At 35.0% G+C, this 120182-nt stretch overlaps 7 protein-coding genes across 10 annotated transcripts; all 7 read left to right on the top strand.

The window, feature by feature from the left end:
• The first annotated feature begins 11726 nt into the window (after positions 1-11726).
• Positions 11727-27667, top strand: LOC145328170 (uncharacterized). The gene is made up of 17 exons (XM_080171760.1): positions 11727-11837; positions 12198-12263; positions 13473-13616; positions 14242-14312; positions 14782-14855; positions 15282-15336; positions 16244-16394; positions 17167-17216; positions 19796-19908; positions 20468-20591; positions 21564-21679; positions 22244-22286; positions 23102-23189; positions 24113-24185; positions 24456-24500; positions 25524-25585; positions 26882-27667. Exons 2-17 carry the CDS (start codon positions 12226-12228, stop codon positions 26991-26993), a joined length of 1359 nt encoding a protein of 452 aa, XP_080027886.1. The 5' UTR covers positions 11727-11837; positions 12198-12225; the 3' UTR covers positions 26994-27667.
• Positions 27668-29722: 2055 nt separating this feature from the next.
• NO66 (Bifunctional lysine-specific demethylase and histidyl-hydroxylase NO66) lies at positions 29723-39326 on the top strand. Its single transcript, XM_080171763.1, has 15 exons — positions 29723-30030; positions 30936-30995; positions 31463-31557; positions 31806-31893; positions 32031-32126; positions 32567-32679; positions 33007-33112; positions 33709-33863; positions 34858-34995; positions 35348-35431; positions 36055-36159; positions 36525-36598; positions 37350-37434; positions 38329-38451; positions 39007-39326. Exons 1-15 carry the CDS (start codon positions 29916-29918, stop codon positions 39121-39123), a joined length of 1554 nt encoding a protein of 517 aa, XP_080027889.1. The 5' UTR covers positions 29723-29915; the 3' UTR covers positions 39124-39326.
• On the top strand, positions 39321-41935 carry RpL31 (ribosomal protein L31). Its single transcript, XM_080171767.1, has 3 exons — positions 39321-39479; positions 40426-40616; positions 41590-41935. The coding sequence occupies exons 1-3, from the start codon at positions 39438-39440 to the stop codon at positions 41726-41728; spliced, it is 372 nt and encodes a 123-aa protein (XP_080027893.1). The 5' UTR covers positions 39321-39437; the 3' UTR covers positions 41729-41935.
• LOC145328172 (WD repeat-containing protein 36) lies at positions 41929-73985 on the top strand. The gene is made up of 27 exons (XM_080171762.1): positions 41929-42036; positions 43425-43536; positions 44649-44724; positions 47155-47258; positions 48311-48412; positions 49293-49368; positions 49676-49773; positions 53350-53416; positions 53760-53882; positions 54293-54409; positions 55210-55294; positions 56409-56472; positions 57336-57435; positions 57987-58071; positions 63138-63242; positions 63906-64008; positions 64788-64859; positions 65559-65773; positions 65960-66071; positions 66835-66902; positions 67304-67388; positions 67841-67920; positions 68489-68605; positions 72064-72151; positions 72636-72723; positions 72942-73060; positions 73641-73985. Exons 1-27 carry the CDS (start codon positions 41957-41959, stop codon positions 73788-73790), a joined length of 2691 nt encoding a protein of 896 aa, XP_080027888.1. The 5' UTR covers positions 41929-41956; the 3' UTR covers positions 73791-73985.
• Positions 73965-83339, top strand: Syx18 (syntaxin 18). 4 transcript variants are annotated; one of them, XR_013882383.1, is made up of 12 exons: positions 73965-74123; positions 74993-75048; positions 75316-75414; positions 78387-78463; positions 79111-79153; positions 79347-79447; positions 79759-79907; positions 80257-80316; positions 80748-80829; positions 81040-81162; positions 82409-82656; positions 83253-83339. XR_013882383.1 is itself a non-coding variant. In XM_080171764.1 (11 exons), the coding sequence occupies exons 1-11, from the start codon at positions 74020-74022 to the stop codon at positions 82526-82528; spliced, it is 1014 nt and encodes a 337-aa protein (XP_080027890.1). In that variant the 5' UTR covers positions 73965-74019; the 3' UTR covers positions 82529-83339. The 4 variants fall into 4 exon arrangements, 1 of the variants encoding a protein (XP_080027890.1); XR_013882382.1 differs by having other exon boundaries at positions 83152-83339; XR_013882381.1 differs by having other exon boundaries at positions 83068-83339.
• A 1254-nt stretch (positions 83340-84593) lies between these two features.
• Positions 84594-95923, top strand: LOC145328177 (uncharacterized). Its single transcript, XM_080171766.1, has 11 exons — positions 84594-84769; positions 87251-87388; positions 88092-88235; positions 88792-88887; positions 89769-89860; positions 90646-90717; positions 91439-91498; positions 92259-92345; positions 94091-94147; positions 94818-94883; positions 95789-95923. The coding sequence occupies exons 1-7, from the start codon at positions 84740-84742 to the stop codon at positions 91482-91484; spliced, it is 618 nt and encodes a 205-aa protein (XP_080027892.1). The 5' UTR covers positions 84594-84739; the 3' UTR covers positions 91485-91498; positions 92259-92345; positions 94091-94147; positions 94818-94883; positions 95789-95923.
• A 1119-nt stretch (positions 95924-97042) lies between these two features.
• On the top strand, positions 97043-108372 carry LOC145328176 (uncharacterized). The gene is made up of 11 exons (XM_080171765.1): positions 97043-97218; positions 99700-99837; positions 100541-100684; positions 101241-101336; positions 102218-102309; positions 103095-103166; positions 103888-103947; positions 104708-104794; positions 106540-106596; positions 107267-107332; positions 108238-108372. Exons 1-7 carry the CDS (start codon positions 97189-97191, stop codon positions 103931-103933), a joined length of 618 nt encoding a protein of 205 aa, XP_080027891.1. The 5' UTR covers positions 97043-97188; the 3' UTR covers positions 103934-103947; positions 104708-104794; positions 106540-106596; positions 107267-107332; positions 108238-108372.
• Positions 108373-120182: the final 11810 nt, after the last annotated feature.

Below are 120182 nucleotides of genomic sequence, written 5' to 3'. Positions count from 1 at the left end.
ACTACAAAATTATAGGAAATATTTATAACAAAAAATATAATATAAATATATTATATAATATTTTTTTTTATTTACAATTGGCTGCGCCATTAACCTATAGATCCACCTTTTTTGCAACAAAACAGATAAAAATTCTTCCATTCTGTAGATTAAATTTCTGTTATAGCTTCGCTACTCTTTAATTCACTTTGCCTGTCCGTCCGCCAGTCAGAAAGTAAGCCAGTCCGTAACGCTATGGGGGAAACGTGATTCAAAATAGATAGCAAGGGGTGGAGGGAGATTGTTATTTAAACCCGCTCCAAGTTTCAATTTATCAGAGTACATGCTAATCTGGTGTAATATCCAAGTAATAATAAATCCATTAACCCAGCCCAAAATCTTAAACACAGATGCATTTTTTGTTTTAAAAGTTTAGTTTAAAATTGGGCCCAATAATTTGTATAAAACTTTTCAAATTATGCAATTTGAAATGTCCCCATAAAACAGAAGTTATAAATGTTTTTAAAATAGCAAAAATGTCTTTAGAATAAGATGTTGTAGACAATTTTTTTTTAAATTTTAAAAATAGCCTGTTAGGAATAGGCTTCTAATGCCAATAAGTGGAATAACGAGTGTCTTTAGAATAATCATCATTAGTTCCTTTCCATTATAGCTTCGGGACCGATTATTATTCGGTGGATTAGAACCGGTTCTCATACTAAAAAATTATATATAGCATCGAATTACAGACGATTAAAATAACACCAGTTTTTAACGGTCTTCAGCCCCTCGGGGCAAAAAACTGGTTTTAATCTTCTAATTTTTTATTCTAATATCCGCGGAAAGCTGTCTATAATACGATGCGATAAATAAACTTTAATAGTTATTTCTCGTATCGTATTATAACCGGCTTTCCGCGGATATAGAATGTACAATTATAAGATTAAAACTAGTTTTTTTAGCCCCGTGGTGCCGAAGGCACCGGCTAAAAAAACTAGTTTTAATCTTATGATTGTACATTTCTATATTCGTAGAAAACTGGATATAATACGATGCTAGACATAGTTTTTTCGTATTCATGAGAACCGGTTCCTATCCACCGGATTCAAATGAATACGAGAAAATATTTTATCTCACTACTCAATGCATAAAAATTTGTCACAATTAACGAAGACCTTAATTTTGATTGAGGTTCTAATTTGGGAAGAGAAATAAAGGGGAGAGGCGAAAAATGCAGTTATTTTTGGAAACCAAGGAAAAAAAGACCAAGGAAGGCCAGAGAGGTAAGGAACAATGGGCTGCTTATTACACTAGTCCCCAAAGTTTTATGATAACTTTTTCTTATTCGTTGTCTTCACAATTTTGGGTCTTTTGTTGAATTTGATTGGTTGTTTTATTAAAGTTAGTGTCCAATCGATTTAATCATTAATTGAATCTAACAAAGTGGTAATTTTGTGTATCATTGTTGGGGATTTACATCAATTTATCCGCCATTGTCTTATCCCTTCATATCCTAGGAATACCAGGGTTATTTATTAAATTGTAAACATTGCAGGGATTCAAGTATAGGCAAATTTAGGATAAGATAACGGCCAAGTTTAAAAATTGTCCACTATTAAAGAAAATAGTTATTTATTGCATCGTATTATAAACTGCTAATAAATTATACTAAAATGAGAAATGACAAAAGGTTTAAATGACTAAAATAAGGCTAAAATTGTTATTAATCGCATCGTATTATAGATAGATTTCCCCGATAATTCAAATAAAAAATAATAAGATTAATAACCAGTTTTCCCAGAGTAACAGAAGGCACGAGCCTAAAAATGATATTAATTTTATGATATTTTTTTCAATATTTGTGGAAAATTGTCTTAATACGAGGCTGTACATGATTTTCAAGTATGGCTGATCGAGCGGATATTAATCGGTTTCGAACCCATACTGGAAAGTATATTAATCATTGTAAAAATAATTATTCTTTCATATATGTACATACACTTGATTATAAACTTTTTTCAAGGTTTCAAAGATTTTAAGATTTTTAAAAGTTTGAACTAATTCAGTTGATTATGATTTAACAAGGATGACACCATCCATAAAAGCGAAGTTCTGAAATGAAAGGACAAGCGAACATTAACACTTGTAGAGTGTCAAAACTGAATAGGCATAAGTTCAGGGACATCCATTGGGAGGGGGTAATGAGGTGATTAGTATTACCCCCGCCAAATGAATTGGGGGTTGTCCTATCGATTTCAAACTCTGCATGCCGATTTTTTAGTTTTTGAAAACAACTTTTGTAACCTATTCATCTAATTTTTGAAACATTGCTTCCTAGGACAACAAGGTACACTATTTATGCAACGGATCTTTATAAATAAGTCCTATAAGTGTAAGTATGTCCTGAAACTAATTTACGTAAAATTGCACTAAGTTTATACACAATACTGTGTATACCTTAATTATCTGCTTATTAAGTTTTGACACTCTATAAGTGTTCATATTTGTTTGTTTTATAGTTTGATTTCAGAGCTTTGCTTTTATGGATGCTGTCATTCTTGTTTAATTGTTTTTCTTCAAATCACGTTCGGCAGAATTTAATTTTATCAATGTATTTCTTTCTAACACAAGATTTTTGTGCGATTCTTATAACTGATGTTTATTACAAAAATTAATTAAGGATAACGTCATAATCTTTTAACATAGAACTTTTTAGTAGCGAAGCTACCCTATAAATCACTTTTTTGGTCCGTCTGTCAGTCCGCAACAGTAAATGTGAATTTCTCGGGTGCTTTTCAAGACAGACGTCTGTCGATCATTTATGCTTCAAAATACATAAAGCTTATTTTTTGAAGGATTCTTGATTTTTCTTTGAGTTTTTGCATATTCTCTCTCTTTGTTATAAAAACATCTTCTCTATGACTCAATTAGTCCTTTCCATGATTTTGTTGTGTTTCGCTATTTATGGATGTTGTCATCATTGTTTAATTATCACTAGCGACTGCGCCCCTGGCATTTAGGCGCTCTGTATTCAAAGGGTTAGTGAAGAGTAGAAAAATAGCCTAAAACCATACCAAGATTTATTTTAAAAATATAAGCGCCTGAAACCATCTCCTGACCTATGAGAAGCTTTACTGTAAATGAACCATATAGGTTGAGTGGTTAGCGAGACCATTCGCTATAGACAAAGAAAGCTTACTAATTTATATTATAACTAGCGGTTTCGCACCTACTTAGCCCCAAGAGGTTTAATCAAGAGGTGTTATTTAGATTTTTTTATTTTATTTAAGGGGGTATTTTTCATTTTTTTGGGGGGTTTGGGGTGTCCCAACCCCCAAGAAAAAAGCTTAAAACCATCCCATGACCAGTAGGTATATTCTCTGAAGAAATGAGCCCAATCGGTGCAGTGGTTACTGAGATCTGAAGCTTCAGACAGACAGCGTACTACTTTGTGTTATAGACTAGCGGCTGCTCCCCTATCAAATAGGGGCTCTATATTCGAAAGGATATGGAAGGACATAAGTATAGTCTAAAACAATACCCAGACTTTTTATAAAAATAAAATAGCCTAAAACCATCTCAGGGCCTATACAAAGCTTCCCTCTAAAAGAGAACCATATCGGTTGAGTGGTAAGCGAGATCCTTCGCTACAGACAAAAAAGCTTAGTACTTTATGCAATAGGATTAATCAGAAACTAATTAAATAAACAAGGATGACAACATCCATAAAAGCGAAGCACTAAACAGTAGGACAAACGGACACTAACACTTGTATAGTGTCAGAACTGAATAATCAGAATATAAATGAATAATGTCGAAGCAAAATTGTTGAAAAACTGCTTGATACAGAATAATGTTTATGGACATACTTACATTTTAGGACCTGATTATTGAGTTGCTTCGCTTATAATATTGTACTTTGTTGTCCCAGGAATCAGCATATCAAAAATCAGATCAATCGGATTATTAGATCACATAAAAATTAGTTGTTAAAAAAGTAAAATGGACGTACGGACATTCTGGTAATGATTATAGAGTTGCTACGCTTTATAAATCGTACCTAACTACTACAGGAAATCAATAGGACAATTCTAACATGCCTTAATTAGCAAAAAAAAGCTATCCGTACGGACGGACGGACCGACCCTAATTATAGAAAAGCTTCGCTTTTAAAAATTCACATTCAAAACTATGGTGGTTTTATATGAAGGCCAAACAATTAAATACAGCTATTTGAATCATGTCATGTTTTTTTTTTAACTTTCCTGGACCTAAAGGAAAATTTGGATCTAATGTATTACGGTAAAATGTTCCTAGTGACGATTATCTCCAACAGTCTATGAACTTTAAAGGCTGCCAGCTGCCAAACGGCTGAACGTACATGTCATTCCCGCACACCGTGTTAAGCGGCATAATGAGGCCTATAAATAATTTGGAAGAGCCAAGATCCATTGGTGCACATGGAAAGCACTAGATCTGAAACTTCAATATAAAGGAGAATCATATCGGTCAATCTACAGACATACACAATACACAGATAGACAGAGTTCTTGTTACTTGTATAATAGGCATAATGACGAAGAAATGATATTTAACCCAAGAAAAATATAACTTCGGTTGTGAATATATGATTCTCATGATATTCATTTATTTTATATATCTTCTAGGGACCTTGAGAAAGGGGGAAGGGGAGGATTTGCAAATTGCCCCTCCACTTTCAATCTTAGTTTTTTAAATAAAAATAGTGGGTTTCATCGTAGCTTTTGATAGGTTATTTTAGGTTAGGTAAATGTTAATGTTGGAAATTGGCCCCCGCAGGGGCTAGAAATAGTGAAAAGGCTACTGTGAAAATACGACGAAACCCACTAATTCGTTTTCTTTCCATCATCCCAAAAATTATTGCGGTGAGAGGGGCATTTTTCCATAGACTATTTATCTAAGGATGGTGCCACACACATACACACACACACACAAATACAAAACACACACACACGCGCACACACAAACACACACACACACACACACACACACACACACACAAATACAAAACACACACACACGCGCACACACAAACACACACACACACATACACACAGATACACACACACACATACACACAGATACACACAAACACACATACATACACGCACAAACACACACACAGATTTCCTTTATTCTTACGCATGTAGATTTGAAAATTTTTAACGTAAAATTTCTAAATGTGCATTTTTGCGAACATTATATTCCCATACATGCATGATAAGCAATTGTTAAATATATTTATATGCATGCTCTGAAATTTATCAAATTTGGAATTAGACAAAGTGTCTTGAAAACAATACCGAAATGGATGCATTTTATATTTATCCTAATGTAACCAGAAAGTAACAGGTTGACTGTTTGTCTACCTGTCTATTTGTTTGTTTGTACCAAAGGATCTCAGTAACCGCTGAACCAATATGGTTCTTCTTTACAGGGTAGCTTCTTATAGGTCCTAAGAAGATTTATAACTATTTTAGGGGAGGGTATAACCTTCCCCCAGTTTTTAAAAAACTAATATTAAAGTGGGGAGGAGGGGTTGTCAACCTTTTCCTTTTTAAATCTGATAAAAATTGGGTTATCGAATTCAACTCTTACCTTTTTGAGTTCCCCTAGAGGCCTTTGTTTTTATCTATTTGTTAAATCATAGATCTATCTTATATTGTCCTCATTATTAAGTTATCTTCTATTGTCCTCATTATTAAGTTATCTTCTATTGTCCTCATTATTAAGTTATCTTCTATTGTCCTCATTATTAAGTTATCTTCTATTGTCCTCATTATTAAGTTATCTTCTATTGTCCTTATTATTAAGTTATCTTCTATTGTCCTCATTATTAAGTTATCTTCTATTGTCCTCATTATTAAGTTATCTTCTATTGTCCTCATTATTAAGTTATCTTCTATTGTCCTCATTATTAAGGTATCTTCTATTGTCCTCATTATTAAGTTATCTTCTATTGTCCTTATTATTAAGTTATCTTCTATTGTCCTCATTATTAAGTTATCTTCTATTGTCCTCATTATTAAGTTATCTTCTATTGTCCTCATTATTAAGTTATCCTTTAAAGAAGAGTGAGATTTTTCTAGAAGGTTTCAAGTTTTTTTTCTCACTTTTTTTGTGAAAAATAATTGAGGCAAGGAGTTAAAAGGGAGACTCTGATTTGTCTGGATTTCTTCTTGTTTCCAAAACTAGAAATGTAGTCTGTAGCTGACACTGTTATAGTTCGTACAAGAAAAAAGTTAAGCATATCTGTGTGAGCTTTATAAGATTAACTCAAAATAGCACAAAACCTACCCAGGTTGAATACTAAACATGCCCAAAACCTGTGAAGAGCCATTTGCGGTATCTTAGCAGACATACACAGACAAATATACAACTTACTAATCCTTGTATAAAAGTGAAAGATCTTGGTAACCACTAAACTGACATGATTTAATCTTCTTATAGTTGTACCTATCAAGTGTTTCTAGAGGCCTCAAGACTCCTCATGTTAATACCCCCTCTTCCCAGTTTTTTTAAAGTACTTAAGACCTGATTTAGTGGTAAACCGACAAACCTCCTAATTCGACAAATGTCCTAATACGACAAACCTCCTAAACGACAAACCTCCTAAACGACAAACCTTCTAAACGACATACGTCCTAAAGGACAAACATCCTAAACGACAAACGTCCTAAAAAAATTGTGTATGGTTATGAGTTGCGCTTATTTGGGACATTAACCCTACTCATACTAATTGTGTCACTCAACTGACATATCAGCAACCATTTTTAAAGTCTTTAGTTATGACGCATCGTTAGGCCGTGCTTACAACATATCACTTTCCCGACAACTAGCGGATGCGCTACGTGTTATGCTACAGTCCCGGGTCAATATACATTATGCTTAAAAATTGACCATTTTTATTAGTTGAAAAGTATTAATTAGTTTGTCGGTGTACCGATTTAGTTAGGTGTACAATTTTTCCTGCCTTAGATGTTGGAATAGTTCCTGAAGCTGATGAAATATATTGAGGTTTTATGGTGTGATTTCAGGGGCGTCCAAGCTTTTTTTTTTGGGGGGGGTAAAAAATTTTAGGGGGGGGGGTAATTCGTGTTTGGGGGGGGTAAAATGGCGCGCGAAGGGGGTAATTTAATTATGTAAAAAAAGCACCTACCTAATCTATTAAGTTAATAAGTACTATCCTATAACATAAAGTACTAAGTAAGGTTTATTTGACTATAGCTTCAGATTTCATTACTTTTAATACTGAGTTCTCCTTTTTAGGAAAGCTTCGATAGATCCCATGATGGTTCCACACTATTATAGGTCAATCCTTTGAGTGGTTTTAGGCTATTTTTCTCCTCCCTTTTTACCCTTTAGAAAACGCGAGTTCTTAGATGCTAAGGGCGCCACTACTATCTATAATACAAAGTAGCTTGATGTCTGTCCGTCTGTCTGTCCCTTAAGATCTCGGTAACCGCTGAACCGATTGGATTCTACTCTTCAGGGTATATACCTATTGGTCCTGTGGTGGTTTTAAGCTATTTTCTTGGGGGGTGGGACACCCCTAACCCCCCCGAAAACAAAAAAAATCCCCCCCATTTTTTTTTTTTTTTTTTTTTTTTTTTTTTGTAGAAGAATTCTTTTGTAGAAATATTCTTTTGTAGAAGAATTCTTTTGTAGAAAATTTCTTTTGTAGAAGATTTCTTTAGTTCTTCTTATTTTTTTTTTTGAATTTTTTTTGTTGTCATCTCTTGGGGCAAAGCCCCTAGAGGCTAGGGGCGAAGCAGCTAGTTCAAATATATAGTAATATCTCATTCTTTAGAACATAAAAATACAATAATTAACTCTCTTACCAATGAACCAATATGATTATACTTTAAAGTGAAGCGTCTTATAGGTCCTGGTAAGTTTTATAACTAGTTTTGAGACACCCTGACTTTCTCCCAAAAAAAATCGCCTATAGAAATTCTTTTTCATTATTTAATGAAATATTTAATTTAGTTAGGTATCTATTTTATCTTCAGTGCTTTACAATTACATCATAGATCCCCGGGATGGTTTTAGACCTTATAAAGGCCCAAGCAAATAAAACATGATCAAACTATTAAATTTTTTGTTATCATGGTGTTCAAGATCTGATTTAATTGAAACATTAGGATATACTTTTCATTAACTATTAGGAGACCAAACAAGGAACATAAAATATATTACACCTCAAGGCTCGAGTCACACTATGACTTTTTTTAGGGGGGGGGGGCGGGGATTACTCCCTCCCCCCCCCAAAAAAAAATTTTCAGTAAAATTTTTTTTTCAAGAACATTTAATTTGGGGGGGGGTAAATACCCCCCCCAAAAAAAATTTTTTAAAGAACATTTATTTTGGGGGGGGTAATTACCCCCCCCCCAAAATGGTTCAGGGGGGGTAAATACCCCCCCAAAAATCGTTGGGGGTGCCTACGGCACCCCCAAGGTAGGGGTAATTTTTTTTTGGGGGGGGTATTGTTCAAAAAATTTTGGGGGTGCCAAATGGCCCATTACCCCCCCCCCTTGGACGCCTATGTGTGATTTATATTACAAGATTATTGGACCCGGCCAGCTGCTAGCAAGAATATGACTGCCCCTTTTTATTCTGTTTATTTCCCTTGTCTCTTGCCCCCACCTCTCTTCTCCCCGTCTGCTACATTCCAAACTAACACAACGAGTAGTTATTTCCCTTGCCCCCACTTCCCTTATCCCTTCTTCCCGTCTGCAATATTCAAAACATACATAACGAGTAGTGGCATTTCATGCGCAAGTACCCAAACTCAGTCAGAAACTGCTAAATTCTTGCACATTCCCTTTAAGCCAGTACCCAAAGTCTGAGACTCCTAAAAATTGAATATTCGATCCATTGTCCCCTCCCTTACTCCCTGTTATTCTTCTCTATTCCTCAATGGTAATGTTGCCCTTCATATTAGATTAATTCTTTGTTAATAACTAGCGGCTTCGCCACTAGGCTCTAGGGGCTTTGGTTTTAAAAATAATTTTTTCGGGGGGGGGGGGGAGCGTGGGGCAAGAATATAGCTTAGAATCATCACAGGACCAGTAGGTACATACCCTGGAGAGTAGAGACGAATCGGTTCAGTTGTTTCTGAGATCTTAAGCTTTAAACATACATCGTTCTAGTACTTTGTATTATAGATAATTGTGGAGATTTCGGAGACAACAAGGTACAACGTAAATACAAGTCTACATTTGCATCAAATATCATCATTTTAATAATTATTTTCTATATTTTTAGGGGTTTTTTTTACATAAAAATAATAAAAATTTTACTTCGTATTTGCTTTTCACCACTTTTATGTACAAAATTAAAAATGAAAAAGTTGACCAACCTAAAATGGATGGTAAGGCAATGATTGCACGCGTAGGCTGTGTCCGGTTATTAACCTTGCCATGATTTATTTACCATCCATTCCCCTTCCCTATCCCAGGTTTTTATTTGCCCCTCGCCTCTTCAAACTATTTTTTTAATCGTAGGGTGCAAGATTTTTACTGATTTTCTATTAATAATTGCGACATTGACTCCATCTAAGGTTGATTCTTTTTTAAAAATTGTCTCGCTGCATCGCTGGTGAGGCAAAAATCCTCCAAAATCCTCACATAAAAAATATAAAAAAAATTTTAAATTTTAAAAGGGTTATTAACATAATATTTTATTCAAATTTTGTAGATTTTTTATATGATTTTGGAGGATTTTTCACAAAAACAATATTTACTCAACAGCACACTAATTATCTCAGCTCCTTATGATATAGAAGGCCTTGATAAAATTTTTTAGCGGTGGCAGCTGTAGTTAGCAGCTGCCAACCACCGCAGTCGGCGGGAAAGCGACAGTAAATTTTCATGAATATGTCATGTAGACAAGAGAGAAAAGTTTAAGTTTAACATTAACTTTTTGGTACTTTTTACAGAACTCGAGACTGTGCCCCTAGCAATTAGGGTTTCTAAATTAAATGGGGTAACAGGGGGTTACAAAAATAGTCTAAAACCATTTAAGGCTTATATATGGAAATAAAATAGCCTAAAACTTCCCTAAAATGGAGAACTCAATAATTTCAGCAGTTATTGAAATCCTAAGCTTCAGGCAATCCTTATAATAAAGTAACAGGATGTATGTTTGTCTCTCTGTCTGTTTGTCTGTTTGTGTGTACCAAAGGATCTTGCTAACCGCTGAACCGATTGGGCTCTCCTTAACAGGGTAGCTTCTCATAGATCACGGGAAGGAGCGTAGCCGCTAGTTTCATAAAAAATGATTATTTTTTTTCATTGACACACCATTCAAGATTTAGACTGTGTGTCCTAAATAATCATTTGGATGAATTTGTAATGTTTTGTAGCACCCTATATTTAGATGGTAAGGCAATGCTTGCACCGCGCGTTGATAAACTAGCCAACCTTGCACGCATTTTATTACCATGGTACCGTATATACATACATACATAGAAAACTGTATATTATGTCTAAAAATAAATTGTACAGTAGAATAGTAGAGAGAGAGCCATTGTTAAAGCATTATATTATGAATCTTGTCTCTACATAACAGAAATAATCTTTTCATAAATATTATTTCTACATTTTTCATCAGGCTTGATAATCCTTATAATAAAGTAATAGAATGTTTGTTTGTCTGTCTGTTTGTCTGTTTGTTTGTAACGTAGGATCTCGCTAACCGCTGAACCGCCGATCGGGTTCTCCTTAACAGGGTAGCTTCTCATAGGTCCCAGGAAGGTTTATAAGTATTTTCTTGGGGGGTGGGACACCCACAACCCCCCAAAAAAATGAAAAATCCCCCCCTCCAAAAAAAAATTTCTCTTTTTAAAACTAAAATTAAAATAGTAGACGTCGACTGACCCCACCTCAAAAAAAATTCCCCCTCAAAAAAAATTTTTTTTAACTTCTTTAAAAACTAAAATACAAAAAGTTAGCTTAATTAAACCTCTTGGGGCAAAGCGGATGCGCTACGCGTTAAGCCACGGTCGCAGGTTTATACAAGGCTGTATTAAAGTTATAAAATTCTTCAAAACATCATTACAATCAAACTTTTATTTTAGATTAAAATTTTTAGGATGTTACAGTATAAATAGGAGGTACGATTAATATAAGAATTAATTATATTTAAAGGATTCAAAAAAATATTAAAACAGAGAAGTTAGTAGAAATTAATCTAACAGAGATAATTATTTCTTTTTTTCTTTTTCCAAAAGTATCATATTATTTATGATTCAGGTTAGGTTAGGTTGTATTAGGTACAGGGTAACCCACCCCCCTCCCCCCAAGGGTTAGGCAGAAAGAAGAATAATCTGTAACATATGCCATAAAAATTATCCTTATAGTATCTCTCTCTTGTTTTGTTCTCTAAAGCAAGACGCAAAAATGTGTACAATGCAAAAAATAACTTTCTAAAATTAAAACCAGGCACATTTAGCCAATTTAAGCTAAACACACACACGCGCGCGCGCACATACAGTAACTTGCATACAGCCTGCAAGTCACTCCAATACACGCACAAAGTTTTTTTGCGAGCCCTAGTTTGTTAAGTGAAACCACATTGTTCAGTGTTTATATGCTAAAATATTTTTCTTTTTATACTATTTATGAAAGACCTACGGATTAGGTAATAATGTTAACAGGATGTGCATTATTATGGAGTATTTTCGCCCATAAAAATCAATCTTCTTTCTTGATAACTTTAGTTGATTTAGGAAATGTTGAATTGTCCTTTCAATTTTAGATTTGAAACATGGTATGATGATTCTTGTTACAGTACGACACAGTTCATAGCCTCAAGAGGTAATTAAAAAAAATAAAAATAAAATTTTTTGTGAAGTAGTTTCCCCAGAAATTTTTTTTTTTTTTGGGGGGGGGGAGTTTTCATTTTTTTTATGGGTTGGGGGTGTCCCACCCCCCCAAGAAAAAAGCTTAAAACCACCACAGGACCAATAGGTATATACCCTGAAGAGCAGAATTTTGGTGGATACCGAGATCTTAAGGGACGGACAGACAGAGGGACAGACATCAAGCTACTTTGTATTATAGATTTTATATAGTTATCCTATTTTAACTTTTTAAAAATGGATTCCAAGGTTTATGAATGTTTTCATCCTTGTGATTATAAAAACTTTAATTTTACGCTATATTTATATATTTCAGATGACTAAACACAGAATATAGAAATAAAATGACTGATTTAAGAAATATTTCCACAACAAACTTTAGGCAAAATAAACAATCAAATTTTCGATTATTATTTTCTACGAATATAGAAATGTACAACATAAGATTAAAACCAGTTTTTTAGCCGATGCCTCCGGCACCTCGGGGCTAAAAAAACTAGTTTTAATCTTATAATTGTAAATTCTATATCCGCGGAAAGCCGTTTATAATACGATACGAGAAATAACCATTCTCGTATTCATTCGAAACCTGTGGATTAGAACTGGTTCTCATCCATACGAAAAAACTATATCTAGCATCGTATTATATCCAGTTTTCTACGAATATAGAAATGAACAATCATAACATTAAAACCAGTTTTTTCAGTCTGTGCCTTCGGCATCTCGGGCTAAAAAACTGGTTTTAATCTTATAATTGTACATTCTATATCCGCGTAAAGCCGTTTATTACACGATGTGAGAAATAATTATTAATTCACTTTGTCCGTCCGTCAGTCAATGTCACTATGGGGGAATTGTGATTTTCTCGTCTGCTATTCAAGATAAATGGCTGATTCTCTAAACTAATTCTATCGCATTAGCTGTTATCAAGTATGAAATGCCTAAATTTTGTGTTGGGATTCGTATTGATATTGAACTGAACACAAATTCTATAAAATTCAAATATTCAACTGTCTGTTGTCACCCTTGTTTGTATTATAAACAAGGATGACAACATCCATAAAAGCCAAGCTCTGAAGCTGTAAGACAAACGGACATTAACACTTGTATAGTGTCTTACCTGAATAATCAAAATATATATGATTAAGAGTCAATTCAAAATTGTGAGTACAATTGTTGAAAATCTTCTTGATACAGGATAATGTTTATGGACATTTTTGGGACTTGAATATAGAGTTGCTTTGCTTATAAAATTGTACTTTGTTGTCCCAGGAATCATATACCGAAAATCAAAACAATCGGATAATTAGTTCACATAAAAATTTGTTGTTAATAAAGTAAAAAATCCACATGATTAAAATGGACGTACGGACATACTGGTAATGATTACAGAGTTGCTACGCTTTTTAAATCGTACCTAAATACTACAGGAATCACCATACAGAGTTTGAAATCGATAGGACAATTCTAACATGCCTTAATTAAAAAAAAAGCTATCCCTCTCGGACGGACGGACGGACGGACGGACGAACGGACCGACCCTAATTATAGAAAATCTTCGCTTTAAAAAATGATTGTTTATGATTGATAGGACTTTTCTTGTAATTATAACTGTGTTACTACCTCTAGTGGGGAGTATCCTAGGTCAACAACAAGAGGAAGGATTTTGTAAAGTAAATTATAATACAACACAACAGTGTCAATTATTACAACATATAGAAGGCACACATTTAAGGTAAATTTTTTAACAAAACAAAAAAAATTTCTGTCTGTCTGTCTGTCTGCTCTTCTGTAATTTTAGTAGTTTGCCTATTTTCATTTTTAGAAGTGAAATCCCTTTTTAATTCATATCGGTCAAAAGTCCTTTCTATTACCCATCCCTTTTCGTTTTTCTTTTAGCCTTTTCTTCCATACAGGGCAAGGACCCTGTCCCGATTTTCCATTGGGCCTTTGAAATTGAACTGATCGCATGTAAAATAAAATTTCAAGTGGAGTTATAGCAATCACAGGTCCATACAAGAGAACAACAGGAAAAATATGAAGTAAAATGTTTTGATAAATATTTACTTATTGGTACATCTTAAACCCTATAGGACAAAAAAACTAACTAAAGCAATGCAAATTACTCTCAAAAGCTTGTAACAGCTTAGTTTAAGTTTAATGGCATTTTTTTTGTCTGCTGGTAAAGGGTCCTTGCCATTAAGGAGATAATATACAATTACTTCTATAATTATAAATTTATCAAATGAACATTTTTATCACCTAAAAGGAAAAAATTGAAACACTCTAATGCGCATAAGTCATGCAGTTAAAACTTTCATTTTTAGCCCCCAAGAGGCCTTTAAATGATATTTTTTCAGGGATTATTTCACTGAATGGAAAGAAAATATGAAGGAAAAAGATTTATCACAATATAAAATTCCACATATAGGTATTTGGTGAATGTTATCTTTAAATAAAAGTAACAGGATGTCTATGAGTCTGCCTGTATGTCTATTTGTACCGAAGAATTTATCTAACTGCTGAACCTTTACAGAAGAGAAATTTACGTCAAGAGAACTTTGAAATCGATAGGACACTTCTTACATGATTATTTAACCGTTACTTAAGGACCTACCGCAATTATGAAAAGCTTCGCTTTAAGAAATTTATTAATCATTATCAACTTAGTAAATTTTTTTTCTACCGCCTTTTTTATTTTACAAGCTCAACTACAGACTGCTTATTTTCTTCTGAAAATATATTACCTGGTACGTAAGTCTGTCAGTCCTGCTACAAAAATTTAAATATCAAAACTTATACATACAACTGAACACTGAACATTTGCTTTTTAAATCACTTTGATAGTCCATCCATGATTTTTTGTTCTTCTAAACTTTAAATGTTGTCATTTCTTTTAGGTGGTAGAAAACTTAATTCAAGCGCTTGCTTGATAAATAAATGTCTTTCATCTGACAAATTCTACTCTGAAGAGGTGATTATTTTATATACTTTTCTGTGAAGCAGCCACTCTATCACTAGGGTCAGTAAGTGCGTACTCTGTTCAATTTTAGACATTATAAATATAACGTCTCTAGTATGACGCAGCGTTGTACGCTTCTGCTGTGGGTTTGTTATGTAATGGAAATAATTTACGTGAATATTATTACAAGGGAAATTTTGTCGTCAATTTAATTTCCTACTTTCGTCCTCCCTTATTGGTCAGTTCTTTCCTCTAGTAGGATGGGAAGGGATGGGGTAAATGTGTGGATAGAGGGGGTGGGGGGTTTATTACATTAGCCAACTGGAAGGACCATTTTATTAGAGTATTCAAAAATATTTATAATATAAAAAAGAAAACATTTAGTTCAATTGTTATTGTGATCTTAAGCTTCAGACAAAATACTACTTTTTATAATAGGAAAGCGGGAGTGATGATAAATCAAGAACTATTTACAAGTTTTACCCGGGAAATAGTAAGTTTTAATATTTAATCTATAATACAAAGTAGCTTGATGTCTGTCCGTCCGGCAGTCCGCCTGTCCGTCCGTCCCTTAAGATCTCGGTAACCACTAAACCGATCGGGTTCTACGCTTCAGGGAATAAAAGAATAAAAAAATCCCCTCACCAATTTTTTTAAAAAGAATTTTTACGAATTTCGTGAATTTGCGATTAATTCTCATTTTTGTTCGCTCGGTAGGTAATAGAAGATATTATTATAAAGACAGCTTTCCGCGGGTAGTAAAATAAAAAAACTAATGATTAATACCAGTTTTGTTGGTCCTGAGGGGCCGTAGGCACGGGCTAACAAAACTAATATTGATTTTGTGATTCCCGCAATTTAAAATTTCTCAGATATATGACATTAATCTCAACGACAAAATGAGAGCCATCGTTTCAAAAACATTTACTTAATCAGCGCTTTCACACAAAGAGGCCGTGGGGCATTGATATTCCCACCTTTATTTTCGAATTCAATTGTAATCAAGAAGGGGGAAGTTTTTCATAGTGCTTATAACAAATGACGCCATACAGGCCTACCATTGTTCAATTAAAATGTATACTGCCCTGTTATTGATAATTTAGTATGTGTATTGGCCTATCATTGGTCATTTGTATAGTATGACGTCATTTATTTTATAGGCACTATAAGGAACTTCAAGATGGGGAAGTTTTTTCCTATGTATAACCCCTGCAGAGTGCCCGTGCCTACAGGGCTACCCAGTACCCAATATAACCTAACCTGACCTAAAGTAATGAACAAACCGACGAAAAACTATCACCCTCCATATTTTATCCCCAAATAGGAGGGGCGGGGGGGGGGTGGTTCAATGCTCAACAAGGTACTTTGTGTGGATGATATAAAATATAATTATATTTCAGTTTGTTATGAGAAATATGAAATGTTGTCAATGTCAGTGAGAAGTTATACCAATGCTACCAGCGGAATTGTTGATTTTCTGTCAAAAGATAATATTTTGACTTCTGCTCCCCTTGTGGATGGATGCTTCAATGGATTATCCAAATCTTTATGGTAAGCTTATTAGGAAAATAATTTCCAGTATGGCTTTCAAACCGTTTAACATCCGCTGGATTGATAACCGGCCATACTGAAAAATCATGTATGGTTGCGTATTATAGAAATAATAGAAAGAATCATCATATTAATACCAGTTTGTTTGCCCTAGCCTTGGCCCCTCGAGGCTATCAACACTGGAAATTAAACTTATAATCTAACTTATTATCCACGGAAAGCTGTCTGTACGACGTGATAAATAAATGTTCTACGCAAGTAATCAACATAATTACAAGAATTTTCGGATCTATTGCAGTTGACGGTAAAAAAATGCTGGTAACGAATATTGCCAAAAATCTATGAATTCTAAAGGCTGCTAGCTGCCAAACGGCTGAACGTACAGAACGCACACTGTTGTAAGCAGCATAAGAAGGCCTACAAATAATCTGGAATAGTAATAAATCAATAATGAATAATTATCTCGCAGTGCAGAGAAATGCGCGATAAAGGCCTATTTTACGCGTTTTTTCTTCAGTGAAGCTTTCCCTGTGCATCATTGTGTGCATCATTGGATCTTGGCTATTCCAGATTATTTGTGGGCCTTCTTATACCGCTTAAAATGGTGTGCGGGTATGATCTGTACGTTCAGCCGTTTGGCAGCTAGCAGCATTTAAAATTAATAGATTATTGGCAATATTCGTTACCAGCAATATTTTACCCTGAACTGCAGTAGATCCGAATTTTCAAATCAAAATATTTAGCGCAGCTACCCCTATAACTGACTGTGTAGGTGTTACGAGGGGCAATGCGGAGGTAATCAAGAGGAGAAGTCAGAGCCAGGTACAATACAGATTTACAGGGATATTACCTTGGTAAAACAAGGATGACAACATCCATAAGTAGCGAAGCTCAAAAATTATGGATAGATATTCGGAAAAAATGAACTATAGAGCAGTTTCATAAAAAAATAAACTAAAAAAATCACGAAACCTTGTAAGATTTATCACGTGAAAATCTAGAAATCAATCTAGAACCTCAACCAATAAGCAAATCTTTATGAGACTTTTTGGGATATGTAAATTGTCAACTTATTTAATCCCTATCTCGAATAGGAGTAAAGAAAATCATGAAAACTTAAAAATCTAGGAATCGAACTAGCACCCCAACCAATAAGTAAATCTCAATAAAATTTGATAAAATTATGCAGAATATTAAAGTATTTAATCCCTAAAAACTTCAGCCGTCTATCTTGAATAGGAGTAGAGAAAATTATGAAAACTTAAAAATGTAGGAATCGATCAAGCACCCCAGTTAATTGACGAATCTTAATGAAACTTGGTAAAAATATGAAGAATGATAACACATTTAATCCCTGAAAATTTGAGCCTTCTATCTTTTATATGAGCCGAGAATATCACTTTTCCCCCTTTCTGTTTCAGACGGACGGACGGAAAGACGGACATTTCGATTTATAGAGTAGCTTCGCTACTAAAAAGCAAAGCTTATAAAAAGGCTAGTTTTACCATGATCAAAACAAAACAGAATTTTACCAAAAAAGAAAAGACATAAAGGAACTTATTAAAAAAGAAAAAAAAACTTTTAACTCTACCAAAAAAATTATGTAGGCTATTATTCTTATTTGAATTCTACAGTATGATTCTACAGGTGTCTGAGTATATTTTTTATATACCTTTAAAAATGCTTCAAATACAGTTTATCCTAAAACTAACTTTCATAAAGGCAATTGCCAAAAATAGTTAATTAGAACTTAATTAGCACACGGAAAATATCGAACTGATTTAAGTTTATACCCAATCGTCATATCAATCAACATCCAATAATTTTAAAAAAAAATTTATGCAAAAAGATTTAAATGTCTTGTTTAAATCTCTCAAAAGATATCACACATATAAGAATAGTTATTTCTCGCATCGTATTATAAACGCCGCGGATATAGAACCTCAGGGCTAAAAAAACTAGTTTTAATCTTATAATTGTACATTTTTATGTTCGTAAAAAGCTGGATATAATTCGATGCTAGACATAGTTATTTCGTATGGATGAGAACCGGTTCCTATCCACCGGATTCGAATGAATACGAGAAAAAAAGTTTACGCCTTTTTATAATTTATATTAGCGTCTAGAAGCTATGCATGGAAGGGGTGGGAAAAGCAAAAAAATAGCCTATAACCACATTCCAAGATCTAAAAAAAAAGATTAGCCCAAAACCATCCCGGGGCCTGGGTGAAGATTCCATAAAATAGACATTTCAAGCGGTTCAGTAGTTATTGAAATATAAAACACTAGCGGCTACGCCTCTAGAGGCCTCTAGGGGCACTGGAGGTGGGGGGAGTTGAATCCCAAAACATATTTTATTTTTATTTCTGATTTTTTAAAAAAATTTTTGGGGGGGAGAAATTTTTTCTAGGGGTGATTTCTCTTGGGAGGGTGGTAGTACCCTCCCCAAAAATAGTTATAAACCTTTTATGAGAAGCTACCCTGTAATGGAGAACCTGATCGACTCAGCGGTTAGCGAGATCCTTCGGTACAAACACACAGACAAACAAACAAACAAACATCCTGTTACTTTAGTATAAGGACTATTCAAAGGGGATAAGACAAAAAATAGCCTAAACCCTTTGCCAGTACAAAATCCAAACATGAAAATAGCCTAAAACCATCCCGGGAACTATGTGAAGCTTCTCTAAAAAAAAAGAGCACTCAATCAGTTCAGAAGTTATTGAAATCTTAAGCTTATACAAAAAAAAACCTTACTACTTTATATAAATGGATATGAAAATACAAATGAATAGATTGTCTTTTCGCTTTAGCAGCCATAGTCCTGAAATAATTCTAGTTTGAAACTCAAGCAGAAGAGAAAGTGGCCTAGAAAGTGGCATACAAAAAAATTGCTAAATAACAAAATCTTAAACGCACACGTAATCCTGTCAGGTTTTTCGTTATTATGTTGACATAAGTATGTATTTATAATGCCCTATTAAACTATCATTATATGTCATCCTTGACCTTAAGCACTTTATAATAAAGACATATAATCGACACAAATCCTAGAATTTCATATCGACAGAATTTCAAAAGTTTTGACAGGGAATTTTGATGTTTTGTTAGTCATCATGCATACTATCTTTGTAAACTTTAATTTCTCATAAATGTACACGATGACGGGTAAGAAAATGCTGTTTCTCAAAGTCGTGCTCGGTCATGCGTAATATTTGAAATGTGACGCAAATTTCATACAAAAATTGTTGCGGTAAAATATTATTTAATTTACTTTTTTTTCTATAAGATAAAAGCGATGCATAATTTTTTTAAAATTCACTAGGATATAAAGATGGATTTTTCTCTATCTTTAATTTGTAAGTTGCTGCGCTACAAATGAACATAATTTTTTTTGTTAGATTTCTTGGACTCTCTTGTGGTGTATACCGAAGAAAAAATCCACGAGGATGTGTATGTTTGGTCCTTTTCTCCACTTGGGGCCCTTTATTGCACTCTAAATATTGTTGGTAGGGTAAGTTCTTTTTATTTCGACTAGCTGCTGCTATTCTAGCATCTAGCGCTCTGTATTCAATTGAGTAGGGAAAGTAGGAATAGCCTAAAACCAAACTTTAGATATGAAAATTGAATAGCCTAAAACCATCCAGGGATGTGGAGGTTTTGGGTTCTAGTCTGCCATGTGTCATACTAGAGAAGTTAAAAATTATACCCACTGCAGCTATGTTAGGCGGGTACAGAAGATTTTGCCATGGGGGTTCACGAAGCGCATGCGAAAATTTTGACAACTCCCTCCCCCTGATCCAAAATCGAGGGGGGTTTGGGGGGATGTGTTTTTGTGTGGTTGTATTACAAACAACAAGAGGTTTTTAACACCCTCCTAACAGACAGACTGACGCGACGAATCAAGATTTTTTTTAGAGCAAATGTGTATAGGTCAGTAAATAAACTTAGAAGTAGTCGCACATAGTATTTTAGTATTAAAGATGCATGCAGTCAGTTAATATAGTTGAACTGTAACTGTTCATAACTGTCCTAGTTAAATATTTTGTTGGTAATTCTCTTGCTTGTTACAGGCCGAGGGAGAGGATTGTGTGCATCTGTACTCTGACATCAAATCTGGAATAGTTGGAACTTGGAGGGATGGTCTCATGGTCCATGGAAAACCTGCCATTCTCAAAAACTTTACAATTAACTCAGGTTAGAGAAGTTTTATGCACTTACGTACTTTAATTGTCAAAGGTTAGGGAGGGAGGGGACATTGGCAATTTTTACACTAGTCCTAAAAGTTTTATTATAAGGTTAATTTGTTAAACAACTTTGGAGACTTTTATTGAATTTTGATTGGTTGGCTCATTAAGTTGAGTGTCCAAACGTTTCAACCACTAATTTTAATCTACAGAGAGGTAATTTTGTGTATAATTATTGAGGATGTAATTGTACATCAATTTATCGGCTATTGTCTTATCCTTTTGGATACTTGGTCAAAGAAGTACTTAATTTAAATTTTATTGATAAATTATAGCTGATCAAGTTTAATAGAAGACAATGATAAAAATAATTTTTGGTCATTTCTCTGGAGGATTGATTATGTGAGTGACACCATTATGACACCAAGATATTGAAATCTGAGATAGCAAAGAATGAATAACTATTTATAAAAGTTCTTTTTGATGCATATTCCCTTTAACTTAGATTATTAACCAATACAACTAGAGTTAGATATATTACTAGAAGGGAGAGAAAAATACAGAGGACAATGGGCTGTTTATTAAACTGGTCCCGTAAGTTTTAAAATAAGTTTCTTATTCGTAAACTTAACAACTTTGGAGACTTTAATTTTATTAGGAGTATGAGCTACTAAACCAGTGATCCAAATATTAGAGGGGAGAAGAAATTTTTTAAAATAAGTTTCTTATTCGTAAACTTAACAACTTTGGAGACTTTAATTTTATTAGGAGTATGAGCTACTAAACCAGTGATCCAAATATTAGAGGGGAGAAGAAATTTTTTTTTCTTGATTTTTTTGGTGCATATTCCCTTTAACCAATGATTTCCTTCATACCCATTCCTTTAAATATTGAAAAACTAGATTGAATAGATTGAATGACTTTTTATGAAGGTAATTTTTGCTGCATAATCCCTTTAACCAATGATATATTTCTATTTTAGATTATGGACTATTGCAACCAGAAATGGAAATATTAGATGGGAGAGAAAAGTATACTTTCTATGAATCTACTAATAACACAATAACTCCTGATAAGATGTTATCAGATATTTATGAGGTAATTTCTTCAATTAAAACATTATTGAATAATGTTTTGTTTAGCTTTAAATTGTTGAGAATTTGATGAAATATCCAAAGACCAATCTAAAAGTAAAATAAATGGTTTTCATGTGTTTATTGCATTTTACATTGGGTACAGGGGAGCCCTGCAGGGTTAGGGCACCACAGGTATAGGCCCAGCAGGGCAAGAATAATGATAAAAGAAAAAAATCCCTCACAATTGTTAAAATTTATTACAAAATTAATGTAGGGGGTTGTGATATTTGTGATCTATAGGCACTTTAAGGGAAGGATCAAAAATGGATGATCCAATGCCAAATTAATTATATAACCTCTGGACAAAATGTAAATAAATATGCTTAATTTGTTTTTTAAATATTGAGAAAAATATACTTTAAATAGAGAATTAATTGGTCCAAATATTCCTAATATTCAGAAACTTGATATATTTTTTATTGAGATTAGTGGAGTGTCTTTCTCCCACCCCATCTGTACTTGGGAAGAACACATATGTATATGTGCAAGCAAGGTATCTCTACAATATATATTATTTTGTTTTCAGGAAATGAATTTGTTTGTTGCACCCTCACCAATGAAAGATGCAGGTAAAGATAAATAGAGGTGTTTTCTCTTAAAGTGCTGTGTTGAGCTCAAATAAGACCCCCTTCTTATTTTCAAATATCTCAAAAAATAAAGTATGGAGGGAGAGAGTTCAGTGTTTGACAGGTTCTTTGTGGAAAAGTACCAAAATGATATTGGGATAGAACAATGTTAGTCCATAAGTGTTGTTGAAATAAAAAATCCAATATCATGGATAGATAAAAGGACAAAATGAGTTTAGAGCATTTATTAAAAAAAATTGCCCCACTAATCGCTTAGTAGGGCAAAATTGTTTTCGTGAAAAATCCTCCAAAATCACATAAAAAATCTAAAAAAATTAATAACCCTTCTATGATTTTGTTCAATTTTGGTAGATTTTTAATGTGATTTTGGTGGATTTTTCACGAAAACTATTTTGCCCCACTAAGCGATTAGTGGGGCAAATTTTTTTTAAAGAATCCACCTCAGATGTTTAGTAGTCACAATAAAGAAAGAAGAAAAAATGAGAGTCAGGATGTTGTTTATTTTAGAAAATCAAATTACTTTTGGGATGGGGCATTTAACTTTAAACCGTTATGGTACCCAAAGTTTTAAACATACTTCTCTCATTCTTTTGCTATAAACTTTGAGGATTTGTATCAAATATTAATTGGTTGGTATAAACGAGCATCGTCATAACTTTACTTCCATATAATAATTTTCATTTACAGAACGAAAATATTTTAATAATCATGTTAGAGATATAAATGAATTTATTGGCAGTTGTCATATCTCTTATGCATTTGATTCAAATTAAAATTATAAATATATATATTATCAGGAGAAGGTTTATTTACTAAAACCCAGCTGAAGAAGGGAGATCTGGTAGCTGCTTACAATGGAGTCAAAATTACATTTGAAGAGGCCAGGTATGACCATTTAGATTTTTCAAAAGATATGTATATATCTACGTAACGGTAGTTTACATTAAAATTCTTATCGAACACAGAATCCCCCCCCCCCTCCTTATTCAGAACTCGCGGCTACGCCCCTAGAGGCCTACAGGGTCACGTAGATTGTTTCTTTTCAATCTATTTTAAAATCAGCTATTGACCAAAAATATTTTTCTCGCCGCTAGATGGTGTTAGTTATGTTTTAGCTAATTTTAAAAATGTTCACAGGGCGGCGTTTTTTATATTTTTTATTTTTATCGATTTCTCCGAGTAGGGTTGCGGTACTATAGTTATAAACCTTCCCGGGACCTAGGAGAAGCTACTCTGTTAAGGAGAATTTCAGAAAAAAAGGAGGGGAAGCTTCAGTGCTCTATAGGCATTTTCAGGGAAAGAACCGTTATTCCCAAAACTAAGAGAGTTATATAAGAAGGAATATTTAATGACTGCTCAAAATATGAGTACTTTTTATGGATACTAGCGGCTACGCCCCTAGATGCCCCTAGTGGCACTTTGAATATTTTTTTTATATCTAAAATATGTCTGTGTTGCGTTGACGTTTATGTTGAATTCTACTCCCTTGTATAATCGAGGGTAGTACCCTCCCCCAAAATAGATCCTTCAGTACAGACAAACACACATCCTGATACTTTATTATAAGGATTAGCAGTACAGTGGCGTGCACAGGGTTTCCTAGTTGGTGCAAACCTTAAGGGGGCAAAAAGCGAGTAATGCAAGCCTCCTAATTTTTATTTTGAGGGGAATGTTGACACCTTCATCCCCACGTCCATGGGAATAAGGCAAGCATGGAGTATGATGAGTAAAATTTTTGGGACAATCATTGTTTTAATTGATAAATTATTCCTCAATGATTATTCAATTATATTTGTTTTTTTATTTAGCCAAAGTAAAGAGCTGAGGACTTCAAGATACATAGTTGGGTCTTGGGACTCTCATCTAATAGATGTACCTAAGGTAAAGATACATAGTTGGTTCTTGGGACTCTTATCTAATAGATTGAATATTAAGAGTCATTTTTTTTCCAGGTTTGAGAGAAGGAGTAATTCCTTCTTTAATAATTTTTGGGGAGTTATCAAAGAGGGGGGAGAGGAAAAAAATATATTTACATATTATACATATTTTTAAAAGTTTTTAGGTTCTAGTAGTTCATCTATCCCCTTCCCCTTTACGTCCTTGAATAGAAGATTAGATTATTATAAAATAGATAAAAATATTTTATTTCAGGTATACAGAAGTACAGCAAATTATGTAGCTTCATTGGGTCATAAGGTGAAATTTACATTTTTTTCCAGCCTTCATTTGAGGATACAAAATTATCTTCTTTAGCACAGCATATGAACAAACATGCAAGGATGATGGCATATATAAGTACTAGCGGCTTCGCCCCTAGCCTCTAGGGGCTTTGCCCCAAGAGATGATAAAAAAAAGTTAAGGTGAAATTCGTAAAAAAAATAAAAATAAAAAGGACCAAGGAAATCTTCTACAAAAAAATGGGTGGGGATTTGTTTGTTTTTTGAGGGGGTTGGGGGTGTCCGACCCCCCAAGAAACCACCAGAGGACCAGTAGGTATATTCCCTGAAGAGTAGAATCCGATCGGTTCAGTGGTTACCGAGATCTTAAGCTTCAGACGGACGGACGGACAGATAGACATCAAGCTACTTTGTATTATAGATTACAAAACAAATTATGGACAGTAGAACGGACAAAGTGATTTATAAAGCAGATGTTCAGTTAGAAAGAGAAATAATATGTAACTATAATAGTTATTTCTCGCATCGTATTATAAACAGCTTTCCGCGGATATAGAATGTACAATAATAAGATAAAACCAATTTTTTAGCCCCGAGGTGCCGAAGACACGGGCAAAAAAAACATTCGTAGAAAGCTGGATATAATACGATGCTAGACATAGTTTTTTCGTATGGATGAGAACCGGTTTCTATCCACCGGATTCGAATGAATACGAAAAAATAGTTTAAAAACACGAAACGTTTTGGAAAAAAATGAATTTGTCTTTTTTAGCATGACTGACAGACTGACGGATCAAATAAATTGTTTACTGGATGCTCTTTCTTGGGTAAAGGGTATCTTCACCAAAACAATCTGCAGTCTATCTCAAATACCACCCGCGAAAATTACATTTCCCCTATAAGATTGACCTACCATATTGGTCAATTAAAATGTATACTGGCCTGTCATTTGTAATTTAGTCTGTGAACTGGCCTATCAACGATCATTTGTATTGTATGACGTCATTTTGTTTTAGGCTCTAAAAAAAGCTTCCTATTTCAGGCCAACAGTGCAAATATTGGAGAGCCTCATAATGCAGTGTATGGTGACTGTGATCATCCAAGGTATGCCTTGCCAGTTGCATGCGTCTTTAGTTTATAGGGGTCATTTAAAATAATGAGAATAGCGTTTTCGCCTCTAGGGGCACTTGATGGAGTTTTAAAAAGATAATTTGTCGTGAGTTTTTATGTGGCGTTTTCTTTTGGGAGGGTGAGAATACCCTTCTTAAAATAGTTCAAATAAACTTTTCCTGGACCTTTAAGAAGCTTCACTGTAAAAATAATTATATCGGTCTAGCGGTTAGCGAGATATTAAGTTATAGACAGACAGACAGACAGACAGAAAGACATACTGCTCCTTTTATGTAAAGTTACTATTGAACAAAAATATCAATCACATTTAACTTGTACATTGGGTATATTGATAAAAGAGGGCAACTTAATTTATTGGCAAAATGAGTTTTGCATGTTTATGGGTCAAGATATTACATTTATTTCATCACAACTGAAGCTATGGGACAATTTAATAGTGTAGCTACTCTGTACGTTCATGTTGCATCCTTGTTTACTGGAGGACTGTAACAATTTGACGACATAAATTACGTAAAATTGTATAAGCCATCTAAAGAATGTGTTACATTAAATAATCAATTAAGAATACTTGTAACAAGGATGAAAACATCCATAAAAGCAAAGCTCTAAAATCATAAGAAAGGAAAAACGAACAATAACTTTAGTAGAGTGTCAGATCTTGTTAAGCAGAATATTTATTGATTTGTAATTCTAACCAAAATTGTACATAAATTTGTTGCAAAATTGCATAATTACAGGATGCAGTAAAAGGACATCCTTTCATTTTTATGATTTGATTATAAAGTTGCCTTGCTTATAATACTCAGGGAAAAGGGAATGTGATTCTGACAAACAATTCTAAAGGAAAATTTCCCCACAACCCCCTTCCCCTTCTCCTTCCCTTCTTACCCACCCTTCTTCAGTTACATGGAAAAAAACAAGATTTACCCCCACCATACTTCTAAAAGTTTCGTGATTTTTTGTAGAATTGATTGTTAGAATAGCTAGGCCTGATAATACTGAGCCTTATTGTTGAAGGAATCAAAGTTTCAAAATTCAGATAAATAGGATTTTTAAAATTTTGTTGTCAACAGTTAAAAATCATATTTTTTAAAATGGTTGAACGGACATCTGATAATCATTGAATGATGCTACGCTTCATAAAACGTACCTAACTGTTAAAGGAATTATCATGCAAAGTTTGAAATCGATGGGACAATTCTAACCTGTTTAAATTAACGAAAAGAGCTAACTGTTTCGCTTTTAAAAATAACTTTATTTATGATTTAGGTTTGGAGAAATAACTTGTGTGATGGCCACAAGGGATATTCAACCCTATGAAGAAGTTTTAGCTTTCTATGGAGAAACATATTGGTCACAACCTCAAGAATGCAATCTGTGATAATAGTTACTTCTAGCATCGTATTTTAGACATCTTTCCTCGGAAAAATTTAGGTTTGTATCCCCAAGGGGCCAAAGGCCCAGGCCAACTCTAAACTGTTAGAACTTTTTATGATTTATTTTATTATTCGTGGGAAATCATTTATCATACGATGCTATACATGATTTTTGCCGTTTGGCTGAGAACCGGTTCTAATCCAGCGGATTTTAATCGCTTTCGAAGCCATATGGAAAATAATATATTTGTCGGAATTTGACACCTGTAGAAACAACTATTTTACCTCCACCTATACTTAACTAAAAATAATTATTTGTAAATTTTTTTCACAAAGAAATCAATAGAATGCAAATAACAAAAGCTTTTTATAGTGCCTATAAAAAATGACGTCACACTGTCCTATTATTGGTCAATAAAAATATATACTGGCCTGCCATTTTAATTTAGTCCGTGTATTGGCCTATCATTAGTCATTTGTATTGTATGACGTCATTTTTTATAGGCTGTATAAAGAGCTTCAAAATAACATTTTGTTTTAGTGATGATTATTTTACGCTCGCTAAAAAGTTTGATGTAAAGTAGTTTTTCTTTTTGTTGACATGTCTAATGAAAGTATTGTATAATTATTGAAAAATTTAGATTATATATTATTTAATATATTTATTTATGAATCAATATTTTTTTTTTTTTTTTTAGCTACTTTATTTTACTAAATCTGAATATATTTTTTTTTTTTGGAATGGGGGGGGGGGTGGGTGGGAATGGGGCCAGGGGTAATTTTAGGTATAGTCCCTTTCGGGGCAACGCACCAGAAGCGATTCTTAGTATTTTTAACAGTAGTTTTTCTCCTATTTCTAGCCCCTGTGTCTAATTCTGCGGGGACAATTGCCTAACCATGTGGGGCAATCACCTAACCCAATATAACCTAACCTAACCTAATATAACCTATAAAAAGCCATTTTAAAATATGACGAATCGCCCCTTAAGGGGCGTTGCCACGAAAAGGACTATTCCCGTATTTTTTTTCTAGGGTCATATCACCAAGGGGATTGTAGTACCCCAGCCCGGCCCCTCTGTTTCAAATAGCCTGAAACCTTCCAGGACAAATATTAAACTTGACGAAGACCAATCTGTACCACTTTTCTCCTGTGACGTAATAAAAATGAGAGATTCTCCATAATTTTTTTAGTGTTTTTTTCCCACTTGTCCTCTCATCTCCCTCATTTATATGACGTCACAGGAACAAAAGTGGTGCAAAACTTGTACAGATTGGGCTTCGTCTTAAACTTCCCAAAACCTGTGACAGACATCACGCAAATTCGCAAATTAGTATGGAAATTCTGATTACCATACATTACATCTTTAAGTCATATTTAATTTTATTCAAAATAAATTAATACGCATTCCCAATCATAAAAAACAAAATTACCCCTTGATTATTTTTTGTAGATTAAAATTATTGACAGAAAAGGTTTGTCATTGAAAAATTGTAAGCATCTATTGTTTTTAGGGCAACAAATGTGGCATCGTGTTCAGTGGCGTGCGAAGCACTTTGTCTAGGGGGGGGGGGGGGGCATTTTGAAGATTTTGTAAAATTTTGCCCCCCCCTAAAGCAAAGTGCCCCTATCTCTTCTCCCCCATCCCTTCTCCCCACCCTGCAATGACCGAAGGGAAGGGAGCTAGAAAGCATCTTGGAAAAAAAAGTACAGAAAATGATTTAACCTTCAACCCCCCCCCCCCCCCCACCACAAAACATTTTTTATTGGTGGAAGGGGATGTTATAAAATCTCAACAGGAAGGATGAATAACCCCATTAAAAAATTTTTTTGGGGGGAGATAAAAACACTCATTTTGGAAATAATTTACTTAAAATTTACCTATTATGTAAAACTGATTTTAAACAAGGATGACAACATCTATAAGTAGCAAAGCACAAAAAATCATTAATAAGAATACAGACAAGTAGATTTAAAGAGCATCTGTTGAAATAAATATATATTTTAGATAGAAAAAGTCACAAATCCTTTTTTTCTGTATGTTGTGTGATGACAGTCAAAGTAAATTACATACTGGATGCTCGAAACAGCAAGAATTTTTTTTTTTTAATCTTATAATCCATAAAAAAATTATTGTTCCATAAAAACCAATGATATAAAGAAAATTACTTGTCCTTTCATCTATAGATATAAAAATCTCTTAGAAATATGGAAAACTTTGGGGTATAATTTCTTTTGTGGCAACGCCTCTTAAAAGGCATTTCGTCGTATTTTCATAGTAGCTTTTAATAGGTTATTCTAGGTTAAGTTGGGTCAGATGATTTCCCCGCAGGGTTAGGCAATTGGCCCCGCAGGAGCTATAAATAGGTCGCTAGGGGGGGGGGGGCGATTGCCCCAAATGCCCCCTTCGGTTCGCACACCACTGATCGTGTTAATAAAACCAATGAAATGGCTTATCCCTTCCTGGTAAAATCCGTATGAAACTATTAATTATAAAAATATGAAGTATAAAAGTAAATTTCAATTTTGTATTTTAACAATTTATGCACATAAATAACAGAATTATTTGATTTAAAAAAAATAAAGACACAGAATATTCTTTTTATTCGTAAAAAAAAGAATATCTACGAATAATTTATATTTTAATCATAACTTTTTATCCGCCCAACTTTCCTCATTCTAAAAGTCGTCTTTGTTGATAAATATGCGCAATGCCGGTATCAATTATTTACTTCAGTCCCACATGGCACAGACAACAACATGTAGCGCCTCACATGGAAATTTTCTTGATTTTTATATTTACAGTGATTAAGTTAAAATATTCTAAGTAATAGTGTTTATTATCATATATTTTTTTGTTTTGTAATGATTATGTGATTTTATACGTATTGTTGGTATATTTGTTCGTAATTATCGTAGATCTTCCAAAATGAAACCGGAAAAGAGCAAAAGAAAGAGTGGAAAGAAAAGGCCTATAACTGACGGCGTGATTATGAAAAGTAATGGCGATGCTTCGGCGGGAACTAGTGGATCTGGTATGAACGGTAATATTTTTAACAAGTTGCTTGATGTATAAATTTTATTTTAAGTTATTTAAATTTTTTATATGTAAGTTTGTTGTGTCTTTTCTATCTCTCATTTGGATCTTCCTCCTCTAAAAGATAAATTTGAACCAGCACTAAAATTATAACACTTTTGTAAATGTTCATTTGACTTGCCAGTACTCTGGAATATAATAACAACTTTACTTTACTTATTTTTGAGTTACCTTCATAGAATAAGGGGAGGTATCTTAAATCCCGTCTAAAAATAAATCTTGTGTAACTAATGATTCTATCCCCTTTAGTTAAGAACTTATTTTAAATCTAAAATTACTGACTTATTGCTCTGTGTGATATAGCCCAATGGCTATAGTCTACCCCACTAGCTTAATAGCGCTTTATATTATGTAGGTAGAATCTTATCAGTTGACTTAAACTAGCGTTGCAGAGCCGTTTGATTTTGGTGCGGCTCCGGATTTGGCTCCGTCTCCGACCTTAAATAAAGAATAAATCATATTTTTATGCCAATTAAGTTTATTTTTAACTTTTGAAGGTCTTAAAAGTTAAATTTTTGATAAAAATTAACTCTAAAAACTTGTAAGGGGCATTTGCACACGACACGACAGAGTTGCCAAACTAAAATTAACAAAATTTCGTAGTTTAGCTAACCCGGAGCCGTTTTTTAACGAAAATAACTACTTCAGCTCCGGCTCCAGCAAAACATGGCGGCTCCGGCTCCAAAACGCTGACAAAAACTATTGATAAATCCCTCTTTTGTATATATAGAAATATTTCCCTGTAGTCAAATCCAAACTTCCCCGTTAAATATGGAATAATCTGTGTACATGTTAACGAGATCTTTTTAAGGAGCTTTAATAGTTTATAAATATTAATAAGTTTTTTTTAAGGTTCAGCTAAAAAGAAAAGGCGCGAGAAGAGAGGCAGTGAAGAAATACCGGTTTTAGAAGGTATGCTAAAACTTAATATCCATACTTTCAGTCGCTTGTTTTTCTTCAGAATAAATATTTATCTTCAGTTGCCTATAACTGAAAAGTCTGTTGAGGTTTTAATGACATGTTGAAATGCTTTTTTTGTAGTTTTATTTGTGTTTATTCATCATTTTTATCTAAATTATGAATGGAATTATTTTAAGTTCAACACCTTTTTGTTTACACTTTTGCATCCAGCTTAGGCCCTAAATGTCAGGGCTCTCTATTAATGAGTTTATACCATTCTGTCTTGTTGCGTTCTGCGACAGGATAGGAAGGTCCCCTGACTGGTCATAGAGCTGGTATAGTAAGAACCAGTGCATAGTACTCGACTAGCTGTTTCGGAACTCGTCGGGCCTCCATATCTGGGACACTTTTTGCTTTTTTTATTTTGAATATTTATTAGTTTGTTATTGTCGCACTAAGACGAGGTTTCTAAAATCTAGATTGTGATGATTTGGACTCCGATGGGGTGGAGCCTGGAAGCATAGAGATGGCAGACAACGCTATGGAGTGGATGATTAACCCTACCCCTCTTCAGGCAAGGCAAGTTTGTAATATCTGTTTTTGTTCAGATTTTTCATGATTATTTATGATGTTTGTTCCTTAGGTACTATTATAAATTTAAAAAATATAGCATAGAATCTCTTTAACTTGAATATACCCGTATATCATATTCTTGTCTTATTATATACTTGTCTAAAATATCTATTTGCTGTATATTTCATAAATCGGTCAATATTTAGTTTTATTAAGCTGTTTCTTAATGTTAAATTTAAATATATTTAGGAGTTCTATTCAACCTACTTTGAGAAGAAGCCTTTACACATCAAACGATCACAGGCCACTTACTACAAAGACGTGTTTTCTACCAAAGGTTTGGTTTCTTTTGTTTGATTGTAATACACAAGTTTTAATTGGAATTATTAAATACATGCTTTACTTTTCTGAAGGACTAAAACAATATATTTTTATTCAATAGCAATCTAAAATAATTTCAATATTTCTGTTCAGCTTTGGAGAAGGCCGTACGCGAACAGCGAGTTTTGTATGGGAAACACATGGATATAACTTCATATGATGGAAAGAGAGAAACCCACAATCCGGAAGGTAACTTACATCTGTTGATAACTATTGTAGATCTTTAAACCATAACTTTTGTTAGATTTTTGTATATTTATCGACAATTCGCAATTAAATAAGTTTAATTTTTATAGCCTCGTAAGAGGTGTAAATTCTTAATGGGATCCCCTGCTAGGGGGGGGGGGGGATTGAAAAAATTAAGTCCTGAAAACCTTTTTTTTCAGTTATCCCTCTCCTTTGGGGGATAAAACAAGAAAAATATGTAGGTGGTTGATAAAATTAGTAATGGAAACCTTGTTCTATATTTTTCCCCTCCTGGGCGAGGGGGGGGGGGGGAGTGGAATGAAATATTTTGTAACTGGAGGAAAAAAACTTTAGCAGAGTATACATCCATGGCTTACGTATAACGGCCTAAGTTTCTCGACAAACTGATCTTGTTTATTAAATAAAATGCATTAATATTGCAGGTCGAGTTTATCCTCCAGTAATGTGGGATTATTACAACAATGGTTCCAGCATTAGAATGATAAATCCTCAGTATTTTAACCAAACTGTTTGGAAGCTATGTTCGACATTACAGGTAAGTTTATTTTTCAAAAAAAACTTTTCTAATTTGACAAAATGTTTACAGTAATGTAATTGGGATATATTGACGTGAGGGAACATTTGTCAATTTAGCTTAAGAATATGTATCTCATTTATTCGTCAGTTCGTTCATCCAGTAGGAGGGGATGGGACAAAGGTGGTGGATGTTGGGCATCGATATTTTAGCCAGCTGCAAGCATCACTTTATTGAGAGTACATGAAAATCTGGTCTAATATCAAAGTAATACTACATTTAGTATTTTTTCTGTGGTTAATCTAAATGTAAGAAAATAAAATTCTGTCTAAATTAGTTTTAATTTAGGATCATTTCCAATGCATGGTTGGAGCCAACGTGTATCTGACACCTCCCGGGACACAGGGCTTTGCGCCACACTGGGATGACGTCGAGGTCTTTATGTTGCAACTTGGTAAGTGTCTTGTCTTTCTGCAGCGCAGCTACTTTTTATATAGGGTTTATTATAGTTCACTTGTTTTAAGACGTTTTCACGTTGTAATAATGATTCTCTTAATTACTCTTGAAAAGATAAATATTTGTCTGTAATATGCTACAATTGAATTATGCCAGGAGTTTCGTGTTATTACAGGGGTGTATATTCTGCAAATTTGACCCGGCTGAGTGGGGGGGGGGGGGGCGGGGTAATAAATATGTGGTTAGAGGGGAAAAATTTAAAAATTATGAGTACTGAAAGCATTTTTTTCTATTATGATGAAAAAAAATTAAAAAATATGTTGTGAAGGGGGCATAATATGAATAGAATAAAGAGTTCGAGAATAATTTTCCATTTTATCCCCTTCCTTGCTGGAAAAAACTAGGAGGGAAAAAAATTTTAAAAATTGTAGCAGGGGAAAAAATTGAATCTTGTGCAGAATATACACTCCTGTGTTAGTACTTAACTTAATTAGTCTTGCATATTTATTTTATTATACGGTAAGCTTATAGCTACAATGGCTATGGATACTGATGATACTGTTTTTCTTTAGCTTAAAATAAGTTGTTTTTTAGAGGGTAAAAAGCACTGGCGTTTATACGAGCCTGCGGATAAACTTCCCAGATTTTCTAGTCACAACATGAGCCAGGAAGATTTGGGTACACCTATTCTGGAAACCGATCTAGAGCCTGGGGACCTACTTTACCTTCCTCGTGGTACCATCCATCAGGTAAAAGGATTTTTTTGTGTGGTGGCAGAAATCACTAGGTATAAGGCAATGGATGAAAAAGTTATTTATATCCCCAATGATAACAATATTGCCCTTATCAGTAGGTTAACATTATTGATGGAGAAGATTAGTCTCTTTTAGTTTTGTTACAGCTAATTAAAATCTTAAGAGTTATAAAGGCTAACGCACAAGTTAAAGTGGTTGATACTTTGGATAACAGTTTAACTTAAATTTAATATTTTTCCACGTTAAGAGTTATTTTAAATTTGAAAGCTTTTCGAGAATTGGCCTAAAATAAAATATAGGTATTTAAAGTGAACAAAAATAAACTTTTTTTACTGTATATTTTATTAATCTTAGGTGAATTATTAAAAAAAATTTGCCCCACTAAAATCCAGGGTTTCGGATCCGGATCCGGATCCGCAAGGGTCCGCATATTTTGAGTCCAAGGATCCGGATCCGGATCCGCAAAAAAAATGCGGATCCGGATCCGGATCCTTAGACTCCAAAAAATGCGGAAAAAATGGAAAAATCTACCTAAATTTATAAAAAATCTCAGACATTCTCTTGATGAGAGCCAATCTTTAAGGTTTAGGTTCAGACTTGAAAATTAAAAGTATTTTTGACTTCGAATTAAAGAATAAAATTTTTTTGAAAAATTTGGTGATTTTATTTTTATTGTCAAAGATCCGGATCCGCACTGACCAAATTTTGAGGATCCGGATCCGCATAAAATCAATGCGGATCCGAAACCCTGCTAAAATCAGTTTGCCCCACTTAAATCAGTTTGCCCCACTAAAATCAGTGAGGCTCACTAAAAATTTGGGGATAATTTTGCCTCACTCAAATTTTTTATTTTAGTCAGGCAAACTGATTTTAGTAAGGCAATAGTTTTTTTAAAGAATTCACCTCTTGTTTCATGTTATTGTTGAGAACAACATCCCCATTTTAGTGTTGACCTTAATAACCTTGTTTTATGCAATCTCCATTTAAGGGAAATTGTTTGGAAAGTGACCATTCTCTGCACATTACAATCTCTGCCTACCAACTAAATTCGTGGACAGATCTGCTGGAGAAATTGTTGCCAGCCGCCCTGGCCGTTGCTTCTTCGACGGACAAAGAGTTTAGAGAGGTAAGTTTCTAGGCGCTTTCCCTTGACACGACTTCTCTAGATACACTCTGAGAGGAAAATACCAGTCTCCTTTTTTTTGAGCGAAGCTTCTTGTTGAAAAGTTTGTGCTGCCGCAAATCTTTAAGATCCGACTTTTTAAATAAGGTGTAGGTTATTTGAGAAGCTTAAGGAATTAACTTCCACGTCTAATTGAACACAATGGAAGTAAAAGAAGAATAAAAGTATAATCTTATATTAATTTAAAATGGCGATGATTCTAGAAAAAATATAGATAAGTCTCTTAAGAAGTAAAATCAACCTTGTGCAATGTGCATGGAATACTGAAAAAATATGTAATTCAATTTTTGATTAGGGCCTACCAAGAGATTACCTACAACACCTAGGAGCTGTAAACAGTGAAAACCAATCCGAAGAACGAACATCGTTTTTAAAGAAGGTGAGATGATTTATTTATTCGTTTTTGTGATATTTTGATTTCTACAAAACCTGTTTAAACATTGATTTAAGCTATTAAAAAAATGTTTGTTCGGGTTTTCAGAGATGGGACAATGTACTGTTCAGTACACAGTCCCCAAATGTTATAATAACGTTTTCTTATTCTTTGGCTCAACAACTTCGGGGACAAGTGAAATTTGATTGGTTGATTCATTTAGTTAGGAGTTCAAACGTTTCAACCACAGAAGGGGTAACTTTGTGTATTATCATTGGGGATGTAAATCAATTTATCGGCCATTGTCTTATCCCTTTAGATCCCTGGATTTTTACATTCTTTGCTTGCTCATAGATAAGTTATTTCTAGCATCGTATTATGAACAGCTTTCCGCGGATATAGAATGTACAATTATAAGATTGAAACCAGTTTAAGCCCCGAGATGCCGAAGGCACGGGCTAAAAAACTGGCTTCAATCTTATGATTGTACATTTTTATATTCGTAGTAAGCTGGATATAATACGATGCTAGACATAGTTTTATCGTATAGACGAGAACCGGTTCCTATCCACCGGATTCGAATGAAATCGAGAAATACTTTCATATATCTAATCTTGGTAACTCCTTAGGTTGAGAAGTTGATGGGAAAGTTATTCAAACATGCTCCTGTGGATGGGTGTGTTGATCAGATGGGGAAGAAACTTATGTATGATGCCCTACCTCCCTGTCTAGAGGTAATTAAACTTCTAAAAATATAGTGAAGATTCTTGATAATTAGCAACTTGCAGTAAGTCCAGTCCAGCCGTAATCGACTGATTTAAATTTTTTTTTATCAAATGCATAAGTTTTAAACACGTGCTGCTAAAATGTGTTTCTATCACTGGATCATAGTTGATTGGTCTCGAATAGACTTCCAAAATCTTTATCATATAGTGCCAGACAGGGGCGTCCAAGCTTTTTATTTTGGGGGGGGTAAAATTTTTTTAGGGGGGGGGGTAATCGCCCCATTACCCCCACCCCCCTTGGACGCCTATGGTGCCAGAAAAAAAGTCAAAATGCATAAATAAAAGTAAAATATTAAGATCAATCTATTGTTCAGTTGCATGAGAAAGCTAGAACAGTGCATGGGGACGGAGAAAAGTGGAATTCCAAGAACAAATGTGTTGTAAACCGGTAAAACTATTATGTGTATGAAAGTATCAGAACGTCTCTCTGTCGGCGTTAAGCCTTGGATCTTGCTAACAGCTAGACTGATTTTGGACTTGTGCATTGAAGCCTTCCTTTATACAATAGAAAGGGTTTTAACAGATAAAGGAGAGGTTAGCCTTTCCCTCATAAATCTATCTTAAAAGGGGGGAGGCGGATGTGCCACTTTTTGAAACCAAAACTAAAAGTCAAAGGAACTCAACTAAAAAAAGAGTTACAGGTCTGAGATTTTGCATGGCAGTTGCTTTATAGGGTTACAATATGGAACAGTGAAGAAACGGCGGTGCAACCGCCGAAAACCGCCGAGAAATTGCAAAAAATAATTCGGCGGAAAACGGCGGTTTTCGGCGGTTGCGCCGCCGTTTCTTCACAGTTCCATATTGTACCCCTATAAAGCAACTGCCATGCAAAATCTCAGACCTGTAACTCTTTTTTTTTTTTTTTTTTTTAGTAGAGTTCCTTTGTTGTCTTTTAGTTTTGGTTTCAAAAAGTGGCACATCCGCCTCCCCCCTTTACAAGCAAGTGTTTTCCTTTACTTAGATTGTTATTTGAGGTTTAAGTAATCCTTAAGGGTAAAGTAACATGTTAAGACAAAGTACCTTTAAACTGCTTTTAAGCATCTTGAGTCCTTTATATTTGTGATTTTTCGATACAAAACTACTATAGTGTCCTAGTCGGAAAACCTAATTCTATTCCTTTATGCCAATGTTTAATTTAGGGTTGAATTTGATCCAGATACGCGAGTGCGTTTAATTCGCAGTACAGCCTTGAGGCTTGTTCAAGAAGATGAAGAAGTTATTAAGGTGAATTTTTTGTGTTTATTTTATGTACACTGTACAGAGATGATGTTTGTTAAAGATTTTTTTTTGTTAATTGTTGCGAAAACAGAAACAAACTTATGTTAATATTAGGCATGGCAATCCGTCCAAAAAAATGGATTCCGGATTTTATTTTTTTAACGGAATCTGGATTCTTATTTTTTGACTGATTCCGGATTCTTATTTTTTGACTGATTCCGGATTCTAGTAATATTAAAAAATAAATTTTACCGTTTAGTGGGAAGAATCTAAAGCTGCGTTTTTCACATTTTCGGATATCTCTACTTAGTGGTGTATGTTGGGAGAGATGGGAGGTTGGCGATCTTTGTTTTCAAAGAGGGGGGGGGGGGGAATTGAAAGAATCCAAATCTGCTATAAAAAACTGATTCTGGATTCCAAAATTTGGGCGGATTGGATTGCTAACTCGAGTTAATATAATATACTTTCTCGTATTCATTCGAACCCGGTGGATAGGAACCGGTTCTCGTCCACACGAAAAAACTATGTCTAGCATCGTATTATATCCAGCATTCTACGAATATAGAAATGTACAATCCTAAGATTAAAACCAGTTTTTTAGCCGGTGCCTTTGGCACCTCGGGGCTAAAAAAACTAGTTTTAATCTCATAATTGTACTTTCTATATCCGCGGAAAGCCGTTTATAATACGATGCGAGAAATAACTATTATTATGTTTTGTGATCGTCTCTTGTTGCTATAAAACTTTGGTACTGGGTTGTATATTCTGCTTAAGATATAATTTTTATTCCCTGTTTAGCAGGGGATCCCATGGAGAATATATTACACACCCTTGCTTTACTTTAAGATTCCTGGTGTTTTTGACATTTTTGCAAAAATATTTCATTCACTAACATTTTAGGTTTACTTCAGTACTGAAAATACACGAGAATATCACGAGGTTGAAGAGCAATGGCTAGAGGTTGATGCCGATATTGCACCTGGTATAGACTTTCTTATCAACTCTTATCCAGAATATATCAAGGTACATTTATTTCAATTTAATAATATATCCAAAATCCTTATTCGAAAATAACATGTCTGTCTGTTAGGGGATTTTTTACCCCGACTTTTTTTGAAATTCAAGTAGTGCAGTTGTAATTATTATGCCTTTTGGTAAAAAAAACACTTAAATTTTAACCATATTGGACAAGTATTATGCCCAGTAATTTCACTTCGAAATATTTAGGCCCCCCTCATACGGGTAAAAAATTCATTGCATCTGAACTATAGATTTATGGTGCTACCTGAATAGGCTTTTTAAGGAGTAAAAGCGGGAAATTTTGACATTTACAAAATATCTCGTTCCTAACCAAAGAAAATCTCATAGTCTAAATAAACGCCATTTTAGGAAGTTTTCAAAATTGGCCATTTTTTAGAGTTTATTTGAGATTTTCTCATGCTTGGAACGAGATAGTTTGAAACGGTCAAAAATTCCTACTTCCGATTACTTTGTCACTCCATAAGTAGGTTAAGCTCAGTCTTTAGAAAACGCATGCTTTTTTTTTTAAAGTGCAATTTTAAATTATTTCATGTTCAGGTTGAAGAATTACCCATCGAAGACCTGGAGGCAAGGATGAGAGTTGTATCTGATCTTTGGGAGAAAGGAATATTAATGACGGAAGAACCGCTAGAGTCTCATTATGATGATCCTTAGTGGGACCCGTGAAGTGCATTATTTATTTCATCCACATTAAATTCTTTTTATTTATTAAATGAAAAATGGGGTAGAGTTGGTTTTTTTTTTACGTATTTGGTAATCTAGAAATGAATCCTAATCCAATAAGATATTTGTATTAAAGCAATATATAAGGTATTTCTATAATCTCCTATTATCCTTTTTTTTTTTAAATATTCAAAGAAATTTAATGAAGCAATTGTAAGTGGATGAAATCTTAATGTGTGATGTTATTTTTTTGTTATATAAATTATTTATGTATATTATGAATTTCAGAGAAGTAAAACCTAAAAATGGCTCCCAGGAAGGACAACAAGACCTCCGCCATCAATGAGGTGAGAAATAAAGCTTAAAGCATAGATGATATATATCTATAATACAAAGTAGCTCGATGTCTGTCCGTCTGGCCGTCTGAAGCTTAAGATCTCGGTAACCACTGAACAGATTGGATTCTACTCTTCAGGGTATATACCTATCGGTCCTGTGGTGGTTTTAAGCTATTTTCTTGGGGGGTGGGACACCCCCAACCTCCCCAAAAATGAAAATTTACCCCCCCCCCCAAAAAAAAAATACTCCTGGTGCTGCTGGTGCAGAAAATTATTTTTTTTCTTGGGGCAAAGCCCCTAGAGGCTAGGGGCGAAGCCGCTAGTATATATATATATATATATATATAGGGTCAGTCTGTACGTAATTCATGAGATGACAGGGGTGTATATTCTACATGGGATCCCTGGCTCAGGGGGGGGGGGGGACAAAGAATTAGTGGTTGGAGGGGAAAAAAATGTAAAAATTAAGAAAACTGAAAAAAAAATTCCATTTCCACCCCCCCCTCCTTGGTAAAAAAAAACTAAAAGAATGTGTGGTAGGGGGGATAAAATAAATTAAATATAGAGTTCTTTAAATATTTTTCCATTTTCCCCCCTACTTTGTGAGAAAAAACTAGAGGGGGGAAAAAATAAAGAAATTTGTAGCCGGGAAAAAAAAAAAATCTTGTGCAGAATATACACCCCTGTGAGATGACAAATTTTCTCCATTGCAATTTTGACATTGTATATTTAAACGATGAATTAATTTAACATTGCCAGTTTGTCTTTTTTGTGCGGCGTTTTCTCTAAAAGAGCCTTGACAAGCTTAAAATATCAGATAACTTTGTCCCTCCTTACAGTCATTTTGACATGAGAAATCCACCTTGTCCTATTTAGGTTAATATTGCTTTACCCCTGGCTCCTTCCTACAGTTCTAATTTTTTATTGTAAGCCCCTATTATAAAATCTTATCTAGGTCGTTACCCGCGAGTACACCGTGCATCTGCACAAGCGTCTGCATGGCGTTGGCCGCAAGTACCGCGCTCCCCGCGCCATCAAGGAGATCCGCAAGTTTGCCGAGAAGGCCATGGGCACCAAGGACGTGAGGATCGACACCAGACTGAACAAGGCTATCTGGTGCCAGGGTATCAAACACGTTCCCAACAGGTATGTTTTAGTGCTTCTATTCATGTATTGGGGGGGGGGGGGGGGTGGAATGAAGGTTTTTTTTGCCTTATGTCCAAACCATGTATACGGGGGGGAAGGGGGGCTTTATCTTCTGACTGAGAGGATACATTATTAGGGATAAAATCATTCTTAAATGATAAATTTTCCCAAGTATTAAGATTTTTTGGATAGGCCTTCAGGTTCAGGAGCTGCAGGCCTGCAAGTGGTCTCTGGACAGATAAAACTAAAAAAAAAGTTGATTCAGAGGCAGGGTTTCGGATCCGCATTGATTGTATGCGGATCTGGATCCTCAAAATTTGGTCAGTGCGGATCCGGATCCTTGACAATAAAAATAAAATCACCAAATTTTTCAAAAAAAAATTTATTCTTTAATTCGAAGTCAAAAATACTTTTAATTTTCAAGTCTGAACCTAAACCTTAAAGATTGGCTCTCATCAAGAGAATGTCTGAGATTTTATATAAATTTAGGTAGATTTTTCCATTTTTTCCGCATTTTTTTGAGTCCAAGGATCTGGATCCGCATTTTTTTTGCGGATCCGGATCCTTGGACTCAAAAATATGCGGATCCGGATCCGAAACCCTGTTCAGAGGTCAAGTTATTAAACAAAATATGAATCTTTTTGTATGTTATTTACATATTTGAAGAAAAAGAAGCATATTTTGTTTTGAAAGTTGACCTCTAACTCTTTAAAAAATTGAATTTTCGTTTTTACCTTTAAAGAAAACACCTGGAGGCCTGCAGCTCCTGATCGAAGATAATTTCATTGTTAAAAAACATGCATAAATCATTTTAAGTAGGTACAGTTGTAAGGGTATGGAACAAAGATTGTTTTTTTTGTATTACTTAAGTCTTTATACTGCGTCTGGTAGAAAGAAAAATTATGTCATTTTATATTCAAAGAATCTACGTCATTAAAGACAAAATCTGAGAATGATATACTCCTTTTTTCAGGATGCGTATCCGTCTTGCCCGCATGCGTAACGAGGATGAGGACTCCGCCAACAAGCTGTACACCCTCGTCACCCATGTCAACATCCAAAAGGGAGGATTCAAGGGTCTCCAGACTGAGAACGTTGAAACCACCGAATAAATGTTTCGCCATATAGAACAATATCAACGGAAACATTAAAAATTATGTCCTACTGAAATTGATTATAATGATATAAATGTTTTGTATTGTTATAAAAGTCAAACCATTTTTTGTCTCTACTACTGTGAACAAAGGTTTTGTTAAGAAATAAAAAAATAAAAACCGGATTAATAACCATGTTTTATTTCTTTGCATTATTTCAGATAATTTTCCAATAATGTGTTAGAAATGTCTGGAGAGGGTAGCGCTGTATTTGCTGCGTACAGGCCTCTGGGCTATGTCAGCAATCATATTCCTTGTGTCGTGAGGTTGTTCATATTTCATTTAATGCAGGGGTGTATATTGTGCAAGGGACAACTGGCTAAAGGGGTGGAATGAAAAAGTATATTTAGTATTTAAAACATTTGCGGATTTTATCACGAGAAATACCGGTAGGTAGATTAAAAATGCATAACATCTAGTTACTTATCTTCCCATCTAAAGGCAAAAAGATCCTTAGAATGATAACATTGTGGTGTAGAATATGCACCCCTGTTTTAGCAGTGCACAAATGGATTATCGTATTATTTCTCTAGATCCTGACTTGGAGTACTAGCGAACAAAACAGTCTTTCCATCACTAGATTGTTAAAAGGACTGTCCGCAACCAAAATTAATTTAAATTTTTAAAATCTAACCTTAAACTATTGGTTTATGTTAAATTTTATGCATATCTTTTATTTAGAGTATCTCTATCGAAGAATTTGGAAAATTTTGATCCCTAGTAACTGGTTTCTTCCGCTCCTATATTTGTGCTCCTCTATAAAATTAAATGCCTGTGTAGTTTTTTCTTCTATTTATGTCGCTCTCTCCCGCTATACGCTGTCAAATATTGCGTAACAAAGCATGCTCCTCTCCCCCATGTTCAGAACGTGCATGGAGGCGGCGGGAAGTTTTGTGAGCGGCGTACAGCAGATAGAGCGGCAAAAAGCGCTTAATTTGAGTGGCGGCGAGCACCGAAGTCCGCTGTTTCTGGTTGGCTGGCCTAAGTATTGAATCATTAATGGGACGCGGCGAGAGCTAATTTTTTGAAAGTATGTTGAGTTAAAGCGGGAGTGCAAATAGGACAAAAATTTTCAAACAGCTTCGGTCGCGAAGCTACAAATATAAAATAGACCTAAAATTGAACAGAGAACAATACTTTCAGGTTATATTTTGAAAAATCAAAAGGGGTAGTTGCACGAAATGTATTTAAATATGAATTTATTTAACTGCGTATTTTTTCCTGTTAATGGTTTAAACTACATTTATAGGGCATATATTTGAAAGAATTTCAATTTTTTATCATGTAGTTTTAAAAATATCAAGACTTGAAAAATTATTTTTTTTTGTGATGGATGCAAGAAGATAGCTGGCTTATTTTCACAAAAAAAACGTGACGACTAATCTAGAGAAGTCTAATTGTTAGTTATTTTTTGTAAAATAAAATAATAAATGTTTGATGGTATACTTGTAACTTTGTAAGTTATGCTTGAAATCATTTTTCTTAAATGCACTTCATGCAACTACTGTTTTTGTTGGGACATATTAAAGCGATATTTATGTATGTTATATAAGCGTCTGTCCGTACGTTAGGTATAATTCTTATCGTTAATTTAAGCATATTAAAATTACTCATTCGATTCCATGCTTTGCACGACATAAATTTTTTTTTGTAGGTATGTTAAGGCAAGAAAAGAGCATTTGATTAGCACAGTAACTGGTCGAGCATTTCAAGTGTTTAAAAGCGGTAAACTTGGCATAGTTAGAGTCAGCAAACAACACCCTGAGGTAAGAGGACTCATGTTTGTACAATTTTTGGGAGGGGCCGTTTTCATGGTCAAGGGGGGGGGGGGGAGTTTTGACATATTTGCGTAAACCTGGCACCTAGGCTTTATCTTTGGACTGAGAGGATAGGTTATTAGAGATAAAATCATTCTTATATGATGAATTTCACGAAGTTTTAAGATTTTTTGGATATAAGAATGATTTTATCTCTAATAACCTATCCTCTCAGTCCAAAGATAAAGCCTAGGTGCCTGGTTTACGCAAATGTGTCAAAACTCCCCCCCCCCCCCCTTCTCTAAGGTGGGATTGGAACTCTCAAAATTCTGCATGGGATCTTCGGCTGAAGGGAGAAGTATATGGGAGAATGGATAAAGTAAAGAGTACCTTGGGAAAAATCTAGAAAAATATTTTTCCATTTTACCCCCTCTTTGGGGAAATTTTGCAGCCATGGGTAAATATTTATTATGTATAAAGGAGTAAGGGGGAAATAAAAAATATGTGGTTGGGGGAAGAGGGAATGTAAAAATTAAGAGAATTGAAAATATTTTTTTCTCCAATTTTTTCCCTATCTTGGTGGAAAAAAATTAAAAGAATATGTGGGAGGGGTGAAAATATGAATAAGATAAAGAGTTTCTACAAAAAAAAACCTAACTAGGAGGGGAAAAAATGAATCTTGTGCAGAATATACAATACCCCATGCCCAAAATAGATTAAAACCCTTCCGGGACCTATTAGTCTTGTCGTTGAAACATACAGACAGACAATTATAATATATTAATCTATTTTCTCGTATTCATTCGAATCCGGTGGATAGGAACCGGTTCGCATCCATACGAAAAAACTATGTCTATCATCGCGTCGTATTACACCCAACTTTCTACGAATATAGAAATGTACAATCATAAGATTAAAACTAGTTTTTTTTAGCCCGTGCCTTCGGCAACTCGGGGCTAAAAAACTAGTTTTAATCTTATAATTGTACATTCTATATCCGTAAAGCCGTTTATAATACGATGCGATAAATAACTATTATCCAGTGGTGGTATTGGAAATCCCACCCCCCTTACTCTTAAAAATTTATAAGGTTTATTTGAATCATATTTTTTTAATTTAAGGATATAACCGCAATTAATTCTACCACTAAATATGTTATCTCAGCCTCTGCAAACAATATTTACCTGTGGAAAGGAGGTTAGTCAATTTATATTAACTAGGACGACAACATCCTTCAAAGGCGATTAGGATTGGCAATCCGTATCCGCAATCCGTCCAATTTTTTTTGACTCAGAATCCGAATCCGCATTTCAAATTGCGGAATCGGATTGTTAATTTTTATGATTTTTGTATCACTTTTAAAAAAATTATTTAAAATGTGGCAGGTAAAACCAAAAAAGTATTTTATTGTTTGTCAACTACAAGCAAAGTGATGGGTAGCAACCAAAGTTTTTTTTGTACATATTTTATTTTCATACTTAGTAGCTTTTCATTCATTCTTATTTTAGGTTATGTTAGTAAGTAAGGGTTAAAAAATGGCTGCTGTACGGGCTAGAATTTTTTTTGATAAAGACCTTTAAAAATATTGCTAGAATCCGCAATCTGCAAAAAAAAAAAAAAGAATCCGCATTCCACGGATTAATCCACTTTTTGGGGGGGCTGATTTTTGTAAAAATCCGAATCCAAATTTGACCCAAAAGTTGTTTAATTAAATAGGGGAGGACAATTCGAATCAACATTTAGATCAGTTTCAGATTAATCCACCAATTTTTGAAAAAATTGCATATTGTGCATGGATTAATTTGCCATCCCTGAGCTGGATCTATAAATCATTTCAATGGTGCGCCAAATCGGGGTGAGCCAACTTTCCACCAATGAGAACACAGCATTTTACGAAATGCCGTGCTTGGATTGGCTGAAATTCGGCGCACCCCGATTTGGCGCACCATTGAAATGATTTAAAGATCCAGCTCTGGTAAACTGAAGAAAACTTGTAGTTTTCTTTTTAACATGGCTGTTTCTCATTTCAGGGGTGTATATGCTGCGCAAGATTTAATTTTTCCCCCTGCTTTTAAATATTTCATTTTTTCCCCCTTAGTTTTTTCCTCAGAAAAAGGGGAAAAAAAAGAAAAATGTTTCCAGTACCTAGGGTAAAGCGGGGCGATCTCGGTTTTGAGGTGAAGTCGGTATTTTTTTGACCACCTTCATTAAATGACATTTTTCTCCATGTTCTAATCGACTGACAGAAAAAAAACATAAAATCAAATTTGTTCCTTATTAAATTGCCTACAAAATAGTATGAAATGAAATTTTTTTGAGATGAATTTTTAGGGTACTTATTGGGTCTTAAAGTCGGACGACAAAAAATTTTTTTTTCGATTTTTTTGCTTCGGTCGGAAAAACGGTAAGTTGGACAAAAACTGGTAAGAGCTAGAGCTTAGACGTCTTCAGGGGACTTATTAAGAATCTAATAGGCTATCCATTTCCGTTTAAAACTTTAAAAAAGCTTGTATAGTTTTTTCTTAAATCGACTAAAAGTGAAGCGGGGCGAATTCGGTTTTTTCACTTTTTATACTAACTTTTTCAATTTTATATAAAAAAAGTAAAATTTTCGAGAAAAAAAGTCAAATTTCTCGTACTTAGAAAAAATTTTTTTTTTTTTGTAGAAAAAATTGTCCGATCTTCATAATTTTTTTTTGTGAATGCTCTTTATTACATTTAGCAACTTTAACCTTTAGGGCATGCTGTAATTAAATCAATATGTCATAGGTTTTTTGAAGCTGGAAAATCGACCACAGATTTTGCCAAACTTTTCTCTTTTTTTCAACTTGATTTTTTTAGGAAATTGTGCTAATAGAACTAATTTTTTTTGGCCAAATCTATTCAAAATTGCCTGAATTTTAAGGATCAGGCCTTTAAAGTCATAAAAAGTTATTTTTTCTAGTAGTATTTTTATGTTTTTTATCAAAAAAATTTTCGAAAAAAAGTCAAATTTCGCGTACTTCGGAAAAATTATTTTTTTTTGTAGAAAAAATTGACCTATCTTAATAAAATTTTTTGTGCATACTCTTTATTACATTTAGCAACTTTTACCTTTTGGGCATGCTGTAATAAAATCAATACGTCATCGATTTTTCGAAGCTTGAAAATGCCCTACCGACTTCGCCTCAAGGCGGGGCGAAGTCTGTGCCGTTTTAGAGATCAATTTTGACAAACTTCCCAAAGTCCTAGGTTTACGTCCTTTTAGGACCTGATCGACTTTTCCGAGATCTTTCTACTGGTCTTGGTCCCATTTAAAAAAAATAATTTTTACGATTTGCAGGTTCAAAAAACCGAAAAAAAGACCGAGTTCGCCCCGCTTTACCCTACTCCTTTTTTATTCATTTTTTTTACTTACCCCACCTATTTTTCTAGTTTTTTCCCCCCAATATGATAGAAAAAAATGTATTCAAACATCTTTAACTTTTATTTATTTCCCGCTTTGCACATATTTTTTTTTTACTTTCCCTTTAGCAGGGTCAAATTTGCAGATCACCCCTGTCTCAATAAGGTCTCCATCCAACCTAATACATACAAAAAACAATTGATATATATGTAAAGTATACCTGACATATTTTTTTTTTACAGGAAAAGAGCTGGTTGGTATTTTAAAGGGTCACCAGGCTTCAGTTTTCATCCTACTACCGTTTGCACACAAACTTATTTCAGTTGATACCCAATCTTTTCTAAAGGTTACCATTTTTTTATTTGTTAAAAGTTAAGAAAATTACATTCGGATCCGATCTAAGACACCTCTGGGAGGGGGGGGGGGGTTATTTGGAGGTGTTACGTTATTTATCTTAAGTCCTCCATTTCCGATTATTCTGGAGAAGATCAGAAATCTGAATTTATAAATGTTGCAATTTTAGAGTTATATAAAAAACGAAATAATATGTGCATTTTCTAACGGAGCATAAAAATATAAATTTTTTTATTTTATATACAGGGTGTCCCTTGTAAACTGTTTTTTTAAAAACACTTATTACTCCCTTAATATTTGAGCTATCTTAGTAAAATAAAAAGTATTTGGCAGCCTACTTCTGACCATTTAATGATATAGTGATGAAAAATCCGCAAAGTTAACAGAAAAAAATCTACAAGGTAATATATAACAGGCTGATTTTAGTGAATATAAGACTAATCCACAAGAAAAATATGCTTTAGTTAACTTTAAAAGCAGCTGGTGGTCAAAAGGTGGATCACAAAGACTTACTTCAGACATTATAAGAACTGGCATTGTAGTCTAATTAAAAAATCAGGTATATTTCAGGTTCTTGTGTCATTTGAAGCGAGCTCACATGAAAAATTAACAAAGAAGATCAATATTATGCCAGTTTTACATATTGTTCACTTATATTACACTTCAGATTCTTGAATATTGGGAATTTCTGGTATGCCATGTCAAGCCTGTTCTATTTTTGTACTTAGAAAGTCTGAGCGACCAGCCGATTGGACCCTAACTAATCCTAAAGTTCACAAAGCAAATATTTTCTTGTGGGTTAGTCTAAATTAAATAAAATAAACCTCTTATGTAATACCTCGTAACTCTTTTCCTGTTTATTTTGTGGATTTACCCTATAAAATGGTCAGTAGTGTGCTGCCAAATACTTTTTATTTTACTAAGATAGCTCAAATATTAAGGGAGTAATAAGCGTTTTAAAAAACCCAGTTTACGAGGAACTGGATACCGCTTTTATTTTGGAACCCCTCGTAAGATATATACATATAATTGTAACTTATCCAGGTATGGGATATTGATACAAAGACAGAAGAGTTGGAGCTGACATTCAACAAAGATAAATTTGAAATTACAGCCGTCTGTCATCCCAGCACCTACCTAGATAAGGTTTGTTAGTTTTATATCTTTTTATAAAAAAAAGGCTTCTAGTTTTCACTTCTTCCACTAATTCAAAAAATGTTTTCAATGCTTTCTCGTCTTTGTATGGTCTTTGGGACATCTAAAACGATGGTCCCCAAAAAGTTTGTCTGTCCGTTTGTTTCGTTCGTTATGCGTTCGTTTCACTCAAGAATATAAACACGGTGTCCAATCGGTTGATATAAATATACACGGTGTCCCAAAAAGAATATAAATAGTTTTCTCGTATTTATTCGAATCCGGTGGATAGGAACCGGTTCTCATCCATACGAAAGAACTATGTCTTGCATCGTATTATATCCAGCTTTCTACGAATATAGAAATGTACAATTATAAGATTAAAACCAGTATTTTTAGCCCCGAGGTGCGGAAAGCCGTTTATAATACGATGTGAGAAATAACTATTCAATGACTGAGAAAATAAAGAAGGGCAGCAAAAGGGGGGAGGGGAATAAGATGTAAAGAATTAAGAAATAGAAACCTCTAGTTATAAGTTCCTCGTATTATAGTTAATAAATCTACCACAGGTGATTTCCCTGAAAGGGCCTAGTCGAGCACAGGAACCACTTGGAAGTAAATCGAACATAGGAGGGAACGGTGTAGTTTTTTTTTTGTGTTTAAGCTGAAACAAATAAAACTAATCCGCACCCCTCGCCTCCTTATTTTCCATTCAATTAAAAAGAGTGGGGGGGGGGTTCTTTGCTCTTTAGTCACTTTGATGGAAAGCAACACTACATTAAATTAATCAGTTCAGCGTTTTGAAGGTCTTATCGGACACATTGACATCATTTTGGTTTTTGTATAATTGTATAGGATTTTTTACTTAAAAAAATTTATGTTTTAAATCTAGATTGTGGTCGGAAGTAGACAAGGATTACTTCATTTGTGGAATATAAAAACAACCAAGTTAATTTATACATTCAAAGGTAATTTTACAATAATAACGATATTTTATAAAGAAGTGATGTTTTTTTGTCGGATGCTTAAGATTTCAATAAGAATGAACAGATTTGGTTCTCCGTTTTAAGGAAACTAAATATAGAACCCGTGATGGTTATATAAAAGCTATTTCATTTTTATATCTAAGCCATGGGGTGGTTTTTGGCTATTTTTTCTTACCTTTTATAATTTGGAGCCCCCAGATGCTAGAAGTTGATTTAAGATTTTAACACCCTTACAGTTTTTAAAATCCAAACATTTTTGTTAAAGATATTAATACTTTTAATGTTACAGGATGGGAATCTGGCGTAACCGTTCTGGAGCAGGCACCCGCCATAGACGTTCTGGCCATCGGTCTTGAGTCTGGTGAAATATACCTACATAATCTCAAGGAAATTTCCCAGTTTAACATTGAAAAAGTTTCGTGAAATGTATAATTAAATACCAGTTATTTTAAGTAAAATTTTGGGTACCGGTGTAATTTACAGTTCAAAGTCCATTCATTCCCTGATTCAAATGATTTTTTTAAATTGATGTTTTGATATACACAGGGGTGTATATTCTACATGGGATCCCCGGCTCAGGGGGGGGGGGATAAAAAATAAGTGGTTGGAGGGGAAAAAATGTAAAAATTAAGAAAACTTAAAACATTTTTTCCATTTCCTCCCCTCCTTGTTAAAAAAAATTAAAAAATTGTGTGGTAGGAGGGATGAAATAAATAAAATATAGAGTTCTTTAAATATTATTCCATATCCCCCCCCTACTTGGTGAGAAAAAACTAGGGGGGGGCGAAAAAATATAAAATTTTGTAGCCGGAGGAAAAAATAAATCTTGTGCAAAATATACACCCCTGGATATACAACAAAAATTGTCTAAAGGGATAGTTTCACGAAGTGCATTTAAAAAAAATAGTGAACTGTAAGTTTTTTCTATTTTAAATAACGTAGTAGTGCATAATATTAAGTTATTGATTAAAATTAAAAGATTTGACCAGGGATTTTCCTTAAAAAAATGAGTTTTTCATTTTTATTTTCAACTTCGTTGCATGTTATATATGGCAAAAACTTTTTTTGTCATAAATACAACTTTAGATAGCATTTACTAGTTAATAGAACTTCAAACTTTTTATACAACAAAATACACATAACAACAAAGAATGACCAAAAAAATATTTAGTATTGTACTTAGAGTAGTGATCTTTTTATATGTCTTAGTAGGATAGATATGATTATGTGATAAAGAATTTTAACATTGACCCTGTTCAATTTTTTTTATAACTCTTGTGAAATATGTGGAAAAAGATTCTCTGATATTGGTGTTTTGGCTATACATATTTGAAAAAAAAATAGACCGTTCTCACAGGGGTGTATATTACACCGACTCAAATTTACCACTTTTTTGGAAACTTAATGGGCGCGCTATTTTAACCCATTACTTTTATGATATAATGACTATTGATACCAAAAAAAGGGTTCTAGTAGCTTTTTTTCAGCAATATGTCAAACTCAAGATTTTTCGAAAATACGAGAAAAACTGCTTTTTCTAGGATACCCTTCTGTTATGACTTCTATTGCTGGTATAAAGCATTGAAGCAAATTTTAAATGGTTCTGTATGATTTATAATTAAAATATTATATGAATTATTGAAAAATAAAGAAAGATATATCAGGGCTCGGCAGCCGTGCGTCAGCTGCGTTTAAACCTCAGTGAAATTGTCATATAATAACTTAAAATTTAGCAAGATGTCTAAACATTTTCCTAAATAGACGATCCATTTTTCCAGATATTTATTTTTTCCACACAAGTATGTTTAAATTTGAGGCTTAAGTGCCAAGCCCTGAAATATATATTGAAAATAATTATTTAGTAAGAGCAGCTCAATTTGTTACTTAAAATATGTATAAAACTTGTACTTTATCTATCTAGGCCACACAAATTCTTTATTGCTTGCCCTCAGAATAGAGGTTCTAGAGATCTTATTTGTACTGAAAAAGATGTTTGTGATGGATTAAAAGGCAAGAGATGTGCTTCAGCTGCCGTTGTTGATGTTTGGCACATTGCTGGCTTCACCAATAATATGATAAGTGCTACTGCTATTAGAGACAAGATAGAGAAAATCCAACAAAAATATTGCAAAGTTCAAAGGTTAAATAAGTTAAACTTCAAAAACATGAAATCACATTTGATGCTTTGACTGAAAACTATATTGATGAAACAGCAAAGCTTCTTGATATAGCTCAAAGTAACATTGAAAAACAAATACAAGGCAACAGTTGTAGGACAGTAGAAGCAAAGGCTGAAAACATTGAATTTTTGATTGACCAAAGGAGTGCGAGAAAAATGTACATTTCTGAGCTCTTGGTGATGATGATGTTTCTGATGACGTCAAACAGCAAATGTTAAAAAAACTGTTGACATTTGAAATTCCAGCTAACTTTTGCAAAGGTAAACCTAAGATGCCAGAGGTTGGACCATCAACAGAGCTGGTGGATTTGGTGTCAGGTGAGAGCTGGCTGTTGCTCCAGGTAGCCGAGGTCAATCAGGTATATGTTCAAATCTGGCCTGCTGACCTGACAGTGAGGTCATTCCTCTCATTTGTGGATTTCATAAAAGGTTTAACATGTGTAAATGACTGCAGCGAAAGAAACATAAGGTTGATTCAGGATTTTGTTAGTGGTTTCAAGTCAAGAGGATATGAAACAAAATCTAATGTTAGTTGCAAGGAACAACCGCAAGAAAATAACCCAACTTATGACCAAAGAGGAGCTCAAAAATGCCTAAATGCCTTTATATTATAAATGCATTATGTGTTTAGTATAATGAATACATTTTTTTCAACAATTTTAGCATTTGTTACTGTTTTTAGAAATTCGCCGTTTTTTTGCTAAAATGGTAAAAAATTCAAAAAAGTCGATTTTGACATATTGCTGAAAAAATAGTCTGAGAACACTTTTAAAGGTATCAATAGTCTTATATTTATGAATAGAATGGGTTAGAATAGCGCGCCAAAAAATTTTGCATCTTGAGTCGGCCTAGTGTATATTCTGCACAAGATTTATTTTTTTTCCCCTGTTACAAAATTTTTTATTTTTTTTCCCCCCTAGATTTTTCTTTAAAAGTAGGGGGGGAAATAGAAAAATATTTAAAGAACTCTATATTTTATTTATTTTATCCCTCCTAACACACATTTTCTTAGTTTTTTTAACCAAGAAGGGGGGCGAAATGGAAAAAATGTTTTCAGTTTTCTTAATTTTTACATTTTTTTTTCCCTCCAACCACTTATTTTTTATTTTTTCCCCCCCCCCCTGAGCCAGGGATCCCATGCAGAATATACACCCCTGCCGTTCTCATGTAATTTATGTGGCAAATCACTTTAACTTTTTTAGATATTGTCAAATAAAAAAAGTTTGGTCTGGTCAATGTTAAAAATTCTTTAACATATAATCATATCTATCCAATGCCTATTATATTCTACTAAGACATATAAAAGTTCACTACTCTAAGTACCTTAACTCTTTAAATACACTTCGTAGAACTATCAAAAGGAACTATTTCAGAAATATGATTGCGAGCTTCAGCTACAAGAATATAATGTATTTTGTAAATATATGATATATTTAAATCCCATCGTATGGGGGAAATGTGACTTTCTCAGCTGCTATTAAAGATAGACGGGTGAAATTTTGTTGGGAAATTCTCTGTATCAATGAGCATCAAGTGTATAATTTACTTTGTCCGTCAGTCTTTCAATCATGCACATTGCACAAGACATTGAAAATATTTTTTATTATTTTATCAGAAAGGTTTCGTGATTTCTAAGAATTCTAGCACTTTTATCAACTGAACATAGTCTCTGGGTATAAATTATTTTGTCTGTTTTTTCTTCCATGAATTTTTAGGGCTTCGCCACTTATGGATGTTGTCATCCTTATTTAGCTTTTAACTGGGAAACTCCCCATATTGTGCAGTATGATGAGACTGTTATCAGGTTCAAGCAAGACTGGGGCCCAGTCACGGGATTGGCTTTCAGAACAGGTAACAAAAAAACCCAATGGAACTGCGAATTAACTTCCACCACTGCTGCGGAAATCCTATATTTTCACAATTTTTTCCTCTAATTTATATAGTTAGGTATTGGGTATTTGTTAGCCCCCCCGCATGGGTTTGTGATTGGAAAAAAAGATCCCTATTCCTTCCTTTTTTTTACAATATATTTCAGAAATAAGAGGGGGTGGGGTATTTTCAGTGCCAAAGTGCACTTCTTTGTTTGAAATAATAATAACATTAAAATAAAGGATTCATGATCAAAGCTGCCATTAAAAAAACCTGTTAATGTAATTCATAAATAATAAACATTAAACATTGTTTTTTTTTTTAGATGGACCTCCGGTAATGGTAACAGGTTCTAGTCTCGGCCACATTGCAGTGTGGGACCTGGAGGAGCGTAAGTTAGCCAGCCAAATGCGCAATGCACATTCTGGCGACCATGGTGGCGTTTCAGGTAAGAGATAAACAAATAAGACAACGTCCAAATCAAATTGAAAAATATACAATCACAAAAGTGGCTTAAAAGTTAAAAGCAGTCCGACAGCCATGGATGTTTTATGCTTTAAAATATGCTCCATAAAGAAGGAAATATTGACATGAAATTTCAGCTGTCCATCTTGAATAGGAGCCGAGAAAATCACGTTTTCCCCACAATTTTTCTGAGAGTCAGACTAATATTAGATCGAGTGGCTTCGGTACTAAAAAGGAGTGATGATTAATAGTCGTTACTGCCATATTAAGGATGGAAGAAAGTATTTTAATTCATGCCTAATAAATTAAATATTTTGCAGCCGTGAAATAAAATTAATCTTGTGCAGAAAATACACCCCTAACGTGCCATGAAAAAAAGATGTAAAATTTTAGGAATGAGCTTTCTGCCCGGGGAACCGCTGCTCGTCACTTCTTCTGGAGATAATTCCCTAAAAATATGGATATTTGATATGGCGGACGGCGGGGCCAGAGAACATAAATCACGTACAGGTAATATTCAGGGATCTAAAGGGATAAGACAATAGCCGATAAATTGATGAACATCCCCAATGATGATTACAATATACAACATTACCCCTTTTGTAGATTTTACTACGTTTGGACACTCTATTTAATGAATCAAACAATCAAAATTTGATTGAAGTCCCCAAATTTGTTGATCCAACAAATAAGAAAATGTTATTATAAAACTTTGGGAACTAGTGTAATAAACAGCCCAATGTCCTCTCCCTCCCTCGGTAATATTATTGCAACAGAATAATTCAAGTGTCCAAAGAACAGATCTTTAGTATAAATGTATATACAGACAAGTACCTCCCTTTCTTTTTCAAAGACCTCTTTTGTCTGCTTCTAAATAATTTTCTGCTACTTGGCTGTATTAATATAAGCGACACCATTTGTTGATTTTCAATGACCCAATAGAAAGGTTGCACAAGGCGGTTGCGATGGGGAGATACAGTTATTTAACCCTTTCTACCTCTAGTGTTTAACTCTAATGTCCAAAGAGTAGTGCGGCAAAATAGGATAAAATAATATAGGCAGACTTTAATAAAGCTTATTAAAAAACGGAAATCTTAATATTGGGTTATAATATGTTAAAAAATTAAGATTTAAGAATAAAATAGCCTAAAATCATCTAGGGACCTATAAGAAGCTTTCATAAAATGGAGGATTTAATCAGATCAATAGTTATCGAAATCTTAAGCTGAATAAAAAATCCTTACCTACTAAATATTTTTAGGATAATCTAATATAAAGTTTTCCCTCTTCTAATGATGTTTATATTTTAGGACACGAAGCTCCTCCTACCAAGATAAGGTTCTATGGGTCCAGTGGCTCCAACATTCTGTCCGCTGGTCAGGCCAGTGATTTAAGGTAAACAGTATCCAGTATGACTTCAAAACCGATTAATATCCGGTGGATAAGAACTGGTTCTCCTCCACACTGAAAAATCAGATATCATATTGTGTTATATCCAGTTTTCTACGAAAATAAAATTTTTAATCATAATATTTATTTTGCCCGTGCCTTCGGCATCTAGAAGCTATCAAAAATGGTTTTAATCTTATAATTGTGCATTATTATAAAGCTGTTAATAATACGATGCGATAAATAAATATCTATATTTTTGAAAAAATGAATTTTCCCAATGAAGTATTCCTATCCGCCCCTAAATTCTACCGGCAGATTCATTTTCAAGCAAATGATTTGGAAAAAAGAGTTGATGCCAATCCTATTATATTCTACAGCTAGAAATATCAGAAAAATGGATGTTTGTTTACGCGGATTTTGTTAAGACTTTTTTATCTTCAAAATTCCGTTAAACATTCTATAATCAAAATAACAAAAGTGAAAAGACCAATTTAAAAAAAAAGATTTTTTGTAAATTTGAAAAAAGGGAGGTTCTGCCATGTATGTTAAAAAAAAACTTTAGGTTAAAACTCGGCTGTTATTTATGTAAAAAAATAATTTTTACATTTTTTTATATTTTCAACTTCTTTCCTCATAGGTTTCTTTTGTGTTTTAGGTTCAAATACAGGGGTGTATCATTTGCACAAGATTTATTTTTTTAATTCCCCGGCTACAAATTCCCCCCCCCCTCCCCCCTCCCTAGTTTTTCTTACCAAGTAGGGGGGAAAATGGAAATTTTTTTAAAGAACTATATTTTATTTATTTTATTCCTCCTACCACACATTTATTTAGTTTTTTTCACCAAGGAGGGGGGGGGGGGGGGATGGAAAAAATGTTTTCAGTTTTCCTAATTTTTACATTTTTTTCCCTCCAACCACTTATTATGTATTTTTTTACCCCCCCCCCCCCCCTGAGCCGGGTCAATTTTGAAAATATACACCCCTGTTAAAATATTAAAATTTTTGTTAGTAGTTGTAGTAACACCTAGTTTTTTCTTTAAATATTTTTTATGCTTTGCTACTTGTGAATGTATTCATCCTTGTTTAATGCCATACTTAATGATATTTTCTTTATTTAGAATATTTTCAACAGTATCAGAATTGTTTAATAGAAGTATGGGACATGCAAGCTTCGATAGAAAGGTACGTGTTCATCTAACTGTTAAGAGCACAGCTACTATCTAACTAGAAAATTATGGTGAGTGCATGCGTCTAAGTAGCTCAGTAAATTATAAATCATTTCAAAGTAATAAATGCGAAGATTGTTTGGATAAAAAATATCATGTCATATTATTGACTACTAGCGGCTACGCCCCCTAGAGGTCTCTAGTGGCACTTTAAATGTTTTTTTATTAAACTAATACGTTACCTATCTATGTTGCGTTCAAGTATCTACGATATCTATCTATTCATGTAGTCTCTATGTAAAAAAATTCTCTTTGGAGGGTGGTTGTAGCCTTCCCCAAAATAGTTATAAACCTTCCCGGGACTTATGAGAAGAAGCAACCCTGTTAAGGAGAACCTAATCGGTTCATCGATTAGCGAGACAAACTGACATCCTGTTTCTTTAGTATAAGGATTACTTTACAAATTGGCATAAAAAGTTGTATTTCTGTTTTCTCTCTTATAATTTCTCTCCGCGCTATCTCTATTTATATAACTAATCATCAATGACCGTTTTCGGTTTTGTTAAAAGCGAAGCTTTTCTATAATTAGGGTCCATCCGTTCTGGACAGCTCTTTTTGTTTATTTGCACAGGTTAGAATTGTCATACCGATTCTAAACTTAGCATGGTTATTCATTTATCAGTTAGGTACGATAAAGGATGCGTAGCAACTTTAAGATAGTTACCAGGAAGTCCGTACGTCCATGAAAAACATGCTGATTTTTTACTCATTTGACAACAAATTTAAGTGTTTATGTTGGTTTGTCCTACCGGTTCAGTAGCTTCGCTTTTATGGATGTTGTCATCCTTGTTTAAAGTAAAAAAATTAACTGTTGTTAAGGTGAGTAAGAAGCACAAGGTTACTGAGGACCCTCGGAGGATGCCACCTATACAGGATTTCACCTATGAAACTACCAGAGAAATGGAGTGGGACAATATTGGTAAATTTTCATTATACAATTGAATAATTTGTGGGAGGGGCCGGGAGGGGTGGATGTGAAGAGCTGAGTAGAGTATATTTCCATTGCATTAGAAAAAAATTTCCAGTCGTTCTATGCTCTTATTTGATGCCTGTCTGCACAAGTATTAGGAAGTATGTGGGACTGTCCATAGTCGTCCAAGGGGGGGGGGGGGGAGGGAAGGTGTTTTAAAACCTCCTCAATAAAAATGTAGGATGTCATTGTCCTGTCATTGTCTATATTATATTTTGTATATTTTGTCAATGTCCAACCATTTTTAAACGGTTCAGAAAATAATTTCTATGGAGTTTGTACTTCCATTCGTACAAGAAAAGACAGTATCTTCGAAACCGGTTTATATCATAAGATTAAAACCAGTTTTTTTAGCCCGTGCCTTCGCCATCTCGTAGCCAACAAAACTGGTTTAAATCTTATAATTGATATTTTTATATCCGCGGAAAGCTGTTTTTAATACGATGCTATTATTAACTATGCCTATTAAAAAATCTCGTTTAGATTATTTATTTGTTTAGCTTGTATTCACCGAGGTTTATCCATGACAACCACATGGACCTGGGGCAAAAGTCGCCAGGGAGAACTCAAAATTGTCCATGAAAGGTAAAATTAACTAATAACGAACCTTAGGCATCAACGTCATTGGTAAATGTCAAGATTATTATAAGTATATTGCTGCAAAATTAGGCTCGTGACATTACTTTTAAAGGTAGGCGGAATGGTGCCCAGATAGGACTTCCAAACAAAGGGTGGCCAATTAAAGGGTTAGTTTTCAGTAATGTGTTAATATAACCAATACCAAGGCTATTGCCGGTTAGGGACAGAAAAACCTTTCGATATCTTTGGTTGCTGGAACTGGCATTTCAGTATCAGTATTACTTTATTATTATTATCATTACGTATTACTACCCACCCCTTTCATTTTAAATTTTTATTGAAAATAAGGGATTATTGCTCAATAGACACTTAGAGGTAAAGCACCAAAAAGTCTTTTTAAACCTTAGGTTTCAAGACTTCGAGAAATATAAAATTATAATTAGATACAAATCTTCATAGAATACGATAGTATAAGGGGGGGGGGGGGGGGGAAGTTTTGCCACTTTCGCGTAAAAAAGGTAAAAAAATTAAAAATTTTTTGTTTGAAGAGTTAGAGAGCAACTTATAAAACAAAATATGCTTCTTTTTGAATGTTATTAACATATCTGCAGAAAAAATTAAATTCGGCCTCCAGGTTCAGGTGCTGCAGGCCTCCAGGTACACTCTGGACAGGTAAAAATTAAAAAAATTTATTTGAAGAGTTAGAGGTACACTTATTAAACCAAATATGCATCTTTTTGAATGTTATTACCGTATTAGAAGAAAAAATGACAATCGGCCTCCAGGTTCAGGTGCTGCAGGCCTCCAGGTACACTCTGGACAGGTAAAAATTAAGTTTTCTTATTTGAAGAGTTAGAGGTACACTTATTTAACCAAATATGCATCTTTATGGATGTTATCATCATATTTGCAGAAAAATTTAAAATCGGCCTCCAGGTTTAGGTGCTGCAGGCCTCCAGGTACACTCTGGAAAGGTAAAAATTTTAAAACAATTATTTAAAGAGTTAGAGGTAAACTTATTAAACCAAATATGCGTATTTTTGGATGTTATTATCATATTTGAAGGTAAATTGATATTCGGCCTCCAGGTACAGGTGCTGCAGGCCTCCAGATCCATTCTAGACAGGTAAAAATTTTAAAAATTTATTTAAAGGGTTACAGGTACACTTCTAAAACCAAATATGCATCTTTTTGGATGTTATTATCATATTTACAGAAAAAAAATCAGATTTGGAGAATCTCTAGCTCTGGATGACATCAGGATAAAATTAACCTCTCTCAGTAGTAATTTTAAAATTATTTCACTAGCATCTATACTTTATAATCTGAATCCTATTGAAATTGCATTCCCCATTCTGAGTATCTGTAATATTATATCTTAGACAGAATTATATTTTGCATATGTGTGGAAAACCATACATAAACAAAAAGTAATAAATACAGATCTATCTAGCTGGCTCCTGGAGGCCACCTTGACCCTATCTGGAGCACAACTCAAACCTTTCATCAAAATAAAACAAATTATAAAATTGATTTTTTAAACCTGTCCAGCAGGCTCCTGGAGGCTACTTAGAGCCTGCCTGGAACAAAAATAGAAGACTTACTTAATAAATTTTGTCATATTATTATATTTTAATAATTTTCTATTTAGAAACCTTTCCTCTAATATCAAATATTACCTTTATTGGAATTTACCTTGCCAGCGGCCACAAGCAGTCACCAGTGGTCACCAGGATCCAGGTAAGGTGTCCAAATCAAAAAGTATCAAAAAATATTATAACTGCCTGTCCAGAGTGTACCTGGAGGCCTGCAGCACCTGAACCTGGAGGCCGATTGTCAATTTACCTTCAAATATGGTAATAACATCCAAAAAGTTGCATATTTGGTTTAATAAGTGTATCTCTAACTCTTTAAATAAGAAATTTAAATTTTTACCTGTCCAGAGTGTACCTGGAGGCCTGCAGCACCTAAACCTGGAGGCCAATTGTCAATTTACCTTCAAATATGGTAATAACATCCAAAAAGATGCATATTTTGTTTTATAAGTGTACCTCTACCTCTTCAAATAAGAAATTTTAATTTCTACCTGTCCAGAGTGTACCTGGAGGCCTGCAGCACCTGAACCTGGAGGCCGATTGTCATTTTTTCTTCAAATATGCAGCGTGGCCATATTCTTCAGTATACTGAAAATCTTCAGTATTCTTCAGTATTTGGAAATTGGGGCTTCAGTATTTTCAGTAAATACTGAATATTCAGTATTTGAAAATTTTATTCAGTATTTTTCAGTTTTTGGAAATTTTCATGATTCAGTATTTTCATTATTTCTTAAATTCCAAAAAATTTTGCATAAATAAGATGTTTTTTCAAGTAGTTGATGTCAGATTTTTTTCGGCGCTTCGCGCCTCATTTTACTTTCCTTTAAATTACCCTATAACTTTTTACACTAATTTTTTTTTTTTATGGTAATCATAGACGTCCCTTTACCCCCCCCCCTCAAACAATTTTGGGGGGGGGGTAAATACCCCCCCCCCCCCCCCAAAAATAAAAATCTCTAACAAAAAAAATTTTGTGCGCTTCGCGCGCATTTTTAATACTAAATATTTAATAAGATTTAAATTACCCCCCCCCCCCCAAAAAAAAAAAAATTTTACCCCAGGGAGTAAATTTTGGGGGGAGTAAAAAAATTTACCCCTGCCAACAGATTTCAGGGGGGGTAATTAAACCCCCCCCCCCAAGCGAATTTTACCCCCCCCCCCAAAAGCGAATTACCCCCCCCTTAAAAAAATTTTACCTCCCCCCCCCAAAAAATAAAAAGCTTGGACGTCTATGATGGTAATATACATTTTTTTTTCAATTTCATCTCAAATATAAATTTTTTAGATATTTGAGATGCTTTTATACAGTATTTTTTTCAGATAATTTTTTTGTCTTATTAATAGAATGAATAATCTAAGGTGAGTACTTTGCATGATTATTAAAGGTAAAGTTTTTTAGCATGCTCTTAAATTAACTAAAAAGTATTTAAGTTTTGTAATCATTTAAAATATTTATCAGTCATTTTCTGCTTAATTGGTGCAAGAAAATTATAAAGGTATGATATATGAAATTTTGAAATGAGGAATCATATAAAAAAATACTTATTCAGTATTTGTATTTTTTTGTTCAGTATTTCAGTATTTTTTCTTATTTTAGGATTCAGTATTTTCAGTATTTCCTTTTTTTTCTTCAGTATTTTCAGTATTTTTTCTTATTTTAGGATTCAGTATTTTCAGTATTTCCTTTTTTTTCTTCAGTATCAGTATTTTTTTGGTTGTGGCCACACTGAATATGGTAATAAAATCCAAAAAGATGCATATTTGGTTAAATAAGTGTACATCAAACTCTTCAAATAAGAAATTTAAATTTTTACCTGTCCAGAGTGTACCTGGAGGCCTGCAGCACCTGAAACTGGAGGCCGATTGTCATTTTTTCCTCAAATATGGTAATAACATCCAAAAAGATGCATATTTTGTTTTATAAGTGTACATCTAACTCTTCAAATAAGAAATTTTAATTTTTACCTGTCCAGAGTGTACCTGGAGGCCTGCAGCACCTGAACCTGGAGGCCGATTTTAAATTTTTCTGCAAATATGATGATAACATCCATAAAGATGCATATTTGGTTAAATAAGTGTACCTCTAACTCTTCAAATAAGAAAACTTAATTTTTACCTGTCCAGAGTGTACCTGGAGGCCTGCAGCACCTGAACCTGGAGGCCGATTGTCATTTTTTCTTCTAATATGTTAATAACATTCAAAAAGAAGCATATTTTGTTTTATAAGTTGCTCTCTAACTCTTCAAACAAAAAATTTTTAATTTTTTTTACCTGTCCAGAAACGACCTTCCAGCCTGCAGCACCTGAACCTGGAGACCTATTCAAAAAATGATTAAATATACGTGAACTAATACCCAAAAGTAAACTTTTATCCTAAATAACCTATAATCTAAAATCAATACCTAGTCCACAGCACACTGTTTACGCGAAAGTGGCAAAACTCCCCCCCCCCCCTTAGTAGGGTTGGCAATCCAGAATCCGGAATCCGTCCAAATTTTGGCCAATTTTGGAATCCGAATCCGGAATCTGTTTTTTTTTATAGCGGATTCGGATTCTTAATTGTTAGGCTAAAATTAGCGTCTTCAGTTTTTTTCTTTTAACCCCCCCTCCCCCCTTTTGAAGGCAATGATCAACACCCCTCATCTCTCCCCACCTCCACTACCAAGTGGAGAAGAGAAAATATGAAAAAACGCAGCTTTAGATTCTTCCCAATACTCGGTATAATTTAATGATTTAATTTAATCCCTTAATTTATTTTTTTAAACGCCTTTTAAAATATTGCTAGAATCCGTAATCCATAAGGAAAAAGGATAAGAGGATGAATACTCACCCCTTTTTCATGGTAAAATACTACTTCCCCATCCCTAAATTTAGAAGCAGACGAAAATCAAAAACCGCCCAGGGCTTTTTGTAAGTCAATCATAAATAATAATGTGAATAAAAAGAAAAGCGATATTTAGCAAACAGCCGTGGGCGGTCAGAATCAGCTGAATGATTATTATGAAAAAAATTTCCCTCTTTTTAGAAATAGAAGGATTCATCTTTCATGAACAAATTTTTTAAAATAAAAATAAAATTCTATGTAATTTTTAATTAAAACATTAAAACGAAAATATCTAATCTAATATTCTTGCCCTAAATATGGAAATAGTAAAAAGTAAAAAAAATATTTTTTTAAAATAATTTTTAATCCTCCCATTTGAAAAGTAGTGGAATAGCAATAAATTTTAGCGCGGCAACAGCGCTGAGTAGGCCTCTAGGCCCACTGCCTATTTTCGTCTTCTAGTTGCTTCGATTCCTCTCTTTTATTTTTTCCTCTATGCCGTAATCCGTCAAAAAATAAGAATCCGGAATCCGCGGAGAATCCGCCATTTTTTTTGGACGGATTCATGTAAAAATCCGAATCCGGTCCAAAAATTAGACGGATTGCCATCCCTAAATATTAGGTATATTTAAACATAAATATTTGTATTTTAGGTTTGGAAAGGATCAAAGATTTGCCACTGCCAAGGCGACCTGTTTAACCTTATCTATGTGTGGAAACTTTGTCATTATCGGATATTCTAGCGGTCATATTGACAGGTACATTTTGATATCAATTGAAAAGGGGAAAAAGCATTTCGGGAAAGGGTGTGAGTGGGGGAGCTAAACTAGTGGGTAAATTAAGAAAAATCTAGACCTAATCGTTGAGTTTTTTGGGCCAAAGTTCCCTCTAGATAAAATCTTTGCTTTCAAGGACGTCCAAGAATTTTTTTTGTGAAAATTTAAGATGGAAAATTATTCAAAGGGAGTAATTTTACTACTTTTTTTTCTACAAACGTAAGTGATCTAAGACTTTATAGCAGGTGTAGAACGCTAAAATTTGCAGAAAAAAATTACTCAATACCTTTGTAAGATTTCACAAAAAGCATCCTGTCTATTTTATCTGTAAGGAATCGAATTGGATTTATTTTTGTAGAGAAAATTTGGATTCAATAAATAACTCTTTCTGTTTGTAAACAATTATACAAATGAGACTTCTTGAGCTTTACTTATTACGGATGTTGTCATCCTTGTTATATTTGTAGATATAGATCTGAATATAGATGTATAACAAGACACTACCTGGATACCCCTGTCGAGGACCCTTTTTGTCTGCTAGTAAATTGTTCTCTGCTCTTATTTTAGCAACTTGGCTGTGTTAATATTTCCAGGGTGAGAATATTTAACCCCTTTCCCCTCTAGTGTTTTACTCTAATTTTGTAGATATAACATCCAATCTGGAATCCATAGAGGAGAATACAAACACGGCGAGAAACCTGCGCATAAAAATCCCTTGAGAAGCGTAGCAAGTGACGCTCTAAATCAGGTCAATAAAATTGTTCCAGTATTGCTTCGAAACCGATTAATATCCGATGAATTAGAACCGGTTCTCAGCCATACGGAAAAATTATGTATACCGTCGTATTATATCCAGTTTTCTACAAAAATAAAAATGTACAATCATAATATTAAAACTAGTTTTGTTAGCTGGTGCCTTTGGCATATCAGGGCTAACAAAAATTGTTTTAATCTTATTATTGTACATTTTTATATCCACGGAAAGCTGTTTATAATACGATGCGATAAATAACTATTCTATGATATAAAGTAGTAAGTTTATTTTGTCTGTCTTTATAGACAAGACATGGCTAAATTGTCGACGGTAAACATTTGCAACTCATCACTATGCATGTAATTGTACAGTTAGGGCTTTCTGACAAAGGTTGTGCAATCATAGTATTAGTTGTCTGTAATAGTTGGGATTTTAAGGTTTTGCCAACCTTAAAATTAAAAGTGATGGAATTCTTTATTTTGGGGAAGGTTCGAAAAAAGAAATTTCATTTTTATATCTAAAATTTTAATCTTTATCATTACTAAATTGTTAATCTTACTTTTAACATATATTTCAAATATAAAAAATACTGCTGTATTAATAGATATTTATGTTACTATCATGGAACTCAATTATTGGTCAGTTCGTTCATATAGTTGGAGGAGATGGGGGGTATCGCTATTTTAGCCCGCTGCGAGTTTCACTTTATAAATGTACATAATAATCTGGTGTAAGATCCAAGTAACAATATTTATATCCATTTCTTTATTTAGATGGTTATTTCTGGAGATTCCAGAGGAATTGTTAAGTTTTGGCAATTCAAATCATTAAAACTTATGACAAAGGTAAATATAATTAAACAGGGATAGAGTTAAATGAAAGACGTAACGACATCAAACAAACCGCGACTGTGGCGTGATACGTAGCGCATCCGCTCGCTATGGAAAGATTATAAGTTCAAAACTCGCCCGGACATTACGTAATAAGTAAAGACCTCTAAAAACGTTCCTATTGCTGCTATGTCTGGTGCGCGACATAAATTGTTATAGAAGGTGAATGCCTTGGCCCGAAAAAGGCGTAATTATTGTGCACAGTTAGGACTTCTAGACAAATGGAAAAATATTAAAGAACTCTATATTTTATTAATTTTATCCCCCCTACCACACATTTTTTTAGTTTTTTTTTCACCTAGGGGGGGGGGGGGAAATAGAAAAATATTTTCAGTTTTCTTAATTTTTACATTTTTTCCCCTCCAACCACTTATTTTTTATCCCCCCCCCCCCCCCCTAAGCAGGGGATCCCATGTAGAATATACACCCCTAGAGATACACTAAAATAAGATATCGTCGAGTATCCCATCTTTAAAAGTTAAAGGCTATCCGAAGCTAACGACGTTATATCGTCGGAATAGAATAGAATTAATTTAAATTCCAGAAATTGCATTTGACCAATAAGGACACAGCGACCGTAGGAATGATACGAACGCATTATAGGTCAGAAAGTGTTCATATTATATATTTTATTATATTTTTAAAATTCTCTAGGTAATACTAGAGGCAGAGCTCTCCTTCTTTACCCTGCAGCGAGACAGCAACCTGCTTGCCTGTGTCCTAGAGACCTTTGACATTGTCCTCATTGATATCGACACCCGCCAGGTTGCCAGGAAGTTCAGTGATGGCCACTGCTCCAAGGTTACAGATGTTGCATTCTCACATGATGGACGCTGGCTGGTCTCCGCTAGTTTAGATTCTACTGCCAGGTACGTTTAAAAATTTGCTCATAAAAAAAGTAACAGGATGTTACGTCGATCCTTCCAAGAGAAATCCCTCTGGAAATTTTATTTTGGAAACAAGGTATAAAATTAAAATTATCCTCCATCCTTTCCATCAGAGGCCTCTAGGGGCGTTGTCGCCAGTGATAATGTATAAATAAATATTTATTTCAGAGTATGGGACTTGCCTACTGGTCATTGTGTTGATTACATATCATTCCCCACCGCGGCAACTTCCATAGACTTCAGTCCTGCAGGCGACATGTTAGCTACTTCTCACGTTGAGGTAGGTTTATCCAGGGAGAGAGACGGGGGTGTATATTCTGCACAAGATTCCCCGGCTACAAAATTTTAATTCCCCCCCCCTAGTTTTTTCTCACCAAGTAGGGGGGAAAATAAAAAAATATTTAAAGAACTATATTTTATTTATTTTATCCCTCCTACCACACATTTTTTTAGTCTTTTTCGCCAAGGAGGGGGAATTGGAAAAAATGTTTTCAGTTTTCTTAATTTTTACATTTTTTCCCCTCCAACCACTTATTTTTTATTCCCCCCCCCCCCCCCCTCTAAGCAGCGGATCCAATGTACAATATACACCCCTTGAGAGAGAGGGGGAAATTTGCTGTTTATTACACTAGTCCCCAAAGTTTAAAATAACGTTATCTTATTTGTTGGCTTTACAAATTTGGGGACTTTAGTGAATTTTGATCGGTTGGTTGATTAAGTTGAGTATTCAAATGTTTCAAGAACTAATTTTAATATACAGAAGGGGTAATTTTGTGTATCATCAATGGGGATTGGGGATGTACATAAATTTTTTGGCCGTTTTCTTATACCTTTAGATACCTAAGGTTTACAGTTTAACCAAATATTAAGTTTAACTGCAAGGATAGGGGCTTGTAAGAGGAAGAAAAAAGTTAGGGAGGGGGGGGGGGGGGCTAAGGCTTAGAAATATGTTGGAGTGAAATCATCAGTTGTTAATTTGTCCTAAGGTCAAGTATTTTTCTTTCTCGTTCGACTAAATTGATGTTTAAATTGTATGTTTTCAGGACCTTGGAATCTATCTGTGGTGTAACAAGTCTCTGTATCAACATATTAATCTTAAAGCTGTACCTAAGTAAGTAGAATTATATTTATGGCTTTGAAACAGATAATTTTCTGCTAGATTAGAACCGGTTCTGAGTCATTAGGAAAAAGTATGTATCGTATTGTATTATAGACAATTTTTCCATTTATAATTAAGTAAATTCTAAATTTAATGGCCTCGAGTAATTATTTTTTCATTAATTATGGAAGGAAAAATTTCCGCAATGGTATGTGTTCTGAGACTTGAAAAACTGGATTTTTAAGTAAATTTTTATTTCTAATAAAAAACAAAAAAAATGCGTCAAGTGCAAATTTGAGGTGAACTTCATTCTGTTTAAAAGTCTTTGAACACATAACTTTACCGGGGGAGAGGGGGGGGGGGGAAACAAAAATTCCGTCCACCTTTTTCATTTTATTTTTATATTTTTCTAGAGATGCAGAACCTAAGAAGCTTTGTTTGTCTGGAGATTTGGAGCTTGAAGATGACAAAGAAAAACTATTTGAAATTGATGTTGAGGTAATCGAATTTTTAACTAGCAGTATCTGAACTTTTCGACCATTAATTTTAATCTAATGAAGGGGTAATTTTGTTGATTACCATTGGGGTTCTCAAGACTGCTTCTTTCTCTCCCTTTTATTGGTTTAATGTTTTTTTTTTTTTTAAATTTAAAAATTATGATTCAGATGCACACGGAGATTGGAAGTGAATATCCTTTGGCCAATCTTATAAAAGTATATGCGGGGGGGGGGGGGTGGCTTTAACTAGGTTTTTGCCAACAAGAACGTAGCGCGCTAACCACTACTCCTATGACAGTTTAATCTCATGTGACGCGACGTTACAAGTGATCTGATTTAGAAATATCCCTTTCCTTCACTGAATGAACGAACTGACCATTACGGGAGTTAGTGAGCTAAATTTTTCCTCTGTCATAAGATCCACGTTTATTCTATACCTACCTATTAATCTAGATGGACGCTGAAGAAGAATTTGTGTCACCAGACCAAATTGACGAGGATCTTATCACTCTGGCCAATCTTCCTACTTCAAGGTAATGACAGCGTCCACTAGTTGGCAGGGTAAAGATAGTTTGTTATTCAGTATGGCTTCGAAATCGATTAATATCCGCGGGATTATAACCGGTTCTTAGTCATACTGAAAACACAGGCCTTCGTCTCCTTTTGCTTAACAAAACTGGTTTTAGTCTTACATTTTTCATTTTTGAATCCGCTGAAAGCTGTCTATAATACGAATATGCTACTGCTTATAACATTATGTCATGCATATCATCATTACTATCAATTCCATCTTGAAATACTTCAATTTAATAGCTTAAAATCACGATAGAGTATAGAATTAAAATAAGGCATTAATTTAAAAATTTATCTGTATAATTTCTGAAATCATTCGATTTTACCAAAAGCCATGATGACTTTTGGGACTTTCAAAAGTTCCAATTTTATTTCAGGCTAGTCAGGCAGAATTGTCTACCTGGATTCTATTCTATAATTTATCTTCTTTGCTTAAAATAAACGCTTAGACTTAATTCTGCTAATAAAGTTGTTACCCTTGTAAAATATTTATTCAATGAAATCTTTCTAGATATATTTTTATTTTAGATGGTTGAATTTACTAAATCTGGATGTGATAAAAGCCAAGAACAAGCCGAAAGCACCTCCAAAGAAACCTAAAGCTGCCCCTTTCTTCCTTCCAACAGTGCCGGGCCTTGAGTTAACGTAAGTAATATTTAAGGTTTCTTTTCAACAAGGACATTAGTGTCATTATGTATCGCAGCTGAAACAAGCAATCATAATAGTATTAAAAGCTAACAACATTTCAATAAAAGTAAAACTTACACTAGTCTAAAAATCTTCATACAAGATTTAATTTTGATCGGTTTAATTTCAAACAGACTGAATAATTTTAACTTATAAAAAAATATTTCCATTGGATTCATGTTTCTTTAAACGATATTACACGCTTTTACACAAAGGATCCTGTTAAGCAATGATACCCCCCCCCGGGCCCCCCCCTAAAATTTTTGAAAATAAATTAAAAATAAAGTGAAAGAGGATAGTTTTTCGTTTATTTATTACATTTGGTCAACATATACTTTGTCCAAAAACACCAGAGCTGGATCTTTAAATCATTTTACACCCCTGTCCTGGATAAAATGTTTATTTAAAAAAACATGCGCATTCATTTTTTTTCATTTCCTGATTTAGTTTTGTCCCCCGATTCCAAAAATGTCTTTCCTGAAATCCTGGCTGTTCTATAAGATCTCCAAAAATGCAAATTACTTTTGCCACTGATTTTTCAATATTTTTTAAATAACTAATATGAAATTTTGTCAAAACATGTTATTGTGAACTGTAAAAAGGGTCTTACACACCTTAGATTATACATTTTGTGAATGCCAACAAGACCTGACAGAATCAATAAAAAAATATCTGCCGTTTTGACTGTTATTAATTGTTAAACATATTCATTTTTGGTTTTAACCAGAAAAGACATTGTAGGAGCAGTTTTTTTAGACTTGACCAAGAAATACAAAGTTGTAGAACTTGCCAAGCCTAACAATAGTTGTAAGAAGGACATATGCCTAAGGCACACTGTTATCTGCATTGCAAATAGATAAAACAGTGCTTAGCAACATTATGACCATTTTAAGACATTAAGGACTCTTAATAGGGGGACCTATACATCAGACACAAAAAATCCAATGAAGACCTAACAGAATATAAGCCAAAAATTTGAACCTACCAATGACAGTTTAGATCGTATTCAACTGATAAATGTCAGGACTTTCAGTTTTTCCCAAGAAAAACTTGAGTAATTGTTTTTTTTGTGCTTTACCATTAAATACAAAGTTGTAGAATTTGCAAGGCCTAACAATAATTGACATGTATGTATGTATATTGTATATAGCCCAGATTCTTTATAGTTAGGATTCAGATGCACACAGAGATGGGAGGTGAGAATCCTTTGACCAATCATAGATTTGTAAGCTTTATGCACAGCTGAGTGTATTCTTTGTTCCATTACAATCTGACATACAATTATCATAGAAGCTACTCAATTATTACATCACCCTAGCCTAGAATTTTGACAGGTGTTTTATATTAAGTCACCCTAATTAATGGTACTCTCATTTGAATGAGGAGCATGGACAGGGGGAAAGCATGATATAAGATGCTTGATATGTAAAATCCTAACTTCCTACAAATCTCCCCCCTTAAAACCCAAGGGCATCTCAGGGAAGGTTGCGTGATTACAATCAGACAAATTGCAGCTGCATTTGTCAACCAAATCATAGTCTATGTAGGGACTTGAACTTGGTTTCTCTTAACCAAAGCATAGTGCACTAACCACTACACTTTGGGACAATACTTGACATTGGTATCCATCTTGGGCAAACTTTTCTTGACTTTTTGAGAACAACTGAAATTTGTGAAGTTTAACAGTGAATAACAGTCAAAACAGTGATTGGTTGGTTAAAAAATTTTATCTAATTCTGTTCTCATTGGTTTGTTCAGATCACAATAATATGAGTCCTTCCAGTCAAAAAATGGAGAGCATCACTGAAATGTTTAGTTTTATTTACTTTTGACTCAGATAATCTGTGCTGGCAGTGGTCTGGGAACATTTTTGTATCCTGGATGGTCAGGTTGATGCTGATAAATAGGTATTGTTCTAATTTCAACAGACAATGTTCTTTGATTGGTAAAATTTTTGTTTCTTGATTTATATGTTAATTAGGTCACCAGTAGTAGGTTTAAGAGCTTGGTTCTGTTATCTTTTTATCTTTTTCTAGCTGTTCTCTGAAATGATATGACTCCATATAGGACAAGCATATTCCAACAAACTTATTGCAATGGCCTTGTAGGTCACTGTCAAGGTCTCCTTGTCCTAGCCCCAGTTGGAGCCACAGAGTGATTTCATGATGTTTATTTTGGTGTAGTAGTAGAGATTATCTGGGTTGAAAGTAACTGAAACCAAAAGTTTCAATGATCTTCTTCATCTTTTTAAAGGAAGGACTCATATTAGTGTGGTCAGGAACAACCCAACAAACCAATGAGAACAGAATTAGATGAAAATTTTAACCAACCAATCACCATTATTCACTGTTAATCTTCACAATTTTTAATTTGTCTCAAAATGTCCAGAAAAGTTGGTCCTGGGTGGATACAATAATGTCAATTATTTTTAGGCCTAGCAAGTTCTACAACTTTGTATTTATTGGTAAAGCACAAAAAAAACAGTTACTCAAGTTTTTTGGGGGGAGGGGGAACGAAAGTCCTGACATTTAACAGTTCATAATGGTCAAAACCATCATTAGCAGGTTCAAATTTTTGGCTTATATTCTGTTAGGTCTTCATTGGATTTTTTTGAGTCTGATGTATAAGTACCCCTTCTAAGAGTCCTTTCTGTCTAAAAATGGTCACAATGTTGCTAAGCACTGTTTTATCTTTTTGTATGTAGATAACCACTGCCACTGCTGTAACAGTGTGCCTTAGGCATATGTCCTTCTTACAACTACTGTTAGGCTTGGCAAGTTCTACAACTTTGTTTTTCTCAGTCAAGTCTAAAAACTGCTCCTTCAATTTCTTTTCTGGTTAAAACCAAAAATGGCTATGTTTAACAGTTAATAACAGTCAAAACGGCAGATATCTTTTATTGATAGTGTCAGGTCTTGTTGGCATTTAAGGAATGTATAATCTAAGGTGTGTAAGACACTTTTTACTGTTCACTATAATATGTTTTGACAAAATTTCATACTAATTATTTGAAAAAATATTGAAATATCAGTGACAAAAGTAATTTGCATTTTTGGAGATCTTATAGAACAGCCAGGATTTCAGAAAAGACATTTTTAGAATCGGGGGACAAAACTAAATCAGGAAATAAAAAAAACTGAATGCGCATGTTTTTTTAAATAAACATTTTATCCAGGACAGGGGTGTTTAGTGGTGAGCCAGATCGTAGTGAGCCGAATTTCAGCCAATCACAGCGCGGCATTTCATAAAATGCTGTGCTCTCATTGGTGGAAAGTTGGCTCACCCCGATCTGGCTCACCACTAAAATGATTTAAGGATCCAGCTCAAATATTGTTTTTTTAATTTTTTGACTTTATCATTCATTTTTACTTTTTAATATAGTTGCAAAAAATGATTGTTCTATATTTGTTTTGTAGGTTTTTGTTGGAAAAGAAAGAAGAAACTGAGGACAGATTTTTAACACAAATTTCAGATCTCACTGAGTTTGGTAAAGCATTGGGTCAGGTAAACTTTATATTTTTCTCCCTCCCTATATATTTTTACTAGCGGTTTTTTTTATCCTAGAGGTATCTTGGGACACTTTAATACAGGGGGACACTTTAATACAGGGGGAGGGGAGGGGGTCGATTCTCCACTTTTAATCTTAGGTTTTTATATTCTAATAACTTTCCCAAAAATAGTTATAAACCATCCCTTGACTTGTAGGAAGCTTCATTGAAAAGGAGAACCATATCGGTTCAGCCGTGAGCGAGATCCTTCGCTAGACATAGACGCACATTCTGTTTAAATGTACCTATGTATAAGGCTAACGCAGCTATTTATAACATATTTTGTCCGTCTTTTCATCTATAGCGCTATGTTGCAAGGAAATTTTGTTTTTATATGAGAAATTATGACTTGTCTGTCTTTGGTTCTATCAATTACAGGTTATTAAACCCAAACCGTCCTGCAATTCATAATACTTAGATATATAATTTATATTTCTTAGGCCAAAACGGAAGATGATTATGGAGCAATGTACAAACTCTTTCTTGAAAAGGGTCCCTCCGCTATTGATATAGAAATCAGAGCACTAGGTATAGATTTCATAAATGTTCTTCCAAGGACAAAAGCGAACTAAAGACCTGTAAAACAATTTGCTATAACAAACTAGCAGCTTTGACCCTAGAGGCCTTAATTGCACTTGAGTGACCGGGGGGTGGGTGCATTGTGTTTTAGGTTTGAATTTTAATGAAAATTAAAATACCTCGGTATAATATTAAAATACAATTCTAATTTGAGTTTTTGTTTTTAGCCCCTGAAGGAGGTGGAAATATCCCCCTAATGGAACAATTTCTTGTTCTTCTATCCACAGAATTAAAAAAGAAAAGAAATTTTGAAACAGTCAATGCTCACCTTGGCTTATATCTACAGGTTAAACATTTTATCTTTATATTAAACTATGATTAAAGTAGGGTTGGGCCGGATATCTGGCCAACGTTCGATATCCGGCCGGATTACCGGATATCCGGCGTAAAAATCAGCGGGTTATCCTGTAACCGGATAGTTTTAATATCCGGTACCCGGCTGGATATTAAAAATGGCCGGATATCCGGCCGGATAACCGGCCAAACCGGATATCCGGCCCAACCCTAGATTAAAGTATTTCTTGATTAGATATTTCCAGGGATTTAGATGGATTAGACAATGGAGGTTAAATTAGTTTACATCCCAAATAAGATAAACAGAATTACCCCTTCTGCAGTATAAAAATATTAGGTATAGAAAAGTATGGATAGTGGATACTACTAGTTTATAATCAAATAATTAAAATTCAACTAAAGTACCTAAAGTTTTTGAGCCAACTAAGTAGATGACATGGTTATAAACTTTGGGTACCGGTGTAGATTACATTTAAACATTTTTAGACCTAAGCAGAAAAAAATTTCTCACGTCTAAAAGATTTCTTTAAAACTAATATATATGAGCATATAATGATTATTGTTTATTGTAGATTCACGCTGAAACTATCATCTCGAGTCCTGAGTTAAGAAAACACTTGTCCACGGTGCAGGAGAACATGGCAACCTTCTGGACAGAGCTGCAGGCAGACCTGGACACAACTCTCTGCCTATCAAACTTCTGTAAAAGCTCTTTCCTGTGATCATTTCAAGTCTTTTTTGGATCATTTATTCATAAATGTTTCGAATATTTTTTTTTAATTCTCCATTTTTCATTTTTCTTTAAAAAAGAAAATAAAAAGAAAAACATTTCTTGAGGAAAAATGTAAAAATAAACGGAATAAACGGGTGCTTTCATTATTTTTTTTAAAGTTATTATTTTTTGTTATTATTTCAGATTATAACAGTTGATAATATTAATGAAGTGAAAGAATGGTGGAAATAACAAATGTTTGGCTGGATCTGGTTAGTGATGTCCGGAGTGGTAAACCTGATCTAGCAAATAATAATGCTAAAGATAAAAATAGAATTCTTAGGTAGGTACCTACATCAATATTAGAAGCGAAGCTAGTCTAGCTATAGATTACATGTCCGTCCTTACATACATATGTCAGACTAAGGTGTCCTATGGTGTAACGGTAGACGTTCTGCTTTGTGGTTGAGAAATTTTAGGTTAAAAAACCGAACATACAATGATAAGAATACCAAACTCATTCGCAATACTATCAAATTCTATCACGCAACCTTCTCTCATGACTCCAGAGAATTGTAGGTAGTTAGTTAGGGCCCTACAAATCGATCAAACTAAATCCTACTTTCCTCATTCATGATCTTCATTCTATTGGCTGGCTTAAAATTGAACACCTGACATACTCACTAAGGCCTTTGATCATCTTCCACGATAAACGCGGGTCAGATTTAAAAAGCTGTGCTCGAAGCACTAATCTAATTATATGCCAAAGGATTTTCACAACCAATCTCCTTGTGTATCTGAATCCTAACTTCAGATAATCAGGGCTACAACAACAACAAACTTCAAGACTTTATACCTACACAAACCATAGTTTCTGAAATTGAATAGATTTTTACCATAATTATTAATTTTTACACGGAGAACGAAAAAGCATCTCGTAAATATTATGTTAGGTTTCATCGGATGATTTTTTTCTCAATGTTTTTTGGTTAGAAGATTTTTTACATTTTTGTGCGAGTATTTAAAAAAACATTAAAAACTAATCATTACCTATAGGATTCGCTTTAACTTTCTAGTGTTTCTAAAAATATTAGTGTTTCCACTTTTATCAAAATTCATTGTTAATGCCCACTTTGATTTCTTGGCAATACATGTCAATTCATTCTTTTGTTACTTAAGAGCATATATTTCACTTTTATACATTTATTTTAGAAAAAGTGAAGAAAGTGCTTTATCAAAACAATGTTCAGCAATAGTTCAATCAATAGGTAAGTTTTTAAAGAATATTTTTAAAGTTATTTGTCGCATCGAATTTTAGGCAGTTTTCCGCAGATAGTAAAACATAAAAAAATAATACTAATATATCTGGTATTAACATTATTATTTTATTTTATTCGTAGAAAAATAGTCTAATACACAACTGTATATGACTTCATGGCGTCCTACCCTAGGGGCTCTAGATGCCTTTAGGGGCGTTGCCGCTAGTTATGTATAAAGTCATTCTTGTTGTTGTTGACTTTGATTATTTTATCTAGGTCAATTAAAATGCTTGCTGCTTGAGAACAGAGATGCCTATATTATGGGAGAGGTTGGCGGGGGCAAGGGAATGTCACAATCAGATATGGATACCATAGGTTAGTCTAGTGGTTAGGCGAGATCAAACACAGACAGACATCCTGTTACTTTTGTACAAGGAATAGAATATTATAGATTAAAATTCGTTGCAAAATTGCGCAAATACAGGATTCTGTTTAAGGCATACTTTCATTTTTAGGACTTGACTATTGAGATATTTCGCAATAAATATTGTTCCTAGTGCATGACCAAGCACAGAACCCGTTCTCCGGCCCTTACTTTTAAATAAATTAATAATGATGGGGACGAGGGTGTTTTTTTTTTGTTTGTAAATAACTTTAGGCCAAGTTAGGTTATATTGGGTACTGGGTAGCACTAGCCCTGCATGGTTATACCCTTACCCTCGGTCGGCCCACCCCTTCACCCATATTTTCTATTTATTTCAAAAATGTAAGTCGAGGATTAGTGCTCAATAGTCACTTAGAGGGAAAGCACCAGTTTCTTAGTTCTTTCATGATCTTTTGTTAACTCGTTTAAGTTAGGAAAGTGGGGAACCAATCTTTATAGTCTTTAGTTAGAATTTACCATAGAAGGATCTATATATTAAGATACCACCTAAATTTTGTATAATATGTAGTTTAAAGTTTAGCCGCAAGGTGTCTCAAAACAAAGTTCAAATATTACTTGCTGTCAGGTTTATGATTTTTCAAACATCCTAACTGTTATAACTAAATAATAAACAAAACTTAATACCTATATATTTTAGTTTTATATAATAAAAAAAAACATTTTTTAAAGGATTAACCTTAATACAAAGAAAAACTAGTAAAATATAATTTTTAGCCTATAGTTAGCTACAATAAAAACAATAACAAACATCATATGGTGATTTTCTGTAGGGAGCCTCTGTCTTTTTGAAGGTTCCTTCTAAATTCCAATCGATTCTGTCTGTTTCCTGCAGGTTCTACCTATCGATTTAGGAAAATATTTATAAAATATTTTAATAGTTTTAGATTGATTTTTCTAAATTTGAAGTAAACCATAACAAAATAGGTTAAAACCTACCTATCATAAAATACTAGGTAGATCGATTTGGATACCCCATCTTAAATTTGGGTCCCATTAATTTTCAATGTATTAAACGCATCTTGGTGGTAATAAATGATAGTTCGGGGCCCAAATGTAGTACGGGATGCAAACTTGTATGTTATGTAGTTTAAAGTTTAGCCACCAGGAGTCTCAAACAAAAGTTTAAATATTACTTGGTGTCATTTTTATGATTTTAAAAACATTCTAAATGATACAATTAAAAATAAACAACACCTTATATACGTATATATTAACCTTCTAACTTATTTTAAAAAAATGTTTTAAAGGAGTAAATTAATAAGAAAGAAAAACCTATATATATGCAATTATTTTGCTTCAATTTAGTCACCCGGCTTTTATTAAATTTGAAATTATATTTCTTTAGGGAGCCTTTGTCTATTAGAAGGCTCCTCAATCCTCCCATGTCCCGTCCCTGTATGTTCTATGGATTTGGGAAAATTTTTAAAATTATATACCTATACCACTGTACCACAACAAAATGGGTTAAAACCTATTATATACTACTGATATATACTAGGTAGATTTTGAAACCCCATCCTAGATTTGGTCCCTATAATTTTCAATGTATAAAACTTATCTAGGTTGTTCTAAATGATAAATTGTGTTGTCAAAATGGATTATTGGATGTTAAAAAATCTTGTATAATATGTAGATTAATTTATAGCCGCTAGGTGTCTCAGAACAAATGTTTAAACATTATTTGTTTAAACTTTTATGTATTTTCAAACATTTAATGTCAGAATATATATTGGGAATACTTGTTTATTTATTAATTATAACATTAAATGTTTAAAAATTCATAAAAAATGGAATTAAATGATTTTTAAACTTTTGTTATGAGTCACCTAGCGGCTAGAATTTAATCAACATATCATAATAGAATTTTTACACCTAATCATCCATTTTGACTTGTGTAGAATATATATTAGGAAATTGAATATTTGTTTTAATTTTAAGTGTTAAATTAGAAAAAAAACTACCTACCATTTTCAAAGTAGTAACTTAACTAGAAAGAAAAACTTTAAATTCAATTATTATCATCTAGGTATGAAGTTACATTTGTTTATTTTTATAAAGCGCCACAAATAATTTGCAGCATATTTCTGCAGGAAGGTTTGTCTTTTAGAAAGTTTCTCTTTCTATTTGATAATGTCCTCCTATCCCTTGCCTTAGATTGGACGGATGGGTGAAAATTTTACTAGGGGTTGCTCCCCTAGGGGCTTATACTTATAGGCAGGGTGCCGGAGCCGTATAATTTTGATGCGGCTCCGGCTCCTACCTTAAAATTAATATATAAATTTTTTCTCATTATTGAATTTGATAAAATAAAATAAATAATATAAAATATTTTGCTTTAATTTGATTAAAGCTATATAAAAGTAGAAGGATGTGTGTCTATTTATTAAGTAACAATAGTTTTTCAGTTTATTATATGGAAATAGACCGTTGCCAAATTATAATATTACTTTAAAAAATCATTTTTAGCTAGTCCGGAGCCGGAGACGTTTTTAACGAAAAATACGGCTCCGGATCCGGCTTCGGCTCCACTAAAAATGTTGCTGCTCCCGGCTCCGGCTCCAGAACACTGCTTATAGGGAAGAGAAAGTGTTGGAAGCTCCACTTTTAATTTTAAACCTAAAAAGAAAAGGGGGGGGGGGGGATAATTTTTTTTGTTTGTTGATTTCTATTGGGAGGTTGGAGTAACCTCCTTCAAATTAGTTATAAACCTTCTCTGGACTTATAAAAACTATTCTCAAAATGCTTTGGGTTTTCCGAGAGAAAATGTTCGCTTATAATTAAATCTAAGCTTTTAAAAAAAAAAACTATCATTGTTTTTATTGGACCAATTGTCATGTTAAACTTTTATGATTGTTTTATAATAGTAGACCTAAAGTATTTTTTAATGTTTATTTTATTTTAGATGCTAGTGCGGACCATATTTGTTTGAAATGTTCAGAATTAATACAAAGTTATAATAAAATCATTTTAAAAACAAAGGTTAGTTGTCTCTATTTTAAAATGAACAAAGTAATAGAACAACAAAAGTATAAAGTACCATGTTAGACTAAAAGTATTTAAGAGATGCTAATGAATTATATTTATGTTTTCTTTTCATGCTATGTACCTAAATAAAAAGTTTTTTAGATTTAATGTTATCAAGAGAATTCAATTAAAGTAGTCATGCTTTAAAAATTACATGGTGTTAGATAAGATATCTATAATACAAAGTAGCTTGATGTCTGTCTGTCCGTCCGTCTAAAGCTTAAGATCTCGGTAACCACTGAACCGATTGGATTCTACTCTTCGGAGTATATACCTATCGGTCCTGTGGTGGTTTTAAACTATTTTCTTGGGTGGTGGGACAACCCCAACCCTCCCAAAAATGAAAATTTCCCCCCCCCCCCAATGTTTTTTTTGCAGAAGATTTCCTTGGCCCTTTTACGAATTTCGCCTAAATTTGTTTTTTGATCACCTCTTGGGGCCAAGCCCCTGGAGGCTAGGGGCGAAACCGCTAGTATTCATATATAATTATAGCTTACATAAATTCATTGTCATCGAATTTATACAAAATCAGTAGGTATATATTAAATCGCTGTGTTTCTAAAATATTTAAAGATAGCATAACTGATATAATTCTTATTTAGTTGTCTGAGGGAGGACGAGAACATTATCAGCTAGTAGCTGCAGGCATTCATTTTTTGGATTCTTAAATAAGTTTCAGCTAACATGGATCTATTGGTATTTTGGAAAATAATAGTCTGAAATGATTCCTAATTTTCTAATTTGGCTAGAAATGGAAAAAATACAGATGAAAGCAATTACCATTCGGATGTCAAAGTTCCTTTAAGTTAAAAAAAATCCAATAAATGAAAGTTTGCAGGCTTGAAAGATTATTTGAAGAAGGTTTTGAGTATACATTCTGAGATGAAGGCTGTCAGAGTCAAGAGACAAGTTCAACTTACCAGTCTCTCAAAACTTGAGGTAATTTCAACCCTGGCCCAGGATCCGTGGTTTTGTTGGCCGGTTCTGATCCGTGAAGATAAAGCATGTCTAGTACTAAAGGAATGATTTCTCTCCATAACCACATACTGTATCAGTATTTTAATTAGTATAAAAAACAGTAGGTTTATACATCATTGAAACAATCTTTATATTGCCATGGATCACAAGTTAAGGAATAAGACAATGGACAGTAAATTGACAAATAAAATCGTCCTTCTTTAAATTTTAATTATTGGTTGAAAAGTTTGTATACTGATTAACCAGCTTAACTTAACTAGCATTTAATTTAGGTAAACTCTCGGGAGAGCCGTAGTAACAAGTTGACCCTTCCCAACAGCTCTGGTGGTGTCAACTCCCCAGCAACCAGCTCCAAATCTTCCCCCCGAGCAGTAGGTGGTTCTAAAACTAGCCTGGCTGAATTGCAAGAGAAATCATTCAGGTATAAAAAGGATATTCACTGGAAAGATGGCACCTACCCATTATATTTGCTGGGGGTAAAGCCAGGCGTTTCTAAGATTTGAAGGAGTTTCTAATGTATTTTTAAATTTTAAGGTGTGGGGGACGTCAAGTGACGTCTATGGCTACCTTCCAATATTTAAAAAAAGTTTTTTTATGCTTTCTTGTCATTCGTATGGCCCTTGAGGCCTCCAAAACAATTACTCAAAAAACTTGTATTCACAGATGTTTAATACTTGTTAAATAGTGCTCACCCCATTTTATGTGATGCACACATACAGACAGACAAACAGCCTGTTACTTTTATATAATGATTATTATAAATGTTATAGTGCATCGGCAACCAAGAAGAGTAAAGTATGGGATTCCAGCGATGAAGATGAGGCCTTAAGGTAAGTTAAAATATTATTTAGTGCTGTGGAACCCTTACTCCTGCCGCCACATATTTTTTAATAAATTGAAAATTGGGAAGGGAGGTTAATTTTTTTCCTACACCTAAATCCTACGGGGCCTATACATTGAGCAGTGCCCTGACATTGTGAGACTATCAGTTTTCATTATAACCCAACGTAACCAGTCCTAAAGAAGAAAAAATCTAAAATATTACCATCACCCCCCCACCCTTATTTTCGGTTTATTTTAAAGTTAGTGGGAGTTTCTGAGGTCGACAAGGCACTTTGAGAGGGAAATCGTCTCCTATTGATTGTTGATATAAGAATATTACACTTAAGCATTAAAAGTCAAATAAAAAAAGGCTTTCTAGTATATTTTTTAATGCATTAAAACATGGTTTAAGGGTTTAAAAAGTTTGTATATTATTTAGTCCTGAAGAGGCGCAACTGCTGGAGCAAGAGAATGATCAACTTATAGAACAATTAAATCAACTTCATAATCAAGTAGATCAAGTAAGTTATTTTTTTTCTTTTTATCCCCTAGAGGCCTCGTAATATGTTTATCTGTTTTAAGATCAGCTGTTAACAAAAACAAATCTTAAGTTCGAAATATTTTTGCAGCAGGCAGGGGAAAATATGAATCTTGTGCAGATTACCTATACACATTTGGCCAAATATTTATGAAAATGGTTAAAAAAGATGCATTTACCTATATTCTTTTAGACTGCGAGTAAGGTGCTAAAAATATCTGAGCTGCAAGAAATATTCAGTGAAAAAGTTCTGCAACAATCGAGTGATATTGAACAAATACATGCACTTGCAGTTTCAACAACGGAAAATGTTAAGGTAAATTGATTGATTGATTGATGCAGACACTGAGACCGATATTTTGAAACATATAGGGAGTGACAGACAAACAATTAGATTCAAAGTAAATGCAACGAATTGCTGTATTTATAGAAAGTTAAGGTAAATAAAATAGATAATGAAAGAACTTAGATTATCAAGATTATGCAATAAATGCAATTACTAATTGATTGATTGAAAGGGGTCATCTCAAAAAACGCCTATCTCAGAAAACGCCTATCTCAAGAAACGCCTATCTCAGAAAACGCCTATCTCAAAAAATGCCCATCTCAGAAAACGCCTATCTCAAAAAACGCCTTTTTCATAAAATGCCCACTACATTTTTAAAAATAAAGCCTAATTTATTAATAGTATTCAAAAGAATAATACAATACTTGTCATTCATGATCTCTTATTTAAAACACAAATAAATAGTTACCAAATCAACCATTTTATAAACTATTTTCAAAGATGGATAAAATGGTAAACTAAAGAGTAGCTGCTACATTTAGAGATTAGGGGTAGTTTAAATAAATGGGAGAAAATTATTGGAGGGAGAACTCATTGAAGGAAAGAGTTTAATTATTGAAGCTCATTTAAAAGTACATCATTTTTTAATCTGGTAAGAATAAGAAGTAATATAGGGATAAGACATTAAAATAACCTCACCCCATTTTCCCCCCAAAATTCATCATTTATGGAAAGTAGAATCTAAAAAAAAATGTTAAATTGTTTTATAATTTATGATAATTAGGTATTCTAAACTATTCTTTTATTTTGAGGAACAGCTATCTAATTCTGATAAGTTTAAAGCATATCATACTCAATAAATATTTTGTATATTATTTGTATATTTTAATAATTATATAACATGAATCTAAAATTTCTTTCAAGCATAATAAAAACTAGATTTTTGAGATAGGCGTTTTCTGAGATAGGCGTTTTTTGAGTATAGCCATTGAAAGTTATTTTTATTAATTTGGACAGATAGACAATTATAAGATTATTGATGCCGTGCTACTAGGGAGGGAGAGTACATTGGACTGTGAATTACCTGGTACCCAAGGTTTTATAATAACGTTAGGAATCTTATAAGTTGACTTTGGGTACATGAATTTTGAATGGTTGTTTCCAAGCTATTATTGTCCAAAATTTAAATTTACTGAGGGATAATTTGTTTAGTATCATTGGGGTTTTATATTAGTTTATCGTTCAATGACATATCCATTACGATCCTTTTTTTCAGGAAGGAAACGAAGCTGTTCGCCAAGCCATCCAGAACCAAGCGTCCTATCGGGTTATTGTACTTTTTGTACTTCTAGTTTTCTCTTTCTCCTTACTCTTCCTTGATTGGTACAATGATTAAATTTGGTTATTGTACTTTTTGTACTTCCAACAGAGTATTGGTACTCTTTGTAATTCATCTTTCAAAGTTATTGTACTCTTCGTAATTTTTGTGTTTATTTACTTCCAGTTTTATCTGGATTGGTATTTGTAAGTTCTTAAACTCCTTCAACTTTCTATAGAGTACTAGTTTCGAACGGAACAGAAAAAAATAGCCTTAAACATTCATCCCATACTCTTATAAAGCTTTCCAAAAAGATGAACATCCAATCCGGACAATTATTTTTTTTTATTTCTTTAGCTTCAGACAAAAACCTTAGGTACTAGTTTATCTAAAGAGTATTTATACTGTTAATAATTCCTTTTTATTTCTCCCTCTTATTCTTATTCTTCCCTTTGTTTTTTCCCAGAAGGGGAAAAATGGTAAATGTTTACAGTGCCTACTATTTATTGATAAATTTTTTACCCCTCCCACATAGTTTACTCGTTTTTTCGACAAGGAGGGCGAAAAATGTTTTCAGTATTCTTTTTTCACCCTACTTTAGCAGGGAACACTTGCAGAATATAAACCCTAGAAAGCATTCTCTTTATTTTGTATTAATAATTTACTCTTTCTTGTCGACCTTTTCTTTTTCAATAATACAGAAATAATCCTTTATGAAATTATTTTTAAATATTTTTCCTACATTAAAGGCATTTTTAATAATGTAAATTTTTTCTTCAATTTGAATTGAATAACAAAACAGTGATATGCCCGATCATTTTTGTAATAAATTGAATTATATGTGAAACTTGAATCTGTGATGGATTAGAACAAAAGAATTAATGAATTTGTCTCAACCATGACACTTTGGTTGAGCTTGACTTCCGAATTAGCGGGAAGTTCACGAGATCAGTTGGCGAACATACAAACCCCCAATACCAGGAACCATCAAGTTTCAACAGCAGGTTTGAATATAGATTTATTGATGAAATTATTTCAAAGACCTGAAATTACAATATCAATTAGTTCATAATTCCAGTTATTTATAACCACGTAATCTTTTTAAAATCATTTTTCTCTACGGTAAAAAATCTTTGGAAACTTTGGCTTTAAAGGAAAATTATTTGGTTTAATAAATCATTGTTAAATGCAAAAATAAAGGCACATAAAAATTACTAAAACATATTAATCATAATTAAGTTTCATGCTTAGCTGGCTAAAGCCTTTTTAAAACTACATATAATCGTCCTATACACCATTCTTCCTAATAAAATTAACAAATTCTACCTGAAGTTCCTATGGTTTCAAATCCCTGATATACTAGTGACGTATGAGGGGATGTACAGACAGACTGGAATACGAGTATAGAGTAGCTCCGATACAATTTAATAATCAATAATCTAACAAAGTATTTCTAAAAAATACACATTTATTAAACAATTAAAACTGGTTAGAAATAGGCAGATTAATGGGATTATTATTATAGGATATATTTAATATGATATATATTAAAGGCTTGGACGTCCTGTTTCTTAGTTAGGTAAGAAACGACGTCCTTGAACACGTGGGAAATATAGATACCGCCAGCCTAGACTTATAGGCTTGTATCTAACCGAATGCAGACGGGAGGAAGCGTATTCACTCTTTGGCCTGCAACAATCAACTAGCCCTCAACACAGCAGGATGGAGTATGGTGGCGGTTACAAGTGGAGGTCTGACTCAGCCAGAGAAGTATAGGAATGTGAACAGGGATAAGGATACATAAACTTGGGTGTTGATTACCACACTTGCCCCCTCTGAGGGAATATGAAATATTCCCTCACAGTTGACCTGCACGCCGGCTTCTGCGGGTTGATGTGGTACTCGCAGGTTCTTCGATTGCGGCCATAGCCCTCTCTACGATATCCACAGGATTGGGTTCAGCGGGAGTAGGATTTTCTGGAGCTGCTGGAGGCTCTGGAGCAACAGCATTCTGGAGGGCTAACATGCCCTCACAGGGAGCCGTGGCTACTGGATCTTCAGAGGCAGCGCCAGCCTGCGGATTAACAGGCAGATCAATTCCAGATGGAAAGAGCTCACTGATTTGAGCATCGAGCTCTGTGTCACTGTTTTCCTCTGCAGGATCCAGGACCTCTGGGTTGCCTTCTCTATCGGTGGGCCTGTACTCATCAGAGCACTCAGAACCGCCATAATGGGAGATCAGCTCAACTCCATCATCATCTGGCCGGGGTACGTCCCCAGCGGGAAGAGATGCCTCTATGGTTGCCACATTCTGCCCAGGTACATTCATTACATTACAACGAGTATTAATATATTTAATTACCCTGTCAGAGTTTTGGTCCAACAGTCGACTAGTGGCCTCAATAACCGTGGTCATTCGTGATTTTAACTCAACGGTCGAGTCCTCAGAGACGGTGCGAATTTTGTCGCGCAAAGTTTTGCGGTTCCGCAGTAATTCTGCGGAAATTTCAATAAGGCGCTTGCCATGTTGTATATATGCTTTCTCAACAAATGAAGCATTGCTAGCAATTTTAGTTTCCAGACTTCTCTGGAAGGGGAGAAGAGCTTCCTCCATTGCTTCTTTTACAGTGGAGGATAGGACTTTTTTCCATTCCTCAGCGGTCACCCAAAAAGCCTTAGGCTCACTTTTGCTTTCTGCTAATGTCTCTTTCTTTTTAGGGGGTAATGGAGGCGGTTGAATTTCCACCTTAGCCTTTTTGGCTACTGGGCCGCCGCTGCCTGTTGGTGTTGGCGGACGTTTTTCTACCGCTTTTGGGGCAGATTTTACGGCGACTACCTCCAATTCAGGTGAGGCACTACGTTTTGGTGGCGATTCCACCCGATTTTTTTGCGGTTCCCCTCCCCTATTTTGTTCCATTAGAGGCCTGGTTCTAGGCCTGGCTTTATCGGAATATTCGTTGGCTTCTAAGTTTTTAGCCTGCCGCAATTTTTCTTGCAAGTCTAGGAGTTCCTTTGGAACATCTTTTCTCGCGGTGCGGTAAACGTGGATTGACCTTGAGACACATTGCAGTTCACTGAGGTTTTCAGGGTTGAGCGGCGGTTTTACACGCGGCTGATACCTGTTTTCATCAGGTTCATAGTAGGCTTCCTCAGGGCCGCCCTGGGGATAGCCATGATTGCTATCATAGTAATAGTCCTCTTCATTGTAAAAGGGTGCCTCTTCATATTCTCGACGGTATGAAGAGTGACCGGCCCCGTGGGAGTGGTGAAAACCCCTTGAAAAATTCCGCCTGGGATATCCTAAAACAAAAATAATAAACTTAAAATTAAGGGTCATTAATTCCTTATACCGAATAAGGAAATATTTTTACAAAGACGACCTTTAGGGACGACAATCTTATAGGTATATATGCTTGATACAGGTCGTCCGTTTTTGAGGGGATTAGTTTTCCCCATTATTTGTAAAATCCCGCAATTCGTGTGTTTCACTCGTACCTCCTTCTTTGTACGCGTGAATTTTGGTGCAGGCTAATATGTAGATAATAAAAGCGACGCATAATAACGACCCTATTCCTGTAAGGATGGCTGCTACTACAAGCACTATATGATACCAAGTACTGGATAGAAAATCAACCACCTTATGATACGTTTGAATAAACCAGGAGTCAGTTATTTTTACTTCAAAATTATTGGAGTCTGCGGCAAGTTGGCTGAGGTATAATTCCTCGGCACTTTCTGAGAAATTAGTTTTTTCTAGGCTTTGCCAAGAATGATATAGAAATAAGCTAATCGGTTTATCCATAAGATATTGATTTACATTTAGTATTTGCATACCCTGCCCTTGATTACCAAGGAATTTTCCTTGGTACAAATGTAAGAAAATTGGATTTTCGGCACATTTAGTCGGGGTTAAATGGGTGGTATTAACCAATCTGCGTGAAAATGGTGATATTCCCATAGTCTTATTATTGATTGAAACCGAAAAATGATCCACAAAACAGGGTAAATTTTCTCCCAAAGAAACATTGATTTTAAGACTGTCGCACTGTATTACTAAATCCAGCTCACCGAGCGCCCTAACTAGTTTTTTACGATGAGTCTGAATACTGCTTTTAGACAGAAAATGGTTCTGTAAACAGCGAGTTTCGGGGACAATTAATTTGTTATATTGTTGGTAGGAATAGAAAATCTCTAGTGGTAACATATCATCTTTTTCTTTAGCGTTTAAGAGTGGGAAATATGGTTTTATAGAATTTGTGAACCATACCATTAAGTTATCAATATTAGTTTTGTAATAAAATAATTCGGGAATTAGACTTTCAAAATGTTTTTTATCTTTAAGTTCTAGTGCTAGAGTAATTTGGGGATCGATCACTAGATATTTTTGGGCACCCTGTTCTCCTTCAAATGTAAACAATGAAATATTAAAGATGTCTACCGTTCGCCAAGGAGAAGTGAATTTTTGTGCGCTATCAGTTTTATCATCTGAGATAATTCTATCGTAGCCTAATCTCAGATTGTGATCTAAACAATTGTTTCCCACCCAGTGACTGCCCAGGTAACAGCCCGCTTTTGTTTGTAATAATTCAACAGGCTCAGCCTGGACCCCTATTTGTTTTTCCTCAAATGTCCCAGGGATAAAAATGCCGTTAATGTTTACGCCGTTCCCCTCGCAGGCGGGGTCGATGCCGTTAAGGATGTTGTTGGGGTAAGTAAGTGTCCCGTTTACCAGGAAACGCGTGTATGACATCTGGTGTTCATACACTGAGACTGATTTTCCTTCAAAGTTAAATATTTTAGTTTTGGACATGGTGTAACAGTCTTCATAAGTTACGAGGTTCGGTATCTCTACAAGAGCTGGAGCAGCGAGGTGTATGTGGCTATATCTGCCACAATACCAGTAATGAGTACTGGTTCGGAGGTGGCAACGAATTCCAGGTATAATTTTTCTTTCAACCTTTTGCAGCAGGTGAAATTGTTTTTGTTCAATATTAGTAATATTAAGAAACGCAGCGCATTCAGAGATTTTCAAACGCGGATTTTCGTTTGCTACACATTGAGTCGCATCTATTTGTATTATTTCGGACGCATTTGATTTTGCCAAAATAATAAAAAGCCCCAAGAATCCCAAAATAAATTTACCTCGAGCTCCTGGTGCCTTTGCCAAATGATGCTGCATTTTATTTTTATGCTTCTCGTTTTTCTCTGAAATATGTTAATTAGTTAGTTTTAACATATATTTTTTTTGTTTATTTTCGTTATTATACATACGTAGATTAAGCTATATACATTTGCCACCTTGGTTTTATATAATACATTTATATACATTTTATTTCTTCCTTTTAATTGGGTTATGCAGTCCGATTTGGACATGTATGCGGTTATCCCCCCCTTGTGACCTAGTTTTTCTTTCTTCTTCTAATATATACTTGGGTACTATGCTTTGTTTGTTAACGTTAATAACCTTTTCAGGGCTATATAATACATTTATATACATTTTATTTCTTCCTTTTAATTGGGTTATGCAGTCCGATTTGGACATGTATGCGGTTATCCCCCCCTTGTGACCTAGTTTTTCTTTCTTCTTCTAATATATACTTGGGTACTATGCTTTGTTTGTTAACGTTAATAACCTTTTCAGGGCTGGATTGTTTGGGTCTTTGTGCGAAGAAAGAAGCCTCGGACGGGACGGTTTCTTCCAAGAAACTATTTTCGACGTGAATTTGAGGACCGGATGACCGATCTGCGCCAGGGGGTTCTTGGTCTTTGGGCTGTGACTCAAATGGTGAGTTTTTTTCCATTATATCCCCTCCCCCATCACAATCCACCTCCCCCTGGGGTAAATCCTGACTAGTTTCAGGGTTTCCTTCTATAAAATCGTCACAATCGTTATCTAGGTAGGTAAAATCGTCATTTTCCATACCTTTATTATCGTTTATTTCGGTTTGCCCGGTATTATCTATTCTTAAGGTTATTTCCTCAGACGGGACGATTTCCTCAATAGGAAAGACGTTAAAGGAAAGTGTTTCCCCCAATAATTCTATTTTAGAATCTATTTTCCGTATTTTATCTCTACTAACAACTTGGTTAGTTTTTATTGGATTTGATCCAAAGGGACTGAGCTCAAAAAGGGCCTCTGAGAATTTTTTTGTTACAATAAAAGGACCCCCATAGAAAGATTGCAATTTTTTACTGACCCCTATTTTGACTAGGTTAAAAAATGCAAAGACCACGTCGTTAACGAAAAGGGGAGATGAAGCCTTCCTAGATTTATTTTGAAACTCTAAATAAATCTTAGATTTTTTGGAAACCTGTGCAATAATTTCTTCCAAATTTTTTAGGTAGTTCAAGTAAGACCTGCAGTCAATGTCCTGCCTTTTCTGCAAGATTGGAGAAAAGAAATCGAGATTGAGAGTTGGTTGCCTGCCGAACATGAGGTAATATGGCGTATACCCCGTTCTTCTAGACGTACTAGAGTTAATTACAAAAGTGGTCAAGGCTAATTTTCTTGCCCAGTCTTTACTTTCAAATCGGTCATCGGATCTTAGACCTGCATAAATGCTTTGATTATGCCTTTCACATGGGTTACTATTAGGGTTTCTTGGGGGAATAAGTTTAGTTTCGATACCTAGTTCATCCATAACCTTTTTGAAAACTTCCCCAGTAAAATTTGTTCCCCTGTCACTTCTCAATGACCGAAATAAGCCGTAGATGGGTACCACCTGTTCAAGGATGACCTTCACCGTGCTTTCCACGGTGGCGTCCTTGATGGGGTGAGCGATAATATACCTAGAGAAAAGGTCAACCAGTATAAATATGTAACGGACATGTTGTCCTTGAAAATAGTTAGGGGTTAAAGGACCGATAAGGTCTACTGACACCTGGCCAAAAATCTCGTGACTAATGGCTGAATGGGTGATAGGTTGCTTGTGTTTAGGTACCTGTCCTATTTTTCTTAGGCAGGTAATACAATTTTTAATGCGTGATTCGATAAACTTATTAATTCCTATAAGGAAGAATCTTTCATTTATCTTGCGTGTTGTTTCGTTAACCCCCTTGTGACCTATAATATTATTATGTGCCAATTCAAAAACTTTATTATATAATCCAATGGGTACGACGGGTCTTTCAATGAATGTTCCATTGCTAAGAGGTTGTCTAAATATTAGAAGTCCTTCCATAACGTATAAATGTTCTATTAATTTAAAAAGGACCTCTTTCCGGCCGGTTAGTTCAGCTTTTTCAAAGCTCGACAACTTCTTTTTTTCGAATATCCACCTACGAATTTCAGATAATACTTGATCTTTTTGTGTTTCAGATTGCCAAACATTGTTCACACCGACTTCCGAAGCCGAATGTAACTCAAAAATCTGGTCTTGGTATGGGCAATCCTGTTCATAAGGATCCAAGGTAAATGAGCTAGTACATTTTTCACAATCGGTTTCCTTATGTTCTTTGCATAAAAATTGCCCTCTAGATAAATTGTCGGCATTACAATGGTCCCTACCCTTTCGATGAATTACTGTAAAGTCAAAACTTTGGATGAAGTAAATCCATCTTACAGTTACACCATTTATTGTTCCTTTTTGCCATTTTTTGTAATGAACTAAGGAAATCGAATCTGTACGCACAATAAAGTTTCTGAATCTTAAATAATGAAGAAAGGTTTTAAGAACAAATACTAGACATGCTAATTCGCCTTTATAACTTGGATAATTTTTCTCTGCCCCGTTACATTTTTTGGAACATATTCCAATAATTCTTTCTACCCCCCCCTGATTTTGGCTGAGAATTCCAGCGAAATAACTCGTAGAAAAATCTACGTCTACTATAAAGGGGTTAGGATTATCCCACTGGGGGTAGCCTTTACTTATAGAATTTGAGAACATATTTATGAAATTTTCCCAATCTTTTGATAGGGAATTGGTCCATTCGATAATTTTATCGTTTCTGTGTTCGTCTAGGGTACAAGAATTTTTTGCATAGGATGGGAAATAGGCCCTATAATAATTGGAGAAGCCCAGGAAACGCTGGAGTTCCTTGCCTGTCCTGGGCCTGCTCCAATTTTTAATTTGTTCTAAATATTCGGGGTTCATTTTAAGTCCTTGGGAACTGACTATATGACCTAAATATGTACATTCAGATGTGAAGAATTTACATTTGGCTAGATTTAACTTAAGTTTTGCTATTTTTAGGACTCCGAAGAGTTTTCTGAGATGTTTCAGATGTTCCTCAACATTTTTTGAGAATATAATAAGATCATCAAGGTAAGATATTATGAATTCATATAAGCCAGGGATAAGGGTTAGGACTCTGTCCATCAAGTGGCAGAAAACACTTGGCGCGTTACACAGTCCGAACGGCAGTTTCTTGAAAAGATACTGCCTGTTAAGGGCTGTGAACGCTGTCAAGTGTTTACTTTCCTTCGAAATGGCTAGCGCATGGAATGCGCTAGTCAAGTCGAGGGTGGTAAATACATTACCAGTGCCTAATTTTTCTAAATTACTAGAAATCAGGGGAAGGGGCCAATTAATTTTTCGTGTTACACTATTAAGCGCACGAAAATCGATAACGAACCTAAGCTTGCCTTCCCCCCCAGCCGTTGGTTTTTTCTTTACCGCAAAGATTGGGGAGGACCACTCGCTGTAGCCCTCCTCAATGACGCCCCCCCTTAGCCAATTTTCAATTTGTTCTTTTAATTTGGCTTCGTATAATGGGTTTAATTGAATGTTTCTAGCCTTAATAGGTTTAGCCCCGGGGATCAAGTCTATTTTATACTGTAAGAGATCGCAGTTACCGATATCGGCATCGTCAACCGAAAATATATCAAAATGATCAAGGCATAATTTTACTACCTTTTCCTTCATCCCTGGGTTATTTTTGATAAAATCACTATTTTCTAAGTCTAATTTTTCTTTAATGAATTTAATTCTTTTAAGAAGTGTAGTTCCTGACAATTCATTTATTTGATTAATACTTTTATTGCAGGAATTTGGGGAATCTGATTCGAATTCAAAGCAATATCCAACTTTAACGTTATCCAATAAGGTAATATTTTTTCCTGCTAAATTGACAAAATTTACCCAACATTCTCTCTTTTCATTTACATTATAAATACCCTCCATAAGCATTAAGCCGTTCTGGCTTGTCATTTTAGAATTATTTGGGGATATATACAGCTTCCTATTTTTCTGATGCATAGGAATTGTTATCATTGTTGTATTCCCCCCCGGCAAGAATGTTGTTTTCCTTGCTAATTTTACGCATGTTTTATTTTGTTTTAATGTCCCAGTCCCCCCCTGGTTACTCCAATTTATTCCCGGGATAAGGGAGTTTTGTTCCGTATGAACATTATTTGTAGGAATTAAGGGTATGTTTTTACTTTCTTCAACTATATTAATTGTTGAATTTTCTATGGGGATTTGCTCGCCAGTGGGGAGCTCAAAGGAGAACTTATCTAGTAACAAATTAATTCGATTAACTTTGAGAAATTCATATCCTAGATTTATAATTTTAGACGTTGTTTCAGGGATATAAAACGTTTCTTCGAATATTTTATCTGACCCATCAAAGCTGAATTTTAAACTCACGTGTCCTATGATATTTACTGGTTTTAAATCTACAGACAGAGCGCTAAGATTGGCGGGGGTGAATGTGATTTTGTTATCATCTAAGATTTCTTTAGAAATAAGGGACCTAAAGTTGTTTCCTGTATCCACTAAAGCGTGTTGCAGGAATTCCCCCCCCACGGGATTAAGAACTTTTAGTTTTGCACAGATAGGCATTATAAAATAAATTATATTTTTAGTCGAAGCCTAAGATGCATATTTTCCAAGATCCCCACCTCAGCGGTTAGACGATGGTAATCCTCACACAGAGACTTCCTGTGTTCCAGGTATAGTTGTCTGTCGAAATTTTTCAAATAATGAAATGTTTTAACAATATGGTTAATTGTTAGAATAATTTTATATAACTTTCTGGGTTTCATTAAGTTTTTTATTAAGCGCTTTTCAGCTCCAGAAATTTCTCAATAAGCATGAGAATGTTGATAGTTCTAAAGAAACTACTTAACTTTAATACGGGTCCTTATTTATATACTTGGATATATGATAGAAACCTATCGGAATAAGATTGAACTAAAAAGTTTTAAAAGATTGAAGGGCTACAAAGTAGCTTAAAAATAAGTGTTCAGCTTGCAACTAACAAGACATTAAAAACAGACTGACTTATTTTTTGACTTATGTCTGTATTTATACAAAATATAGTGTCATTAGTTAGTATCTGATTCACGATACAAATAATTTAAGGTTAGCGCTAAATTATAGCTTAAAAATTATTAGATATGGCTAATATAATAAAGAGGGTCAATGATGACTGGTTTATTATTCTGATATTGTTAGTATTTATACTTAATTTTTCCACCTATGGGGTAGAACAAGTTTATATATTTACTAGAGTATAATTAATGCTGAAATCAGCTTAAAAAAATAGGATGTGGTTTGTAGTAACTGCTTTGATAGTAACTGGCCTCGATTAATAATGTGCATTCACTTTTATATAGACTTTTTATTCCACTGGTAATCCTAGCGGAAGCTAATAGAACTAACTTTATTTCATTCTGCTAGTAATCCTAGCGGAAAATAATTTAACCAAAATGTTTTAAGATTTTATTAATCACATCTTAAGTGATTAAAGATTTTAATTTTTAAATGCTGCTTGATTGCAGCTCAAAAATGAGTAAATGATAACAACAAAGAACTGAAGGACAACTGAATTAGATTTGGAAATTTACTTGTATTTATACAGATTTTCCATAGACCCCCCCCCCTTCTTAATCTTATCATTTACTTATACGGACCGCGGTAGCATTCTAGGCGACATCTTTCGGATACATAATAAATTAAATATAGTTCTATTATTGTCACTGTACAAAATGCAATAATATTTATCCATATGGATAAGTTATTATACATAATTGCTGAGATATTTCAGCTACAAAAATCAGAGGCTAAGAGTGAGCAACTCTCAGATAAAATTGATACTGAGGGTTCAACTCAAAAATCATTGTTTATATACAGATAATTCGCTTAAGTTCCCCTAGCGGTTAAAAATTGAACTAGAATGTTTTAGATTCTACTATATATACATTCAAAATATACGATATTTACATATTAGATAGGTCGTGCGATATTAAAAATAAATACTACTAAATAGAAAATAGGTATTCACTTATTAGCTTCTTGATAAAGACTATTAGATTTTAAAAAATGGAAATATTAAGTGCATGTGAAATGCTCCTCAGGTTACTTCCCTATTTCCCCCAATTTCCTGTATCAGCTACATTTGGATAGGGAAAGGAGGGGGAGGAGTTTATTTTGTGTTGCTTAGTCAGACTTAATAACAATAATTTGTTTTATTTTTTCGCGCCAAAGCATTGCTTGGCAAGGGATATTTGATATTAAGGAATTTGCAAGCTTAGCTTGGCATGGGATATTTTGTTTATCTTTCATATCAAAATATGAAACTCATTCAGCAAATTTTTATTTTCTGGGACAGGGACAATTAATATCGCATAAATCCACTTTTACATTTAGTGGACGTGATTTTTAACAATCGCTTGTACATATTTATCTATTTCAGATTCTTCGCTGGCTTCCTGATCCATTTGGTTGATAGTTTTACGCGCATACTGCTCAGGTATTTTATTACTATTACTTGGAGCTTTTCTAGGCGTGAATTTACTCCGTGTTTTACCAAAGCGGGACTCAGGATTTGGGGGCTCCCCAGCTTTCTTTTTGTTGCAATTTTGCACTACATGGCCAGGGATATTACAATGCCAGCATTTAATATTTTTACTCCTCCCATTAAAGGCTCCTATAACGCCCTCGATTTGATCCCAAGCAATAGGATCATCCTCATGGTCTACCCAAGAAGGAACCTCGTCAGGTTCTTCGGTTAAGTTTTCCTTATACATTGCCGTGTTAGTGGGGATATTATCTTCGATAATACTGATTATGGGTTGTTTTTTCGTTTCCGCAGAATTTTTAGGTAGGAACATTTCCATGGCTTGAGAATAGCAGGCCGAAAGGTTTTCCTTGCTAATATGGCCAGACCCATCCCAGTTAACGTATCTCTGTCCGAGATTAATAAGTTTATTTAAGTAAGCGTTGTAATCGTCCAAAAATTGCATACTCTCAACATAATTGGCCATGTCTATGGCAAGGTTGGTATACAGCAGATTTTTGCTAACGTTAAGATAGAATTCTTTCCATTTCTTTTTAGGTATGAGGCCAGGATTCATGAGTTTGAACACCCTAAGTTTGTTTTCAAAATAGGTGTCAAGGGGTTGATTAGTCTCCTGTTTTAGGTTGTAGAAGTACTGAGAGGCTACTTCTGGATCCGAGAAAGGAGTGACCAGCCTCCTAATCATCAGGTAATAACTTAAGGCAGATAAGGCCTGATTTCTTTCAGGCGTAATTAAGTCTCCTAATCGTTCCCCTCTAGAGTCATAAATTCGCTGGTATAAAATATCCTTAAAAAGAATTGGGTCACAGATTCTGTATGTCTTTGCAACCCTCCACATATTAGAAAAGAAGTTATCAAAGTCAGCCCTACCGTCCCACCTAGGGGCATCCCTCGCAAAATCGGAATCCCATTTTTGTCCCTTAATAAAGCATTCTTTAATAAAGTCATCGTCGGCGGCGCTAGTTGTTGCCGTTGCGGCTGTGCCTGTGTTTGGCGTATTTCTTGTAGAGGGTCTTGTTGCTACATTGGGTGCAGACCTTGTAGGTCTACGGAGGGGTTCTAACGACTTAATCCTATCAGGGATAAAGGGAATCCTTTCTAGCAAGGTTTTTTCATATTCAGTTAGAGAAGTTTCTCTTACATTCATCCAATTGTCATTATCCGCCGGACCTATAAAGCCTACAATTGAATAGGCCATACAACCTGGGGCTGTCATCCTATCCTTGGCGACCCATTCAACCACGTTTATCTTTTGCTGGACCGATATCCGGTCATAAAAAGTGGCATTAATTGAATCATCACCTATGGTGTTAAAATGAGTCATGTTAAGACTTTCGTTTAACGTTTTTTCCGCAAACAATGGGCCAAGATTTCCGTCCGCTGGGAGTTTTGATACTCTGCGTTTTAGATCTAAAATGTCGGTATCGGCTAATGATCTGCGATGTGATTCTGTGTCCTTAAACCCTGCCCATTTTGTTTCTAATTCGAGCTGCATAATCTCGGATTCTTGTTTTATTAAATCTCTATAATGTGACGAATATTCGTTTAACTTATCATTTAACGCTTCCGATATGAGATCTTTGATTTTTTCAGGGGAAAGCGGTTCAGCCTGCTGCTGCTGCTGCTGCTGCGAGGTGCCAGAGACGGCCGGAGCCGGCGGAGGCGGCGGTTTTGTTTTATCATCATTTTTCTTATCGGTCATGGTGCTGGAGTGTAGTGTTCGTTAACACTGATTTGTCTACCACGAAACTTTTTAAGAACTTGGGAATATCCCTTTCTTCCTGTTTTAAGGAGAAAATATGGAAATGTGTGAAATTAAATACTAGTGTGAAAATAAAAGGCGGGTTCCTTTTTATCTTTATTTGGCAGTTTGCCACGAAATAATTATTATAGATATTCTGTAACAAATTGTTACTGTAAACCGTTTCCGTGAATAAACTTAGTTATCAGGAAAATATTAATTTCACTTTGCAATCGAAGCTACTTTACAATTTAATTTTGTCTGTACGCTAATTATCTAAACCTTCCCCCCTCAAAAAATGAGTGGTAGACAAGACTGCGCCAAAATGACGTATGAGGGGATGTACAGACAGACTGGAATACGAGTATAGAGTAGCTCCGATACAATTTAATAATCAATAATCTAACAAAGTATTTCTAAAAAATACACATTTATTAAACAATTAAAACTGGTTAGAAATAGGCAGATTAATGGGATTATTATTATAGGATATATTTAATATGATATATATTAAAGGCTTGGACGTCCTGTTTCTTAGTTAGGTAAGAAACGACGTCCTTGAACACGTGGGAAATATAGATACCGCCAGCCTAGACTTATAGGCTTGTATCTAACCGAATGCAGACGGGAGGAAGCGTATTCACTCTTTGGCCTGCAACAATCAACTAGCCCTCAACACAGCAGGATGGAGTATGGTGGCGGTTACAAGTGGAGGTCTGACTCAGCCAGAGAAGTATAGGAATGTGAACAGGGATAAGGATACATAAACTTGGGTGTTGATTACCACACTTGCCCCCTCTGAGGGAATATGAAATATTCCCTCACAGTTGACCTGCACGCCGGCTTCTGCGGGTTGATGTGGTACTCGCAGGTTCTTCGATTGCGGCCATAGCCCTCTCTACGATATCCACAGGATTGGGTTCAGCGGGAGTAGGATTTTCTGGAGCTGCTGGAGGCTCTGGAGCAACAGCATTCTGGAGGGCTAACATGCCCTCACAGGGAGCCGTGGCTACTGGATCTTCAGAGGCAGCGCCAGCCTGCGGATTAACAGGCAGATCAATTCCAGATGGAAAGAGCTCACTGATTTGAGCATCGAGCTCTGTGTCACTGTTTTCCTCTGCAGGATCCAGGACCTCTGGGTTGCCTTCTCTATCGGTGGGCCTGTACTCATCAGAGCACTCAGAACCGCCATAATGGGAGATCAGCTCAACTCCATCATCATCTGGCCGGGGTACGTCCCCAGCGGGAAGAGATGCCTCTATGGTTGCCACATTCTGCCCAGGTACATTCATTACATTACAACGAGTATTAATATATTTAATTACCCTGTCAGAGTTTTGGTCCAACAGTCGACTAGTGGCCTCAATAACCGTGGTCATTCGTGATTTTAACTCAACGGTCGAGTCCTCAGAGACGGTGCGAATTTTGTCGCGCAAAGTTTTGCGGTTCCGCAGTAATTCTGCGGAAATTTCAATAAGGCGCTTGCCATGTTGTATATATGCTTTCTCAACAAATGAAGCATTGCTAGCAATTTTAGTTTCCAGACTTCTCTGGAAGGGGAGAAGAGCTTCCTCCATTGCTTCTTTTACAGTGGAGGATAGGACTTTTTTCCATTCCTCAGCGGTCACCCAAAAAGCCTTAGGCTCACTTTTGCTTTCTGCTAATGTCTCTTTCTTTTTAGGGGGTAATGGAGGCGGTTGAATTTCCACCTTAGCCTTTTTGGCTACTGGGCCGCCGCTGCCTGTTGGTGTTGGCGGACGTTTTTCTACCGCTTTTGGGGCAGATTTTACGGCGACTACCTCCAATTCAGGTGAGGCACTACGTTTTGGTGGCGATTCCACCCGATTTTTTTGCGGTTCCCCTCCCCTATTTTGTTCCATTAGAGGCCTGGTTCTAGGCCTGGCTTTATCGGAATATTCGTTGGCTTCTAAGTTTTTAGCCTGCCGCAATTTTTCTTGCAAGTCTAGGAGTTCCTTTGGAACATCTTTTCTCGCGGTGCGGTAAACGTGGATTGACCTTGAGACACATTGCAGTTCACTGAGGTTTTCAGGGTTGAGCGGCGGTTTTACACGCGGCTGATACCTGTTTTCATCAGGTTCATAGTAGGCTTCCTCAGGGCCGCCCTGGGGATAGCCATGATTGCTATCATAGTAATAGTCCTCTTCATTGTAAAAGGGTGCCTCTTCATATTCTCGACGGTATGAAGAGTGACCGGCCCCGTGGGAGTGGTGAAAACCCCTTGAAAAATTCCGCCTGGGATATCCTAAAACAAAAATAATAAACTTAAAATTAAGGGTCATTAATTCCTTATACCGAATAAGGAAATATTTTTACAAAGACGACCTTTAGGGACGACAATCTTATAGGTATATATGCTTGATACAGGTCGTCCGTTTTTGAGGGGATTAGTTTTCCCCATTATTTGTAAAATCCCGCAATTCGTGTGTTTCACTCGTACCTCCTTCTTTGTACGCGTGAATTTTGGTGCAGGCTAATATGTAGATAATAAAAGCGACGCATAATAACGACCCTATTCCTGTAAGGATGGCTGCTACTACAAGCACTATATGATACCAAGTACTGGATAGAAAATCAACCACCTTATGATACGTTTGAATAAACCAGGAGTCAGTTATTTTTACTTCAAAATTATTGGAGTCTGCGGCAAGTTGGCTGAGGTATAATTCCTCGGCACTTTCTGAGAAATTAGTTTTTTCTAGGCTTTGCCAAGAATGATATAGAAATAAGCTAATCGGTTTATCCATAAGATATTGATTTACATTTAGTATTTGCATACCCTGCCCTTGATTACCAAGGAATTTTCCTTGGTACAAATGTAAGAAAATTGGATTTTCGGCACATTTAGTTGGGGTTAAATGGGTGGTATTAACCAATCTGCGTGAAAATGGTGATATTCCCATAGTCTTATTATTGATTGAAACCGAAAAATGATCCACAAAACAGGGTAAATTTTCTCCCAAAGAAACATTGATTTTAAGACTGTCGCACTGTATTACTAAATCCAGCTCACCGAGCGCCCTAACTAGTTTTTTACGATGAGTCTGAATACTGCTTTTAGACAGAAAATGGTTCTGTAAACAGCGAGTTTCGGGGACAATTAATTTGTTATATTGTTGGTAGGAATAGAAAATCTCTAGTGGTAACATATCATCTTTTTCTTTAGCGTTTAAGAGTGGGAAATATGGTTTTATAGAATTTGTGAACCATACCATTAAGTTATCAATATTAGTTTTGTAATAAAATAATTCGGGAATTAGACTTTCAAAATGTTTTTTATCTTTAAGTTCTAGTGCTAGAGTAATTTGGGGATCGATCACTAGATATTTTTGGGCACCCTGTTCTCCTTCAAATGTAAACAATGAAATATTAAAGATGTCTACCGTTCGCCAAGGAGAAGTGAATTTTTGTGCGCTATCAGTTTTATCATCTGAGATAATTCTATCGTAGCCTAATCTCAGATTGTGATCTAAACAATTGTTTCCCACCCAGTGACTGCCCAGGTAACAGCCCGCTTTTGTTTGTAATAATTCAACAGGCTCAGCCTGGACCCCTATTTGTTTTTCCTCAAATGTCCCAGGGATAAAAATGCCGTTAATGTTTACGCCGTTCCCCTCGCAGGCGGGGTCGATGCCGTTAAGGATGTTGTTGGGGTAAGTAAGTGTCCCGTTTACCAGGAAACGCGTGTATGACATCTGGTGTTCATACACTGAGACTGATTTTCCTTCAAAGTTAAATATTTTAGTTTTGGACATGGTGTAACAGTCTTCATAAGTTACGAGGTTCGGTATCTCTACAAGAGCTGGAGCAGCGAGGTGTATGTGGCTATATCTGCCACAATACCAGTAATGAGTACTGGTTCGGAGGTGGCAACGAATTCCAGGTATAATTTTTCTTTCAACCTTTTGCAGCAGGTGAAATTGTTTTTGTTCAATATTAGTAATATTAAGAAACGCAGCGCATTCAGAGATTTTCAAACGCGGATTTTCGTTTGCTACACATTGAGTCGCATCTATTTGTATTATTTCGGACGCATTTGATTTTGCCAAAATAATAAAAAGCCCCAAGAATCCCAAAATAAATTTACCTCGAGCTCCTGGTGCCTTTGCCAAATGATGCTGCATTTTATTTTTATGCTTCTCGTTTTTCTCTGAAATATGTTAATTAGTTAGTTTTAACATATATTTTTTTTGTTTATTTTCGTTATTATACATACGTAGATTAAGCTATATACATTTGCCACCTTGGTTTTATATAATACATTTATATACATTTTATTTCTTCCTTTTAATTGGGTTATGCAGTCCGATTTGGACATGTATGCGGTTATCCCCCCCTTGTGACCTAGTTTTTCTTTCTTCTTCTAATATATACTTGGGTACTATGCTTTGTTTGTTAACGTTAATAACCTTTTCAGGGCTATATAATACATTTATATACATTTTATTTCTTCCTTTTAATTGGGTTATGCAGTCCGATTTGGACATGTATGCGGTTATCCCCCCCTTGTGACCTAGTTTTTCTTTCTTCTTCTAATATATACTTGGGTACTATGCTTTGTTTGTTAACGTTAATAACCTTTTCAGGGCTGGATTGTTTGGGTCTTTGTGCGAAGAAAGAAGCCTCGGACGGGACGGTTTCTTCCAAGAAACTATTTTCGACGTGAATTTGAGGACCGGATGACCGATCTGCGCCAGGGGGTTCTTGGTCTTTGGGCTGTGACTCAAATGGTGAGTTTTTTTCCATTATATCCCCTCCCCCATCACAATCCACCTCCCCCTGGGGTAAATCCTGACTAGTTTCAGGGTTTCCTTCTATAAAATCGTCACAATCGTTATCTAGGTAGGTAAAATCGTCATTTTCCATACCTTTATTATCGTTTATTTCGGTTTGCCCGGTATTATCTATTCTTAAGGTTATTTCCTCAGACGGGACGATTTCCTCAATAGGAAAGACGTTAAAGGAAAGTGTTTCCCCCAATAATTCTATTTTAGAATCTATTTTCCGTATTTTATCTCTACTAACAACTTGGTTAGTTTTTATTGGATTTGATCCAAAGGGACTGAGCTCAAAAAGGGCCTCTGAGAATTTTTTTGTTACAATAAAAGGACCCCCATAGAAAGATTGCAATTTTTTACTGACCCCTATTTTGACTAGGTTAAAAAATGCAAAGACCACGTCGTTAACGAAAAGGGGAGATGAAGCCTTCCTAGATTTATTTTGAAACTCTAAATAAATCTTAGATTTTTTGGAAACCTGTGCAATAATTTCTTCCAAATTTTTTAGGTAGTTCAAGTAAGACCTGCAGTCAATGTCCTGCCTTTTCTGCAAGATTGGAGAAAAGAAATCGAGATTGAGAGTTGGTTGCCTGCCGAACATGAGGTAATATGGCGTATACCCCGTTCTTCTAGACGTACTAGAGTTAATTACAAAAGTGGTCAAGGCTAATTTTCTTGCCCAGTCTTTACTTTCAAATCGGTCATCGGATCTTAGACCTGCATAAATGCTTTGATTATGCCTTTCACATGGGTTACTATTAGGGTTTCTTGGGGGAATAAGTTTAGTTTCGATACCTAGTTCATCCATAACCTTTTTGAAAACTTCCCCAGTAAAATTTGTTCCCCTGTCACTTCTCAATGACCGAAATAAGCCGTAGATGGGTACCACCTGTTCAAGGATGACCTTCACCGTGCTTTCCACGGTGGCGTCCTTGATGGGGTGAGCGATAATATACCTAGAGAAAAGGTCAACCAGTATAAATATGTAACGGACATGTTGTCCTTGAAAATAGTTAGGGGTTAAAGGACCGATAAGGTCTACTGACACCTGGCCAAAAATCTCGTGACTAATGGCTGAATGGGTGATAGGTTGCTTGTGTTTAGGTACCTGTCCTATTTTTCTTAGGCAGGTAATACAATTTTTAATGCGTGATTCGATAAACTTATTAATTCCTATAAGGAAGAATCTTTCATTTATCTTGCGTGTTGTTTCGTTAACCCCCTTGTGACCTATAATATTATTATGTGCCAATTCAAAAACTTTATTATATAATCCAATGGGTACGACGGGTCTTTCAATGAATGTTCCATTGCTAAGAGGTTGTCTAAATATTAGAAGTCCTTCCATAACGTATAAATGTTCTATTAATTTAAAAAGGACCTCTTTCCGGCCGGTTAGTTCAGCTTTTTCAAAGCTCGACAACTTCTTTTTTTCGAATATCCACCTACGAATTTCAGATAATACTTGATCTTTTTGTGTTTCAGATTGCCAAACATTGTTCACACCGACTTCCGAAGCCGAATGTAACTCAAAAATCTGGTCTTGGTATGGGCAATCCTGTTCATAAGGATCCAAGGTAAATGAGCTAGTACATTTTTCACAATCGGTTTCCTTATGTTCTTTGCATAAAAATTGCCCTCTAGATAAATTGTCGGCATTACAATGGTCCCTACCCTTTCGATGAATTACTGTAAAGTCAAAACTTTGGATGAAGTAAATCCATCTTACAGTTACACCATTTATTGTTCCTTTTTGCCATTTTTTGTAATGAACTAAGGAAATCGAATCTGTACGCACAATAAAGTTTCTGAATCTTAAATAATGAAGAAAGGTTTTAAGAACAAATACTAGACATGCTAATTCGCCTTTATAACTTGGATAATTTTTCTCTGCCCCGTTACATTTTTTGGAACATATTCCAATAATTCTTTCTACCCCCCCCTGATTTTGGCTGAGAATTCCAGCGAAATAACTCGTAGAAAAATCTACGTCTACTATAAAGGGGTTAGGATTATCCCACTGGGGGTAGCCTTTACTTATAGAATTTGAGAACATATTTATGAAATTTTCCCAATCTTTTGATAGGGAATTGGTCCATTCGATAATTTTATCGTTTCTGTGTTCGTCTAGGGTACAAGAATTTTTTGCATAGGATGGGAAATAGGCCCTATAATAATTGGAGAAGCCCAGGAAACGCTGGAGTTCCTTGCCTGTCCTGGGCCTGCTCCAATTTTTAATTTGTTCTAAATATTCGGGGTTCATTTTAAGTCCTTGGGAACTGACTATATGACCTAAATATGTACATTCAGATGTGAAGAATTTACATTTGGCTAGATTTAACTTAAGTTTTGCTATTTTTAGGACTCCGAAGAGTTTTCTGAGATGTTTCAGATGTTCCTCAACATTTTTTGAGAATATAATAAGATCATCAAGGTAAGATATTATGAATTCATATAAGCCAGGGATAAGGGTTAGGACTCTGTCCATCAAGTGGCAGAAAACACTTGGCGCGTTACACAGTCCGAACGGCAGTTTCTTGAAAAGATACTGCCTGTTAAGGGCTGTGAACGCTGTCAAGTGTTTACTTTCCTTCGAAATGGCTAGCGCATGGAATGCGCTAGTCAAGTCGAGGGTGGTAAATACATTACCAGTGCCTAATTTTTCTAAATTACTAGAAATCAGGGGAAGGGGCCAATTAATTTTTCGTGTTACACTATTAAGCGCACGAAAATCGATAACGAACCTAAGCTTGCCTTCCCCCCCAGCCGTTGGTTTTTTCTTTACCGCAAAGATTGGGGAGGACCACTCGCTGTAGCCCTCCTCAATGACGCCCCCCCTTAGCCAATTTTCAATTTGTTCTTTTAATTTGGCTTCGTATAATGGGTTTAATTGAATGTTTCTAGCCTTAATAGGTTTAGCCCCGGGGATCAAGTCTATTTTATACTGTAAGAGATCGCAGTTACCGATATCGGCATCGTCAACCGAAAATATATCAAAATGATCAAGGCATAATTTTACTACCTTTTCCTTCATCCCTGGGTTATTTTTGATAAAATCACTATTTTCTAAGTCTAATTTTTCTTTAATGAATTTAATTCTTTTAAGAAGTGTAGTTCCTGACAATTCATTTATTTGATTAATACTTTTATTGCAGGAATTTGGGGAATCTGATTCGAATTCAAAGCAATATCCAACTTTAACGTTATCCAATAAGGTAATATTTTTTCCTGCTAAATTGACAAAATTTACCCAACATTCTCTCTTTTCATTTACATTATAAATACCCTCCATAAGCATTAAGCCGTTCTGGCTTGTCATTTTAGAATTATTTGGGGATATATACAGCTTCCTATTTTTCTGATGCATAGGAATTGTTATCATTGTTGTATTCCCCCCCGGCAAGAATGTTGTTTTCCTTGCTAATTTTACGCATGTTTTATTTTGTTTTAATGTCCCAGTCCCCCCCTGGTTACTCCAATTTATTCCCGGGATAAGGGAGTTTTGTTCCGTATGAACATTATTTGTAGGAATTAAGGGTATGTTTTTACTTTCTTCAACTATATTAATTGTTGAATTTTCTATGGGGATTTGCTCGCCAGTGGGGAGCTCAAAGGAGAACTTATCTAGTAACAAATTAATTCGATTAACTTTGAGAAATTCATATCCTAGATTTATAATTTTAGACGTCGTTTCAGGGATATAAAACGTTTCTTCGAATATTTTATCTGACCCATCAAAGCTGAATTTTAAACTCACGTGTCCTATGATATTTACTGGTTTTAAATCTACAGACAGAGCGCTAAGATTGGCGGGGGTGAATGTGATTTTGTTATCATCTAAGATTTCTTTAGAAATAAGGGACCTAAAGTTGTTTCCTGTATCCACTAAAGCGTGTTGCAGGAATTCCCCCCCCACGGGATTAAGAACTTTTAGTTTTGCACAGATAGGCATTATAAAATAAATTATATTTTTAGTCGAAGCCTAAGATGCATATTTTCCAAGATCCCCACCTCAGCGGTTAGACGATGGTAATCCTCACACAGAGACTTCCTGTGTTCCAGGTATAGTTGTCTGTCGAAATTTTTCAAATAATGAAATGTTTTAACAATATGGTTAATTGTTAGAATAATTTTATATAACTTTCTGGGTTTCATTAAGTTTTTTATTAAGCGCTTTTCAGCTCCAGAAATTTCTCAATAAGCATGAGAATGTTGATAGTTCTAAAGAAACTACTTAACTTTAATACGGGTCCTTATTTATATACTTGGATATATGATAGAAACCTATCGGAATAAGATTGAACTAAAAAGTTTTAAAAGATTGAAGGGCTACAAAGTAGCTTAAAAATAAGTGTTCAGCTTGCAACTAACAAGACATTAAAAACAGACTGACTTATTTTTTGACTTATGTCTGTATTTATACAAAATATAGTGTCATTAGTTAGTATCTGATTCACGATACAAATAATTTAAGGTTAGCGCTAAATTATAGCTTAAAAATTATTAGATATGGCTAATATAATAAAGAGGGTCAATGATGACTGGTTTATTATTCTGATATTGTTAGTATTTATACTTAATTTTTCCACCTATGGGGTAGAACAAGTTTATATATTTACTAGAGTATAATTAATGCTGAAATCAGCTTAAAAAAATAGGATGTGGTTTGTAGTAACTGCTTTGATAGTAACTGGCCTCGATTAATAATGTGCATTCACTTTTATATAGACTTTTTATTCCACTGGTAATCCTAGCGGAAGCTAATAGAACTAACTTTATTTCATTCTGCTAGTAATCCTAGCGGAAAATAATTTAACCAAAATGTTTTAAGATTTTATTAATCACATCTTAAGTGATTAAAGATTTTAATTTTTAAATGCTGCTTGATTGCAGCTCAAAAATGAGTAAATGATAACAACAAAGAACTGAAGGACAACTGAATTAGATTTGGAAATTTACTTGTATTTATACAGATTTTCCATAGACCCCCCCCCCTTCTTAATCTTATCATTTACTTATACGGACCGCGGTAGCATTCTAGGCGACATCTTTCGGATACATAATAAATTAAATATAGTTCTATTATTGTCACTGTACAAAATGCAATAATATTTATCCATATGGATAAGTTATTATACATAATTGCTGAGATATTTCAGCTACAAAAATCAGAGGCTAAGAGTGAGCAACTCTCAGATAAAATTGATACTGAGGGTTCAACTCAAAAATCATTGTTTATATACAGATAATTCGCTTAAGTTCCCCTAGCGGTTAAAAATTGAACTAGAATGTTTTAGATTCTACTATATATACATTCAAAATATACGATATTTACATATTAGATAGGTCGTGCGATATTAAAAATAAATACTACTAAATAGAAAATAGGTATTCACTTATTAGCTTCTTGATAAAGACTATTAGATTTTAAAAAATGGAAATATTAAGTGCATGTGAAATGCTCCTCAGGTTACTTCCCTATTTCCCCCAATTTCCTGTATCAGCTACATTTGGATAGGGAAAGGAGGGGGAGGAGTTTATTTTGTGTTGCTTAGTCAGACTTAATAACAATAATTTGTTTTATTTTTTCGCGCCAAAGCATTGCTTGGCAAGGGATATTTGATATTAAGGAATTTGCAAGCTTAGCTTGGCATGGGATATTTTGTTTATCTTTCATATCAAAATATGAAACTCATTCAGCAAATTTTTATTTTCTGGGACAGGGACAATTAATATCGCATAAATCCACTTTTACATTTAGTGGACGTGATTTTTAACAATCGCTTGTACATATTTATCTATTTCAGATTCTTCGCTGGCTTCCTGATCCATTTGGTTGATAGTTTTACGCGCATACTGCTCAGGTATTTTATTACTATTACTTGGAGCTTTTCTAGGCGTGAATTTACTCCGTGTTTTACCAAAGCGGGACTCAGGATTTGGGGGCTCCCCAGCTTTCTTTTTGTTGCAATTTTGCACTACATGGCCAGGGATATTACAATGCCAGCATTTAATATTTTTACTCCTCCCATTAAAGGCTCCTATAACGCCCTCGATTTGATCCCAAGCAATAGGATCATCCTCATGGTCTACCCAAGAAGGAACCTCGTCAGGTTCTTCGGTTAAGTTTTCCTTATACATTGCCGTGTTAGTGGGGATATTATCTTCGATAATACTGATTATGGGTTGTTTTTTCGTTTCCGCAGAATTTTTAGGTAGGAACATTTCCATGGCTTGAGAATAGCAGGCCGAAAGGTTTTCCTTGCTAATATGGCCAGACCCATCCCAGTTAACGTATCTCTGTCCGAGATTAATAAGTTTATTTAAGTAAGCGTTGTAATCGTCCAAAAATTGCATACTCTCAACATAATTGGCCATGTCTATGGCAAGGTTGGTATACAGCAGATTTTTGCTAACGTTAAGATAGAATTCTTTCCATTTCTTTTTAGGTATGAGGCCAGGATTCATGAGTTTGAACACCCTAAGTTTGTTTTCAAAATAGGTGTCAAGGGGTTGATTAGTCTCCTGTTTTAGGTTGTAGAAGTACTGAGAGGCTACTTCTGGATCCGAGAAAGGAGTGACCAGCCTCCTAATCATCAGGTAATAACTTAAGGCAGATAAGGCCTGATTTCTTTCAGGCGTAATTAAGTCTCCTAATCGTTCCCCTCTAGAGTCATAAATTCGCTGGTATAAAATATCCTTAAAAAGAATTGGGTCACAGATTCTGTATGTCTTTGCAACCCTCCACATATTAGAAAAGAAGTTATCAAAGTCAGCCCTACCGTCCCACCTAGGGGCATCCCTCGCAAAATCGGAATCCCATTTTTGTCCCTTAATAAAGCATTCTTTAATAAAGTCATCGTCGGCGGCGCTAGTTGTTGCCGTTGCGGCTGTGCCTGTGTTTGGCGTATTTCTTGTAGAGGGTCTTGTTGCTACATTGGGTGCAGACCTTGTAGGTCTACGGAGGGGTTCTAACGACTTAATCCTATCAGGGATAAAGGGAATCCTTTCTAGCAAGGTTTTTTCATATTCAGTTAGAGAAGTTTCTCTTACATTCATCCAATTGTCATTATCCGCCGGACCTATAAAGCCTACAATTGAATAGGCCATACAACCTGGGGCTGTCATCCTATCCTTGGCGACCCATTCAACCACGTTTATCTTTTGCTGGACCGATATCCGGTCATAAAAAGTGGCATTAATTGAATCATCACCTATGGTGTTAAAATGAGTCATGTTAAGACTTTCGTTTAACGTTTTTTCCGCAAACAATGGGCCAAGATTTCCGTCCGCTGGGAGTTTTGATACTCTGCGTTTTAGATCTAAAATGTCGGTATCGGCTAATGATCTGCGATGTGATTCTGTGTCCTTAAACCCTGCCCATTTTGTTTCTAATTCGAGCTGCATAATCTCGGATTCTTGTTTTATTAAATCTCTATAATGTGACGAATATTCGTTTAACTTATCATTTAACGCTTCCGATATGAGATCTTTGATTTTTTCAGGGGAAAGCGGTTCAGCCTGCTGCTGCTGCTGCTGCTGCGAGGTGCCAGAGACGGCCGGAGCCGGCGGAGGCGGCGGTTTTGTTTTATCATCATTTTTCTTATCGGTCATGGTGCTGGAGTGTAGTGTTCGTTAACACTGATTTGTCTACCACGAAACTTTTTAAGAACTTGGGAATATCCCTTTCTTCCTGTTTTAAGGAGAAAATATGGAAATGTGTGAAATTAAATACTAGTGTGAAAATAAAAGGCGGGTTCCTTTTTATCTTTATTTGGCAGTTTGCCACGAAATAATTATTATAGATATTCTGTAACAAATTGTTACTGTAAACCGTTTCCGTGAATAAACTTAGTTATCAGGAAAATATTAATTTCACTTTGCAATCGAAGCTACTTTACAATTTAATTTTGTCTGTACGCTAATTATCTAAACCTTCCCCCCTCAAAAAATGAGTGGTAGACAAGACTGCGCCAAAATGACGTATGAGGGGATGTACAGACAGACTGGAATACGAGTATAGAGTAGCTCCGATACAATTTAATAATCAATAATCTAACAAAGTATTTCTAAAAAATACACATTTATTAAACAATTAAAACTGGTTAGAAATAGGCAGATTAATGGGATTATTATTATAGGATATATTTAATATGATATATATTAAAGGCTTGGACGTCCTGTTTCTTAGTTAGGTAAGAAACGACGTCCTTGAACACGTGGGAAATATAGATACCGCCAGCCTAGACTTATAGGCTTGTATCTAACCGAATGCAGACGGGAGGAAGCGTATTCACTCTTTGGCCTGCAACAATCAACTAGCCCTCAACACAGCAGGATGGAGTATGGTGGCGGTTACAAGTGGAGGTCTGACTCAGCCAGAGAAGTATAGGAATGTGAACAGGGATAAGGATACATAAACTTGGGTGTTGATTACCACACTAGGGTCGTTCACACACTATGAGACCAATGATAGGCCCAATTTTGTTCTCCGAAATCTTCACACTCTCATATCTCATTCAAAAGTAAAGAACGTGCGCATCAAAATAAACAAACAATCCATGCCGCGCCACATTATGAAAGGAAAGCCATAAAAAGACGACATTTGCGCTTAGTTTTAGGATAATGATAAGGAATTAATTTCGCACTTGATAAACACAAAGCTTCCTCGAAAAGAGGTTAAGACACACCCCCCGTTTGAAAGTCAAATTAACTTCCTTAACGAGATTCAAGGTTTTTTTTTTGCGCTGAGCACTAGCAACATTTCTCACTAAACTCAACTCACCATAATCACATGAGAATGGCCACATCCCGAAAACGTGACAATTTTGCTCCTAACTAAATGAAACCCCGTGAAATGCATACACAATATTATACTCCTCACTAGGACTCATAATACCTCACATTTTAGGATAGAAGGATGGGGATTGGTTTGTACCATACAACATTCCATGCACATGACAATCACAAGATCACATACACAAATCCTAAAATAGATAATCCTATTAATCATGATGTTGTAAATATAACAACTATACTAATAATAATCAGTTCATAATCAATAGGTAATAAATCATTATAAATAAATCAATAAGTACCTACGAAATCAGGTTGAAATGTAAACAATAATGGTAAATAAAACGAAATAAATCTTAGACAAGAAAATTAAGATTTATAGGTACTTAAAACTAAATTTGTTAAGCATCAAAAAGAGTAGTAAGAAAAAATTTTTCAAAATCCTTGGGCAGAAAGTTTTTCAAACCTAATGAATAAGAACTGTAATATCTTAATCAACAATAAAACTTTTTAATACTTAAAGAATAGCAAAATAATAATATCTTCGTTAGAATTTTCATCGGAATTATAAAAAAAACCAATTTTTCTTTGTAAAAAATATGAGACTTTAAATATGAATTTTCAATCATTCCTTGATCTGAATAAAATATGTTTACTTGATTGAAATTCATATATAATTTTTAAAAAAAAATCTGCTAAAAAAACTTGATTTTTTTTCTTAGAATAAATATCGAATCACGCAACCTTGACACATTTATTCCTTTTTGGTAAACTTTTCAGGTAAGTTTTATAATGAATTGTACTTTTGAAAAAAATTTTAACTCAATAAAATTAAATTTGAGCATATGAAATAGAATAAAATTTAATCGCATTTCATTTGATTCTTATTTTAGGCATAAAATAGGCATATAAAAAATGTGCTTTTTTACTAAAAAAAATCTCAATTTCCATAAAATAAGAATCAATTATTAATCATAATTTTTAACAACTGCCTGACTGATACAGCATGTTCTTCTAGGGGAGATTTATCTGTCAGCCTGAACAAGACTCTTGCAGTCTTTCTTCCATCCTCAATTCTCGTCACTCGGCCCATCCTCAAACATCTCATCAGCGGATTGGTACTCGTAACCAGAACTATATCTCCGTCAGCTAGTGGCTCCGCCATCTCATCCTTCCACTTGGACATCCGTAATATCTTCGGTAGGATCTCCTGGCGGTAGGCAGTCCAAAACTGGGCAGACAAATCTTCCAACAACTTCAACCTGGAGGAAATTTGGTCCTCCGGTTTCATCGCCACATTGCACAACGGCTGGCGGTCAACATTTCCCAGCAGCTGGCCAGGGGTAATCAGCCGCCAATTCTCCACGTCGTTCGCAGCTTCAATCGTCAATGGTCTGCTATTCATCAACTTGCTAACCTCCGCCAACAGCACCAGGAGCTCGTTGAAATTAACAGAACTATTCACCAACTTCTTGGACAGCAATCTCTTGGTTAATCCCACCATTTTCTCAGCTTGTCCAATGAAATGGTGGGCTCGGGCCGGGATCTGAGACCAAGAAAACTCTACCTGGCTGCCCAACTTCTGCTCTAAAACCTTGCGAGCACCGGATAATTGTGTGCCCATGTCGCTTACTATGATCTTCGGCAGACAATGAACAGCTTCCAACTTGCGCAGGGACAACAGGATACTGCTGGTATCATACTTTTCCAAGGCATCTAACCATAACGCCCCTGAGAACCTGCAGACCACCACGAACACCCACACCTTCTTCGTTGCTGTCTGACTCCTCGTTTTGGCGGCAGCTCTCCTCGTAACCAGCGGACCCATCAGGTCGACTTGCACAGCTTCAAAAGGCCTGCTCGGGACCAACTTGTCAGGTAACACGTCCTTCATGGTAGTACGACATTCCTTAGCCCTCTCAACACTGCAGGGCCAACACTTCTTCACTTCCATGATGGACAACCTCCTTGCCTTCACAATCCAGCACCAACGGCGGCTCTCAGCTAAAGTTCCACGGACACCAGAGTGAAGCTCAACATGCGCTTCTCTCATAAAAACAGCAGCTAACCAATTACCAGGCTCCAAAATTATTAAACCTGGCATGTCTTCAAATATCATTTTACGGCCACCAGTAATGGCGTCAATGACTGGCTGTCCACGACCAACCATTTTAAGAATCCTCATCTCCCTGGTCACATAATTTCCTCCGGGACCAACGACAGGCCAGGTCAATGATACTTCATGCACTAATGGATTTAATGACGCATAATTGCCTTTAGCGTCATTTATCCACTCATCCTCTTGGCTTCGTGACACAATGAAAAGTTCCGCCGCCGCCATAAAATTGTATAAAGACGGCTTGTATACAGAATCTGCGGCTGCTACATGACTACCAACGGCTGTAGTCTTACCTTCTTGTCTGCTCTTTAGCTTCTTCAACCAGGTGTTCGCAACTTGCAGGACAGCTGCCATAATACGTTTGGCCTGTCCAAATGATCTCCTGTGCTTAAACCTAAAGACATCTTCAGCGGCTTCTCCGGCAACTTTCATTGAACATAACTTAACCATTTTGGTATTCAACTCCTCTGGGGGTAAAACCTGCTTGACTTCTTCGGCAGTTTTCACCGGCCACGCACTTTCATCCTGGCGCAACCATTCTGGGCCCAATCTGTACCTGGAACCTGGTCCCAAATCTGATACTTTGCAGGTGCTTCTGGTGCCCAAATCTGCAACATTGTGCGTCCCCGGGACCCACCTCCAGTCATCCTTGTTGGTTGCAGATTGAATTTCTCCAATACGATGAGAATTAAATGTGTTCAACATAGCACTGTTGGAAACTATTTGTGATAAAACACACGATGAATCAGTAAAGTACATCACTCTGATAATATCAAAGGGCAGGGCATCTCTGACGGACTTTGCCAACCTTGTGGACATCTGGCACCCCATCAACTCAAGGCGTGGAATTGATTCACACTTGACCGGCGCAACTCTTGACTTGGTGGCTAGCAGAAACGTTTCAAATCCTTGTCTAGTTGGCCACCTCAAATATGCATTACTTGCATAAGCCTCTGATGACCCATCCGAAAACATCATCAAGGATGGAAGGCCAGTTGGTTCATCCGGGACCACACAACGGTCAAACTCCAATTTAGCGACCTCAGCTCTGTCCTCCAGCGACTTAACAAGTTCATCCCGTAGACTTTTTGGAATGAAATCTTGCCAGCCCAAATTCAGCAAACATGTTTTCCGCAGGACAAGTTTAATTCTCAACAGAATAGGGCTGCAAAGCCCGATCGGGTCGAAGGTTTGGGCGGCGAACCTGTGGACCATCTTCTTTGTCAGATTCTCGTCCAAGGCGTCCTGGAGGTTGTACAAATCAGCATCCTCTTTCACCTTCTTTCCCTTGACCTTACCATCTTGGTTGACTCTTGTGGCGATGGACAACACATCAGTGGCTGGCTTCCATATCAGCCCGAGAACCTTGGTAGGCTGGCAATCATCTCCAGAATAAATGACTTGTTTGAAGGAAAAACTACCTTTGCCGATAATTCTGTCCGCCTCTTTCATCATCTCCTTGGCTTCTGGCTTCGATCCTGCTCCCGAAATAACGTCATCTATGAAGCTGTGCTTCTCAAGCTTGACTGCAACTGGAATCTGAGGTAACTTGAATTCCTCATCAGGGTAGGTAGGTATTGGTGGCTCCTTCCATAACTCAGGTTTAGCAACAATTTCACTACCATTTATCTGCCCCTCTCCATACATCTCCTTGACCTCTGCTTCACTCTTTCCGCCGAACAGGCGGGACGTCAACTTCAGGGCTGTAACTGCCAAGTTTCCCGCAGCCAACTCGCCGAAATTCACAACTTTGGTCAGGTAAATTTCAAGTGGACCATCTGGCGTCGGGGAAAATAAAACTCTCTTCATCTGGCTGTCGAACTCTGTGGCCAGGATGGAGTTATAAAACTTGGAGATATCCGCGGTTATACCAACCTTGTAACCGCGGAAAAGCATCAAATGATAAAAAATCTTCTGCATTGGCGGCGGGCCTCCCAGCATTATGTTATTAAAACTGGTACCCTTGAACGTCAGAGAACTATTTGCACACAATCGCATGGGTGTGGAACTTGAATCCTCCTTGAAAGCAACCACTATTGATGAACAAGACTTAGGCCCTTCATACTGCAATTCTTCAGGCGTGGCTTTTTGAAAAACGCCTCTTCTTATGGCGTCGTTGAATACCTCCACATACATTCCATAGGTACCTTCCTTGACCATCCTGGCACGATCCTTTTCAGCAATTTTGCGGGCTAAACTCTCATTGTAGGGTAAAGTGTGAGGATCTTCAATATAAGCATATTGACCTGTCCACTTGTTGGACTGCAAGTCTAGTGTTAAACCTGCCTCAATTATCCTCTGCCTCTCACGCTGGTCCCAGGTAGTGCCGTCGGCCATAGCCTTGCACTCTTGACAGGCAGTACATCCTGGACAAAGTGCCTGCGGCTGTACGCCAAACGATTCAGACGTCAAAAAGTCTGGCAAGGTGCCTCCACTGACACTGACAGCCTTATAAGCCGACTTTTGATCTCCAGCTCCACCGTCAGCACTCGTACAGATAAAACCACTACCAAAAATGGTTCGCCACAACATAGACTGGCCCACTTTCTGGTAAGTTGAAGGAAACACGTCAGGATGTGTATTTCCAATGATGATATCTAAGCCTCCACTAATATATGTAAACCTCTCTGGCGGCATTTTAAATATCTCGGCGGCAGTTTCGGGGTGGACCGAGCGCATCTCGTTGGCCCCGCCGAGGGTAGGCATGACAGCTGCCTCAAACTCCCTCAAATTGCCGTCCCTATCCTTCAGATAAAACACAACATTGCGGCAGGAAGACTCACTGCCGTCAGCTACAGAAATAGTTGTATATCTGCCGGTAGATTTCAGCTTCAACTTGTTGGATAACTTCTCAGACACAAGTGGCAAATTTGCCCCGGAGTCAAACATTACCGTGGCGTGGCAGGTGCCGCCGCCAGGTGCTACAACAGGAACTAACTGAAGTAAGAAGGTACAGGGGCTGGGTGCAGAACTTGACTTGTAAACTGTATTCACACCAGCACTAGCCTCATGGAGTAACCTGGAATGATATCTGTCGCAATTATTGGTACCACAAACACCAAGCTTATCCGATTTATTACATTTGTCAGCAGTATGGCCGTCACATAGGCAGAGTTCACATAACTTCTTCTGCTGGACAACTTTCTTTCGGTCAACCACATCCATCTTCTTAAACGTGAGGCAACGGAAAATCGGGTGTTTCTCCTTGCAGCTCTCCACAGGACATGCACTGTTCCACTTGGAAGCCTTGTCCTTTCCAGCCTTTCCATTCTTATTGTCGTTGCGGCCAGATACTTGCGCGGCGGCAGCTCTGTCACGATTTCTCTTGCCGGCGCCAGTGTCATAGGACATATCACCGGCCAACATGGCACCCCTGGTCCTCTCCAGCAGTTCTACAATCTTCGGGATGTCTGGTTGGTTCATGCTACCTAGCTCCATCATAATTTTGTCTCAAATTTTCAGGGCACTTGTCTTTAAAAATATGAATAAGAGTTAGGTGATTGTAATCCTTAGCTGCAGAACCAACGATGGCTTCTACCTCCTGCATCATGCTCTTGAAGGTAGCAATTGCGCTAACCACGTCCACAGGTTTATCCACAGGTTTCATCTTGTTCAACTTAGTTAAAATCCTCATGAACCGGCAAGTGTTTGATAAAAACATCTGATCAAGAAACGCCCATTGTTCATTATGGTCTCTAATCGCTGACACTTGCTTGCGTAGTTCCGAGTTGGTTATCACCTTCTCCATACACAACATCAGACTTAACCTCTGGTCAGCAAATCCATAACCAGAGCATAGATCCTTAAAGACCTGTTTAAAGTTTGGGTAATCCGTGTCAGTTCCGTCGAACGACGGCAACAAACTGTTGTCCCAGCGCCCATACTGCGGGTTGGAACTCCGAATATCCACGGCAGACATACTTCTGGAGAGCATGGCAGGTGTCCCACTCTCATCCAGATTAGATGAACGACGTTCCATCTCTCTAAGCCTTCGGTACATATCACGTACTTCTTGGCGCAACTCCACGGAAATTTTAAGCACTCCCATGTCCATCTTCACCTTCTCAATGACGTCGAGGTTCCTGGCGACAGTGCTTGACCTCGCGTCGTCTGAATCATTGTCAAGCCAGTACAGAATTTTTGTACACTGCTCCAACGACGCATAGACTTTATCTGCAACAGTTTTCTGCTCACTAGCTTCATCCAAATCACGCTTGAACTCGCGCAGCTCACTAGACTCCACGGCAGGTTTTAGACTTTTTATTAGGTCAGATTGGTCCTTGACCTCACTAAAAATGTCACGAATTGATTTTACATTCACATTTTCACATGAACTAAAACTTTGGCAGGCTTTTAGATTGTCATAAAACACTTTTAACTGTTCGTCAAACACTTCTAGCCTTTCACTGCCAATAGCGATAGCTCGCTCAATTTTCTGCTTTTTGGTTAGTGGCATAATGATTCACTAGGTACTTATTTCACAGAAAAATTGTCACAGTTTATTGCATCAATAATTCACTGGATGCTATTGATCTCTTGATGAATGCTAACGCCTATTCATCAGATACTTTGAAATTGTCTCAACCATGACACTTTGGTTGAGCTTGACTTCCGAATTAGCGGGAAGTTCACGAGATCAGTTGGCGAACATACAAACCCCCAATACCAGGAACCATCAAGTTTCAACAGCAGGTTTGAATATAGATTTATTGATGAAATTATTTCAAAGACCTGAAATTACAATATCAATTAGTTCATAATTCCAGTTATTTATAACCACGTAATCTTATTTGCTTTTTAAAATCATTTTTCTCTACGGTAAAAAATCTTTGGAAACTTTGGCTTTAAAGGAAAATTATTTGGTTTAATAAATCATTGTTAAATGCAAAAATAAAGGCACATAAAAATTACTAAAACATATTAATCATAATTAAGTTTCATGCTTAGCTGGCTAAAGCCTTTTTAAAACTACATATAATCGTCCTATACACCATTCTTCCTAATAAAATTAACAAATTCTACCTGAAGTTCCTATGGTTTCAAATCCCTGATATACTAGGGTCGTTCACACACTATGAGACCAATGATAGGCCCAATTTTGTTCTCCGAAATCTTCACACTCTCATATCTCATTCAAAAGTAAAGAACGTGCGCATCAAAATAAACAAACAATCCATGCCGCGCCACATTATGAAAGGAAAGCCATAAAAAGACGACATTTGCGCTTAGTTTTAGGATAATGATAAGGAATTAATTTCGCACTTGATAAACACAAAGCTTCCTCGAAAAGAGGTTAAGACAGAATTATTTTGTAAATATTAATATTTATATAATAAATAAATTCTAAATAAATACGATAAATAACAAGATGTTTTTTTTTCAGGCAATTTTAGATTTATTTTAGCCAACTATACGTCATACTCTGCCAACCGCCCCCGCCAGCCCTTTTTAATAGTATAATACAGATTTTAGAATATACGTGGATATTATGTCAAGAGAAACATTGTCAATTTTGGGTTACTATTTTCCCTGCCATTATTGGCCAGTTCGTTCCAGTAGGAGATGAATCGTTATTTTAAAATTTAGCCCACTGCGTGTCTCACTATTAGAGAACATGAAAATCTGGTGTAAGATTCAAGTAATACTATCATTTATAAAACTTACTGAAGAATGAGTGCGACTTAATATTATAGGATTTTCAATATCTATTTATTTTCTTTATTATACATAATTCAGCGATAAAGTATATATTTATAATATACTCCCATAATGTATTGTTATGACTCACTCATATGTGAGTAGGGTGACAAATATTCAGAGATTTTAACAAGTTGATGATAGTTATTTATCGCATTGTATTGTAGACATCTTTCCGCGGATATTAAAAAAATAAGTTAGGCTCTGGCTATCAAAACTAGTGTCAATTTTATGATTTTTAATTTATTTTACTAAATTGTCTCAGATACGATGGTATACATGATTTTTTAGGATGGCTGAGAAAGGGGTACTGTCATTTACACATCCAGCAAATTTACAGTGGATGTGTTTTCGCCAGTGCACTGGATGTATTTATGACAAACTGAATTTTTACTGTATAAATGACAGTAAAATCGATTCTCATGCCATAAATACATCCAACACTGGCAAAAATACATCCAATATTTTTATACATATGTCAAAAATACATCCGACACTGGCATTTACACATCCATACTTTTCAATTATATGTCATAAATACACCAACACTGGCATTTATACATCCATAGAAATTTAATATACATAATAAGAAAACTACACACTTGAATATTATTTGAGTTATAATATATTTCTCAGGTTAAAATAAAAAGCATTATAAAGATTTAAACTATAATATATCCTTTTTTTAAATACAAATAAACAGTTTATATATCAACCAGTAAATAAATATGTACAAAGATGGATAAAGTTGTAAACTAAAGAGTAGCTTCTAAATTAAGAGAATTAAGATAGTTTAAATTTATAGAAAATTTGGGGATGGGAGAAAATATTGGAGGAAGTAATAGGGGAAAGGGTGTATTAATGCTCATTCAACAAGGATGACAACATCCATAAAAGCGAAGCACTGAAACGGTAGGACAAACGGACATTAACACTTGTATAGTGTCTAAACTGAATTATCAGAATATAAAAGTATAAGAGTCGAAGCAAAATTGTAAGTAAATTTGTTGAAAAACTTCTTGATACAGGATAATGTTTATTGAGTTTATGGACATACTTACATTTTTAGGATTTGATTATAGAGTTGATTCGCTTAAAATATTGTTCTTTGTTGTCCCAGGAGTCAATATACCAAAAATCAGATCAAACGGATAATTAGATCACATAAAAATTTAAAATTAGAAAAATCAACATGTTCAAAATGGACGTACGGACATTCTGGTAATGATTATAGAGTTGCTACGCTTTCTAAATCGTACTAACTACTACAGGAATCATCATGCAAAGTTTTAAATCGATAGGACAATTCTAACATGCCTAAATTAACTAATAAAAGCTATCTATCTCGGACGGACGGACGTACGGACCGACCCTAATTATAGAAAAGCTTCGCTTTTAAAAAGCACATCATTTTTTATCTAATCTAAATAAGCAGGGTTATAGGAATAAGACAAGTACATTAATTTTGCCCAAATCTTTCCCAAAAGTCCAAGATTCATAAACTATATTAAATATTAAATTACTTAAATATTCTAAACTAAATTTAAGCAACAGCTATGTAGGTCTGATTATTTAAAATCATAATGTACATTCAATGAATATCAATCCTTGTGTTTAAAATATACTGCATAGTTATATTTTAATTTATTATATATTCCTCTGAACATAATAGAAACTTTTGTTTTCCAAACTATTTATCCCTTTCTTACACCTTACCTTACCTAAATCTTACAACCCTATTTTAGAATTTTTTCTAGAAAATATACAAGACTTAGTCATATCTACTACATTTTAATTAAGATTTATTTTATCGAATGTTTGTATTTTATTTATTGAAACAATTAAATCTGTTATTTTATCTTTAGTTATTTCTATACTCAAAGATTTTTTGTCTTATTTAACTGAATTGTAATTTAATGAAACTAAGAACTTATAATGTAGTAAAGCATAACTTGATATGTTTAAACTTAAAATGCTTAAAGCTAAACCTAATAAAGAACAATAATTCAATATATTCGAAGTTGTTCATTTTGTTGTTATAACTGAAAAGGAAAGAAGTATTGATGTTTTGTAGGGAGCATCTTGAGAAAGAGGGAAGTAAATAGGGGGAGAGTAACTAAAATTTGGCATAAAATTAAAAACCTATACATACTGTACAAAATCTAATTAATTGTCAATAGATTTTCTTATAAAGTAAACTGTACATTTGCCAGTGTTGGATGTATTTATGACATATAATTTAAAAAGTATGGATGTGTAAATGCCGGTGTCAGATGTATTTTTGACATATGTATAAAAATATTGGATGTATTTTTGCCAGTGTTGGATGTATTTATGGCATGAGAAAAAAGAAGAAAACATTTTGCCAAAAATACATCAACTGTAAATTTGCTGGATGTGTAAGTGCTATAGCCCCTTGAGAAACTGTTTTAATCCAGAGAATATTAAGCGGTTTCCAAGCCATGCTAAAAATTAATATATGAAAACACATTACAATTTAATGATTAAACTTTTCACTTTATATGCCTCCAGGCCACAATATGGTTTATATGGGAGACCAAGCTAGTTTTTTTGCAATATACTGTAAAATGGGTGCAAGCTTCCAGTCAAATGCACTCATTAGGTCAAACTGTTCTTATTTAGGCGTTCAATTATACTATTTGTTTGGTCTAAAATTAAATACAGTTTGACCCAATAAGCGCATTTGACTAGAAAATTGCAACCTATTTTTAGCAGTGTTGCGGATCCGGATCCTGGGGTATAAATTTATGGAAAAATCTACCTAAATTCATATAAAATAGTCACTTACAAATTTTGAAATATCTGGTAACCTTGTTA

This window comes from Acartia tonsa, chromosome 9 (assembly GCF_053477335.1).
Source record: "Acartia tonsa isolate MP-2025a chromosome 9, ASM5347733v1, whole genome shotgun sequence".
In the NCBI taxonomy this organism is placed as follows: Eukaryota; Metazoa; Arthropoda; class Copepoda; order Calanoida; family Acartiidae; genus Acartia; species Acartia tonsa.
Note: the sequence above shows the minus strand (reverse complement) of the source record. Positions and strands in the feature narration are given on the sequence as shown.

What these genes read in the sequence shown, in the direction of transcription:
- LOC145328170 (XM_080171760.1), top strand. Translation starts at nt 12,226, where the DNA reads ATGACTGATTTAAGAAATATTTCCACAACAAACTTTAG. An exon ending in ATCTAATAGATGTACCTAAG is followed by an intron (nt 24,186 to 24,455) that starts GTAAAGATACAT and finishes ATTTTATTTCAG; the next exon opens with GTATACAGAAGTACAGCAAA. An exon ending in GGTGACTGTGATCATCCAAG is followed by an intron (nt 25,586 to 26,881) that starts GTATGCCTTGCC and finishes TTTATGATTTAG; the next exon opens with GTTTGGAGAAATAACTTGTG.
- NO66 (XM_080171763.1), top strand. Translation starts at nt 29,916, where the DNA reads ATGAAACCGGAAAAGAGCAAAAGAAAGAGTGGAAAGAAAAGGCCTATA. An exon ending in AGACGTGTTTTCTACCAAAG is followed by an intron (nt 31,894 to 32,030) that starts GTTTGGTTTCTT and finishes ATTTCTGTTCAG; the next exon opens with CTTTGGAGAAGGCCGTACGC. An exon ending in GGTCTTTATGTTGCAACTTG is followed by an intron (nt 33,113 to 33,708) that starts GTAAGTGTCTTG and finishes GTTGTTTTTTAG; the next exon opens with AGGGTAAAAAGCACTGGCGT.
- RpL31 (XM_080171767.1), top strand. Translation starts at nt 39,438, where the DNA reads ATGGCTCCCAGGAAGGACAACAAGACCTCCGCCATCAATGAG. An exon ending in AGACCTCCGCCATCAATGAG is followed by an intron (nt 39,480 to 40,425) that starts GTGAGAAATAAA and finishes AATCTTATCTAG; the next exon opens with GTCGTTACCCGCGAGTACAC. An exon ending in ATCAAACACGTTCCCAACAG is followed by an intron (nt 40,617 to 41,589) that starts GTATGTTTTAGT and finishes TCCTTTTTTCAG; the next exon opens with GATGCGTATCCGTCTTGCCC.
- LOC145328172 (XM_080171762.1), top strand. Translation starts at nt 41,957, where the DNA reads ATGTCTGGAGAGGGTAGCGCTGTATTTGCTGCGTACAGGCCTCTGGGC. An exon ending in CAAGTGACGCTCTAAATCAG is followed by an intron (nt 64,009 to 64,787) that starts GTCAATAAAATT and finishes TTCTTTATTTAG; the next exon opens with ATGGTTATTTCTGGAGATTC. An exon ending in ACCTTGGCTTATATCTACAG is followed by an intron (nt 73,061 to 73,640) that starts GTTAAACATTTT and finishes TGTTTATTGTAG; the next exon opens with ATTCACGCTGAAACTATCAT.
- Syx18 (XM_080171764.1), top strand. Translation starts at nt 74,020, where the DNA reads ATGGTGGAAATAACAAATGTTTGGCTGGATCTGGTTAGTGATGTCCGG. An exon ending in TTCATAATCAAGTAGATCAA is followed by an intron (nt 80,830 to 81,039) that starts GTAAGTTATTTT and finishes ATATTCTTTTAG; the next exon opens with ACTGCGAGTAAGGTGCTAAA. An exon ending in CAACAACGGAAAATGTTAAG is followed by an intron (nt 81,163 to 82,408) that starts GTAAATTGATTG and finishes CCTTTTTTTCAG; the next exon opens with GAAGGAAACGAAGCTGTTCG.
- LOC145328177 (XM_080171766.1), top strand. Translation starts at nt 84,740, where the DNA reads ATGCCTCTATGGTTGCCACATTCTGCCCAG. An exon ending in CCTGTTCATAAGGATCCAAG is followed by an intron (nt 89,861 to 90,645) that starts GTAAATGAGCTA and finishes TGCTATTTTTAG; the next exon opens with GACTCCGAAGAGTTTTCTGA. An exon ending in AATATAATAAGATCATCAAG is followed by an intron (nt 90,718 to 91,438) that starts GTAAGATATTAT and finishes CTTTTATTGCAG; the next exon opens with GAATTTGGGGAATCTGATTC.
- LOC145328176 (XM_080171765.1), top strand. Translation starts at nt 97,189, where the DNA reads ATGCCTCTATGGTTGCCACATTCTGCCCAG. An exon ending in GGTTGCCACATTCTGCCCAG is followed by an intron (nt 97,219 to 99,699) that starts GTACATTCATTA and finishes TAAATATTTTAG; the next exon opens with TTTTGGACATGGTGTAACAG. An exon ending in AATATAATAAGATCATCAAG is followed by an intron (nt 103,167 to 103,887) that starts GTAAGATATTAT and finishes CTTTTATTGCAG; the next exon opens with GAATTTGGGGAATCTGATTC.